The sequence below is a fragment of the Amblyomma americanum genome, chromosome 7 (genome assembly GCF_052857255.1).
Source record: "Amblyomma americanum isolate KBUSLIRL-KWMA chromosome 7, ASM5285725v1, whole genome shotgun sequence".
NCBI classification, from domain to species: Eukaryota; Metazoa; Arthropoda; class Arachnida; order Ixodida; family Ixodidae; genus Amblyomma; species Amblyomma americanum.
In genome coordinates, this window is record NC_135503.1 from 81,929,134 (window position 1) to 82,072,773 (window position 143,640).

Below are 143,640 nucleotides of genomic sequence, written 5' to 3' on the forward strand. Positions count from 1 at the left end.
CACTCTGCTCAACATATAGGGCGGCCAAGGCCACCCTCATACACTACCTGTGGGAATGCCTCCAACCCATGCCAGTTCCACACATACCCAACCCATCCTCCTCCTGATAGGAGGCCGCTCTACGAGCTGCTCAACTAGCTGGCCAAACATGGCTAGTGGGCAGAGCTCTCCATGAGGCCCAAGCCTGTGGACTCTAGGATAAGTAAGAGCTCACCCTTGAGGACCTTTTGTTCTTTTCTTAAAATAGTTATTTCTCCGCTCCCTCCTCCTCCTTTGTATAATACACTCTTAGACACATTGTAAGAACATCAGCAAGCAACACCAACACGGTTTCTGGTGGCGTTCCCAAAGGTTATATTCTGTCCCCCTCCTCTCCCCCAACTTCTCAGAAGCCTGGCACAATGCGGCCTTTCTTCTTAAGCCGCTTCATCTTGGTCTGGAGCTTGGCCTGTTTGCGTGCTTTGATGTTGTCCCGCCGCTTTTGCTGGCGTTCCTGCTGCTGCTGCTGGACGTGCTCGGTCCGTGACTGCCACTTCTTGCGACTCTGCTGCCGCCGTTTCTCATGCCGCTTCATCGATGCTTTCAGCAATGCAGGGTCATCTTTCACCTATGGCAAAAGCAAAGGCAGCTTTCATGAATTTCACGAAGAATAAGGCAAAAGGGTGGCATCACATGTATTCTCACGATTTCACAGCCACAGAGTCCACTGTAAGTACTGAACAATAGCCACCAGTGCTCCAAGCTTAATATCATTCAACTGGACAATCTCACTTTAACAAAGTTTTGTGTAAATGCCTTTTTGGAAAGGCATAAAATTAATACGAGAAACCAAACGGCGCAACAAAAATGGTTTATGGTTTATGGGGGGGGTCTAACGTCCCAAAGCGACACCGGCTATGAGGGATGCCTTAGTGAAGGGCTCCAGAAATTTCGACGACCTGGAGTTCTTTAACGTGCATCGACATCGCACAGTACACAAACTTCTAGCCTTTCGCCTCCATCGAAATGCGATCATCGTGGCCAGGATCGAACCTGCATCTTTCGGGACAGCAGCCGCGCGTAATAACCACTGAGCCACTGCGCTACAACACTGAGCTACAACAAAAATGTGCACAACAAAACAAGGCAACGGTGCCTACAGCACAGATGGCATATGCTGTGCTGTATTCGAACAAAAGAAAAAGAAAAAAAAACAAAGAAAGGAAACAATGAAAAGAAACAGAAGTAATGGGCTTGGGCACGGCACGTAATGCGAAGGCAGGATGACCGATGGTCCTTAAGGATAACAGATTGGATACCAAGAGAAGGCAAGCATAGCAGCAAGCGGCAGGAAGTTAGGTGGGCGGATGAGATAAAGAAGTTTGCAAGAATAAAACAGCCGCAGCCGGCACAGGACAGGGTTAACTGGAGAGGCATGGGAGAGGGATTTGCCCTGCAGTGGACATAGTCAGGTTGATGATGATGATGATGATGCGAACAAATCAAGAAAGCCACGTAATGCCTCTCCAGTTTGCCCGCCTGCAGGCACCAGAGCACAAACAGAGATAGAGCACGAGAACAAGGAGGACCTATCGTCCTCCTTATTCTCCGTTGTGCTCCGTATTTCTTTGAGCGGCAGTGCCTACAGGCATGGAAAACAACCAACTAGCCCAACAGCAATTGTTGCTTAAATTCATTTCGCCATATTGTGTGCATGTTGAAATGCAGGCGACTTTTGAAAACATAAGCTCCAATTTGGCACTGCAGTGAATTTCTCTTGTTTATGTGCATGCACCTATACACTTTTCAAACTGTAGCAATAACACACTTTGTAAAATGAGCACATACAGTAAATGTTAGAACTATCGAATGACCCTGAAAAAACTGTCCCGAAGAACCCCGAAACCCCCCCAAAACTTGTCCGGATTTACAAATTAACAGGGCTTGAATTACCAAGCTTTTACTGCATTTGGGCCTGCCTATTCGCTCCATATCTGAAAGCTGGTAAATTTATTTCGTTGGAGTCCGGGCAATAGGAACCCGATTTTGAGAAGAGAACAGCGTGGGAATGACTGTCTTTCCCGCCTCCGCTAATGCTTCACTGGGTGCATACTGTCGGGAATGTCGAAGCAGAACTGCTGCAAAGTTGTAAAGGCCTCCCATATCCTTCACAATGCGACGCGGTGGAGCTCCACTGCTATCACACATCATAAGCGCCATGTGAGGAGGCTTCACAGCACAAACAGCGCACAAACATCATGCCACGGGAACATCGTTACGGCCAGGCGCTCTTTACTATAGACGCTTTTCTGAAAAAAATGTTTACTATACAACCGAAAAAAAAAATGCACAGTCATCTATAGGAGGTGAAATGGGACTGCAGTTTCACTTTACTATGTCAGAGTTTTTACTATATCCGAGTTGACTATAGCGGGGTTCTATTGTAATAAGTAACTGTATCTACTGTGTCCACAGCATTTTCACAGAAAGCCGCATGATGTTAGGTATGCCCCATTTTGTGTTATGACATTTTCTTTTTGAAGGTTTCTACTGCTTCTATGCACTAATAGTGACTAAAACAGACTCTTAGAGGTGTTAATCCAACCACAGTAGAAAAAATTGCAACTGCACTGCTTCTGCCCCCTCCTTGTTTCCACAACACAACAGCAAAGAGAGCTCCGTCGCTGTAGTTGAAAATTCCAGCTAACTGGTGCTTGATGAGACCAACCAAGTGTCGCCGATCACGCCCAACAGTGATAAAGCCATTCTGACCGGCACATCAGTATGCTTCAATGTGCATCCTTCACTTTCTTCATGGGTACTCAAAGCTACGGAAGCAGTTGCAGAGCTTCTTTCCAACAAAAACTTCAAAGGTGCAGCCACACCATCTGTTCCGGCAGGTAAAAACAGCCTTGATGGTTGGAATAGCCTGAGCAATTTTGCACAGTTGTGTGAACTGCTCTTTCAAACTAAAAGCACGAAATACTCAAAAACTAAATTGTATATCACGATAAAATCGTCACCTTACACTGTCTGTGCATGTGGGCATAGAAAGCCTGAACGGCTGGAACAGCCCAAGGAGTTCAAGACGTCATGTAAACCAATGTTTTGAACGAAGCCAAAGCAGAAAAGAAAAATATATGCCAGAATAAATTCGTTATCGTTCAGACAGTATGCCTGGAAATACGCATTTCTGCTCACTAGCAAAAAGAACCAATGTAGCAGTTGCTGCAATGCAAAATGTGGCGACATCCAACTTGTTTTGACGCAGGAGTGGCTGTTCATGAAATACCACACCTCTGAGATTTTCAATTAGCACTAATGCCCATCTGCAGCCTTACAGGCCCTACAGCAAGATGCATAGTTGCCAAATCAAGCGTGTTTCACGAGACATGAGTGCATGACTGTCATGATGCTGGTACAATAATACTCTGTGTCACAAATAACTGTGAGAACTGCTTCTGCTGCTTCAGTCAATTCATGTGCCCTTCCAGGAATCGATTCCTCAAGGGATCAAAATTAAACTATGGACCTTAATCAACTGTAATGTGGCACTCAACTAAATGATGTCCCAAATGGTGTGGCACTTCATTTCCCATCACTAAACATGGATCAGCCAAGTCTAAATCAGCGGCTACAGTAAAACCTCGTTAATTCGAAATCGCTTAATTCGAACTTCCGGTTAATTCGAACTGACGGCCGGATCCCGGCAAAGCCCTGTGTATTTCAATGGGTCAAAACTCCCGATAATTCGAATATGCCGGTATCCACGTCGGTTAATTCGAACTAGGCGCCGATGGCTGGCATTGCTCCTCGCATATAGAAGTCACCTCGTAGCAAATACAATGCGCTGAAAATTAAAAAAAAAATGCAGAATGATGAGAAAAAAAATAAGCCAGCACGCACGAGGTGAGACGTGAATTTCGTTGCCCGAACCAACCCTCCGGTGCATGCCGTAGCAGGTTTTCGCTGCCGGAGCGTCGAAGCATTGGCTTGTCTATTTTTGGCTGATGCGCGGTCACGCGGGTAGCCACACTACCGCGGGCGCCACCTATGCTCCGGCCACGGTGGCTCCGGCGCAAGCCGTTGCAGGTTTCCGCTGCGCCGAGGCGGTCGTGACCATTGGAGACGCACGCGACCATGGAGGAAGGAAATACTCGGGAGAGGCGGTTACGTCACATTTTTTTGAAGCCGCACTTTTTTTCTGATGGAAATAAACGTTTCAATCAAGCGGGCCTCCCCTCCCCGTTCCCCCGCTTCCCTCTACTTGGGCGCCGTCCCAGCGCGCCTGCCCATGCAGCAGACGACGCCGCTGCGCCCAGCGTTCTATTGGCTGCACCGTCGGCTAAACTCTCCCAGTAGCCCTTGCGAGAACGCGTGACTTCCGGTACCCTTTTATTGTGCAGCTCGGGAAGCGAAGACTCTTTCCTTTCCTTCATCCTGCACGCAGCACCCGGCCCCTCTTGCGCCTAGTCTTTGTTGCCGCGGTGTGTAGCGAAGTTTGTGTTGCGTGATATTCCTCGTTTGTTTGGTATCTCGCTGGTGACGTCTCATCAACTGTGGCAATCATGGCAAACCGAGGAAAGTACTCCGCAAAGGATTTGAAGACGAAGGTGGAGATATTACAGGAGGTCGAACATGGTCTCCTAACAAAGACAGCGATCGCAGAGAAGTTTGCAGTCAAGAAAAGCACGCTGTCCACATACCTCAAGAACAAGGACTCGATCTTCAATGCGTATCAAAAGGAGATGGAGCCCTCGCGGAAACGACTAAGAACATCGGCTCATCCAGAGATGGAGGATGCTGTAATGGCATGGATTAAGGATGTTCGCAGCAGGAACATTCCGCTAAGTGGACCAATAATTGCCGCAAAGGCAGTGGACTTCGCCAGCCAGATGGGCATAAGTGACTTCAGCGCGTCGGAAGGCTGGTTGTCGCGTTTCAAGGCCCGTCACGGACTTACGTTTAAAAGCGTTTGTGGAGAGGCAGCCGCAGTCGATGAAGAAACGTGACAAAATTGGATCTCAGGTCAGCTAAAGGACTACCTTGCCGATTACTCGCTCAGCGATGTGTTCAATGCAGATGAAACCGCGCTTTATTTTAAGTTGCTGCCGAACAAGACTATCAGTTACAAAGGCGACACTTGTTCAGGCGGGAAGAGAAGCAGGGAAAGAGTGACGGTGTTGGTGTGCGCAAACGCGACTGGCACGGAACGGTGCCGCTTACTAGTTATAGGCAAAGCAGCGAAGCCTCGCTGCTTTAAAGGCCTAAAAACTCTCCCTGTTGATTATACTTTCAACAGAAAGTCGTGGATGACGCGAGCAATTTTCATGGATTGGCTGCGCACACTCGACAGGAAGTTCGCGGCACAGAACAGGAATGTTCTGTTGTTCGTCGACAACTGTTCAGCCCATTGTGACATCAGCGGACTGAAGGCGATCCGTCTGGCATTTCTGCCGAAAAACACTACGGCTGTGCTGCAGCCTATGGACCTTGGGGTTATTAAAAACCTCAAAACACTGTACAGGCGCCACCTCCTAGAGCGGATTCTTGTGTGTATGGACAGCGGCAAATCGTACGACGTTAATCTCCTCAGAGCCTGCCACATGCTGGCAACATCGTGGAATGCTGTCAAGGCGGACACAGTCGCGAACTGTTACCGAAAGTGCGGCTTCATTGAAGGCCCAGAAGCCTGCAGCACGGCAGAGCTGGATGCTCAGTGTGATGACTCCGTCGCGCTGCACCCTGCCTACGCTGCTTTATCGGAGGGTGTTGACTTCCAGAGCTTCGTAGACGTTGACAGCGACGTGGAGACATCGGGGCCGTTAAGCGATGCCGAGATTATTGAAGCGGCCTGCGGTGACCAGATGCCGCACAACTCGGGCGCGGCGAGCACAGCTGACAGCGATGACGAGTCCGACGGAGGCGACAATCCATTGCCACCCCCGAGTGCATGTGAAACAGAGTCAGCACTCGATCTGGCTGCGCGCTACTTCTCCGCCGATGATAATTCGGACGCTGCATTGGAGCTGTTGGGCAAGTTGCAGACGATGCTTGTCGAGTCACGGCAAAGAAAACGAAAACAAATGCGCATCACCGATTATTTTTCTCTTTGATATGCTTTGCCAATCTGCTGTTAATAAACATGTTTTTGAAGCATAGTGTCATATTTAATCATTAAGCTTGCTGCTTACGCGAATGCATTTTGATGTTAGCTCCAACCGCATAAACAAATTAACTTTATTTCCTTCCACATTAGGGCTCTATGATTTTAATTCGTGCAATCGCCCGCCGCAAATGTGTAGTAGCGCGTAGTAAGAGATAACGATCTCAGATATGCCTGTTTTAACTTCGGCCCGTGCTGCCGGGCGTGATGGCCACTTTTTTTAGCGCCCGCTCGTTAATTCAAACTCCGCTTAATTCGAACAATTTTGCGGTCCCGCTCGAGTTCGAATTAACGAGGTTTTACTGTACTCGCAATGCCTGTCAACTCATTTGTTTAGGTAGGTCTCTTTAGCCACAACAAGTATGATAACAACAACCATATACAAGGCTTAATAGTACCTCACATATGCTTTCGCCACTTCAAGGCTGTCGGCTCTACAAGAGGAGTGCACGTTCACTGATGTGACATGTGCAAGACCCTGCAGTGAGAACAGTTACAAATCGCCCTTGTCGACCATGAGCTAGCTGAATGTGGGAAAATTCACAACTTTCAAATACTAAAAAAATTTTAATACTACTTCAAGAATTCAAGAAGTAAAACTGTGAATTTAATAAACCAACGAATAATACTATCAGCAGAGTATCTGAAATTCTGCACACATTTTGCCTCCAGTGGCAACATGCAATGCAGCACTGCTGCAAGGTCTAATGTCGCAACGGAAAACATGGCCGTGTGTCACGCTGGAAAAGAAAGCAGTGCAGCCAAAGGCTTCTTGGTCTTTATGATGCTGCAGCATTTAAAAAACAAGTATGAAAAATGTATAAGTTGTCCAAGAACCTACCTTGAGACCCTCAGCCCTGTCCAATGCACGATGCCACTTCTCCTTCTCCTGAACCTGCTTTGCACGCTCGGGGTCACGCTCCTCCAGGTTCTTCATCTTTTCCACCTTTGCCTCCAGTTGCTGCATAAGTTTCTTCTTCTTTGCTGGCTTTGGCTGCAGCTCTGTCCTGTCTGCCACTGAGTCGGCCAGCTCAAACTTGCTGAACACCATGCGGCCGTCGCGGTTGAAGACGGCAGGAGGTTGCTGTGGCACTTTCTTAGCTTTCTTTTTCTTATCAGCAGTGGGAACGCTGTCCTGGCCTGACTTGGGAAGCTTGGCTGGCGTCGGCTTGGACGGTGGCTTGGCGGCTCGCTTGGTGGCTTTGCGCTCCCCTCCCATGGGCCGGCTTCCTGCAGCAATGGCCACCAAGCAAACTCATCAGGGACAAAATCACGTCTGAATAATGTATGAGAACGGCCCACATTTGGGTAGTCTCGCAAGAACAAGAGACTAAAGACTGCACAGTGAAATCGAACGATGCCTATACACTAACAAAGCTTTCCCCTTAGCTTTCGCATTATACGCATGTGCGCACATGAATGTTTCCACAGATGCGCATACGTGTGTCGTTTGCTTCCAATAGGGATAACTAGTCATGTGTGTAACTCATGAAACGATAATTAGAAATGAGAAAACAAAGGACAGTTGTGGTACAAGTATAAACATATTAACAAGGAGCTGTTTTCCCTCTTTTTCTGGCAGAAAACCACAAGGGAAAAAAAAGACATGCCTAGAAACTGCAACCAGAAACAAAACACGAGAACACGTCGGAAGCCATCACAAGTCGTAGGTTTCAACCCCATATCCGTCCAGTCACCTCTTTTTCATTTTCCATCAGCCTTTGGAACGGTCAAATCCCTTACAGAACTTCCTACTGCATAAACATGCTTTTTGGGTTGCCGCAACCATTTCTGAAACCAAAGCAAATCCAGGTTCAGTAAATCAACTATCGAATGTACAAGTCTGATGCCACGCAGCTGTCTTCCAGCAATCTATCAACTATCTGTGAGGTCCGAACTTAAAAATATAGCTGGCAGCCGCTTTTTGAGCCCAGAATGATCAACTAATGTATTGCAAAGTCAACTCTCGAGAGCTTTATTTCAAAAGGCATCCAAAAATTTGTTTGTACTGTGCAGAGTTTCATTTAATGGAAGACTTTTCAATATGCCCGATGGTGGCAAGTCTAAACTGTCGGAATAAAGGCTGCACCAAGCAAGTCCCAATTAACAGTGTGACATTCCTTGTGTGCTACGAGGTACATTCCTTGTGTGTGCTACGAGGTACATTCCTTGTGTGTGCTACGAGGTACATTCCTTGTGTGTGCTACGAGGATCCACGTTCGACGGCGCGGCGTAGACGGAGACCCAGATGACAGGCATCATCAATTACCCAGCCATGCTCGTTGAGAGTGACAACCAGAACTAAGGGGTTTAAGCCCAACCGGACCCAACCGGACCCGCCGCCGCCGCCGCGGGGAAACAGGCTTTATCCTCCCCAATTGGCGTGGCGGTTCCGGTGGCAGCCCTTCCGAGCACATTCCAGGACAAGGGAACTGTCAGCGGGCCAGAGCGCGCCGTACCACAGCCGACGCTATGCGCTACCGCGAAGACAGCATTCTTTCCCTCGGACTCAACACGTGAGGGGGGCGAGACAATAAGTGCGGTGGTATGTTTGTGCGCCCAAGTGAAAGCCCTAGCCCCCCCTCCTTCCCCTCCGGCGTGGGCGTCCTCACCCTAGGGAGTGTGGAGAAGAGGATATAAAAATCGAGAGGCAGTACGGAAGAAAAACGCTCAGGACGAGATCGTTCGCCAAGAGGGCCTTCAGCGCCGAAGCCCGACGGCGTGCAGCTTCTGCCAGCAACCGCTCGAGCCCAACTCCGGAGCCACTCCATCGCCCCCATGAAGTCGTCGGCACGTAAGCTCGGACGCCCCAGCCTCTGATGTATAATCTTAATCATGTGTAATTATTGAATATACCTGTTTGTTTAAACTGAGCCATACGGTGTCTCTTTGCCTCTCCGTCCCGTGTGGACCTGCGCATTATGGGGGTCATCACACTGGTGTCAGAAGTGGGGTCTCAAAAGCAAATGTCCTCTGAATGCTGCGACATTCATGACTTCAAAATTGTAATCAAAAGGGAATCACGGGACTGATTGTGGGACTTTTACCCCCATATGAGAGGCTTGAGGCACCGGAGGGCTTGAAAAAAAAAAAAAATGTCTTTATCTGAGGGAGCTCCCACTCCACAGCCGTCGCTCGGAGCAAGCATGCTGGCATTAGGAACCGTCATTCCGACGTTTACAGGAGATATGACAGGGGTTCCAATCTGCGATTTCTTTTCCATGCTAGAAGAGATTGGGAAAATGGGGGGATGGTCCGATGCTCAAATGCTGGGAATGGCGAGGTGTAAGATGGCAGGAGCTGCTCATGATTTTGCATGGCGAGACGAAAAAGTAAAATCCACAAAATCATTTGCGGAATTTAAGAAGCTCGCGTTTGAGCATTTCGACACTGAACCACGTCACATGCGGGTACAGAGGTTCCGTGACGCCGGACAGATGGTAGGGGAGGACGTGCAAACATTTGCGTCGCGGCTTCAGCGCCTAGCACGCGATACGTTAAGCAGGGAGGAGGAAGGAGACCAGCTAAGGAAGAAATACGCGGAGGATCTACTTAAAGAGGAAATGACCGCTTTGTTCGTGGCTGGTCTGCAAGACCCCGTGCGCCGGTTCGTGCTCTCGCGTAAGCCGAGCAATTTCGACCAAGCTGTGGAGGCCGCATTGGATGAGGAACGAAATGAGGCGTTAACGACAGCCGCAGCGAGAGTACGCGTCATAGAGAGAGCGGTGCTCAACCCTGAGGTTGCTCTCTTGACAGAGCGGTTAGATCGCTTGGAACAGCTGCTATCTCAGCAGGTAGAACGCCAGGTTGAAGTGCGCGCTCAACAGCGCCCATTCGCTGGAAACCGGAGACCGCCACAAAGCTACAGGCGCGGTATGCGAGATTTTGAAGAAATCGTATGCTTCGCTTGCCAGGGTCGCGGACACATCGCCAGGTTCTGCCAAAACGTGCGCCGTGGGGAGCCACAAAGAGAAGCAGGCGAGACACGCCCTAAGCAAGCCTACAGCAGGGCTCCAGATACCGAGACAAAAAACTAGTTAGTCCTCCCCAGCCTGAGGAGCGTGGGGAGGGAGCAGTGGATGATGAGGTGGTGGTAGTTTGTGTGGCCGACGAGGCATGCCCTGTTGTGCGTTGCAAGTTAAATGGTTGTTGCATGGAATTGTTGATAGATACGGGGTCAAAGGTGACATTGCTTAAGGAGAGCAGTTTTAACACGCTTCGAAGGAAGGGGGACCGCGAGGTGTTGGAAGCGTCTGGTGGTATGGCAACCAAATTTGTAGGCATAACGGGGGATCCTCTTGGCATAAGTGGACTCTACCGGTTACACTTCTCTCTCGGCGGAATTGCATTGGAGCACCCCTGCTACGTATGCCCGGACACGGTGTCTCTGCCAAACGGAGTGTCAGGTATATTAGGGCAGGATTTTTTGAGAAAAGGGAAGGTAGTAGTCTCATTCTCTGAGGAAGAGGTTAATGCGGGCGGCTCAAAAGTTCCGTTTTTGAACAGGAGAGGGGCTGAGATTCGCATTACCGATATTGACACCCGTCAAACAGTGGGATCATTGGAGAAGGTATATTCGCGGGTTGCCGTCCGGCTGGTCGAGGAGGCGGTCGTCCTTCCTTGGTCGGAGCACATTTTGTACGCGTTTGTGCCTTCAGATGTAGAGAGCGGCGCCGTGGGAGTGCTTGAGCCGGTCGACTCTCTCAGCAATGGCCTGAAGGCAGCCGCGTGCCTCGTGACAGTTAATGACACCCACAGAGTGCCCCTACGGGTGGTTAACTGTAGCCAGCAGCCACTGAGCCTTCCCAAGAACAAAACATTGGCTTTCTTCACCTCTGCGATAGAGCAACGTGAGCCCACCGATACGGTACTCGCAACTGTAGAGCATGCTAGTCCTTCGGCTGCTCCAAAGGTGTCGTTCGATCTTTCTCACGTAAAATCCAGGGAGAGGGAGGCTCTGGCTGGTTTGCTGAACGACTACTCGGAGGTATTCGCCGCGTCCAACCTGGATTTGGGCTGCTGTGGCGTTATAAAGCACAGTATAGAAACCGGCACTTCATCGCCCGTTTACCAGCGTGCGTACAGGATTCCTTACTCCCAACGTGAGGAGATGGAGCGGCAGGTGCAGGACCTGATTGATCGCGGCATTGTCGAACACTCAAAGTCACCCTGGGGAGCACCAGCACTATTGGTGGAAAAGCCAGATGGCTCTGGCTGGTTTGCTGAACGACTACTCGGAGGTATTCGCCGCGTCCAACCTGGATTTGGGCTGCTGTGGCGTTATAAAGCACAGGATAGAAACCGGCACTTCATCGCCCGTTTACCAGCGTGCGTACAGGATTCCTTACTCCCAACGTGAGGAGATGGAGCGGCAGGTGCAGGACCTGATTGATCGCGGCATTGTCGAACACTCAAAGTCACCCTGGGGAGCACCAGCACTATTGGTGGAAAAGCCAGATGGCTCGTATCGATTGGTAGTGGACTACCGCAAACTAAATGCCGTAACTCGCATCGATCCATACCCCATCCCCAATATACAGGAGACGCTTTCTCAGCTGGGCTCTGCCAGGTACTTCACGGTAGTGGACATGGCGGCGGGATTCTGGCAGATAGCAATGGATCCGGCAGATGCCGAGAAAACGGCATTCAACACGCCCTCAGGGCACTATGAATGGAAAAGAATGCCGATGGGTCTGGCCAACAGCCCTGCTGTCTGGCAGAGAACTGCTGATGTTATCCTGGCAGGTCTTCTGGGGAGGCTGTGCTTCGTGTATACGGGCCCCTCATTTCCTTTAACTTGTCTGCTAATAGCTTAACGAGGGTCTCGGTTCTGGCAGTCTTGATGCCATAGGTAGCATAAGAGGGCTCTCGCACAGTTTCCGCCCTTGCCGTTAGATGACGTTCTACGTCACGCTCGCGGTATTACAGGACGTGCTACGTCCGCCGCTATGGTCGAGGGTGGCGCTGGTGAACACTCTCAAGGCTCGGTTACACCCAGTAAACATAAATACCCACGAGAGCAGCAGATTGGACAGCCGTCGCCGTAGCTCAGTTGGTAAGAGCACCGGACGCGATATTCGGAGGTCGTGGGTTCGGATCCCACCGGCGGCATGGTTGTTTTTTCTGCTGCTTTATAAGTAATTTTCTTTAAGCATTTATTAATTTAAGTATTATTATCCCACTGATAAGCATAACACATAAAAAAAAAATTAACGTTCCCCTATGCACCTTGGTTTCGGTGACTGTTGGCTCCCTTCATAAATTTGTCAAACGGGCCCCTCATTTCCTTTAACTTGTCTGCTAATAGCTTAACGAGGGTCTCGGTTCTGGCAGTCTTGATGCCATAGGTAGCATAAGAGGGCTCTCGCACAGTTTCCGCCCTTGCCGTTAGATGACGTTCTACGTCACGCTCGCGGTATTACAGGACGTGCTACGTCCGCCGCTATGGTCGAGGGTGGCGCTGGTGAACACTCTCAAGGCTCGGTTACACCCAGTAAACATATATACCCACGAGAGCAGCAGATTGGACAGCCGTCGCCGTAGCTCAGTTGGTAAGAGCACCGGACGCGATATTCGGAGGTCGTGGGTTCGGATCCCACCGGCGGCATGGTTGTTTTTTCTGCTGCTTTATAAGTAATTTTCTTTAAGCATTTATTAATTTAAGTATTATTATCCCACTGATAAGCATAACACATAAAAAAAAAAAAAAATTAACGTTCCCCTATGCACCTTGGTTTCGGTGACTGTTGGCTCCCTTCATAAATTTGTCAAACGGGCCCCTCATTTCCTTTAACTTGTCTGCTGATGACATTATCATATGCAGTGACAGTTTTGATAACCATTTGCGCGATATTGAGCAGGTTTTGGTGCGACTAAGAGCAGCGGGTCTCAAGCTGAAGCCCTCTAAGTGCCAATTACTCAAAAACGAGGTGAAATACCTCGGGCACGTTGTTTCGGCTGACGGCGTGCGACCGGACCCTGAGAAACTAAGGTGTGTCTCGGATTTTCCATCCCCGACTAGCGTCCGCCAGGTCCGGCAGTTTCTCGGCCTGATCGGTTACTACCGAAGGCACATAGAGGAGTTCGCCAAGCTCGCTAAGCCGCTCACCGCCTTAACAGCCAAAAATGTCGCCTTTCGCTGGGACGAAAACGCGGAGAATGCTTTTGGGGCCCTGAAAAGGAAGCTAATGAGTGCACCGCTGTTGCGCCACCCGGATTTTAGTTTGCCCTTCGTTATGGCCACAGATGCGTCAAAGTTCGCAGTTGGTGCCGTGCTATCTCAGGTTATCGAGGGCAAAGAACATCCCGTTGCTTTTGCTAGCCGACAGCTGAGCCCCACAGAGCAAAAGTACGGAGCTACGGAAAGGGAGTGCCTCGCCGTTGTCTGGGCAGTAAAGCACTTCAGATGCTACCTTTACGGCCGCAAATTCAAGCTAGTCACAGACTGCCATCCTCTGAAATCGGTGATGAGTGTCAGGGACCCTAGCTCGTGACTCGCTAGATGGAATCTACACCTGCAGGAATACTGCTTTGAAGTTGAGCACAAGTCAGGAAAGACACATCTGAATGCTGATGCACTCAGCCGCACAGCTGCCGTGGCAGCTATAGATGAGTTTGTCCCCGTAGTCGACCCCGCCGAATTACGCACAGAGCAGTGCAAAGATCCTGACCTGAAGCGAATAATCGAAAGCTTAGAGGGCACACCGTCTCACCCCGAACAGCTAGGTTATTTCATTGGCAAAGACGGCACCCTGTGTCGGCGCACGAGGCCAACCAGGAAAGGGAGACCAGAGAAAACCGCTTGGGAGAGAGTCGTCATACCTCGGTCGTGGACAGAAAGGGTTCTTCGCGAGTTTCACGATGCGCCATGCGCCGGTCATTTTGGCGTAGCGAAGACACGCAGGCGTGTGGAGCGTTTGTACTTTTGGAGTGGCATGCGACAGGATGTTAGAGACTACTGTGCGAAGTGTCATTCCTGTCTCGAAAGAAAAACACCCAAGGGACGAAGACCAGCTCCAATTCAGCCGTTCCCTGAGGTTTCGGCTCCCTTCGAGCGGACAGGTATGGACATAATGGGCCCCTTGCCCACGACCACTTCCGGAAACAAGTACATTTTAGTATTTGTCGATCACCTTTCAAAATACGCGGAAGCGGTAGCACTCCCAGATCAGAAGGCAGACACGGTTGCAAGAGCATTTGTCGAACAGATCGTGCTCCGACATGGACCCCCGAGGCAACTCTTGACAGATCGGGGAACGAACTTCAGTGTCGCAGCTAATGAGGAGAGTTTGCGAGCTGCTTAAGATCGCTAAGAAGCAGACAACACCGTACCATCCGGCTTGCAACGGCGCGGTGGAGCGACTGAACCAAACCGTGGCCGGGTTCCTGTCGCATTTTGTTTCGCGCGACCAGCGGGACTGGGACTTGTGGCTCCCGTATGCAATGTTTGCCTACAATTCCGCAGCACACGAGAGCACGGGCGAATCGCCATTCTTTCTTCTCTACGGCCGAGACCCGGACCAGCCTAGTGAAGTGCCAGAGGGCCCCCGTCGTGTCCCATACGCTTCACTGGACGACTATAAGGTTGAGCTAGAATCGCGCTTGCAAGTGGCGAGGGACATCGCAAAGGAGTCCTTAAAGAAAGCGGCGAAGCGCAGGAAGGAGGTGCACGATCGCAGTGCTAGAGACGCGCCGTTTGATGTGGGGGACAGCGTGTACATTGAAAACTGCCAAAGGCAGATTGGGCTAGCTCGTAAGTTCCAGACGAAGTGGAGAGGACCGTGCGAGGTTGTCGAGAAGCTTTCTCCGGTAAACTTCAGAGTCCGAGACGTGAACCGGCGTTTGATAAGGATACACGCAAATCGCCTCAAGTCGGCACCGGTTCAGTATTCACGAAATGAGGAAAGGGAAAGCGCGGATTTTGATGGGGACAGAAGTGAAGCGGAGCGCGCAGATAGTTCGCAAGAAACGCCCTCTCCTGCATTTGTTCGGCAGGCGCCCGAGGTGACGGCCGGAATGCCACCGGATTTACTTCATGCATTGCTAGAAGAAGAAGCGCGCGAGGTTGCCGCGCAGATAACGCCAGGAGAGGCTCCTGCCACGAGCCCTCGCGAGTCCCAAAGCAGACAAAGGGGCACAGACTTACTTAGTATGACTCATGAAGGCCGATATCCGCTGCGAAATCGGAAAGCTAAGTCGGACTAATGGCGTAAACAGAGCGGAGTTGTGAACTGGTTAGAATTGTGTAATGCCACAGCTCATAACATTGCTATGTGCTTATGTGTTAAGTTATCGGAGTTGGTAGTTAAACCTTTCTGTCATTAAGTAACACCTTCACAGGAGAGCATGCGGAGCGCATGCAGAACCTGCCCTACTTCCTTTCGTTATCTATATTTTTGTCTGTGCCGTGATCGTGCTAGAAGTGGGAGCTCCTTTGTAACTGTGGTAAATTTATTTCGTCCAGTTTGGACTAGAAAGGAGAGGCTTGGGTGCTGAGTTTTATGTTTATCTGTAAAAGAAGATCAGTGCTGCCCCTGGAGACGCCAGTTATGACAGCGGAGGCATATGGTGTTGTGCAGTGGTGTTGAGTGCAGCGAAAAGTGTTTTGTCGGACGCACTGTGCGAGGCGATTCAGAAAGACAAGGGGAGCTGCGTGGACTCAAATGTTCGGAGAACATTCTTCTGGAGGGTGAGCGAGTGTGACATTCCTTGTGTGCTACGAGGTACATTCCTTGTGTGTGCTACGAGGTACATTCCTTGTGTGTGCTACGAGGATCCACGTTCGACGGCGCGGCGTAGACGGAGACCCAGATGACAGGCATCATCAATTACCCAGCCATGCTCGTTGAGAGTGACAACCAGAACGAAGGGGTTTAAGCCCAACCAGACCCAACCGGACCCGCCGCCGCCGCCGCGGGGAAACAGGCTTTATCCTCCCCAATTGGCGTGGCGGTTCCGGTGGCGGCCCTTCCGAGCACATTCCAGGACAAGGGAACTGTCAGCGGGCCAGAGCGCGCCGTACCACAGCCGACGCTATGCGCTACCGCGAAGACAGCATTCTTTCCCTCGGACTCAACACGTGAGGGGGGCGAGACAATAAGTGCGGTGGTATGTTTGTGCGCCCAAGTGAAAGCCCTAGCCCCCCCTCCTTCCCCTCCGGCGTGGGCGTCCTCACCCTAGGGAGTGTGGAGAAGAGGATATAAAAATCGAGAGGCAGTACGGAAGAAAAACGCTCAGGACGAGATCGTTCGCCAAGAGGGCCTTCAGCGCCGAAGCCCGACGGCGTGCAGCTTCTGCCAGCAACCGCTCGAGCCCAACTCCGGAGCCACTCCATCGCCCCCATGAAGTCGTCGGCACGTAAGCTCGGACGCCCCAGCCTCTGATGTATAATCTTAATCATGTGTAATTATTGAATATACCTGTTTGTTTAAACTGAGCCATACGGTGTCTCTTTGCCTCTCCGTCCCGTGTGGACCTGCGCATTATGGGGGTCATCACAACAGGGTTCCCCTGTATATAAAGTTTCTTGTCACAATATGAGACAGCAAATCTATATAACACATACCCGGTAATCGCCTACTAAGAAATTACGGCAAAAGCAAGTGCCTGTTTATTCTTATTTTTCTCTTTTGGTTCAGCTTCTTTACTTTGCACTATGGCAATCTCATGCAAATTACATGAGTGGTGCAAACTACATGAATATGGAAGGTCTGATAAGAAGATGCTTGGACCTGTGAATGCAAGCGCCTGTCCGTACCAAAATACAGTACAACTAGGGCAAAAAAGAGCTGGAAATATTTACCTCTGAGTGCCTCAATCTTGTTGCTGAGGCGATGTCTCAGTTCATCCAGGGAACTTGCACGGTCCAGTGCAGCTGAGTGTAGGGTGGCCTCTGCACAACAGGTGAAACACGCACTCACCACAGGCAAAAACCCACACAATGCAGGCCAGCTGTCATTCAGAAGCAGTGCATGAATATCACAGTTGACTTCACAATAGCAGCGTAAGACGTGCGACACGACCAAGCAATTAATTGCTTCTCATTCTCAGTAACTCGAACACAAAATGGACCAAAAATATGTTCAAACTGTGTGTAGCTAAATTTAGGAAGAGCCCGATCATGCTCTCTCTTATGCACCTGTTGCTGACGGGCCAAACCGTGAGTTCAGCCTCCTTGCAATACAAATTGCATAACATCCAGCTGAGGATGGAGCACTAACTAGCCGAACAAGGCGTGAATGGTCACTAGAGAGCAGACTGCCATGAACAGGACAGCATTAAAGTGTATTGCTGGACGAGCTGGTGACTGAACGTCTTAGACGAAAAACAGCGCGATGGAGCAGACACACTACTCCTTATTCATCTCGTCTTTTTGCACTCTTTTTCGTCTAAGATGAATAGCACAGGATTATTAGGACTGGAAAGGAAAACTGATGAAGCAGACTTACTAGCTTTTCGGCGTTTCTTGCCGGCGGGCTGGTTGGCTTGCAGCAGCTGGCTGACAGTCTGATACAGGCTTGGGTCCAAGCGTGCCATCTTGTGCGCCTTTTTGAGACCTGAGCCGCAAAAAAGAGTAGCAAGGGGGGGTTGGATAATGAGCAGAGGGAAAGGAAGCAAAACTGACTTCTCAGTACAATTTTTGCTGCTAAGATGGAGAATTGCGCTCAGAAGCGATTTGATCCGCACACGCAATACCAATGACCAGCAGTTACTGAGCATTTCAGAAATGCACGTACACAGCTGTATTGCAACTTCTGTGACTGCAATAATACCGGTTGGATGATACAGCCTCTGTCTGCACCTACGGTGCACCAACAAGGTGACTGCTTAGCATGCTCATAATGCTGCACGCTAGCTGCTTCATGAACCCACAAAGCGACGAAACTATATATTGTCATAATGATCAATCTTCTTTTCTGAAGTGTATTCTTTCCAGTGTGCTCACTTCTCGCATTTTGTGCTTTTCTTTTTGTGTATGCTTACATGGAAGTCCTTTACCTTGGGCCAGAACAAAGGCCTGCAGCATATCCAAATAAATAATAAATAACCTATGTTGGTTTTCCCAATGTTCTCCTCGAGATCTCTGCTCTTCCAGTTCCCTCTTCCTGTCCCCACATAAATGCCGACACACGAGTGAAAAATGTGAATAATAAACACACTCTCTCTCTGCAGGCGCGATCAGACCGCTCTGGAAAGATCATGACCATGCACGACATATTTTGTGCGTCTTCGGCAGCAGCGTGATTATCGCCAGGAACTAAAACACGCGCACACGGACAAATCAAAGCACAACAGACATTTCTCATGTCAGCCTGCTTTACGCCTACAGCGAACTGCAAAAGGGATCATCTTGACACTGTGCAAAAGAAAATTGCCTACCTTGCGCTCGACCTTCTACTTTCCGGTTGATATCTTCAGTAAGAGCCTCCACGGTGTCAGCGTCGAAATAGTACTTCGGATGCACGGTGTCAACCAATCGAAGCATGTAATCATCTTCGGCCATCAGCCGGCTATGCAAGGAATCCACAGGTTTCTCAGGTTCGCCCATGACTATGTGGTTTGGCTGCCGCGTCGTGCACACACCACGCGTTTCTATCAACCACGACTATCAACAAATGGGCGACGCCATTTTACAGAAGGCTCGCACTTAACTACGCTGAAAGGCTCCTGAAGAACATGCCGGAAGCGTGAGCTCGATTTCAATGGATGGGCGCCGAGATCGCCACTACAGTGCGCAGACTTGCCGCGAGGCGGCGCTAAAAAATGAACTTTGATTTCGGTTTCAATGACTGGGAGACTGTGACGAGTGGTTTCCGATCATGCTGTTTCATTCTTTTTTCGGGCTTTGAGCAAAAACATTTAGTTGTTAACGATAAAAAACATGTTTTTAAATGTCTCAAAGCGCAAAAAATGCTGAAAAAGTCTAAGCTGACTTCCTGAAAGAGGATCATCAGTTTCGATTTCGAAATCTAAAAGCGTGCTGTGCACCCCGTTCTATCTTGCCGTTAGGACCTTTTGTCTGCTGCATAACCAGTAAATTTTGGACGGTTTGCAACAAAAGGAACATGTTCGAAAAATTCATATTGCAACAAGTGCTTGAAGTGGCGAGAAATGCCGCAAAATAAGTATTTACACTGCATAATGCATGGTTGTATATTGTACTGCTGCCAATGGCAAAAAATCAGTAACTACTTCGAACAAGCAGAAACGGAAAATAATCCATGAGATAGAATAAGGACAGGAGGAAGTCCGGAATTACCTGAGCTCTTAACTGTAGCCAGGCGACCCATAGCAAAGGAGGAATGCATATGGCGCTCAATGAATGGAAGCCGGAGACGTCGCGGTAACTTGCCCGGGGAGTCGCTGGCCCGCAGGGGCACATCTCTCATATTTAATGTTCTTAGAACTTTCCGAAGCCCGCGTCTGTTGCAATCTTGCTGCGGAGCATTGCGAGAGATGTTTCGATCGGGTGAAGCAGATCTTGGAAGGCCCAGCCTGCGCTGTTTCTGGCTATTTTTCCGACGAGCCTTCGCCGAACGGTACCTCCTTGAACAACGTTGACAGATTTCAAATAAAGCCGTACTCTTCTTCTTCATTATTTCCGCAAGAAACACAGCTGACTAGGTTCCTTTGTGATGCACACGCGCACACTGCAGTGACCTTCGGAGTAACACAGCAGGCCTGACTGACCGGATTTCTCCAAATGACAAGCACGTGAGTTGATGAAATGACAACTGGAACAAGGGGAGTATCAGAAATGGCGAACGACTTGTGAATATTAAAAAAAAAACTGCGATTGAAGGCACAGACACGTGCGCACTTACAAAAAAAATGGCATGCGTCAGTGCGATGAAGGCGGCGGAAATCGTTTCTTACTGCAGTTTCAAGAATTTTCGGGTAAGAGGTTTCTTGTTGTACATCTTTGCAGCTGCGTTTTTGTCTGTTATGTCAAGCGCATGGTTTGTTAGCAATGGTTTGATGAACTTCTTGCACATAATATGCAGTAGTGCTTCCCTGTGGCCGCTTTCCTTGTTCTCGCAGATCAGGACAGGCAAACCCGTGATTTTCATGTGTCCAGTGGCCATTGAAGATGCGTTCGGTCTTTGAGCATGATATCGACGAACTTCTTGAGGCCCTGTAACACTCTTAGGAGCACTGACGTCGGGTAAAAGAGTCCACCCATGTCTTGGTGGGCAGTCAAACAGTCTACAGCAGCATTTCCTTTGAATTTTTGCACCAAAGCCACACAGCTGTCACATTCGACCTTCTCAGAAACCACACGAGCTATGTAGCCCCCAATAAGACTGATAGCTGCCATTTCCGGAATCGGCCGGAAAGGCTGCGACGACATACACATGTCTTGGAGTGCGTTTGTAGCCAGTTCTATAGTTTCGTTTTCAGCAGCAGTGGCGGCTCCAGCTTCAGTTAAATTGTCAATGGCACGAAATGAGACAAAGGAAGTGGAGCTTATGACGTTGCTGTTCTCTGAGGCTGCAACAATGCCTGTACGTAGCATTTTCTCCAACCCGCTCAAAACACTTCTCACATCTAGCATGTCATTACATCCTGCTGAACGCCGCAGAGAGCTGAAGAGCGACTCAATGGGGTCACTTGAGAATTTGCGGGTCAAGACGAACTTGAAGTTGCACTCATTTAGCAAGAATCGGATGCAGTGCACATTTGACAGTGTCGTGAACATGAGGGCGGGTAGGTCTCTTTAGCTAAAAAGTTCTCTTGGGTGCTCGCATTTTCAGGTATTCCATGTACTCAACGAATTCGTGCTCCAGCCAGTGCAGCCTTCGATCATCAATGTCCGAAAATTCTTTTATGTCCGGGTAGTTCTGATGAATGTGCTGGCTACGGTTACTGACGTCCATTGTTACAAACCACTTGCTCTTCTTGCACATGAACTCGACTGTCGGGCCTACGCTTAAGAACTTATCATCGCGTGTGTGCCCAGCGTGTTCTTTCATAAAGCTCAAGGCAGCGGTACAGGAGATGAAAAGAGCTCAATCGCTGGTTTTACTGACATTTTCTCTATGGTGGATGGGTAGACGTGTTTTCTAGTGAGAAATCGCACTGGCTTCACGGTGGACACCTTTTGAATGTTGTACAATTCTCTTACATAGAGTGAAGAGATTTCTTTGCTCCCATTTCCTTCGACAGGAACTGCGAACGTACGTTTTTGATTATGTGACTTTGGTCGAAAGCCAACATGAGGTGCCTAGACGGGTTGGCAGGATGTGGCACTCGTATTTGTGGCTGCGCTTGTGATAGGAATTCCATTGCATTCTCGTTGACCATGTGGTTGTCTGCGACGAGTCTGACAACTTTATATCCAATTTCTTCAGTCTTCTTTACCGCATGCCTGATAGCTTCTGCCAGTACTTCGCCTGTGCATCCCTTGGTGAAGAAATACCCCACTGGAATTTTGAACCTGGCGTGCAGCCCGCAGAGCAGGAAACACAACAAAGAATTGGCGAGTTCACCCTTTTCCTGCACTGGCAGCTAGAGATGGTCAAGATCTGGGCTGATATCAATGTCTCCCAGAAAAGCGTCCCTCGATCTGCCTGTGATATTCCAGCTTCTGTTTGATGTGCATCTCGTCTATGACTAGGCCACACACTTGATTGCGAGGTAACTAAAGAATCTAGCTCTGTGCTCAACCTTCTCTTGACCAGGCTACTGAACCCAACTTCTCCTGAGCAGGTCCCCATGTATTTGTTAATTGTGGTTCTACTAGGCAGGACAAGCAGTTGTTCTGCTCTGAGATGCTCATAGCACCTGGGAGAAATGCTGCGCAGAATGATGCAGTGTCGGACGGTGGTCTCACTCCACACTGGTTTTTTTGCCGTATAGTTAACAACCTGATCTAGTGATAGCCATATGGCTTTCTTGTCGTGTTGATTAGAGTCTGCCACAATCCGAAGGAACGTTTTTACGTGGAATTTTTCTTTGAGGCGTTCCAGTTCTTTTTTGTATGCGTCAACAGTGCATTTGAGCCTTTCATTTCGTGACTTCCAAGCACGTTCCTTATCGCGCCACTTTTTTCGGTCAAGGAAAGCCGCTGATGATTTTTGGTTGTCTGTTTGGGTGCCGGACGAGAGTAAGACGAACGCGGTCTGATGGACTGGAACAGGACTTACTGTGCCAGCTGCATCACTTGATGCACTAGCCGCCAGGTAAAGCTCTACGGCCTCTACGGCGGTCACGCCCGATGGTCCAGGTTCAGGACTATGGACGGTGCCCACAGGCGAATCTTCGCGTTTTCGCTTTTTTATACTGCTGTCGTCGAGGGATTTTGTTGGTGCCGGACTTAGGTACGACGGGTACTGATTGAAGATGCTTGGCACGACACCCTTTTTCAACATCGTCAACTTGGTGTCTTCCCGAAAGTCACTTGGCTGGAAATGCAAGCTACAAACTACAAAATATTTTGATGTGGTGTTTGGCTGCCAGTTTTTTTCTTCTAATTACCTTGAACCATCTTTCCTGGGGTTCTAAGTCGGCAGGAATTTCATAGAACGAAACGCCGGGCTTCTTGTTTCGCTGACTGGACATGCAAAACGGAACGCAACAGCAACACATTTTCACTCGCTACTCCCTCCAGCAACTGCAGTCATCAACATGTCACTTGTTAAACGGTGACACTAAACGCACCACTCAAATATTGTAAGAAACAGCGCACCAGAAGGCATACTTTTTGCTGAAACGGCAGTCACAAGAAAATTCTGTGCTGCCTGCGTGTCGTCTGCTAGGATGGATGGATGAATGGATGGATGGATACGGCTGAATCCTTTACATCGGGCGGTGGCTCAAGCCACCTAGCCATGTCTTGTGAAATTTTACTCCTGTCTTGCTTTTAGCCACCAATCAGATAACCTTCGCTTGGTTACTTCTAACCTCTTAAAATCCACTTTCCCTACACTATCCCTAAACCCCAATGCCTTGGGTAAGTCAGCCCCGCTGCCTTCCACTGTAGGGTGAAGCCCTTTACAGAAAAGTATCAAGTGTTCAGCCGTTTCCTCCTCCTCTCCGCACGCAATGCACAAAGTGTCTATCTCCTGGTACCTGACTCTATACGTCCTAGTCCGCAAAACTCCAGTCCTGGCCTCAAACAACAAAGAACTTCCCCTACAATTATCATAGATATTTTCTTTGACAATTTCCTGTTTAAAGGTCCGGTATGTTTCCAGTGCCGATTTCGCCAGCATCCCTGTTTTCCACAAAGTTCTCTCTGTTCCTTTAACCTTTTTCTTAACCGATAATTGCTGATTTGCCCCCTTACTGCTGTCCAGATATTTGCTTGTCAATTTTCTAGTTCGCTTTCTCCATTTCGTGTCAACATTCTTTATATACAGGTATCTGAAAACTTTCCTAGCCCACCGCTTTTCCTCCATTTTCTCAATCGTTCCTCAAATGCTATCTTACTGCTAGCCTCTCTGCTCTCGAAAGACGCCCATCCCATATCACCCTGTACCCCCTGATTTGGTGTATTGCCATGTGCTCCCAAAGCTAACCTCCCTACTCCCCGTTGCCTAATTTCCAGCCTTGCTTGAACATCTGGCCTCATACACAGGACCGCATTTCCGAAGGTCAGGCTAGGGACCATCACCCCTTTCCAGATCCCTCTTACCACCTCATACCTATTGTAATTCCACAGTTCCCTATTTTTCATGCCAGCTGCATTCCTACTAGCTTTATTCATTACATATTTTTCATGCTCTGTCAGATACTCAAAACTGTTATTTATCCACACCCCAAGATACTTGTACTCATTCACTACTTTTAGCACGAACTCCTGTATTCTATGCTCGCCGCCCTCTTCATTAAATATCATGACTGCAGATTTTTCCTTACTATACTTGAAGCCTAATCTATCTCCCTCTGTACTGCATATGTCTAACAACTTCTGCAGGTCTTCCTTGTTGTCAGCCATTATCGCTATATCGTCCGCGTATATTAGTCCCGGTAATGTCTGTTTAATCAATTCCCCTTGCTTGAAAAAAGATAGGTTGAAGCCTAGTCCGCTCCTTTCTAGCTTGGTCTCCAACCCTTGCAGGTACAACATGAACAACAAAGGGGACAGAGGACAGCGCCGTTGTACGGCGGACGCGCGCTCTACGGCGGGCAGAAAAAACCCCTGACGATTCAGGCATGTTCTTCAGGAGGCATTGGCTGTGCTTTTCTTTTTTAACATGACAACCACGGACAGAACTTATATTTTATTCAAAGCATGCTTTAAGCAAAATATATTTATACAATGTTTGTAAAGTTTGGTTTGTTTTGTTTTCTTTACGAAATTTATTTCGCTCAAAGTTTGACCTAATTCTTGATCATTATAATAAAGTGCGGTCCGAAAATTAAATGTCGGCTCTTTGTCAGCTGTGCGGCTGACCTCTCTGGCCTCGTTTCAATAGTGCTCCACCCGCCTGCTGTCCGAGCGCTTCCCAGTTGGGTGAATACGCCAGAATATTTCTCTCAAGAGTGCGACTTGTCTACCTCGATTGTGGGGCGTGGCAATGGAAGCCACGTTTAATCATCCTAAACTACCAACGTGCAGCCGTGTGTTCGTCCGCTTCGCGTGCTGTATGTCGGCGTAGACGCCACGCGATCGGGCTGTTTCTGAACAGAGAGCGTCGCGAGCGGAAGCGAAAATTGGTTATCAGCTATTGCGAGCTGCCTACGCTTGTCGTCACCGATTACCAGAATGGATAACATAAAAAAGCAGCCGATTCGTCGAGCCCATGGAGTCTTGCTCGCTCAAGACAAGTGGATTCGGTTGTTGAGTGACGCGCTGGCAGCTTGTTTCCTTTGTTTAAATCATCTGGCATGCAGCGTGATTTATGGCCGTTTTGTTGTTTGATGGAGTGAAAGCCACGAGCTGTTGTTTCGCGCGCTCTTCAAACTCGCGCTTCCGCCGATCGGGGGCTGCATTCCTTGGATAAGATCGTGGGCGTGTCATCGATGGCATTAATCGCCAAGTATTGCGATTTACAGTGCCATCTCCGAGCGTTCGTGTGGAAACTATTCATGCAAATTCCCTGACATATCGCATGACGAGGACGTATAATTGATGCCCTTGCTGCAGCCGCAGATTTGGAGAGGCTGTTTAATTGTCGCATGCATACTCGATCAAGCATGCATGACTGATGCGTTCCGCACCATTCGCTCGCTCGCAAAATCACATTTGCAGAGCTCAGGATACCTCGTGTGAAGCTTCGGTTAAAACGAGGGCGACATAAGTATACACGTTGTGTTTCACTGTTGGAATGCATTAGCCGCTCGAGAGAGTCGTGTTGTTGAATAGCGTAACCGCGTTTCTTTTTTGTTTTCATCCCAACTACATTATGCACAAGCGATCGGTGCCGCTCTTTGTTACGTCATCGCCGAGCGCTCTGGATTTGTGCAACAACTCCATCACACAGGTCATTGCGTAAACGGCATACAGGTACTAAGGATAAAGGCTTTATATCATAATAGAGAACCATGGGTAGTACAGGTACCATGCTTGATAGGCATTCCTATACGAGCTTTTTGTTTTGGTTCAATTTTTTTTTTTCATAGCTGAACTTGTAATGAGTTTGAGTCTAACAAGCATAATTGATTCCGTATGCCTGTTGTGCTACCTCTATTTTTAGCTTCCCCACACTGCTACCAGGAAGCAAATGAGTACTAAGATGGCTAGAAAAGCTCACCAGATATCTGTGCTCTATTCAGATGGCGGACAGGTGCTCTTACAACCAGTGGTTAATTATGACTCAGTGGTTATGGCACTCAGCTGCTGACCCGAAAGATGTGGGGTCAATCCCGGCCACGGCAGTCGAATTTTTGTGGAGGTGAAATTCTGTAGGCGCATGTACTGTGCGATGTCAGTGCGCATTAAATAACCTGAGGTGGTCAAAATTTCTGGAGCCCTTCACTACGGCATCCCTCATAGCCTGAGTCTCTTTGGGACATTAAACACCAATAAACTAAACTGAGCTCTTACAGGCATTACAGAATTCATGCAAGAGCAGAATTTTTCAGTTGACATGCACCTGTAGAAACTGCTGCTGTTTTCTGCACTTTTTTCAAGTAATTCATATTGAAAAGCAGTTATGACACATACATACTTGGCAAATGCAAATGTGACGAGTTGTCCCTATCACTCACACTGCTAAAATGTGCACTGTCATCATCTCCCGACCAATCAATTTGAAATACAACACAATGGACTGTCTTTGTACGCTGAACTAGCTGTGGTTTCATTTCCATTTGACATTGTCTTTTGTTTTGTAAACAGATGGTGAAGCTGGTTTAATACCTTTTTGGGATCCAAATACTTGCTTCCTTCTTAGTATTCAGTGGAGAACACACTGAATGAAATGTAACCACTGTTTAAGTTAAGGCTTTAGTGCAAACTTCAGGAAAAAACCATTTGGATCTTAAACCATTTGTGAGAACCGTGCAGAAACAAACACTAAAAGCTTGAGACCTAATCTCAAGATTAGGAGCAGCAAGATGACAAGAGAGGGAGTCAAAGATAAAAGAGCCTTGAACAAAACCACTTGAGGAACGAGGCTTTGAAGTGGCAAATCCACCTTGGAATGACACAGCCTCAGTGCCTTAGCGGCTATGGTGTTCAGCTACTGTGCTCGAAGTCTTCAAATCAAATTCCTATGGAGGTGAAAACGCAAAAATGTCAGTGTGTTATGTGATGTCAGTTTAAAGAACCCCCAGGTGGTCAAAATTATATCATTCTTTCCACTAAGGTGTCTCTCAAAACTCATGTGCACATACCATGTCATAAACTATATCAAATACTATATGCAGTACCATGTACCATATCATACTACTGCAAAATATGTTTTTCAAACATTCTTGAGCCACCGTCTGTTGTCTATTTCCAAATAAGCCCTCTCTTTTTCCATGACAGTCTTCATACAGATTGAGGTACTGAGTGTAGTATATTGGTATGACATCAGTGAATTTTGTGAAAACAACTTTTAACACAGGAGGCACTAAACAGCCACAAAGCTTTCTAGTTTGCCTTTATAATAGGAAATTACTTATCACATACAAGTTCCTTGCTATATTTGCACCTGCCAAGGCCTTGTGCAATTTGACAAGCCATGTGCCTCATGTCGTGCAGGTCACCATTCACAATGGGCGGTGGTGACGACGAGAATCTATTGCGACTGCGGCGCTTTCTGCGCACGGGCCTGGAGGGTGGCCGCTACCAGGCAGGCGGCGTAGGGGGTGCCAGCACCAAGTTCTCGAGTGAGTCGGCGCCAACTGTGCACGCATTGCTCGATGAACATCGGGGACCCGAGCTGGTCAAGGAACTGCTCCATGTGGCAGCCTGCGACGGTGATTCGCTGCAGCGTGCAGTGTGCCCGGAAGCCGTTGCATATGTGCTAGCACTCTGTGCAGCCTCGGACCACCGGCCCACCAAGACAGCTGCCTACTCTGCCTTTCCGCAGGCAAGCACACTTTAGTCATGTGCTTTAAACCAGGTCTCATTGATCATGCCAGTTGGGATGCTTCGCTTTGAAACCTATGTAGTCCCAGTGGTCACTGTGGGGAGGTTAGCTGACAGTTTCACCACCTATGAGCTGGTCTGTTAGTCATAAGTGACATCCTGCAATTTTTATTCCTTTACTATGTTTATGTTCTGAGCAGCGCTGAGCAGTTCATCTGGACGTTACAAGTGGTGTGACAGTCTCAACCTCCGAGCCTTGGCCTAATCATATCACTGGATTTCAATACATGGGCCCTGTAGGCAGTTTTGTGGCGGGTATGATCAGAAGGCTCTGCTGTGAACTTGGTCCTGGTCCTTTTCCTATTAACTTTACCATGATGTGTACACTGAGGTGTGATGTAGGAGATAGTGGAATTTTTTTTAGAGCTGCGGCGCTAGTTCACATCCTCTATTTCCACGCATGTTTGGGTAGCGGCAATATGAACGAGAACGGTCGGTTTGCTTGCAAGAGCAAATCATGTTGTTACTACTTCTACACTGAAGTTGAAAATGTGTCATAGGCATTATCTGTCTAGAAGAACAACGTCCAGAACAAAGTAAAAAGTGCACTTTTTATTCATTTTTAGAGGGTAACCATTGCCTGAATGTAGGTAATGTGTTATCTTTGGTACTGGAGCTGCCTCTGAATGGGGCCATGAAAACTGCAGCATTGCTCGATATCGCTTCATTTCCTGGTAATGTGTGAGGGTGTTGGACTGGGAGTCTGTTTCTCCGATTTGCTTGGCATGTCTAGAATAATCATGGAAAGATTGGAAAGGACACTTAAGCTCCGCCTTAAGGGTATGACACGATAGCATTAATAGGTTAATGCCCATATATGCGGAATTGGTCATTCTCGACATTATGTTCATAGATCCCTGAGAGTCTTAATACCACTCCTGGCGCATTGGTGCAATGGTTAAGCAATGCACCACTGCCAGGTGCTGCCACTGGTGTGGCTGGTGTGACCCAGGTGGCTCTTCCTGAGAAGCCTCTCACGACCTATCATTAATGTAACTGTCACCTGCCATGATGGTCAGTTTGCTCACAATCTAGTGGGCAGGTTGTGATGATGGCACAAGGTCTTGTGACCATGGTGGCCCTCATAGGTTGCCTCTCCAAGGATTTGAGGAGCTGCGCTAGATTTTCTGCAGATTGGGAGGCTTAACGCTATTGGATTAAAATAATTTGCTGCCTTTTAGATTGCATGCATAGTTAATGGTGCTGAAAGCCATTTCAGTACACTTAAGAGAGGGCATGTTGTGTATTAACATCGTCCAATTCAGTGAAGGGACTTTCTTTTCCAGTGTATTCACGTATAATTGCTTGTAGAGTACGACAGTGCCCAGAGCATGGTATAACGAAACAGAGACACACATGGTGACAGCGGGAACTACCGTAATTGCACAAACAGAATGCGACGACAAATTTAATGCATTGGGAGTTTCGCCCTTTTAAGAAACTGAAGAAGAATATTATGACTATAAATGCACTTTATCGAAATATACCGCAACACGTGCTCCCTCTTTGACGCACACACCGGTAACGTGGTGGCCTACTACATGGACGTGCCCGAGCCCTTTGAGGCGATGAAGGAGCTGCTCGCTTTCCAGTTTGAAGACGACCACGAGGAGATTCACAACTTTGCAAACAATCTCTACGCCCTGGCCGAGAAGCTCGTCCCGAAAAAAAACTGCATGGAGATTGTGTCGCCCCTGAGCGCGGGCAAGAAGTTTTTTTTTCGACCCAATATTGTCGTTTTACATTAACCGTGGCACGATCCGCAACTTTAGCAGGTTTTCAAACTTTCCCCTGCAAGACACGGTGGGCCGCCGCATTCTGGTCTGCAACAAGCCAAACTGAGAATCTACTGCGTTCGACGCGGTAAAAAAAATTTTTGGTGGTGACGTGGACTCTGTGGACGTCAAGTACTCGCAGGACCAGACCATGCCGCGCATGCCGGTCATTGTCCTCTCAAACAATGACGTGTTCCCGCAAGACGGCGCGTTCAATCACCGCATGTGCCGGTACCAATGGAAGCCCTGCCCTGCCCTCAAGCGCTACGAAAAGAAGATCCACCTGCTGGCGCTGATTGACCTGTTTGATAATTATGTAACTGACGGCGACTACGTTGCCATTTGGGCCTCAGCGCATCCTCAGTAAACCTTTTCACCCTGAGTACTTAGTCAATACTTCGCATTTCACTACCACACCACCTACGACATTGTGGTTAGGTTAGGTTAGATTAGGTTAGGTTAGCAAAGGAAAAACAAATAGATGCGTCCTAGGTGTTAGGTTAGCAAAGGAAAAACAAAGAAATGCGTCCTAGGTTTGGGCCAGCTATAGCTGAGGGCATGTGTGAATGCAGTATCGTTTTCCCTTTCATAAATGTCATTAAAGATGTTACATGTAAAAAATGTGCACTACACAATTGATTACGACCAAGTCCCCCACTTGAATGGACACGGGTTTTTGCGCAGTATCAGCCACAGCTGCCCAGTTCTGTGTATGTTCAGCTTTTTTCTTCTTTAGTCAGCAGTTCTCTTCCACTGCTTCACCTTTTCCAACTGGTCACACCACCCTCTTTTAAGTCAGTAGCAGCCGCCGTGTCTCTGGCTTGGGATTCTTTGATGTGCACCAACATCGCACACCACACAGGCATTTTTCATATTTTGCGGTGGTCACGTTTTGATGGATGCAATATGCAGAAGATGCCTGTGTGTTGTGCGGTATCGGAGCACGTTAAAATAAACCGAGGCGGTTGAAATTTCTCTGGAACCCTCCCCTAAAAATGCTGGCTCCTCCTCATAGCTCAGGTGTGTAGTGATTGAGGTTGTTGTAGGCATTTCAGAAATACTCTTTCCTTCACAACGACCTCCCCAGATTGTTGACTTCCAATCCCAGAAAGTTTTGGCAGGTCATAAGTGAGCACCCGGCACATACCATCACTCTAACTAAAGAGTCTGGAGAGGAAGCTGATGACATTGAGTGCGCTGACATTTTTAATAACGCCTTTTCATCTGTGTTCACTAATGAAATTCACCCACCAACTGCAACTTTCGCCGTCAATATAGAGTCCAGCATGCCTGCTATCGCGTTTTCTGAAGCCGGCATTACCTCGCTCATTGAACACCTTAAAACTTCATCATCGGCCGGCGTCGACGAAATTAACTCCAAAATACTGCGCAACACTAATAATATTTCTGCAATGTACTTATTGTTATTGTTTTCACAGTCGCTTTCTACAGGTTCCATTCCGGATGACTGGAAAGTGGGAAAGGTCATTCCCGTCTTTAAGTCCGGTAACAAAGATTCTCCTTTAAATTACCGTCCGATATCATTAACCAGCATACCTTACAAAATCATGGAACACGTCATCTATTCTCAAATCATGGACTTTCTTGACGCTATCAACTTCTTTCATCCCTCACAACACGGGTTTCGCAAGGGTTTGTCATGTGAAACTCAACTGGCCGTCTTTCTTCATGACGTTCACTCTAACCTCGACCTAAATTTACAAACTGACGCTATTTTTCTAGACTTTGCTAAAGCATTTGATAAAGTTCCCCACAGGCGTTTACTGCTAAAACTAACCATGCTAAAACTGCATCCTAACGTCTTATTGTGGATCGAAGAATTCCTTTCTAAGCGCTCCCAGTTTGTTCTCGTTAATAGCCAGAGTTCCAACCCTCTTCCAGTAACATCAGGCGTACCCCAAGGTTCTGTACTTGCTCCCCTCCTATTCTTAATCTACATAAACGACTTACCCTCAAACCTGGTTTGCAATGTTCGTCTGTTTGCAGACGACTGCGTTATTTACCACACGATTTCCAACACCTTTGACCAATCACAGCTGCAAAACGACATTGACACAGTGCATGCCTGGTGCGATGACTGGCTAATGTCGCTTAATCCTAATAAATGTAAACTCGTATCTTTTCACCGCCGGCGTAACCCCCATATTTTCTCTTACTCCGTTGCTAACGTTCCACTAGAATCTGTATGCTCATACAAGTACCTAGGTGTCACCTTGTGCCAGGATCTCTCCTGGCGCTCTCATGTAACGAACATCGTCGCATCAGCTAACCGGTCATTGGGTTTTTTGAAACGTCACCTACGGCACGCCCCTCAAAGTATTAAACTTCTCGCCTACCAATCACTCATTCGGCCAAAACTAGAATACGCATCTGCTATCTGGAGCCCGCAACAAGCATATCTCATCAGTTCACTAGAATCTGTCCAAAATCGCGCCACAAGGTTCATTCATTCTGCCTATTCATACGACATCAGTGTATCGTCACTTAAACGACAATCAGGTTTATCAACTCTTGCCCATTGTCGTCGCATTGCTTCTCTTAGTCTGTTTCATAAGTTTTTTTACAGTTCCCTCGGACAACCACCCTACATCACACCGCCCGCTCGCATATCTCATCGCACCGGCCATCCACTGCAAGTGTCATGCCAACGCTCCCGCACCGTCACTTTTTCCGCATCCTTTTTTCTTCGCACTGCTAAAGACTGGAATGGCCTTCCCCACGACGTTGATGCCATCACCTGCCAATCAAGTTTTGTGAACAATTTAAATATGCATTTCATAAATATCATGTAAGCAACCATATTCAACCCATATTTGTACTCCCACCCCTTATGTAACACCCCCAAAGTGGGGTCTTTAAGGTAATAAAGTGAAGTGAAGTGAAACAAGAAAAAAAAAAACGCATGGTATATTTGTACATTGGTTCCGAATATAACTCGAGGAGCGTTCTGAAGCAGATGATTGCAGGGGAAAAAAACATGCATTTTATTCATGTAAATAGAGCAGCTTGTGTGGCAACACTCATGTTCAATGTCAGAAGTTACCCAGCACTACCACCCACCTATGCTCACATCTGTGACATTTTTGCATTTTTCTCTGAAACTTGCTTCCCCCTTGGAAACCTGCTCCCAATCAGCTTCTGACCAAAGGAGACATTGCAGGTATGCAGGTGCCCCGCGCAGCTGTTTGCTGTCACCCGCTACCTGGAGGAAGTGAGCGAAGGTACGGGCTGGGGCCGCGCCCACCGTCGAGCGGTATCACGCTGGTACACGGCCGGTGAGGTAGAAAATGGTGAAGGCGGGGCCCGTCGGCTGGCAGCACAGACGACGCGTGTGGTGCGGCGCCATCGATGGACGCACGCTGACCTGCTGCGGCTGGCTCACGTCCGACCACCCGCGCACAGGCCAGGTAGGAATACTCATGCAGTTACTCATCACTTTGTGCTGCTGTGCTTTGCTGAGAAGTTTTGTTGAGAAGTTTGGTATAGCATAATGACTCGGTTCTAGTGACACGCTTCGCCGAACAGCAAGCCCTGCTAAACAGCACAGCAGCATAAGTCGCAAAGCTTTTCATTGAATGCATCGCCACCTGCGACACGGCGTCCCCAAAGTACCCATCACAGACACGGGAGGAGTGTTTACAGCAACGCTGACAAGCCATCTTGCACTATAGTCAGACAAGCCGCCGGAGGACAATTGCATATCATCCGCAGACAAACAGCTTCATAGAGAGCTTGAACAAGACCATCGCAGACATGCTTGCCACGTATGTACACGCGGCACACAAGACCTGGGATGTCGACATTTTCGACGTTGTCTTTGCCTACAACACTGCAGTACAGGAGACCACCCAGGTGACACCTTTTAGGCTTGTTCATGGCGGGGAAGCAATGACCACTCTTGACATCATGCTGCCAAACGTCAGTGACGGTGGGGACTTCAATATCACCACCTATTTTCAACATGCACAAGAAGCCAGTTCACTTGCCCAGCTATGGAACAAGGATCAAAAGTTTACTAATGCCCAACACTACAACATGTGCTGACGCCACACGGAATACAAACAAGATGATCGTGTAGGGGTGCGTGTGCGTGCCCATTTGCCACTGTCGGACAGAGTGAAAAGTTTTTGCGCCTCTACAGCCCATGCAAGATCGTCGTTGAATTGTAGAACTTGACTACGAAGTCATTGCTGACAGAGTCACAGCACCTCAGCTGTGCTGCGCATGCCCAGGCATTGCGCATATTGTGCACCTAAAGCGGTATTATGTGCACTAATGGATGCTTTGTGTTTTTAGATTCTCAGTGTTTATCTTGGCCCACTGTTTTTAATTCTTTCGTTGCCGTGGGTAAAATGACCATTTTTTGTAGGTTTCAGTGGCTTTTTCTTTCTGTAAAAAGTATTACATTTAAAATTTAATGCTGTAAAGGAAAACAAAGCTGAATAAAGGTGCTTTTTATGCATATAAAAGTGAATGACAAATTTCAGGTTGCAACAGAAAGTTTTATTTGCCGAAAGCAAGACTTTACGAAAAAGTGAACAAAACTTGTAAAGACGTGCTTGTATCTAAAAAGAAAAAACTGGTAAGAATTTTCTGAAACATGCAAAAAAACTGATATTCTATTGGCCACTGTTTGTAAAAAAATCAAATTTATCTTAAATGGTATTATTGCTACAAAACAATAACTGGAAGCCTAGTAGTTCGGCACCGGAGCATGGCCGCCTGTGTCGCAGGCTGGTTTCTGTCATCGCTCATGTCGGGACTTAATCCCATTGAAAAGGCAGTACATATCTTCAGACTCTCTGCTGCACAGGTCGTTGATAAAATCAATCGCAGACAAAGCGGAGTCCTGATATTTCCGATGTTTTAGAGTGTGCGTCGCGCATGCAGGGGCTGCCAAGTGACTTTCATGCTACCGCATCTTCGGAGTGCGTTTGAAACATGCCACCTTGAGGGAAAAAAGGAACCACATCGAAAACGAAATTTCATTTCACTAATTACAATTCAGATGACGCATCTTGCCTGTAAGCAGTGTGGAAGGCTCCGAAGTTGAGTGGCAAAGTCATCTGCTCAAGTGTGGTACTGTGCCTTCATAGTTTGTTACAAAAATGCCACCTTGCGGAAAAAAGAAATCTACATCAGAAACAAAACTTCGGTTCTTTGACTACAAGCGAGATGTGCAGCATGCCTGTAAGCAACATAGAAGGTTCTGAAATCTGTGTGCGAAGTCATTGTTAGTGGACAATGATTCTCAATGGCCGTGCAAGGAAAGAGTTAAAGCATTAGGCCATTGCTTCTTTGGGAGGGAGTAATGGTGCTAAGCTTTGTAATGTTTGTTTATTTATGCTCAAGGCCACTGGCACGCAGCTTTATCACATTCTATCTGATCTATGCGGAATGATTGCTGGCACGGCTAACAGCTTCTATGCTATTCAACATTGTAGTAGGTTGTTTCAGTACCTCATCTCGAAAGTTCTTTGTCAGCTTTAGACTGAGTGCAGCGGAGAGCAGTGGTGATTCTCTTCTTGGACGAGTACTGAGCATATTCGTTGCTACAACCACCGCTGGTTTGTTCAGTTCTTTGTGGATGCAAGTCAGCCTAATGGAGAGTTTTGTTCGGAAGCCTTTCACTGCCTTCCTTTCTGCTTACTGGACTGCCATCACCACCGCATGACAATATTCACGGCATATTACCTCATTCCACTTGTGCTAAAAGTCAAAGGCCTTTCATGACTCATGGCCTTGGAGCCTGCTCACTGAAACGATGCGATCCAGAATTGAATGGAAGTGGAATATGTCTTTCTTTTGTGCAGTTACATGTCTGGCGGTGGTGTTTATGGTTGCACATACTGCAGTGGCATGTGTGGTTGCAGGTTTTACAGTGGTGTGTGTGGTTGCAGGGGTCGCAGTGGTTCTGCGCTACCTGGCGCGGGGCCTGCCAGCAGCTGTCAAGTTGGTGGAAGAGCAGGAGGCCGAGAAGGGGGGCGGTGCAGAGGAGGAGGCACGAGAGGCCCTGGCCTACTTGAAGGCGGTGCACGACGTGCGGCACACACAGGACGAGCAGCTGGCCGCCCGCCTGGTGGAGGAGCACCAGCTGGCGCTGCAGCACGTGCCGTCGCACTTGCTGCGCTCCAAGGAGGTAGTATGGGACAAGACTGTATGGGAGTGGATAACGCAATGCACTTGCTGACGCACTCAGCTACATTTAAAAGGCCACTGAAGCCACCTTCTCCTGAAAGTTGGTCTAGACTAATATTTGCCGTCCCACCGTAAAAAGGTCCACTATTCCTCGACATTGGTTCAACAAGAGAAGCCTGTAATCCAGTTTTACCTCCTTGTATCCACTTTGTTTCCTCTGAGACAACCCCAGGAAAAGAAAGCATGGATTATGCGTCAATTGTTTGAGCTGCAGGTGCATGTACTGCAGGTGCATGCTTACCTTGACAAGAACGTTGTCAGTGAGTTGTGTGGCGCAAAGCATCTCTTACACTGCAGTGTGACCTAATTAATTCGATTTCTGTTAATAGAGATATCTGGATATATCACACTGCCAATGCAGTCTCTACCAACGACCATGTAAGTCTGCGGCTTTGGGAGCTCGTTAATTCGGACGTGCCTGGGCTAATGCCAGTTCATAAGGATTCACTCCCGACCGTACGTCGTGTCGCGTTATTCATGGAAAGCACAGCGTGTGATTTTCCAAATATGTATCCCACTTCAAGTCAAATATCACGTCACAAAAAAAACGAAAAAGTCGTGCAGAGACACAGTTTCTGTTTTTCTATACTGAGTTTTGCCCCAGGCTGCTGTAATGTCAGCTGAGCTGCACATTAGCCGGCCAGCTGAGTGCGTTCTGCGTAGTTTTGGACGCTGACTGGAGCGTCGCTGCGCTAATTTTCTCACCAGTAGGCATCTTGCCATTCCGGCTACTCCTGCGTCAACATGTGTTTTCCTCATTTCCATCTCTGCATGGTTTTTCCATTCTTCCCATGCACCAAAACTGTGTGCACATCACGTGCCGCCTGCAGTTTATGGGATGCAGCCTCTTGTTGGGAGGATCAACTGCTGCTGCCTCACACCGTGAGGGAGCCCGCGGGGGTCTTTGGCATTTCGGAGCAATTCTGCAGTGTCATTTCGGACAGTGTGCACCCATTAGAGTATGTGATGGAACTGAGAAAAATCATCGTTGCCATGCAGTTTTGATTTCAAAAGCAGACAGCTGCCACCTAGGTTTTCACCAGATCATTTTACTGTGATGCAAACAGTCCTCTAGAAGTTTTTTGGGGGCCACTTGTTAATTCGGACATTTTTCCCGGTCCATTGAAATTCATATTGACGACATTGGGGCAGAAATATGCAACACTGATGGGCCACTTATTTACTGGTGTTTTTGGGGCAATTACTGCACTAATCTTGGCTTCAAGAACTCCCTTTGCATGTGATGGGAATGAGCAGTTTTGGCATTGAATATAACTAGGGGTGTGCGCATATTGAAATTTTCGAATACGAATCGAATACGAATATGAAGAAAAAATGGCTTCAAATATCGAATATCTTTTCAGCACAGAAAAAATTTCAGAAAACGATGAGCAAGCAAACGTTGTTGACCTTATTTTTTTCAAAATAGTGTATGGTCTTTGCAACTAAAATAAACAAAACTAGACTGCCTCAGTACTATACTGAGACTATACTATGACTACACTATGACTATACTATGACTATACTATGACTATACTATGAGTACTATACTATGACTGCCTCAGAAATATATACTACTTGATTAAACAGCATAACAGTATCCAAACTATAATGAGGTCATGCAAAACAAAATCCATAAAATGACAAGACTGGTAACAAAAAATAACATGATGACTAGTAAAACCTCATTCATTTGGAATTCAAGGGACCGGAAGAAATGCCCGGTTCATCCGAAGGCCCCTGTTAATAAAATTGCCCCCCCCCCCAAAAAAAAAATGCTGCTTAAAATGCTGAAGATGCAGTAAGGCATTATGAGGTGGCTCCTTAGCGCTGACACCTGTAAGCCCGTGACGAGCCACCCGTTTTTGAGTGCTGGAAGAACAACACATATGCAAGCAAGGGGCCGGGGAACACACACTGGCGTCGGAGCGGCGAGGTGGTTTTTAAAAAGGAAAAAAGAAATAAGCCGCGCGGAGCTGGGATTGGACTATCGGCGAATGCGCGGGCCGACATTTGAAGTTGCCGCGGGGCAGCGGTGAAGCTCAGAAACCGAAACTACGCAGCCAGGCTTTTTTTTTTTTCCCCTAGCGACAGAGGCCTTCCGATTGTTGCCACGCCTGCCGTTACGCCCGCTAAAGAGATGTGCAGGTCACAATGCACCATGCAATAGGCGAGATTTTAACAGGATCGCTTGCCCTATTTTGACTACTCGACGCGCCCCTTCAGGAGGCTCCCGCGGCATTCCGCAAGTAGGGTTTCCCGCATAGCGTAGTTTACAAAACGGGATGCCGGAAGTCACGCTCCGAGAGTTAAGAAGGCGACAGGACGCATTCTTCGGATGTGGGCATTAAATACGTAATGCATTACCGAAGGATTAAAAAAGCGCGATTTCGCGTTTTGATTGCTCGAAGCGGGCCGTCGGCCATCTTGTTCGCACCACAGGTGATATGTGGGAAAGCCCACTCGGGGAGATCTCACGAGGTGAAGCCTTGCGGCGTCGGGATGCGGTCGGTCCGCGTGATAAACGGCGGAGAAGGAAGGGGATAGGACCTCTGTTTTGTTTTCCTGGAATTTAAACTCGATTATCGGCTAATTTGCCCAGATATTGTCGTTTCGCCACGGTCGAATTTATGAAAGTACGGTCGCTGGCGAGTATTCGGGAATTTTCGAATACTCGGAAATTCACGAATATCAATTTTTGAATACGAATACGAATCGAATGTCAAACATATTCCATTCATATTCGAAATTTCGAATATTCGCACACCCCTAAATATAACAAATGTTTGGCTAAGGGTTCATTTCTTCCAGAGTACGAGGAAGGGTTTGGTGTGTTCTTAGGTAATAAATTTGCTGAATTTCATCTTCATGCTGATAGGCAAGAAAATGCGGCTCACTTCATTTGATGGCTGTACTGCTGCACACGACATCAGAAGTCAGCAACCAGAACTTTTGCTTAAATTCAAATGACCCCATCCAGGTTACTTCTGAGATTGTCTACTTGAAAATTTCAAGACTGCCTTACCAGGTTGAAATTGACTGCAAAAACTGCAGCATTCTTTAACCTGTGGAATGTGCAGTCAGTGATTGAGATTAATGCCTAATCAGCAGATTCATATATATTGGCAGTAGGACCTGGCTTGTGTCAGTCAATCCACCAACGGTTTCAGCTCGTGCTGGTGTTGTCGCCAACCTACGAATGTTTTGGCTGCTTTTTGTTCTGTCTCGCCCATCGACCACACTGATGTCACTCTTGTCTCCTCCTTCCCCCATGGTCTGACTGTGACGACCAGGTATGGCTGTGCCTGGTGCGGAGGCTGCCCTTGGCTGAGCTGGTGGCGCACGTGCCGCGTCTGTCGCGGGCAGGCCTGCTGTCTCGGGGCCCCTTAGTGGGGCTGCTACGGGAGCGGCTGCGATCGGCCGCCGAGCAGAAACCGCCCCCGCTGGGGCCCCTGGAGACGTACGCCCTCAAGCGCCACCTGGAGGCCAGCCGCCCCAAGCAACACCACCGTCCTGCTTCGTCCCAGCAGCTGGACGACGTCATAGCTGCCCTGCACGAGCACTCTTTCAAGGTGACCGGTCATGCCCTGCTCATTTGTGGCTGAGTGGTAGGGGCCTAGCCAGAGGTCTTTTCCAATGGTAGCTTCATAGTAGGACCACACTGTAATGAACAAGTGAAAATTGTGAAATGGCTCAACATACCCGAAATCCATAATGTAAAATATCCCAAAAAGGCATGAGAGAGCAGCTCAGCGTAAATGTTGAAGGGACGGCAACTAAATTTTGAAGGGACGGCAACTCGGGTGACCTTTACTAGAAACCAGGGACAGACCGCGAAGTTATGGCGCTGTCTTGAAAGCACCTGCGACGATTCCGGAAGCAGCGAAAAGCACCACCAAATGAAAGGTTCGTTTCTCTGCACTACACCTGCCAGCTTACTGCAGTAGAAGGCCAAACTCTAGTCAGAGTGGCTTCCCCGCATCACAGCAGTATCGCGGGAAAAATGGTGCATTATAATGAAACCTGCCTCTATTTTCCTGACCTCTGGGACAGCTCCCTTGAGTTTGACAGCCACACTGCATGATGGATACTGCATGGCTGCAGCCACCTGCACTGCTGCTTTTGGGCTGTGCCGACTGGTGCAAACGCTTGCTGACTTCTTGCCTACCAGCTCTCCAGCACCTCCTATTTATATCTTCTGCAGTGCTGTTCATGTGTGGAAGATGAAGGCGCGAGCCATTGCACAAAAGCTTGTCGCATCGCAATTAGTCACTTGCACACTGTGGCAAAGCATGCCCCTTGCCATTGGAGGGACTTGCCACACCGCTGTCATGAAGTAATGCCAATGATGACTGGAGGCAACTGGCAGCTAATGCCTAGCTGCTTTGCTGTCTAAGCGTTGCAGAAACCTACTGTTTGCTAATTTCAATTGGTCATTATTATCTTTATAGTGTGCTGATAACAGTATTAGATCTTTTATGGAAGGCAGATATTTTGGACATGCCTGATTATTTGGATTTTTCGCGGCACCGCAGCATGTCCCATGAGCCAGTGTACAAGAGGACCTGAAATTTTGGACGCATTACAACTGATTGTTCGGACCTCTTTCACACTCACTCACTGCAGCACCTACAGCATAGACCACTTGTAACGCATACCGCAGGAGTCTGGAAAATCTGCATTATAAGCGGTACGGCACTGTAACCAAAACGTAGCTTTTCTGTGCATTAGAGTTTTCAGAATGGCCAGCCTACCTTTCAAAGTGCACCTGACAACACATTAGATGCACAAAACTGCAATCACAGCAACAAAGCAATTTATTTGACCTTTTTGTCGAAGTGTCGTAGTAAATGAAAGAAGCATATTATTTTAGCCTGGCGCTGCGATTGAACTGCGTTGCTAATGACTTCAGCTTCAAAAACAGTGAGGCACTTGAGCGTTTGCCCACTGAGGTTTCTCTGAGTGCAGTAGAGGCGCAGTTTGTTGCAACAGTCGAGCGCCTTTGCACAAAACTTCTGCTTCACTTTTACTCACTTCATCGGGCTTATCCTCGAATAGAGGCTCATCGCGACCGTGCACCACTGTTGTGATATATTCATCTCTGGCGGCTACATCACACGCAACGCCGTCATGGTCGGCGATGACGATGACGAGGTCATCTCGTGCTGTTCCTTGAAACGCGGAATACAACCGTTCGATGGGTCGAAACCATCATGCCCCAAAATGTTTCCAAGGCACCTGGCCTGGGCTTGCAATATTGAGCCACTCACAGGAACACTCTAGGCCCGGACCTCGCGAAACCGTTCAAACAAAGCGGCGACATCTTCATACGTTGGAACCTCGATTAGACGACTTTGAGGGGCCACGCAAAACTGTCGTATAATCCGAGCATCATATAATCGAAAAACGAAGAATATCGGCAGTAGCGTTCAGTCTTGCCCGAAAAATTGGTAGCAACTGCCTGAATAAGCGCATGGAAAGAATCAACACCACTCTAAGAAAGGTAGATCAAATTATTTAAAAAATGTCAACACTCAAGCATTTGTTCGGAGGAAGTGTGAGCAACTTTTTATTCTCACCTTTAAAAGAAATCGGTGATTTTTTTCTGGACATTTGAACAACCGCGATGCATTAGTTATCTCTCGAGAGTTGCAACATCTGACAGCAGGTCGTCGTCTTCATCATGAGCACAAACAAACCGCCGAATATTGTCGACGCTGCGCAACACATCTGCTTAGGTAGGATTAGACACGCTGGCTTCCGTGACGTCGTCTGTGTCCTTGTCGTCGGAGGTGCCTGCAGCGTCAGCTCATACACTGTCGACGATTTCATCCAGCGACACTGCGCTACACAGCGTCATTGTCGTCGACACCAACATAATCCGCAAAGATTAATGGCAGGTGTAAAGTGCACGCTGTAGAGACATGGTGGAGAGGCAGCTGTAGAGGCACAGTGCGCGGCCGGCGCGGTCTTTCTTTTATGCTGCAGCTACCGCTGTGGTTGACGGGAGCTGCATTTTCGAGTGCTTTTGCTTTCTTTTGGGGAAGATTATTTCGCATTCATTATCAGCTGGCTACAATGTGCCTACGGGACAGCCTGCGTCTGCTTAGAACTTTTTTTTTTTCTGCGCTGTACCAGAGCCATCGTAGGAAGCTGGGTCAGCTTAAAATTGCGTCGTATAATCATCGAGTATTTTAATACATTGTCTCTGTGGGAGTTTTGCCAGGACCAAACCGATTCGTCGCAAAATGCGAGTCGTCGCATAGCCAGGGGGCCGTATAATCGAGGTTCACTTTAATTTGACACACGAATCCGCTTCCTTGCAAGTGACGCGGAGTCTTTCTGCATATGTTGTCACAACTTGTCGCTGTTCGTCCAAATGGCGGACACAGTAGTGTCGGCGACAATGGGCTTTTTTGCCACCATAGCCTTTTTCAAACTGCTCTCGACGTGCCTCACAATGCTCTGCTTGGTTTCGAGAGCTTGCCGTTTCCTGGCTTTCGGAGGATCAGACGCCATCGGAACTGAAGACAGCTGGGGCTGGTAGACTTGCTCACGTTGTCAACTTTTCGCTACACGCGACGACACGTCTCACTCAGGCATGACAAGACGCTGCCGCACATGTGCGTGGTACGAGCAGCGCTTGCAGCATCATGCCATGCGCTTGCCACTGCCGCGGCCACCGCTCCAGCATGCTATGATGCTCATCTGGCCATGCCATCAAGGTTTGTCCAATCAGTGTGCCCAACGGAGGCACACATTGGAGAGAGAGAGAAAAATGCCTGCTTTGCGACTTCTATCTTTTTTTCTATCCTCTCCTGCTTTCACCTTGCCTTGAAACTGACAATGCTTCCCCGCCCCGCCTGTCGCCCCCTTCTTGCGCATTCTGGAAAGCACGATCCCTGTGCCCGCCGGTACCCACGGGCCCGCGCCAGTATGCAGGCCGCCAAGCTTTCCAGAACCCGCACTATACGCGGTCTTTGGTTATGTGCTGCCGCGTATTAAGTGGTATGCCAATACATTGAACTCTGTGGGAGACAAAGCGGTTGTCACAAAAAGCCGCGTTTAACACGGTCCCGCATTATAAGCGGTTACGTTGTAAATGGTCTGAGCAATATAGCCAAGCCCCCAAGTAATGTGCACAATGGAACCTCATCAATTCAGACTTCAAGGGGGATTGAAAACTTGATCAAATAAAGCAGAATTCAAGCTAAGAAGGAAGCTTCTTAAATGGTGGGGCTGGCGTTCTCCACTTGCTGGCACAATGCACATGCATACTGTTCTTGGACGTGGTCTGCTGCACTAACTTGAATACTGGTTGCAGTTCACAGAACTCATTTTTCCCAGTCCTTTTGTCCCAGCTAAACTAAGACAGTAGCAAAGTCCTTTGAAGGCTTACTGTTTCACTGCGACTAAGAGTGCAAGAAAATGAAGTGCTGTTCAAAGCGAAGAGCTCGTACCCGCAACAAAATGCACCGCAACCCCAACTTTTTTGCCGCAGACCATCAAAACTGGTGTTCCTATGTCAGGCAAAATGCCTATTATTATACACAAGCCACCTCAGAGTGCGTACTACAACATATCGTCAGTTTCGAGGTTGGTTTGCAGCTCTAGTCACTAGGCCTAAGTATGAAGGCTAATGCCAACAGTGTGTGCTTGCTTCAGTTTCTGGATGTGCTCAAAGCTACTGACCCCCTTCCTCCATTATATTAGTGTTTAAAGTTGGAACAAAGCGATTTTTTTCGATTAACTTTGATTTTTCGGGTGTTTTCACAGTCCCTTAATGGAGAGTCCGCAAAAATGGTCAGCAACTGTAGGTGATGTGAACCCGGCTAGGCCTAGTGACACCCAGCGAGCAGCACACAGCACGTCACTGCAGGGAACGCACAGCTATTGTGAATGCACTGTATTCGCACTCCTAAGTTGCAGACAAGGATATTTGTTGCCATGTTTTATATATAAAATTGTTTCACAATCTGCTTCAGCTTTGATATTTCTGGCACAGACTGTGTGAGCCTTGTGCGCTGCTAGTATAAAGGTGCCATCACTGGTAATACTGAGCATTTTTTTCTGATCTGTGTGTTATGAATATGACAGTGCAAATTTCTTGCACTTACTGTACGAGCCTTGTGCGCTGCTAGTACAGTCGAACCTCGATATATCGAACAGCGCGGTGATCGCAAAATAGTTCGATATAGCCAGAATTCGATATATAAAATCACGTAGAAAACGCGTCAAAAACTAGCATAAATCAATCAATGAACGAATCGTGGTGCAATAGATACTCACTTGAAGCTTCAAACAAAGTATTTATTTCGTGGGCAGAAAGTACTGTAGCAGCGTAGCCTGCTTCATATTGGCAACTGCGTGCTTGACCACGGCGTCCTCAACATAATTGAAACGATCCACAAGAGATAGTCCCGTGCCTTCTATTGCGCCGCAGTGGCGGTGTACAAGGGCCAAGGCAGCTACAGCCTCAGTTGCAGTCGGGAGCGGGGCAACATCAGCGTTTGGGGGATCAACCTCGGCAGCGTCTTTGTTTGGCCGCTCAGCAGTAACTTCTGCCGTGATCTCCACGTCTGTTAACTCCGCCACTGTTCCGGTGCTGTCGTCACCGCCAACGAAGTCGTCAATGCATATGCTGTGCGGCTCAGCACCGACAAAGCGCTCCAACTGGCTCCAGGTTTCTTTGAGCTGGCATTCTTCCTCTGTGCTGTCCAACGCCAAATCTTCGGTTGCTTCCTCTGAAGCTTCTTCAATGCGGCTCACGAAACCCACATGCCGAAAGCAGTGAACTATTGTCGACTGCTTGACGCTGTCCCACGAGGCTTTCAGCATTTGAATGGCACCCAAAAGGTCAATCTTTAGCTCTTGGCCCATCCGCAGCTTTGTCAGCAAAATGTCGATGAGCCGACGCTTATAAATGGACTTGAAAGCGCGAATAATGCCCTGGTCCAATGGCTGCAGCTTCGACCTCGTGTTCGGTGGCAAAAAAATAATTTCAATATTGCTTAGCTGGACATCGGTGTGGTGTACTGTGCAATTGTGAACGATGAGGAAAACCGTCCGGCTTTGACCCGCCAGCTCAGAGTCCCACGCCTTCAACCATTTTTGGAATATATCCCGAGTCATCCACGTTTTCTTATTCCAGACATATGTAACCGGAACGCTGGGGCAGTTGCGCATGCACCTTGGGGTTTGGAACTTGCCTATGACAAGTGGCCGCAGCTTTGTACTTCCGTCCATATTGGCAGCCAACAGAACTGTGATTCGAGCCCTGCCTTGCTTGCTGCCGTGGCACTTGCCTCCGCAGGTGTCGAGCATTTGTCGTGGAAGCATTTGCCAGCACAGCCCCGTTTCGTCAGCATTAAATATCTGATTGGGCTCATGCATGGTGAGAACCTGAGGCCACTCTTGTTCAAGCCACTTCTTGATCTCGTTTTCATTGACGTCCTCATTTTCCCCCAAGACTGTCTTACCAACAATGTTAAAGCGGGCCTTAATACGTTGCAGCCAACCGCTGCTGGCATTGAAGTTCTCGGCGCCGAGAATGAACGCAAAGTTCTTGGCCTTCTATTGTAGCATTGGCCCCGATAAAGGAATATTCCTGGCCCTTATGTCGATAAACCATTTGTAAAGCGCCTTCTCGACGTCTTCAAAGGCAGCTTTGCGCACCCGCCGCGCGCCTGAGTGCTGGTTTTTTTCTGCCTTAGCCTTTAAGTCAGTCTTGTTTTTAAGCAGAGTGCTCAAAGTGCTCCTTGGTATGTTGAAAGCTTCGGCGACGCTTGACTTTTTTTCGCCATTTTCAACGAGCTGTATTGCTTCCAATTTCGCAGCAAATGTCAGGGACGTCCGCTTCTTCGCGTTTGCAGCCATCACACCTACCACGCCACGACAGGCCTCAACCACACATGATAACAACGACTGGCGTAGCACAAGTGGCGGCATTGAGACGCATGTGTCGACGTTGTCAAACTAACCAAGCCACGCCAAGCTGGCCAAGCCACGCGAAGCCGCCGTGTGCGTACGCCGCTACGTTCAAATGGCGCCCTCGGCGCGATCGATGTGGGCAGCTATCGTATACAGCAGTCGGGAACACCCATTGCGCCGCCGCTGTCTTCGAGGGTGTTGCGGGAAAGCTCGCCTCCTGTCAACACAGCGCACTTGGTCTGGAGCGGCGGAGTTCGATATATCCAATTTTACATCCGGCCCCGTTCGAAATAAAAAATTAAAAATGCATGCAATTTTCCACATGATATAGAAAGTGTTCGATATACGCAATAATTCGATATATCCGTGTTTGATATATCGCGGCTTGACTGTATAAGGGTGCCATCACTGGTAATACTGAGCATTTTTTCTGATCTGTGTATTAAAAATGTGACAGTGCAAAGTGAGAGTCGTGTGGTCAATTTGGGCATGAGGCAATTCAACTGAACATGGAAAAATGTTCTTGAAAGGCAGTGGTGTAAAACTTGATGAAGACTTTTTCTCCACTGTTTTCTTTGCTGAGAGGTCTCAGCATAAGATGCTGGTCTTTTTATGCGTGTTTCTTGCGCTGCCTCAGTTCGTGCTGCAAGAAGCTGTGAAGCCAACAGCAGCCCGGAGAGACTCGGGTAAATGCTAGCCTGAGTTGGCCATGCTCAAACTCCCGAGCTAACCTCAGCTCTGCTTTGAGGTCAGATGGGTTTCATTGTGCGTATATATCAAGAGATCAGAGCACTTGGGGAAGTTCATGCTGTGTCCAGTTGGCAGTTGATATGTACTATAAGGTTTGCAGCAAGTTCATTAAATGAGCATTTGTAAGGGGGTGTACTGTCACTGTTTTTGCTGATCTCTGTATGAGCCATCTTCACCTTGTAAAAACTAGCGCACGGTTGAGATGTGATTCTGCCAGCAGATGTTAGAGACAGCATATATAGTCATGACTCGTAACCGTGCACATTGGCATCCTTTTCTGCAGAACAAAAACTTTTTTCAGTCATTCGTTCCAGGCACAACGAATGAGTGGAATCACTTTCCTTGTTCGATGGCTACCATCACCGATCATCAATTATTCAAGAACGTTCTGGCTAACATTGTATAACTAGGATACATTTTGTTTTATCTTTATTTTCTCCTGAACGCCTTAGCTAACACTGTATATGTAGGAGTCATGTTTGTACGTTGTCTGTTTCATTAACTCCAGTTTGTTAAATTGATTTCACCCTTTTTTTTGTAACCACTCCCCTCTATAATGCTGTGGTGGCCCTGAGGGTGTAATAAATAAATAAATAAATAAATAAATAAATAAATAAATAAATAAATAAATAAATAAATAAATAAATAAAAAGGCTGTGTCATGGGCATGTGAATAACCACAGAAGCACTGGATGCAAGCATCACAGCATTGGGATGAAATTTTATAGTGTTTCAAATCTCTCTTCGCTGAACTTGAGAATGTCCACCAAATCAGGCTGATAAGTTTATAGATTGATTGATCAATTGATCAGTCAGTCAATCAATTTCTGAAGTTTATGTCATACAATTTTAAGTGTACAGTTGAACTCCAGAACTCATGAAGGCCTTTGTTTGCATCTAGACTTTCAAATCTGCCCAGAATGCCAGAATGTTTTACTGTTCCAAAAATTTAGTCATGTCAGGCTTTAGTCATTTCAGGATTAGGTATGAGTAAAAGTACATCCACTGTGTTCAGAGGCATCCCTCGACGTGTTGTAGATTTGTAAAAATGGTGTAATTCTTGACATCCACCCAAATGTAGCCAGCAGGTACAAAAGAAAGCTGCAAAGGTTTTCCAGAAACTTCTTAGTTGAAGAAAATTTAGTCCTGATCTGAGGACTGTTATCTGGGACTATCTGCCTATCTGGGACTGTTGCCATACCGACTGCGCTAACTAGGATGGCTAGCAAGTGGTAAGATGAGACTGAATTGATCAACAACTCAAAGCTAGAAAAATGTTTGTGCATGTGTTTAGGGGAATCCTTCAAGGTGGAGTAAATTTGTAATAAGGGAGTAATTAGTCACTAGCATGCACCCAAAGATTTGATCCCAGTCCAGGACAAATTTTTGGCTTTCGTTTGTAGCCGCATGCATGGCTGCACTTGGGTGGATGCTAATAAGTTATTGCTCCCTTGCGTAACAGTTTAGCAATTTCTCGCGATAGCAAGTTCACGTCTGTCGCATGCACACACAGGCAGTGCCAGCAACAGGCAAGCGCTTCCTGGTGGCAGTGGACGTGCGTGGCCCCATGGCCCATGGGCGTGTCCGGGGTCTGGACGGGGTGACGCCGGCTGAGGCATCGGCACTGCTGCTCCAGGCGCTGGTGCGTACGGGGGACGCGGTCACTGCACTGGCCTTCGCAGCACGTGGCCTTGTCCAACTCGAGGTGGACGCTCGGATGAGCCTGGCCGACATCAGTCGCCGCATGCGTGAGGTGGGTTGCTGTGGCAGCCTGTCGCATCCAGGATGCCTATCCTGCTTTAAGCGTTTTTTCACTTTGCTGCTCACCAATCCTGTTAAAAAAAATATCTTCGCAAATATACTCTGTATGACCAATTAGGCTGTGCTGGCCAAATGAAAGCCAGTGAGTTTGTTTTGAAACATGAAACACTGTCAGTTTCATAAAGGCATGTTCAGGACAGTTCAGAAAGCATCGTGATGGTCACACAACGGTAGCATGCTTTTGACGAGTGAAGAAACGAGGCTCTTGGAGGACCATGCGACTCTGCTCCAGTTACACACTAATATGATGTGATACCCAGGGAACAGGTGCTTACATGGACCCTGAAATGATTTCGATGGCTTATTCGAGCAACAGATCTGTAGAGCTTGTCTTTGTGGGTATTCGAACCAAATTTGAAAGCTCTGCGTGGACCTATAATTTAGAACTGATTTTAAAAAATTGCTGTTCGCAGTAGCTCGCAACCGATTAGGGCGACACACCTCACCGCGTGTCCCCTACCCCGATGATGTCAGTGTGCAGAAGGGCCAGCCTAAGCTCACCCCCATCAATCAAATAATATCAAAGATATTTGATTCGTATTTGAAATTTCGAATATTTGCATACTCCTAGTTAATGTCCATATAGTATGCAGAATTGGTCATTTTCTCCATTCATAGATCCCGGGGGGTCTTCCTACTATTCCTGGCGCAGTGGTGCAGCGGTCAAGTTGAGACGCGCCACTGCTCTTCTAGACTTGGACTGTTTGGGTTAGGGTGTGACCCAGGCTGCTCTTCCCGGCCAACCTCTTACGATTAAATGAGCTGCCGGCTGACACGGTGGGCAGGTTTCCCACCACACAGTGGGCAGGTGAGCAGCCTGCCAGAAAAACAGCTTCAGACGGATGGACAGTCCCGCCGCAGTGGCTCAGTGGTTAGGGCGCTCGGCTACTGATCCAGAGTTCCCGGGCTCACACCTGACTGCGGCAGCAGCGTTTTGATGGAGGCGAAACGCTAAAGGGTGCCCGTGTGCTGTGCGATATCAGTGCTTGTTAAAGATCCCCAGGTGGTCGAAATTATTCCCGAGGAGCACCTCTTTCTTCCTTTCTTCTTTCACTCCCTCCTTTATCCTTTCCCTTAGGGCGCCTTCAGGTGTGGGCATTATGTGAGACAGATACTGCGCCATTTTCCTTTCCCCAAAAACCAATTTCGATTTCAGTTTCAGACAGACAGATAGACAAACAAACACACACAATTGCGCACTAAAAAAAATTGTAGCCATTAGTAATGATGGCATTAGTGCATGGCTCATTGTTTTGTGAAATGTTTGTGGCTGCGCCTGCTAGTTGGCATAATAAAGCCCCCTAGTTGCAAGATGAACGGTGCTCAGTTTACCTGAAATGAAGAAAGAAATGCTAGCTAGAGCATACACTCTGAGGAAAAGCTGCGTGTTTGCAAAGCAAGCAGTTGTGTACAAAGCACCATGAAGGGTTAAAACTCGCTAATTATTATTTTGTAATCATGCCATGATTACATCTGCAAGAAGTATCGCAGGCATGTTCCCTTTGAAGAAATTCAGTCATTTGTCTGAATACCCTGCACTTTTTGCAGGCAAATGGTATGTGAAATCACCTCCAGTGTGGAACACCATTGCTGTCCTGCATCATTATCCATCACTCACAACAAGCCGCCACGGTGACTTAGTGGTTATGGCGCTCGGCTGCTGACCCCAAAGACGCGGCTTCGATCCCGGCTGCGGTGGTCGAATTTCGCCTTCTGGTCGAATTTCGATGGAGGCGAAACTTTCGATGAAGGTGAAATTCAAGAGGCCCGTGCACTGACATCGCACAGTGCACGTTACGGAACCTTAGGTGGTCGAAATTTCTGGAGCCCTTCACTACGGCGTCCCTCATAGCCTGAGTCGCTTTGGGACGTTAAACCCACATAAACCAAACCAAACCAAACCATCACTCACAACACTTGTAGCGTTCCTGCGCCATTTTTATGCCTTTCAATACAAGATAGGATATACCTGCAGGCTCATGGGGCATAACTGACTGTGTTTGCTTCGGGGCATGTGGTGCAGACCCCCATGGGTCCAGTGGATGTGTCGCTTCCCCTGCGGTGGGCCAAGGAACAGGGGCGCTCCTTTGACTTAGTGCTGGTGTGCACCGACAACCAGACCCAGAGCTTTGCCGTCCACCCAGCCCAGGCCCTGCGGGAATACCGGGAGGCATGCAGCCTGCCTGGTACCAGGTGAGAACAACTGCCATTCTGTGACAGCTTGCAAAATCAGGCCAGCTTGTGCATAAATGACTGGAAAGAGGGATTGAAAACACTGAGGCCGGGATGCGGTCCATCATTGCTGGCTAGGGAAAAAGGAAACCTTTCCTGCTGTCAAGCAGTCATCTTGTGGAGTTAAACATTGTTAGTTATAAGTCTGCTGGACTGTGTAATGCAGGTGAGCCCATTTATAACAGCCCCACTTATTACGAATGCTCACTTAATATGAAAGACGAGGACATGATGGTCACAATGCGCATTAGAGCCAAGGCACTGAATCTCAGATAGTCTGTGGACACAGGACCCGGTTACAGTGAACACAGAGGCGCCACACACTTGCATGTGGGGGCATGCTGAGTGGCTGCAATCCTCATCGGGCACATATATAAGCATCCGAAATCTTGATGGCTTACACCAGCTATTATAGCAAAAGCCCAAGCAGGCTTACCACCAGCCAACTGCCGCGATGGCTCAGTGGTTACGGCGTTTGGCTGCTCAGCACAAAGATGCGGGATTGAATCCTGATTACGGTGGACTCACGTCGATGGAGGCCAAATGTGCGAAGGGCGATGAAAGATGAAATGGGACACTTAACTCCACATACCACAACAGGACCATGCGATCATGAGTCATCAAAATCTTGGTTGCCCTGCTTGCAGCATGTGCACTTTGTGTTTGCACATCTCCTTTAACGTTTGTGGTGATAATGATGAATTGTACTGACACAAATACAGTGTTTGCCAAAGAGTGCCAAGGCATGAGGTGTTTTTTCACATGGTGGGATCAAAGACCCGTTTTCCAGGCATTTCACCCGAGGAAAGCCAAGTACCAGGCCAGGGGAAAGTATGTACCCATTGTATCACTGGTGGACACCTCCTTTCATGTTCAGATGACTGGCATACTCATCGGTGAAACCTGCCCTTGGGCTTACTGTTGTACCAACGAGACCAGTGTAGTGGGTGTTGCATCCCGTATAAGCACAAGATCTCTTATTTCTGCAAGGCAGCAAAAACTGCCCCTATATACAGCTAAAGCTCGTTAATTCGAACTCGAACGGGACCGAAAAATTGTTCGAATTAAGCGAAGTTCGAATTATCAAATGGGCGCCAGAATGAGTGATTATAGCGCCCCGGCGCACGGACAGAACTCGAGGCAGTCACATCTAGACCCGTTATCGCGAGCTAGGCGCTACTACACGTTTCTGGCGGGTACCTATATTCTAAGAATTAAATTCATCCGGTCCTAGTGACGAATGAAATAAATTGATCGGCCAGTTAGGCGCCAGAAACAAGTACTGGAATGCATTCGCGTGAGCTGTGAGCTTTAGTGCATGATGCTATTTATGCTCCAAAAACACTTATATTTACAGGGAATGGTTGTCAAAATCAAAAGTAATCGGCGAAGTGCATTTGCTTGCGTTTCTTCTGCCGAGACTTTATCAGCATCACATGCAGCTTGCCCAAAGCTCCTGCACGACGTCAGAGTTTCATTGACAGAGAAGTGGCGTGCTGCAACTTCGAGCACCGACGCTACTTCATGTGCACTTGGCGGTGGCATAGTCTCGTCGCTGCCATCGAACACATACTGTAGGCTGTTCTCACCGCACGTGAGCTCTGCGATGTCTGCTGGGAGCATGCAGCCTCAATTATATCGGCGTCACTCAAGGGCTCTAATGTTTCCACGCCGCTGTCCATGCAGTTCGCGCTCATTGCACCAACAAAAGCCGTCATTGCCCGAACCGCCATACTACGTTGTTTACACCATGTGATCGCGACCCAGTGACCGCGGCACAACGAAAATCTGGAAATGCTTGGGCCGAAGCATTAGCGGCACGGGCGAGTGCTCCGGCAGCGAAAACCTGCTACGGCATGCATCGGAACACGGGCTCCGTGAGCCTCGTGCACTCGGCTTTTTTTTTTCTTTTCCATTGTTTTACATCTCTGGTAAATTTGGAGCATGTTTTACTCGCTATGGGTCAACTTTTATCTACGAGGAGCGGTGTCAGCCAGTGGCTCCTAGTTCGAATTAACCGTAGCGGATGCCGACTTGTACGAATTATCGTGAGTTTTCCCCATTGAAATACGTAGGGCTGTGCCAGGACCCGGGCGTCAGTTCGAATTAACCAATTTCGAATTAATGAGCTTTTACTGTTATGGTTTTTTTTTGTGCCAGGAGTGCCGCAGTAGCCTCTACCACATAGCCCAAACCACAGCTCCAGTTGTGTGCTAAGTGGTCTGCTCTCCTCTGACAAAGGCTGCCCTGACTAAACACCCAGTCCAGCCTGCAAGCTTTTGCTAATACTGCAGCCCTTTCCACCGGTGCTTTGGCCATGCAGGTTTGCAGTGTGCGCCATGTGCAGCCAGGGCTTCTCTTTGGCGCCCCCCGATGAGCTGGGCATGCTGGACGTGGCGGGCTGTGATGGTCGCACCCTACAGCTGCTGCAGGATTTTTCCAGCGGTCGGTTCTGAGGGCCCCTTGCCTCAAACTGTGAGTCCTGCCACAGCTCTTCTTTGTGAGTTTTCTCCCCTGCCTTCTGACAAGGGACCATTGCCCTTGTAGTGTGTGGTTTTCGAGTGAAGGAAGCAGAGCAATGATGAGGTCCTACTTTTAGTTCCCTCAAGTTACCGCCATAGCTATGCCAAGCTTCGAACTGGGAGAGGAGGCGATGCGTCAGCGAACAGCATGGTGGCGAGGATGCGATTGTGGCAGCTAGTGGAGGCGCAGGCAGGTGCTTGCGTGCACCTCTGCCGGTAGATTGGAAGCACTTCTTTATGCAGCACTGACATTTAAGTAGTCCATTGCCAGTATTTTGCACCTAGCTGGCCCACTCTGCAGTTGTAATATATACGACACTGAGTGATTGGCATCTCTCACGAGCACGGATATGGGCACGCTTAGCAAGCGATGGCGCCACATCCAGGGTTGGAGGGAACATTCCCACATATCCTTTTGAAGTGTTCATTATGAGCAAGATTATTGACGACCGGACTCAAAGAAAACTCCTTCATTACCGAATTTGTTACAAATGAGGTCCACTTAACAGGGAGGATAGGGCAGCCGTTGTAGTGCACAAAATATTGACACTTACCCGCATTGTTCATTATAGCCTTGCCTCGTATAATGGAGTTTGACTGTAGCAGCAGCTGAACTACATTTTAAAGGTAAAAGTGAGGCACAGGAAAGTACGGAAGGTGGTCTGAAATGTCCAGTCAGTGTCCCGGCATATTGGGGTGGAATTGGGTCTTTAGCATAGAAATCGCCAAACAATCAATTTTTGGATTTTGTCATTTTTTTTATATACAGTAATCTCTCGTTATAACGAAATGGCTTTACTCGAAATATCGCTTTATTCAAAATTTCTTCCAGTCCCAATCCAAACGCACGCATTTTAGGCCGCATTACTCAAAGCTCACGAAGAGCTTGACCCACTTAGAATAAAGTGGCGAGCGGAAACATCATGGCAGCGACCCTTTTGCACATGCAGTAAAAAATTAATACCGCCAAATAATTAGTCTCATGCAGGCACAGTAAAGGCCACAAAAGTACGAAACCTACGATCGATGACGTGCCTAGTAACGGGTACCAAGCTAATGCCAAGTGCCCCCCAGCTGTTTACAGCAGAGCGAACGGAAGCTGTCAAATTCCCTGATGCGGCACGCCCGAACCATTAATCTTGGTTGCAATCGCATCGCTGGTCTTCCCTATGGTAGAATCCACACGAAAACAATGTTTTCCTCACTCTTTGCGATGCCAGAAAACTGCGATCTCTTTAATGCCGAAAAGTGGCCAAAAGACTGCGGGCACATTTGTACCATAGCATTCTATCAGGTGTGCTGAATGAGCCAAGTTTTACCGCTCTAAAAGCACTTCTGGTCCTGAAACGTGCCAAACAGCACAAAAAAAGTGTCCCTCTGATTATAGGCCCATTCACCCTTGCAAATCGTAGAGGTTGTTTGACTGTTTTGGTTGAAAAGCGACAGTCGCAGGCCAGTCGCTTGCGGCTCGATTTTCCAGCATTGTGACTGCAAAGCAATCAGCAAGCGAGCCGAGCTTTCGGCAACGACGCCGACCGCGGATGCTCTGGGCAACGAACTGAACTGCTCCCTGGATGCCATAGTCGTCGCTAAGCCTAATCATTTCACATCGGCCAAAGCAGACGAAACTCTCGAAAGCGCGCAGACGTCATTCATGATAGTTTTCGCTTAAAACGAGAAGGCGACCCACAGGTTGTGCTTGTAAGTGTGAACAACGGTGTTTGTCGAGCTGCTGCCTGGTCACAAGCGCTCACATGCCCTTTGCCATGTTCGACGCGAGGGGCTGCGTTAACAAATCAGGGAGATGACTTTGGGGAAGCCAGCCTAGAAATTTGCTTGCCACTCGCCATAATCGGCCTGCATCGCAATAAAACACTTCCCCTAGCTTCGTTGCACTTCTGACTGTGCAAATCGACAAATAACTTGCTGAAAACACGAAAAATCCAAGCGTCGCCAGCGGTGAGTCAAGCTGTCAACATGGTGGGTGAACGCAGCCATCGTGTTTCCCCAGCAATTTTCTCGAGCCGGTCATCCTCGATTCGTGCCATCCAAAGAGGCAAATGGTATAAATGCATGGTAGGGTCATTGGATTTTGTTCCTAGACATTTGTCAATGGTGCGGACCCGACACTGCGCGAACACCGATACTCGAACCCTAGATAGAATTAGCACAGTGTTGTCGACAATGGCGCACCGAAAAACTCTCTTTTTGCAAACTTCATGGCTGCACACCTCGGAAAATATTTGTCCAGTAATCATGTGAAGCCCCTACTGCAAAACTGTTCAATTTTCACGATCGCGTTGTGTTCCCACAATGAGCGGCTAATCGTTTTTTGAGCACAACAAACACAACCGAGCCACGGCATTTGCGCCGCTTTCTATCGCGATACTCTTGTAGTCTTCCATGACCCCTCCCCCCCAAGAGCGGCCACTGCCTTTGCGATTCTAAATACCCAAAGGTTGAATGCATGGGCGATGACCACGGTTTCGTGCATATGCTTGGTCAGATTAGAGCAGGGGTTGCACGCGCCCGGTAAGAACTTGAAATAGCCAATGTTCACTGCCTTTTTTGCACCTGAATAAAGTTTTTCTTCACTGAATACATTGTATTCTGACTTCCTCTTAGGTGCAGTGCAATTAAAGCTTGACTGCTTTAGCTTTTCTCCCGTGGTCGCTTATATCGAATTACCACTTATTGCATCGTAATGTGTATGACTATCAGCGCTGTGTGTGGCACGCACTGTGTTCGTGGCAAGATATGCCCCCATGTGGAAAGGGTGTCCCCCTCCTCTGCATATGTGGTATAAAACCAGTGCTGAATAAACGCTGAGCCAACTTTGGCCAGCAAATGACACATAATGTGTCGTTGACTGTTCCGCTCGATGCATGGTGCCAGAAGTGGTTAGCACAGCAATGCACTGCCTGCACGACGCATGAAGACAAAGGATACAGTAGAGCAAAATGGATTTCTTCGAGCCACCGGATCCGCTTTGTACAACAGGCAACCTGCGAAAGAACTGGCAGCTCTTCAAACAAAGGTTTGAAATCTTCTCGAGTGCTTCAGAGGTTGCAGAAAGCCTCGATCTGAGCCTAAGAAAACGGCGCTGCTTTTAAGCGTCGCTGGCACAGAGGCTATTGAAGTTTTTGTTCATGTTTGCAGAAGGCGGGAAGAACGACGACTATGCCAGGGTGGCGAAAACATTTGATGAGTACTGCATTGCGCAGACCAATGAGGTGCACGAGCGGTACATATTCAGGAAAAGAACACAAGCTGCTGGCGAACCAGTGGAGCATTTCCTGCGAGACCTGAAAAATCAAGCACGTGCTTGCAACTTTGGCGCTCTCACGGAATCCGTGGTGAGGGACCAAATAGTATTCGGGATTCACGACGACAGGGTGTGTGAAAAGCTCCTCGCAGACAACAACATTGTAGAAAGCAGAACAAGCCTGTAAAGCAGCTGAAGCAGCAGCAGCAACTCAACAGCAAATGTGGAGTCAAGAACACCAAGTGCATAACCGGCAAGGCTAGCACAAGCAGCAAAGTCCGAGAACAACAGACGTGTTATTTGTGCCGAAATTGCGGCGGAACACACGCCCCAAGAAGCTGCCCGGCATTTGGCCAAACATGCTGGAGATGTCAGCGAAAAAGCCACTTCGCCAGGTGCTGTAAAGCGACGACACTAGTTGGTGAGCTACAAAACGGCAAAGATGATTTCGAGATACTCGACATATCCGCAAGAAACGTTTCAAGCAAACATGACTGGATGGTGCAAGTCTTAATCAAAAACTTGGCAGTTCATTTAAAAGTTGACACCGGATCGCAAGCAAATTTGCTGCCTTATGGAATATACAGCAAAATGAGCCCACAGCCGCCCCTGTACCCTAGCAGTACGATATTACGCTCCTATGGCAGAGACATAATCAAGCACATTGGCACCATGCGTGCGAAAGTCGTTCTAAACGATCGCATTGCCATGCTGAGCTCTGTAGAACTTTCGTCACCTGTTTACTGGCACCAGCTGCGTAAAACGAGTCTACCACATGGTGCTTCGCAAGGACGCCGTGCCAATGGTTCAAAGACCACGGCGAGTACCCCTGGCCTTAGAGGAGCCACTTCGAGACGAGTTGGCACGCATGGATTAAGCCGGAATAATTGCGAAAGTAACCGAGCCAACAGACTGGGTGAGTCCCCTTGTTATCGTACGAAAGGAGAATGGGAAACTGCGAGTATGCAAGGACCCCAGGAAGATAAATGAGTGCCTCAAGCGCGAACATTACGCAATGCCGAGGCGGGAGGACATAGAGGTTGAGCTGGCCAGTGCAAAGGTATTCACTCGCCGAGACGCAAACGCAGGATTTCACCAAATTCTCTCAGATGAGGAAACTTCTAGAATATGCACTTTTGCATCGCCCTGCGGACGTTATCAGTTTTTGCGACTGCCGTTTGGAATATTGTCAGCGTCCGAAGTATTCCAGCAAACCCTAAGTGATGTTTTTGACGCGCTTCCAGGCTACCGGGTAGGGTGTATGTCGATGACATACTCGTGTGGGGCAAATCCCGGCAAGAGCACGACCAACGTGTCTGAACAGTGCTAGAAGCGGCAGAACGTGCGGGGCTAACGTTCAGTCCAGCAAAGTGTGCATTCAACAAATTGAATTCCTCGGTGATGTGATAAACGATAAGGGAATCCGTCCAAGCTTGTCCTTTGTTGAGTGCATGCTGCACATGCCCCTACTGAGCAATAAACTAGCTGTTCAATGCATGCTGGGTGTCGTGAACTATTTCGGAAAGTTCCTGCCAGAGCTAGCGGAAAGGCCAACGCTTCTTAGAAGCTTGCTAAAAAAAGACACCGTTTTCGAATGGTGAGCAAATCACGAAAAAGAGTGGAGAGTGCTGTGCGACATCCTTAGCAGGCAGCCCTTGCTATCAGTGTTTGACCTTGATAAAGAAACAAAGGTATCTTGCGATGCATCAAAAAACGGAATGGGTGCTGCCCTGCTGCAGCATCACAGCGGCACATGGAAGCCGGTTGCTTACGCCTCCCGAGTGCTTACAGAGGCGCAGCAACGCTATTCACAAATTGGAAAGGAAGCAATGGCCATCGTTTTCGGCTTCGAAAGATTCAACCATTTCGTGCATGGGTGGCAGGTTGTCGTTGAGACAGACCATCGTCCGTTGATCTCTATCTCCCAAAAGGCGATCAGTGACATGCCACCCAGATTACAGCGTTTTTTGTTTTTTTTTTTGCGTCTGTTACGCTATGACAATTCCATGCGCTATGTTTCAGGAAAACAACTTTTGCTGCCGGACATGCTGTCAAGGGCTTCCATCACGGGCACAGCAGAACACACCGACGACGATGCCGAAGTGCACGCAGTGAGTGTGGTCGATTCTCTCGTCAGTGAAACCACGTGGGAAAAACTGGCTTCCGAGACACGGAACAACGCTCAGCTAGCCGCTGTTTTAGAACACCTGCAGAACGGGAAACCAATTGAAGGGCCGCTGAAGTCTTCTGCTACTATCGGAAGTAAAGGGGGTCCTCTTGAAAGGGTGCAAGATTGTCATTCCAGCCAGTTTGAGACTCGATATGCTGGCAAGAGTTCATCAAGGCCACATGGGAATTAACAAATGCAAAGAAAGGGCGCGGCACCTGGTCTTCTGGCCAGGTATGAACACAGATATTGAGACGTTTGTACAGGCATGTCCTGTATCTAAAAAGTATGCATACAAGTTGCCACAGGAGCCTTTGATTATGTGCCCGGTTCCAGACCAACTATGGTACTGCGTGGGCATGGATATTTTCAGCCACGCAGGTCGGTCATATTTATGCATTTACAATGCCCTGTAAAATTTTCCCAAAGTCCAACAGCTCGCAGACACTTCAGCAAAAGCTATTGTGGATGCAGCAAGTGCCATATTTTCCAGATATGGCATACCTCTAGAGGTATGCACTGACAACGGACCTCAGTTTTTCAGTAGAGAATTTGCAATCTTCTCAGAGGTCTACGATTTCAAGCACGTAACTTCCAGCCTGTATTTTCCCCGCTCCAACGGGCTCACCGAAAAAGGGGTACAAGTAGTCATGAGAATCTTGAAGAAAACGAGTGAAGCTAAAGAGCTTTTGGCGTGGTCTTCTCGCCTACAGGTCAACTCCACTGGAATGCGGCCGGGCGCCAGTTGAAATATTACAAGGACATCTGCTGCGAACAACACTCCCAGCCGTTCATGTCAGACAATGCCAGCGGGTTGACAAACGTCAGCAAAAAGATAACTCAAGAGGGCCACTCGCACCACTCAATGCTGGCAACACAGTCAGAATAAAAGACGGCGCGTGGACAAAAAAGGCTCAGGTTCTCCGGTCGCCTGGTCAACCAAGGTCATATGTAGTCATGACTGAAGACGGCAAACTCTTGCGATGCAATCGTGAGCATCTACTGCCAACTAGAGAATCTCTCCGCCTACGTGGTCCCCACCAGGACGTCGAAGACTATTCTCAAGAATGCGCTGCCCCTACGTGCATGCAACACGACCCAAGTGCGGCGCAAAATCAAGACTGCATAGCGAGCGCTATGCCGATACGTCCGCAGCAGGTGGTAGCTCCTGGAAGGACTACAAGACAACGTTGACCACCTCGACGCGAGAACTATGACGAGAACTTCGAACAAGTACCGTGACTTTATTCAGTGTACTGATCTTTGATGTAGTTTTGCTGCCCAAATCTGTTTTGATTTCACTCTTTTCTATTCTTCAAAGCTAAAAAGCTATCCTTGTCATGCAATTTTTTTTTTGTTTACAAGGGGGGATGTATCGTAATCTGTATCACTATCAGAGCTGCGTGTGGCACGCACTGTGTTCGTGGCAAGATACGCCCCCATGTGGAAAGGGTGTCCCCCTCCTCTGCATATCTGGTATAAAACCAGTGCTGAACAAATGCTGAGCCCACTTTGGCCAGCAAGTGACACATGATGTGTCATTGACTGTTTCGCTCAGTACACTATAACGAATTTTTTCGCTGTCCCGCTGACTTCGTTATGATGAGGGATTACTGTATTAGGTTTGTTTAGTACGTAATGGCTGGCTATTTGGTTGTTCATACTTAAGACTACAATGCAGTAGCAACGCGCAGTTGTTAGTCAGTGCCTGTGGTTGCATCCTTTTTTTGTCCTCTCTGTGTTGCTACTGCGCTGTAGCCCTAAGTAGGTTTGTTTCCACGTACTAGCAAAGCTCGATATCAAAATACCGTGTAGTATTCGAGTAAAATAAAGCTATGTTCTCGGTGTGATGTCTCGCAAAAAACCATCAAAAATTTTGAAGGCACTAGGAACAGATTCCTCTTTAATCATGGTGGATCAAACCTACACACTTGTTGCATTGTGTGCTTAGTAAATATCTTTACTGGCATCAGCCATCTAGGATTCAACGCCTTTGAGCTTTTTGAATATCAAAAACATTTTTTTCTTCCACAGAATTTTGAACAAAGCAGCTATCCATGCCTGGTTCCTGGTGCCCTTGGGGCAACATGTAGAGCGGCATCCTGCTTGGCAGGCACATCCACAGCCCTGTTTAGAGGTGCGATTCTGGGTGTGTTTGCCCCTACCCTCACATCCAAAGTGACGCCCAAAGCACAGACTGTGTATTGCGGAGAAAGCGTATAAACTATATTTACTCGGTTTCCTCATCCCTCACACATCCGTTCTGTTTGCATTCCGCATGATACCGGTGTCAACACATGTTCTCGAGGCAAAGAAACGGAGCACTAGGAGGAAAAGTGTGAATGAGGAAGCGATAGTGCAGTTGTGCCTTTGTTGGAACCCTCTTTGTTAGTGTGTGTGTGTGCGTGTGTTGTGTGTTGTGTGTGCGTGCGTGCGCGTGCGCGTCTTTCAAGTGTTATGCTCATTTCAAGAAGAGGGAAAAGCCACGTGCCTCTTGATCAACTGCAGTTATTAGCTTAGGCAATGGCGAGTGTATTTAACCTGCTAAAAAAAAATGCAAGCAAGGCTGGACGTTAAAATCGGTGCAGCCACAAAATCGGCTTAGCTTGGGTTAACAGCTATTGCCAGCTGCAACAGCAGAGCTCAAGGGCTGAGCAGGCACTGTATATGTGTCGACAAGGAACAAGCAAAAGGTAGAGACAAAAAGGTTTCCTATATTTTTTTCTAAGGTAGAGCAAAGCTGCTGCCTGCAGGTCTGAGAACTGTACTGCTTTGTCTTGAAAACATAAGATGCTAATGCACACACATCGTTTCCCTACTTGGAGTGTTGCATTCCTTAGCTTGTTTGGAATAATCCCATGACGCTGATTTTGGCACTGTCAACCATAAAGCTAAACTAATGAGAACTAATCCCAGCCCTGTGTTGTGCATGTTTTACACAGGCAGAGTCAAGTGCTGTTCAAGTGAACAGTGAGCTTATCAGCTTTATTATTGAACTCGGTGACTGGCAGCTTGTACACCCGTTTTCGTGCAACTGAACTCAAAAAGTTTTTGACATGACCATGCCATGTGCAGCCCATTGATGACTAAAAATGTATTTCACATTGCTAATTACCATATTTACTCGTGTAATTTGTGCACGCCTAACTCGGGTTTACAAAGAAAACTTGCTCGCATATTTTACACTCCCTGCTGCGCCAGACCCAAGGCAGCTTTGAGAAAGTTGGCGCGACCGCATCACCGTGTGCGGCTGTGAAAAGTCTGAGTGGCCAGGGGATGAACTGGGTGCCGTTTACCTGGCTTGATCACGCTAGTGGTCACTTTTCCGGATGAACAGCTCGAGAGCAAATTTCCCCTTAACCTACAGCGCATGCTGGAATCTGAAACTACCGAACTGTTTTCTGTTCGGTTTTTTATAGTCAGCTGGACCACACGCGAGGGCGCTGTTTTATAGTACCCTGTTATCTCCACTTTCCCCTGATTGCTGGCTTTGTGATTGTATTGTTGTGTGTTTATTGCTTTGAGCTGTGCATGCGCTGTCATGCCATCCCTTGGGGAACTACATAAACTTGGGGCAAGGCAGGATGGGCTATGCATCTTATATTTGCAGAAATCTTTCTTTTTTTTGGCAGTGCACATTAAGATCGCAGTCACACAGCGGCAGATCGGATAATGACCCCCCCCCAAAGCGTGGCGGAGGGGCTTTTGTCAGTGCCTTCCAGCACACTTATTAGAGAAGCAGGGTGAGCTGCCCCCTCCCCATCTCCCTATGTGTAGCGTTTTTTTGGGCCAAGAGCACCCCTCAGTTGTAGCTTTTAGTTTTGAACCTAGCAGCAGTGTGGTGCCCTTGCAGAGTACAAGGTTGCCATGAAAGAGCCTCCTGCCACTCGCCAAATCTGACAGTGAATAGGGTCGATAGGCGGCAATATACAGTACGTCACTGCAGGTTATGACCTTTGTAGAATTAATCATGAAATGTTCACAAAATCTGCGCATAATTTGCACACCACCTTTTTGAAGCCTTAATTTAAAGAAAATGCGTAAACTACACGAGTCAATGCAGTACATTTTGAAACCCTCATTTCAAATACTGTTCTGCTATTCTGCAATTTGCGCCCAGGTCTCGAACTCTGCATATGCTGAAGGTGAGCACCATATGCAGCCAAAACAATCCACTTGAGGCATGTTTGGCTTCAGTGCCCAGACACTATTTCTCTGATACCAATAATACAGTAATTGGCTTCAGTGAGAAATGCAGATTAGTGTCTGTCATGGTTAGTACCACCTCATGACAGACACAAATCGGCATTTTCATGTGTGCACTAGACAGGACAGTGTGATGGTTCTTGCAATTTGAGAGCACATGGCTTGGGAAATGTCACTCAGTCTGCCAGTGCAGCATGACCATTGCCAGCCACCTTGTGAGTTAACCAGTCCATCTGAGACCAGCAGTGTCAGTTGAACCTGCTGGCTGCTGTTGAGTTCTGCATGGCAGCCAGTGCTGCTACGTAACACTGGCCAGCTGTGTTGGAAGTCAGCAGCTGTTGGCTATGCCGTCGCGGTGGCACAGTGGTTATGGCACTCGGCTGCTGACCCGAAAGACGCGAGTTTGATCCCGGCCGCGGCGGTCGAACTTCGATGGAGGCAAAATTCTAGAGGCCTTTTTACTGTGCAATGTCAATGCACATTAAAGAACCCTAGGTGGTCGAAATTTCCGGAGACCTTCACTATGGCGTCCCTCATAGCCTGAGCCGCTTTGGGACGTTAAACCCCCTTAAATCAAAAGCTGTTGGCTATGCAGCCATTGAAACTGCCTGTGTATCAGACATTTTGGACTGCAGTGCACCTTTATCGCAGAGCAGCTATCATTGAGGCAGCAGCTGCGGTCATGGAATTTGTCTTGCTCCTGGTGTCTTGGTTCTTGGGTCAGTTATTAGATTTGCCAGTGAATAAGAATTCGCTTCAGGTATACAACACTCCTCCAATAGTTTTTGCAGATGTACACTACAATCAGGATTGAACAAAGTTCGTTGTTTGAGGCATTTTCTTTCCTCATCTTGAATACATCATAAGTCCTGCATTTTTTGCACAGTTTGAGTGAAGTTATTTTTATGGACTTTTGGCATGGGCTTCTCTGCAGCGTTGCTCTTGACCTAACGCTTGTCTGTATTATGCAAGGCATTAGGCGCATGGCACACAATATGACAGCCGGTGCCCTCAATTTTGCAATTATTGCTTCCATTCCTTGTGAGAATTTTTTTCGTAAGTGCTCACAGAGAAGAAAAATTATCCACCATTAGTGCTTTCAGAGCCTCCGAGGTCACCTGGAGGGCTGGAAAACGAAAACCTCAACCGAACAAAGCTCGCTAGCTAATGAAGTTTTCACCTGTATTTAATGACTGCCATCAGAGTGGAAACTGGTTCTTTTGTCTTGTCAGCACTGAGTGTATTAAAAATGCGCCCATTAATTCAAACTTTGTATAACTTGAACAAACACTGCTCAGTTTCCTTGGAGTTGAAGTTATCAAGAATCGACTTTTTTTTTAAGGTTTTACTGCATTTCAGTTGTTTGACATGCACAGCAGTTCAGATCATCCAAGCTCACATAGGGCAACCTCATACGTATCATCTTTTTGACCATGAACAAGGGGTTGCATATCATTCAGTACTTCTAGCGCCTCCTAACAGCGCCGAAGGAAAAGCCTAATGCCGCAAAATACAAAAATGAGTGCTGATTAGTGCTGGAAGTTTAAGGTGACTCAGCCAGGGGGATTACAGTGTTTAATTTTTGCATTCTTTGAGATGCTTTAGTTACCCCCTGTGGTCACTAATAAGAGAACCAAAACCTGTTAGTAGTAAATGGAAGGCAACTTATTGTTTTTTGCAAACAGCACTGGGTATTTTGACAATATTGAATGTCGCGTAGTCACGTCCCCTTGGGCAAATATTAGAGTTACAGTTCAGGCACGGGGTAGGAGGGCCAGTTTTATATTGGCCATGCTGTTTTGTAACTTTTTTTCACAGCAAAAAAAAAAAAGGTGACTGTCACCAATAGTTGTTTCAAAGAGGTGGTTGGTTCCTTCTTATATCCACCCTTTGCTCTCAGTCATTAAAAAGATTGTGACAGAGCTTATAAAAGCAAGACAACAGAAGACACGCCTCAAGCTGGCAGCTTCATGAAGAAACCTTATTCACCATGTTAAGCACTCCAGGCGTCATGCATGTCGAGACAGCTATAACAGCTGCATTGTAGTGTGGCACTTGCAATCTAGACCGGTCCATCTTATGTGCCGTCCAAAAGTCATGGCATGGCTTTGCGCTATCCCGGAAATGTGCTATGCCACTAAAGCCATTGCAGGCCCCCTTCAACCACATACTTGCTCATTTTTTGCTCTCTTTTTAGCATTCAATTATCTATGCTTGTTGGTGCGAGCCTCTTTGAAATGTCTAGGGGGTGTTTGTTGCATGATAATAATATATACATTACCCACTGCTTTTTTTTTTTCACTGTTGGTGTCTGCTTTTGCAACCTAGAACAGGCTTTTGTTATCCTTGGAATGCACTCGGTATGCAAATTTATACATATATTTATGTGGTAGATGATGACCTATCTTTTGCTCTTGAGTGCGCTATTTATTATGCCATTGGTGCATTGGGCATGTTACCTTTTTTTCATGCTCCGATAGCTATTGCATGGTGTCTCTTATTTCTACATATACGTTCTATTTTTTTGGTGTGCTTGTTGGTGGTGCTTACAGCAGGCCCCCAGCATATCATATCCACCTTGTTGTGTTTTACCTGGTCTATGAAATTATTTTAGAGTAACGACTTTTTTTTTTTGTTAATGGGACTTGTTTTACTGATTTCTGAAACAGGAATGGCATTGGAACACCTTGAAGACAAACCACTTGCCTGTTGAGCTCATTATATTTACTTTTTTTATCTGCATTTTTCTTTTTTAGAGGCAGATTGATCATGGTGTTCAAGTGCTTGTGTGTAGCAAGCATAAACAGTAGTAATGCTTGTTTATTTGGTTTATCTTGCTGTTTTGTAATGCCCCTGTCACATGTGCAGTCTCAGTGCTCATTGATGAAAGTGGCTGCCATGTTTCCTGAGCAATTCATGAGTTTTAGTGTCCATTGAGGAATGTAACGTGCAATATGTATGATAGATGGCACTAGACATGGCAAACTGGTTTAAAAAAACCACAGAAGGAGTAATGAACTAAGGGACATGTGTTATAGTGTGCTATATTTAGTTTAAAGTTGTGTAAAAGAGATTTTCGAACACAGTGAAACCTTGACAATTCCCATATAATTCGCAGAACTTCCATGCCTCCTCATAGTTTGTATAATGTAAATTTTACCAGGCAGTTCGAGCCAGCAGCTTGCACCAGTCAGAGGCTGCTGTCAAGGTGACTTGAGATTGCAGTGGTCATTCATGAATCGCTATTAAGTCAATACCAGTTGAGTTCTTTGGTCATTGAAAATTATAGTTTTGGGTATTTATTTATTTTACATACCTTCAAGTGCAATGGTGTTGTACAGGGGGAAAAAACAAAAAGGTAGTGGCCAGTCCCCACTGGGCTCAATGTGCATTGAAATAGGCTTTTGTGACACGGGTATAAATTGATCCCAACAGGGAAGATGTTAAACTATATTAGTGGATTTACTTTTTAATGGGACTGTTTAGTGTGTTAGTGTGCAAGAAGAAACGTTGCGAATTTTTGGAGAGAGAGGTACTGCTGAGCACACCGCAGCTGCACATTTTATTATAAGTTAAAATTTGCACTGCTTTCTGGTTTATGTGGCACTCCTGATTTCATATAACTTTTATCCTTTTATGTTATATGAATGTCTTTAAAAAGCATTGGGTGTTTGTTATTCTTTGCACGACTAGAGTTGTTGATTTGCGGTGTCTTCTGTGTTCTGAAATTGTGGCTTTATTCCTGTTCAGGGTAACTTCAGACATGTTGCGTAGGTGTGAATAGGCGTATTGTACCGGAGCAGAACTGGAAAATTTCGGGTATCTTTCTGTGCTGTCTGCATTTCAGTGCATGCAGATCTCCTGTAAGGAGGTGCAGATGCTGAGCAAACACCATCCAGCATATGCCTGGGACCAGAGTTTTTTTTTTTTTCCCATTCATATATCTTTATATCCTTACAGTGGAGTGGCCTACAGGGGTGATGATGCACCTCTGTGGCAGCGACTCTGAGCAGTACAATAGTAGCCTATTGCGGGTGGTTCAAAGCGTTTGCCAGTGGCGAGGGTCTCAAACTTGCCTGCCTATGGTCTGGATGCTGAACAACAACAAGTGGTTGAGGCAGCCATGTGAAATAAGGACTTTGCTGGGTTAATTTATTGATTTTTGGCTTGCTTTTAGATTTCCATTTTATGGAGATTATGCCGTAATGTGACTTTACCACACGGCTGCTCTTGTTGCCTCTCCTTCTGAGTCCTCTCCGATGCTCCACTGGTTGAAAACGAACTGCCAGCTGTAAGCAAATTGTGGCTGCAGCGTTCACATGTGTGTGCTTTCAAGTGCATTTTTGTGTAACAGCCAAGCTTTTTTTTGTGCTCCCCAGAGGGCGTCACATTTTGTGAAAAAAAAAAAAAATCTAATTCCTGGCAGATCTGGAAGATGCAGTGTGTTTGGTGACAAACACTAGGGCTTCAGTGTGCGCTGTGGGAGAAGGAATAGTAAAAACTGTTTCTTTTAGATGATATTATTCACTCCAAGTGCACTTTGATTACCCAAAATTTTCAAAGCTAGGGTGTTACACGTTTTCATGCTGGGGTGAGCTGACCGTGCGCAAGTTTGAGACCCACGCTCCATTTAGCAAGTCAGCCTGAGGTGTTGGGCTAAATGTCTCCTCCAGCTTTCTTCCGGTGTGTGTTAAAGAAAGGGTATGCATGCCAGCTTTACTTGGTCGTATGATGTTCAGCAGGAAGTCTTGTGTGTGTATATACTATTCTGAGAAATAAACTGCTTTCTTACTGTACGTTGCTGGTCCTCATGCTGTAGAGTAACGTATGGACTTCCTTTTCACAAGACCAAGAAACAAGAGCAACAGATAAACGAAAGAGCAACAGATTGACGTCATCATAAGAGGGGCATATAAAACGGCGGTTAATCGTCCGCCCAGCACCTCAACAGAAAAATTTCACGCCCTTTGCCTTTTCAATACATACTCCGAACTCCAAGAAGCAGTCCTCACGTCAATAAACAGTCTTACTGCAATAAACACAAGCCGGCCTCATCCTTCTTGGGCATGTAGGCATGACAGCGGACATACGAGCCCTGGATTCTCAGTCCTCCCTAGTGAAACTACAAAGAAATAAAATGAAAGTAGCTCTGATACAGAAGCATATGTGCAAAGATGTCCACACTGGCAGGCGCAAAGCAAGAATTTCCTACCTACAAAAGCGACTTACCATATCCGTCAACGCGGTATATGTGGATGCAGCGGCATACCCGCAACACAATAAATACGCGGCTGTAGCGATAAATTCCCAATTCTCCCCGGTGCTGACTACCTCCATCATACATGACTCTCCAGTGGCGGCAGAAACTGCCGCTGCTGCACTTGAAATATGGCACTGGGAAGTGCAAGGGCGCAGCGCTCATGTTGTCATAGATTCATAACAAGCCTGCCAGAACTTGTTGCGAGGACTCGTCGCTAGACTCGCGGGTACCCAACCCCTTAATAAACCCTACCAGATTACGTGGACCTCTGCTCACAAGGGACTAGCAGGAAATAAAACGGCGCATTCTTTTGATCGAGCAGCAGTTAACCAAGCGGGGCCATCCAGCGCATTCCAATTCATCCCGCTTCCCTCCATGTACAACAAACGCTTAGATTCCCAGCGTCTCCAGAGCCGAAAATACCCACCTTCTCACAAAAAATAGACACCCAAGACGCTATCTCCTAGCATCAGATCCAAACGAACACTTTCCCTCATCTCCCAAAATTTCACCTCATACACCCAACACTATACCCTGACACATGCCCATGGTGCCAGGCCCACCCAACACTCTTCCACATTTCATGGGGATACGGGGCGAAACTGAACCACTTATGGGAGGCGCTCGTATCGAGGACCGAAGAGCCATAAAACAGGTTTGCCTGACAGCTCCAGCTAATGGAGGCCTGGAATGAGGTCCCCACCCACAAGCCCCATGAAGCATTGCCTTATTTTTAATCATTGAAGATTGCTAGCTCTGCCGGGTAGGCCTGCCGAGAAAATCCGGAAATAAACTAATAGCTCAGCCAACGACTGAGCATCGTGGTAGGCAGCTCTATCCGGCCTCAAACCTCGGGGACCAGGAAGAACTCCCAATAAACCACGGGCATCGGCGACATGCCAAAGGAGCCCTGAACTACGGACGCCAACCACATCAGTCTCTACCTTAAAATTTCAATTAGACACTCACCACCACCAACGCACAGCGTTTTCTCCTCTTCGACGCACGTGCACGCGATCAGGTATTTGGTTTTGAAATCAATACTCAGTTGTTAGTGAATATTTTCGGTCAGGTGCAGTTGTGGTTCGATCGGCGTCGTGCAGGCGTGCCCATTGCCCAGAACATTCCGATATATGGATAGGTATGCGGAGTTTGTCCTGAAGCTATACGTGGGCTGGGAGACTTAGTGGAGAGGTTTCCGATAAATTTCCGCCACCTCGACTCTTTCGCGTGCGCTAATGCATGGGTCATAGCTATCGCATTAATTGTTGCCCGTTATATTTATATATGGTACCCTTTGTTGGCTCCTTCGTCCACCTTGCTTGCCTTGATTAGAGCACGAGTAGCCGAAAATAAGATGTGTAGCGAGACTGCTGTTTTAATGAGGACAGGCATGTGCGGCAGCCCACAGAATCGATCGCGTCCAGTCGACGCTGGCGGCCGGTAGAGTGGTGGCCGCGGGTGCGAACTCTATGAGCACTCTTGGGCGCCCTAGCCCGCCCTCCGTGGCAGCACGATCGCCAGGCTCTGAGGTGCCTCCGGAGTTGAAGACGAGAGCTGTACAGTGCGGTTCCTCCATCGCCGCGCTTCACACCGGACAGCGGGTGGTCATGCGAGCGCCGCTAGGTCACCGCTGACGCCGCACCCTGATGAGCTGGACGCGGCACATTGGTTGGCGGGATCCCGGCTGCGGCTGAGGCCCAGCCCGATGCCCGATGGAAAGCAGCGGCGTCCGCAGTGTCCTTGTTCTCTCCGGCGTCTCCTTTGCCGCAGAACTGCGTCGCGTGGTGTACCGGCCGGGCAGCGTCGATGCAGGCCCCGGGCTGGGAAGTCCACCCGAAGCCATAAGAAGCCACGGCCCCGGCCGGTGCTAGGAGCGCCGCCGCCGACCCGTTGCAGAGGCAGCTTGCAGAAGCTGCCACTAATGGCGACCAACCTCGATGGAGGCTGGCGCCGCCGTAAAACAAACTGCAACGTTGCCGGTGAAAGCGAGACCCTTACGGCGGAACTGGGGGTCGGCGCTGACCACGTCTTAATCGGCCAGGTGCTCAGCTTCTTCTGAGGCGCTCGTGTTCCTCGGGCCACGAGGGTTCGAGGAACGCGGCCGCGAAGGAGGTCGTTCTCCTCCTCTTCGTTTACTGCGTTTTCTCGCGTGAGCTTGAAACACATAGACGTACCACATTTGTTCTGACTCCGGGGATCCTGAACCGAGGAACCACCGGCATGCCGTCACTGTATATTGTATAAATAAAACCTCCTCCTTCTCCGAGAGTTTTTCACATCCATTTGTGTGAAGGATCAAGAACATCCAGATCAAAATTCGTGAGATGGGTCATAATACACACCAAAATTAGTTGCTTGTAGTCTAGAAATTTAAATTCGAGTAAATTTTGTTTGAGGCTGTAAAAGCAATTCTTGCTTGGCTTCGTTCATGAATCCAGATAAAAGAACAGCGCAAGAGAAATATTGCAAAATAAAATTTGTCGTTATATTCTGTTTCACACCTGATTCAAGCAATTTTAACTGCTACAAACTTTCGCTTCTTCGCGAATACCTCTAATGGTGCTCACGTACCTAGGCAAAAATTTTTTTTTTCAAGAAAAGTGTTGAAGCTTCATCACGCAATCTGCCAACTAGTCCGTTAAAAAAAATCAGCGATGGTACTTTTTGCGCTGTTGGAAATTTCGCGTGGAATGACCCAGTTGTGGACGAAGGACGCACTTCGCATCGTTCTTCACAACGGTACAGTACACACCAACCTTGCGGACAAAAGGTCGGACCCATTCCGCGTGGTAGACACGAGCACTCGGCAAGGTGCCGTGCCCTCATCCCTCCTCTTCAACCTTGCGATAATTAAACTGTCCGGAAAGCTTAACCTAATCAATGGAATTCGAGACGCTTTCTATGCCGATGACATCACAATCTGGAAAACACAAAGAAGTCTTTTACATACGGAATCCCTACTGCAAGTAGTGAGCGCGGGCTCAAATATTCACTGAGAAGTTAGAATTCATTGTCTTTCGCCCAACACGTGTCCTAGAGGCTGAAAATGTCCGAATCTTCGGGCTTCACATCAACAGCCCAGGAAACAACGTAACCGCCGTGGCAGGATTAAAGACCTTCAAAGACCAAGTGGGTCGATGGATCGGGCGCATCACCCATCAAAAATCTGGGATGCGCGAAAAGGTACGCTCTGCCATTGGAGGCCTTGGTGATCGACCGGATTGTCTGCCAGGTCCGGTATCTCAAGCTCAAAAAGAAAAAAGGTGTCAAAAATATAGACATCATACACAAAGTTTACATTTTTGTCCTCCCAGCGTCTAAAACGACGGAGGGACTTCTCCAACTGCGATCCAGAACACAAATGGCGAACTAGTCGACTCTCATTCACTGGCACAAACTATACTAGACTCGCCAACACAAAAATAGGAACACCAGTCCTCAAAAATCTCCGCATCCCATATGTTTATGCGCTCCGTCGAGGACAGGGTCGACCTCACGATACAAAGCATGGAGAGGCAAACTGAAGGCCACCCCCTCCCGAAAAACGTGCGCCCTGCACATCACGAAGGACGTCCCGAGCACAGAGGCACTGCCATTGAAAAAGACTACGCCCATCAAGGGATACATACTATGTGGATACTGTGGGTCCAGTGAACGAACTTAACAGATTATTAGTAGTAAACGAACACATTGCCACTGTACACGGAGCCTCGGTCGGTCAGATGTAGCCCCCCCCCCCCCCCCCTCCCCCTTCTCCCACTGAAGTAGAGCAGGTTGCTATCGCCGTAGCGGCGATAAAGGGACGATTACCCCGCTAGTAGCGCGTATCCTTGAAGACACACAACACATAGCAAAAATCTAGCTCCTATATTTTGGGTACCGGCCAGCAAGGAGCGGTTGGGAATGAGTTTGCACACACTGTCGCCCTAGCGTTTTTCACCCGGATTCATCATTTTCTTCCGATGAGACCGTATACTCAACATACTCATAACATCTTCAGATATGCTGCAACACCAAACTCGAACGTAAAAGGTATCTCCTCCTCCAGCTAAGGGTCTGATCAAAAAACAGGAAGTTCATTTGAGGCGACTATAAACCGTTAACTTTATTTGCCCGTATGGATTACACGCCATGAACCCTGCATCCTTCAGTAATGGCTGCTAGCTCAGCTGGGTGACGGCGGACCTATATGATATGGCGTAGGCCTGCCGAGAAAATCCGCACAGGAACAAATAGCTCAGCCAACGACCGAGGGGTGCTATGCGGCTCTGTCCAGCTTCAAACCTTGCGGACCAGGAAGAACTCCGCAATAAAGCACGGGCATAGGCGACAACCAATGGAGGAGTCCTGGGCTAAGGACCCCAAACACACCAGCCCCTACCCCAGAATGTCACTTTCGCCACCACCAAAGCGCGGCGTTCTCTTTTTCGCCGCGCAGATGCGCGATCCGGTATCCGGTTTTTAAAGAAGGCTTAATAGTTGGCGAAAATTGTCGGTGGTTCGATCGGTGCCGTCGAGGCGTGGTTAAGCTTGTTGCCCAGAACGTTGTGATATGTGGGAAGGTAGGCGGATTTTAGCGTCCCGAAGCTGTTCGTGGGCTGCGAGACGCCGATTATTTCCACTACCTGGATTCTTTACGTGCGCTAATGCATGGGTCCTCATGGACCATGTAATTTTATATACCCGTTAAAATTATATGTACGCTGCGATGGCGTAGAGATAGAGCATCCGCCTCGCGGGCAAGAGGACCGGGGTTCGAATCTCGGTGCCGCGCAACTCTGCACCGGGTTTCCAAAAAGAAAACAACCGGGCCTGCGGTGTGGCCTGATCTCGCTGACCAGAACCGACAACGTACTCCCTCACCAGAACAGGATTTGGCCACCTTGATGTAGTACTTGGCTACAATTTTCTATGAACAAACAAATTAACCCTCGGCCCTCAGCACCCGCGGCTGTGCAAATGACCAAGCCTGCGGTCAGACCTGCGACGCAGCATAGGGTACTAAGAATCTCTGGCTCCGGACAGGCCACCATTAGAATCTGAACCTGGTGACGTTTAACGCTAGAACCTTATCCAGTGAAGCCCGACTATCAGCACTGTTCGAGGAACTAGTGGGTATTAAATGGGATGTTATAGGGCTTATTGAGGTTAGGAGGACAGGTGAGGCGTATGCAGTACTGAAGTGGGGGCGCATGCTGTGATATCGAGGATTAGAAGATAGAAGAGAACTACGTGTGGGATTCCGTACCAATCAGGAAAGAGCTTGCAACATAGAGGAGCTTCACGGTATTAATGAGAGTGTGGCAGCTATTGTTATTAGGCTGAATGGAGGTGCAAGCTGAAGGTGGTGAAGGCCAACGCGCCTACATCCGTCCATGATGACCACATCGTTGAAAACTTCCATGAAGACGTGGAATCGGGAATGAGCAAACTGAAATCATTTTACACTGTACTGATGGGCGACTTCAATGCTAAGTTAGCCAACAAGCCGGCTGGTGACCAGGCAGTAGGTGACTATAGATTATGTCCTAGGATAGCAGGGGAGAGTTGTTAGTAGAGTTCGCAGATAGAAATAATTTACGGATCATGAATACGGTTTACGGTTCATGTTGTTTAACGTCTCAAAGCAACTCGGACTATGAGACACACCGTAGAGAACGCCTTCGGAAATATCGACCACCTGTGGTTCTGTAACGTGCGCTGACATCACACAGTACACGGGCCTCTAGAATTTTTCCTACATTTAAACTCGACCGCCACGGCGGGGATCGAACCCGCTTCTTTCGATCGGGTCAGCAGCCGAGCACCATAACCATTGAGCCACCGCAGTGGACCGGATCATGAATACTCTTCCACAAACGAGAGAGCAGGAAGTGGACGTGGAACAGCCGCCATGGTGAAACTAATAATGAAATGGACTTCATACTATGCACTCACTTTGGCATCGCACAGGATGTGGAGGTCCTCGGAAAGGTGCGTTGTAGCGACCACAGAATGGTAAGTTCTCGAATTAGCCTACATTTGTAGAGGGAACGGAAGAGACTAGTGAAACCGAAGCCCGTTAACGAATTAGCGCTGAGAGGGAAAGAGGAATTGAGGATTTAGCTACAGAAGTGATATACAGCCTTAACTGAAGAAGATGAGCTTCATGTTCAAACAATGAACGATAATCTCGCGGCTAGAATTACGGAGTACGTCGTAGAAGTAGGTGGTACGATGGTTCGACAGGATATCGGCAAGCTATCTCTGGAGACGAAAGATCTTGATTAAGAAACGCGAAAGCATGAGGGCGTCTAACCATACAGACAGAATAGAACGAGCAGAGCTATCGCGCAAGGTAGCCGACATGAAAAAGTTTAATAAGGAACCGGTAATCGACATCCCCTAAAGAGCGTAGGTAGCTTAAAATCGGTGAAGAGGTAACTAGGCATAGGTAAAAACCATGTGTATGCGTTAAGAGACAAAGAGGACAATGTCATTAGCAATATGGATAAGATAGTTAAAGTAGCCAAAGAATTCTACACAAATCTGTACAGTAGCCAATGTAATCGGAGCGTTAACCAGAGAGACAGTAGCGCATAGCAATGCGTCATCCCGCCAGTAACGAAAGAGGAAGTAATGATAGCCTTAGGAGCAATGGAAAGGGGAAAAAGCAGCTGGGGAGGATCAGGTAACACCAGATTTGTTGAAGGACGGAGGGGAGATTGTGCTAGAAAAACTAGCCACCCTGTTTACGCAATGGCTTATGACATCGACCGTACCAGAAGCTTGAAAGAACGCTAACGTTATATTAATTCATAAAAAGGGAGACGCCAAGGACTTGAAAAATTACAGACGGATCAGCTTACTGTCCGTTGCCTACTAGGTATTTACTAAGGTAATCACTAATAGAGTCGGGGCAACCTTAGACTTCAATCAACCAAAAGATCAGGTAGGCTTTCGTAAAGTATATTCCACAGTATACCATATTCAAACTTTTAATCCGAGAAAACAGAAATGCATAGAATATAACCATCCCCTATATATAGCCTTCATCGATTACGAGAAAGCATTTTACTCGGTGGAAACCTCGGCAGTCGTGCAGGCACTGCGGAATCAGGGTGTAGAAGAGCCTTATGTGAAAATACTGGAAGACATCTATAGGTACTGCGCTGCTGCCATAGTCCTCCGCAAAGTCAGAAATAAAATTCCAATAAGGAAAAGCGTCAGACAGGGAATCAAGATCTCGCCATTGATTTCAGCGCCTGTTTACAGGAGGTATGCCGAGGCCTGAATTGAGAACAGTTGGGGATAAGAGTTAGTGGAGAATACCTAAATAGTCTGCGATTCGCTGACGACATTGCCTTGCTGAGTCACTCAGGAGATGAACTGCAAAGCATGATCAAGGAGTTAAACAGGCAGAGCAGAACGGTGGGTCTAAAAATTAACGTGCAGAAAACCAAAGTAATGTTCAACAGCCTCGCAAGGAAACAGCAATTCACATTTGGTAGCGAGGTGCTGGAAGTGGTAAGGTAATACGTCTGCTTAGGGCAGGTAGTCACCACTGATCCGTATCATGAGAGGGAAATAACTAGAAGAATAAGAATGAGGTGGAGCACATATGACAGGCTCTCTCAGGTCATGAATGGCAATTCTGCCAATATCGTTCAAGAAAAGAGTATACAACACTTATCTTGCCGATATTCACCTATGGGGCAAAAACGTGGTGGCTAACGAGAAGGTTTCAGCTTAATGGTGCACTAAAGAGGATTCCGTCCCGCATCTGTAGCTCAAAAAAGAAAATGGTGTGAAAATCTAGACATGATCATCCGCAAAGCTTACAAGCGGGCTTTTGTCTTCCCAGCGTGTGTAACGACGAGTGCCTTCGCGCTTTCTCCAAGTGGGATCCACAACACAATTAGCGAACTAGTCTACGCTCATTTACCGGCCAAACCTGCTAGATCTACCACAACGAAAACAGAGAGACGGGTCACCAAATATCTCCGCATGCATCTCATATGTGCGCACCACCAAGGAGAGGGTGGACCTCCACAAAGCATGGAGGGGTGGCCTCACGGCCACTTTGCTCCCGAAAAGCATGCACCCGGTATATCACGAAGGATGTTTAGAGTCCACAGCCACTGCTACTGAAAAATATTATGCCTATCAAGGGACACATACTAGGTAGATTCTGTACGCCCAGTGAACGCACTTAGCAGCGTATCAGCAGTGAATGAACGCATTGCCACTGCAGACGGAGCCCCGGTCAAGAGAGGTAGTCCCCCCCCCCCCCCACCGAAGTAGAGGACGTTGCTATCGCTTTAGCTGAGACCTGCGCAGCCTCACAGCACGTAATCATCGATTTGCAAGCGGCGAGGGCCGGATTAAGAAAAATGGGGGCCAGTGCGCATGCAGGCCCCCTTCCTTTATACGGACCCCCCCCCCCCCCCCCCCTCCCCGTCGCCTGCAATGCTACTGAAAATATGTCATGTTTCATTTTAATTCCTCCAAATTAAAAAGAACGAAGTGCAGCCAACGGGATTATTATTATTGTTATTGTTTTTTTTAAGGAAAACAACAAAACTTGCTTGAAACGCAAGCTGTTGTAAACACCAACACATATGTTCACTTTGTGATTTATCTGCATTCTGTTTTCAGCAAAAGCTAGGCTTTAACGTAAAATCTAGTGCACTCAAGACGAAGAAGAATGTAGAAAACAAAACACAGGTCAGATGTAGATCCTTCTGAAGCTAGGCTTTTCTTACATTACTAAGGTTAATCCTGTGAGGAGATGCATAGTTATATCCAAAACATTCTTTATTGAAATTCAAGCATCAGACCGCAGTAATCGTTATACACGTAACTCTATAAATATGCAATAGATATTTACAATACTTAAGGCAATACAAACATAAATATGCACTATAATACAGATGAAAAGTACCAACTGTAATTTCAAAACATTATTTGAAAATATTTTCATTAAAGGTAAGACAAGCAAGGATGACACCAAATAAACGTGGCACTAAATACAATTCTTAACAAGCACGCTAACTATAACCGGAAGAACAAACAAGAGACGAACGACGAAGATTTGCATATCTTGAATTACACTGCTCAGCGTTTCATTGGCAACGTCCAGGCTGGGAGGCAACACAACGAACTTATTGGAACTATTCATGTATAGCGCAAACATTCCTCTTTTAAAATGACATCTTTCGCGCCTTCGCTTTGGCGAAATCAGATAGAGTCTGTTCGAAGGATAGATCGCGGAGGAGGTCACTTTCAATGGACATGATAGCGAGCGAGTTTACCTTGTTGTCAAGGAGGCTCGAACGAAGGCGATTTTTATCAGCGACAACATAGAAAACGATCGTTCAGTCTCACAGTTTTCCACGGGTATACTTAAGTACATCCGCAAAGCAATAGAAAGGTTCGGGAACACATCAATAAGCTTTCTTTCGTGCAGCAACTCCATTAATCCCAGGGGACTCGTCTCCTGGCACACAGAGTTGTGCATAAAGTTCGCGAACTGAGCGATTTCAGCGGAAAATGCGGGCTCGAAGTCATTGTTGTAGGTTTTCACTAACTTCTCAGCCTGCTGTGCGAGAGAGGCCTCACTCCCAACTTTTGCCAGCAATTTTAAGAATCCCAACCTTTCGCAGAGTTCAGTGTAGGTGGCTTCTCGCACTCGCAAAGCAGAGCCTAGACTGTCAAGTACAGCATTGTAGGTCTCTACGATAAACTTTTTTCTATGTTGCAGCGCACTATCGCGTTTTCCGCCCGGGTCATTTACTCAAAACGATGTGTTTGCCCTCATCCAGATAACATTGATTGGTACTTAGCGTGCGTGCTCTCTCTTCGAAGGTATCAAAGAGAGGTCGCAAAGAATTAACAAAGCCTTCTAGAGAGCACACCAGGTCTATAGCAGTTGAAATGTCTAGGCCTAGTTTCTAAAGTGCTACGCTCATTTTTTCAAAGCGCTCCAAGATTTCACTCCAGAAAATTGCCATGAATGCAGTCTTTAGTTTCGTCATTTTCTTGAAGAGAGTGCGCTTCTTTCCTAGTCTCACCGTTTTCTTCGTCGTTCTTTGATATGGCTTCAAGGCAGCACAAGACTGCACTGAAATTTTTCAGAATGGCCTTACATGATTCAGCGTGACCTGGTCTCAGAGACTTTTCAAAACAAGGTGCTGGCCATTTCCGCCCATGCTGTCCAAAAAATACCTCAATCGCTAGGTGAGGCAGTGAAAAATTTGACTGCTTCAAGGCAACTGACAACGCTACCCGCGCCAACTAAGTACAGTCAATGACCAGCACACGGGACGTAGACTGCCAATTCTTTCAGGTGTTTGATTTTAGCTTGCAGACCTTTGTATTTTCCTGACATTTTTTCTCGCATTATCATAAGCTTGGCCCCTACAGTCATCAATTGAGGTGCTATATTGGTCGTCAAGAGGGACATCACGGTATCGAAAAGATACAAGCCGGTATGCGATTCGATTGGAACAAATCCAAGAAAGAGTTCGTACAGTTTCCCATTTAAATAGTATCGAAAAACAACTGACAGCTGATCAACGTGAGTAAAATCTGGAGTCGAATCAACAATTAAAGAGAAGTATTTTGCGCGTCTCACTTCGTCAGCGAGACGTTCCTTGACAGCCTTTGCCATGTGCTCGATAAATTCAACACAAATGCTTTTTGACAAATACGATGAGTGGCCTTTTCCTTTGTTCCCGTAGTGTTTGATGTGCTCCCCTAGAAAGGGATCAAACTTGGCAATGGCCTCAAGCACTCCCAAATAATTGCCATTTCTCGGTGAACCAAAAATCTCCTCACTGCCTCGAAACGCTAGGTTCCGCTTGGCTAGAAGCTTCATTTCAACGACTACGCTCTTCAAAATTTTCAGTCCAGTAAGCGGTCTCAGTGACAAGATGCTTAACCAGCTCCTTGTCAATTGTGCTGCTCGAGTTAGAGCGGGCGAGCCATGCTGCCACGCAGTTCCGGTGCCCGACGCTATTTTCATGTGCGCAAACCTTTTCTTCTGCTCTTTTCCAAACAGAAAAAAGCCGTGCGTGATGAAAGCACTGGGGTTGCTTGAAATGGAAAAAGTTTGCACATGAAACAGTAAACGGAACATTTAATTGGACTCCGAGTACATTAACCAGTGTCGCTCGTACGCCTCTCCATTTACAGCCTTTCGCAGGAGAAGATGAGGTGATATATAGCGTTTCTGAGTTTTGTATTGCCTTTCGGAAGACGAAAATTTTCTGTCCGATTTTGAAAATACAATGGCCCGTTTTCAACGCATACACTCCGAAAGCTGTCAGTAATAACGTCCGGCCAATTAGTAGGGTCACTTCGGAGAATATCGCAACGTACCTCTTGCTGCGGGGGTGTCTACTTCTCTGTGGCCGCAACGAGAAGCCGTCTCATTCGTCCTCTCGAGGCACACTTTGTGGGTGGGAACATGATTATTTGCAGCCAAACTAACAGGAAACAAGTGAGTCGGTTCTTGGAGTGTTGTTTCCTGGCGCTCGTCAGTAGAAGGCGGCTCATCGGGGAGGATTGGAACCTGTTTATCAGCAGTAGTAGAAACCGGGTGGGGCGGACCGGACACCTGGAGCTCTGTGGCAGGGGCCCGGTCGAGTAGCATAGACGTTTCTGACTCAGGAACAGGACAGGGCTCGGTTAGCGCCGGATGCTCAGAAATAGGGACGACCGAGGTTGGCACCGTTTTCATAGGATCCAGACAACCAAGACCAGTCAAACCTTGCTTCTTGCCAGGAAACCTTTGTGATGGAGTTGGCGAGTCCTCCACAGAAGCACAGTCGGTACCATTGTATGACACGGACTCTGGGTAGAGCGATCATACTGCTCCGCGGAAGCTGCACTCTGTAGGTACTTTGTCATCTTTGGTAGCTTGTTTTGACGCTCTTCTCTTTCTAACTTCGCCTTTCGTTTAACGCACCACTTTGGCGCTTTCGACCCAGCATTTCGCATGAATAGATGGTAGTTGTTCAACGCAAAGGGCACTTCGTCAGTCCGACGTGACCGCAGGTATCCAACGGTGGCCGTCCCGATGACTGGCGCACGCTGCATGGATGGTCCGTGTCTAGCCGAGAGTATTGCATCCCCCGGGAGATGCTCAGCGGGCGGGCTTATACAAGCTTAACCGGTGGTTCGGGGCTGAATCGCAGCCCGCGATCAACTTCCTTTCATAGACGCGCGCCGTGTCTGTCTGTTACTAGCGCCAAAGCAGGCGTCGCATACGAGTACCTTGTACAAATTCCCTCCTCTATACAAACTCACTACTTTTCACGTTCCGGTCTCGTCTTCCTATTGGCCAAGAGCAATCGTCTGTTCTGGGAGGTTCTCGATTTTTCTTTCGCCCCGTTGACGCCGAGCGTGAGAACGAAGGGGAGAGGGCGATTCCTAGCGCGGGCTAAATTACGCGCCCTCCTTCGGCTCTGAGTCATCTTTTCCTACTACTTTCTGGAAAGTTCGGCGTCCAGTCAGACCTACTTTTTCCGTCGAGAGCGCGCGAGGGTGCGCAACCACTAAGCAGTGTCCAGGTCTCCAACTTCCCCCTTCACTCTTCAGCAACCCTAGCCCGAACAGTGAACATTCCATGCCCCATGGTACGCGGACAAAAAAACGTGTGACGTCTTCTTTGCTTTCCTGCCTAGACTCTGCCATCAGACTCATCATCATCTGCTATCGGACTCATCCTACCCCTCCCAAATTGCCATCGCGGTAATGAAAAGTCGAATGGGAAGCACTGCTGGGGACTGCAGCACATCTTTTCTATGAGAAGGACAGTGGCGGAACTATTTGAGATGTGGAGGGTGGCGTGGTGGTGACGAGGGGCAAGAAAGATTTAGGTCCTCATCGCACATTACATGTTTTAGGTGTTTTCCCCTTGGCCCTCCTCTCCAGACATCACTGGACAGACGGACTGACAGGAAACCACGAAAACACTTCCAAGCAAACGCACCTCGCTTCGTAAGAAAGAGGGCCACGCCGGGGTGGCGAGGTGTTTCTGTTTTTGCAGCTCGACAAGGTCTCCCCAAATGAACAGGCTAAACGCGTGTTGTTACACCAGGCGGGGGCTGAGGGTTCCAGATATACTGCAACCCACAGCTAAGGGCTTCAGCAAAAAACGAGAAGTTCACATCAGGCGACAACAAACACAGACATTTATTGACCCGTATGGATTACACTCCATCGACCCTGCATTTTTCAGTAAGCATTGCCAGTCTGCTGGGTGACGACGGACCAATATGAAGTAGGCCTGCTAATAAAATCCGGACAGGAACTAATAGCACAACCGATGACTGAGGGGTGGTAGGCGTCTTTGAACAGCCTCAAACCTCAGGGACAAGAAAGAACTCTGACAGAGCACGGGCATCGGTGACAGCCAATTGAGTCCTGGAATAAGGGCCCCAACAAAGCCGGTTCCCACCCCTAAATGTCGAACATTTTCACCACTATCACCAATGCGCGGCGCTTTTTTTATTTTCGCCGCGCCGACACGCGATCTGGTATTTGTATTTTAAACAATACTTTATTGTTAGCGATAATTCTCTGTCAGATACAGCTATGGCTCGACCGGCGCCGTCAAGGCGTGCCTGTTGGCCACAACACTGATATATGGGAAGGTAAGCGGAGTGTAACTTCCCGAAGCTGTGCGTGGGCTGAAAGACACGGATAATTTCCACTACCTGGATTCTTTAACGTGCACTAATGAATGAGTCCTCATAGCCCATCTATTGTTTGTTACCCGTTATATTTATGTATGGTACCCTTTGTTGTCTCCTGTGCCTACCTTGCTTGCCTTGTTCAGAGCACGAGTAGCCGAAAATAAATAGAAGCCATCTGCAAAGAGACATGCTGTTTTAATGAGGTTGGACTTGTGCGGCAGCCCACAGAGTCGACCGAGTCCAGTTGAAGCAGCCATATGGTAGAGATATGGTCGCGGGTACGAACCCTCTGAGTACTCTTGGGCCCTCCAGAGCAGCATGATCGGCGGGCTCTGAAGCGCCTCCGGGGTGGAAGAGGAGCACCGTATAGTGCGGTTCCTCCATGGCCACTAGCTCACCGGTGACGGCCCATTCTGTCCATTTGGACGCGGTACGTTGGATGGTGGGATCCCGACGGTTGCATAGGTCCAGCCCGATGCCCGGTGAAAAGCAGCGGCATCCGGAGTGTCCTTGCTCTTTCCAGCGTCTCAATTGCTGCGGAACTGCAGGGCGTGGTGTACCGGCCGGGCAGCGTCGATGCAGGCCCCGGGCGGGAGGGTCCACCCCAAGCCTTGCGATGCCACAGCCTCGACGGTGCTGGGAGCGCCGCTGACGATCCCTTGAAGAGGCAACTTGGGGAAACTGCCGGCCGGTATCGGCGACCATCTTCGATGGTTGTTGCCTGGCACCGCCGTAAGAGAAAAGCAACGTTTCCGGCGAAAGAGAGACCCTTACGGCGGTTCGGCGAAGAACACGTCTGAAACAGCCAAATGTTCAGCTTCTTCTGAGGCGCACGTGTTCCGCGGGCACGAGAGCTCGAGGAGCACGCCTGAGAGGTAGGCCGTGCTCCTCTTCTTCGTTTGCCGCCTTTTCTCCTGTGAGCTTGAAAGACATAGACGTATCGCATTTGCTCTGACTGGGGGTCCTGAACCGAGGAAGCACCGACAATGGCTCATTGTATATTGTATAAATAACAGTTCCTCCTTCTCCGAGAAAGATTTCTTTTACATCCGAGGCAACAACAACAACGTACCAGCCATGTGCTGTTCTGTGAAAACCTATATCGCATAACTCCTGTTTTGTGCATAGAGTCGAGCCCACTTACAACGTACCTGTCGGTCGCACGGACGTCGTTCGTTGTATCCGAGGATCTTAGTAAGTTGACTTCCCATGTTAAAGGCAGTCAGAAAAATACAAATTCACAAAGCGTAATTCCTTCATGCGCGTCTGCTTATTCAAACTATGAACCCTATTACGGTGCTTTACAGACAGACAGACCGACAGACCGACAGACAGAAAGCCTCTATTACTGCAAGCGAGTTTTTGACCCTGTTGGCAACCTGGGCCACTGCGCCGTCCCGCACTGTATCATGTAGGTCATGTCGGCACATGACGTCGGCAGTCCGAGTCACCGCAGCAAGCTGCGATGTCGGGTCTGCAGACGTGAGCAGGACCTCCCAGTCCTCCCAGCTCGAGATGGCGTGCTGATCCCTGAGGGGAAGGGTCAGCAGGGCAGCCGAAATGGATGTGGGAGAGTTGCGTGAGGGTCACCGCATAGGGAGCATGCAGGGGATGTGCCACAATAGTGGGATAGCACCTGAAGGGACGACAGAGAGCGGGTCTGGAGGCGTCTGAAGAGGATTTGTTGGGAGTGCGTAAGAGGGTGTGGGGAGGGGGTAAGTTCGACGGTCCAAACAGGGCATTCGCGTGAGCTCCGCAAAGGTGTGCGCCCACTCCATCAACAATCCTGGATCGAGAATGTCCTGTGCCCGGCAAATCAAACCTCGGGCCAATTTATCAGCAGCCTCGTTTCTATGGTTCCCAGAGTGAGCCGGCACCCACTAGAGCTCTACCCTGCGCGGTAAATTTTGGGTACGGGTGTTCAACAATTGCCAGGCAGGGGTGTGAATCTTGCCCCTGGCATTTTAGAGTCGCTGAAAATGAATTGGACGTCCGAATGTGCAAGGGCTAGAGCGATGGTGGTCTCCTCTGCCTCCTCGGGCGAAAGACGGTGAGTTAGGGGATGGGGTAGGGTTTGATTGTAGCCAACTGCTACCGCCTCATGCGCTGCGCATGCGGTGTCTACCCAAACGGCATCGTGGGCTTTACAGGCTCTCAAGCGCACTCACATGATTCTCGTCGGTGTTCTTGTTTAGGGAAGCGTTATAGCTAATCTAGGTGGAAGAGCCCACGGTAGCAGATGGAGGTCGTCCTCGTCGTCAGATTCCTGGCAGTGTGAGAGTTTTCGTACTTTGCGTTCTATTATTTTCGTCAGTGTACAGATTTCTAATGTCGGTGTCATCATACGCGCCAACGGAGCCATTCCGGATGACATCAGGTCGGGCCAGCTGGGCATCGACGACGCATTGCAGCAAATCCACATGCGCCCGCTAACGTGGTGTTCGACAGCGTCCTCCATATTTCCAGGGTCTCTAAACGCTGCCTTGCGGAAATAATTCTTGATGCACATTGCAGTCAGTTCCCGTTATAGACATTACAAAGAGCAAAGAACGCAAAAAGTGACGGGACAGAGGCAAGCGACTTATTCCATGGCAGGAGAACAGAAATTACAACTGGGATGGCGCAGCACCTTGACGGTCACACTGCCAGCTGGACATTTCGAGCACGTGAATAAAGCCCATGTCAAGAGGCTAGCCTTTCTCCTCGCGTTCGATGGCGGAAGAGCTTGGTCACCGCAGTAAGAGAAGGCAGCAGGTAGTGCGCGACACTGTTATCAAATACGGGAAAGACGTTTCTTTTCTTTTTCTCCATATCATGGTCGAAATCAGCAAGGCACCCAGCGAACTAGTCGCCTGTCATTCCCACGCCCCCTCTAAGCCCATACCTGGTCGCACAGTCGTCGAATTAAAAAAAAAGTCGCGCTTCAATCAGGTCTTTGTGTCGTGCACGTAGCGTACAAGAACGTAGCTTCCAAAGAACTTCGCTTTGCGAGTCTTCCGGATGACAAACGGCAACGACCGGTCGCTGCAGTTCTGCTCGCGAAGAGACGTGGCTTTGAATAGTTGAGGGAGTCGCACGCGAAGCTTACTGAACTGTCCACCAGCGCTAAGCATCGCTTTTCAAGACATGCTGTTTGACGGCTGCATCTGTTAAAAAGTTTTGTCGGCATTCCATACATCTTGTATTTTTTATTTGTGGGTGAGGGAACAAACGCGGGTCAATGACATCCTTGTCGAAATCAAGACGAAGAAACGGGCTTGGGCAGAACATGTGATGCGAAGGCAAGATAAACGTTGGTCCTTGAAGGTAACGGAGTGGATTCCAACAGAAAGCAAGCGTAGCAGGGGGCTGCAGAAGATTAGGTGGTCGGTTGAGATTATGAACTTTGCGGGCATACAGTGGGCGCAGCTGGCAAAGGACAAGGTTATTTGCAGAGACATGGGAGAGGCTTTTGCTCTGCATTGTGTGTAGTTCGGCTGATGAAGATGACGATGACTTCCTTTCATTGTTTTTGCTTTTTTGGAGGGTCACCGCGTTATTTCTGTATGAATCGGGGAAAGGGCGCATTACACGGAGGCTAGGAGACGCTCGTTGCTCTCCGCTCCTACGAGAAGAGGTGGTTTTCGACTGCGGAGGCTAGTTTTCAGCCCCTCCTGGTTCGCTGTAATCGAGTTGTGCAACTAGAGGTGTTCGTTGTATCTGAGACACCATGCCATTGCCCTAATACATTTATTTTGTCGGTGGCACCATCATCGTTCGTAAGAAGCGAGCGTCCGTTATAACTGCGGCCGATATAAGTGCGCTCGACGGTATTTGAATGTCTGATGTGTACAACGCGATTACTTGTTTAACCCATGATTAACGTATGTGTGGTGCTTACGATTGCTCATATGACGCAAATTGAAATGTTTTCTCCTCAATTCAGTAGCTGTCTGGTGCCTACACAATGGGGTGACGTGGAGATCCTCGTGCACAACTTCCCCCAAAAGTGCTCTGTCGGATAGCCACGGTGTAGCGTATAAGAATTCAGTTTTCCAAGAAAGCCATAAATTTAGAAAGTGCATGTCGTGGGTCCTCTGTTTCTCGATCTCTGATTCTGGTTGCATGCTTTAGTGCCCTTTCGTCTTCCTGGATGTTGGCACAGTGTGACTGGAGCTTATGTCTATCCACTGCTGCTTGGTCCTGCTGCCTCAATCAGACGAATTCAGCGAATTCAGTTCATGTTGAGTGATGTATAGATCTGCCCGTTTCCGGGTGAGTCTGCTTGTAGACCATAACCAGTGCTTCTCTGTGCTATAACAGATGAATGGGAGTCCCCAACGGCCTACGCTGACTCGTACGGTGATCACCTTATGTTCATGTTTCACAGACGAGTATCTGAGCGTGTTGGAGGCACTATAGTTAAAGTGGTACACCCGTCATGCCTTCCGCCGATGTTCGGTTCATGCTGCGCGCTTCGGATTAGACTAGTTTTAGTGGCCTTCTGTACCTGGTATCCGGCAATGGTCGTTCGTCTTCTGTGGGAGCGGGGTTGATCTTCCGATCACCATAAATCTACGAGGCAGGAGAAGGTAGGGGAGGGAGTGGTAAAGAGTAGAGCATGCTCCTCGAATTCGGGAGGTGCTATAGGTTCGAGCCCCACTGCCGGCGGGAACCCACCAGTTTTCCTAATGAGTACAGACGTCTTCTGGCTTCGGGCTAAGCCTTTCAAGGGGGTCACGTCTGTAAAGGGGGCCTAGAGGAGCTCTTTGCGCCGTTGCCGAAGAGAATACTACCATGGACGTCATGGACCTACCATGGACGTCATCATCGTAGAGCGTCCCCCGCTGATGTGAGAGACACCTGTCATGGGTGTCGCCGGGTACCTACACGTAAAATAGGTATGAGCGAGTCTGACAGCCCGGCCTTCTGCCATACGTGTTCTGCAGCTCGAGAAATTCCCTGAAACCGCACCACAGGAGGCCCACAAATCTCTGAAAACGGCCCGGTCTGTGCGAATGCCCGAATTGCCACCGGCGAGGGCCCACCTGAATAAATGGGTACAGATACCCTCCAGCCAGGTGCTCGGCCGCTTAGGGGGCTCCATCTGCAAGGGCGGCTCATAGCTGTCCCTCCAACAGGAGTTTTGAGGCCCTTCTGGCCAACCATGGATGACCTTGTTGTTGAGCATCCGCCATGGCTGAGAAAAGCACTTCGGTGTCGCCGAGTGCTTCAAGGTAAAATAGGTACAAAAAATAGCCCTGTTGGTAGGGGCGGCCAGCTTTTCACTGACGCGGTGTCCTTGTGCTGGAGCGTCCTCCTCGCCTTCCCGAGGTGCTGGGCTCGATCCCCATAGCCGGCTGTAGCCACCGGTTTTTTAATTTGCACAAGATTTCCCCCGACATGGTGCTTGGCCTTTCTGGGGTTGCATGCTTGGAGAAAGAGTCATAAGCTAAACCGTGGTGTAAGCGGCTGAGGGAGTCGTTCCGCCATCAAACAACTTAAATAACCCTGGTACGGTAAAGGCCACTTCTGGCCCTTTAAGTAGTTTGATGTGGGAAGTTGTATCCATATTTATTGCATTTTCTCGCAAAGCCTATCACACTTACGGTGGTTTCGCATTGCCTAGGTCTCAAATAGCATTTGTATTCTTTCCCCCGTTCTGCTGCTCGGCTTACTTAGGGTAAAATGTGTGAGAAGTGGGCTTTGACTTGTGGAAATATAGCGGAGGACAGCGTTCCACACCCCCCCCCCCCCCCCCCCCCCCCCCACACACACACACTCCTACTCCGCGGATGCAGCGTTCCCGCTCGCTAACCGCGGATGGGGTTCGTGCTCGAGGGACAAAGGGAAGGGGGCGACACAGCATGAACACTCATATGCTATTTATTACACTTGCAATCAATACACAGAGCGGGCCAGCTAGCTACAAAACATCAACGAGGCATTCCTCGGAAATAAAAGGCTACGTAAGAAGGAGTTCCGACTTACCGGCTGGGGCAGGGGCGCGACTTCGGAGGTATCGGCGGCGAACGTTTGTATGCGCCGATAATGGCGGCCGGGTTTTCCCGGGCGCGCCGCATTCTTGGGGCAAAGCCATTCCCTAGCATTTGCTGGGGATGGCGGCCAGAGCGCGCGTTTGCTGCGCTCGCTTCGCTGCCTGGAACCAGAAGTCCAGCGGCAAGGCACCACGGATCCCCGTGCGCCTGCCGCGGAAGGTGACGAGAGCGTGCGGCTGCAACCGGTCACGACCCTGGCCGGATCCCGAATACTCTCTCGGGTACCGCAGAATTCCGCGTAACCTACGAGGTGGCGCTCCCGTCGCCGTTCCCTTTCCTCCATGAGGGAGACTTCTCTCCTCGCCAAGCCGGTGCTGTGACCGCCGACGAAGATGGGCCGCGTCGAAATGGAGGGGGGAAACAGGTTTCCACAGACCAGACCTTGGGAATTGGAAAATACCTTGTGCCATGGTGCTCTTTGGCCACAGATGACCTTGCGCCATAAAAATCCATAGTCGTCGTCGTTGTCACATTTGTATTCTTTGAACCTTCGCTTGCAAACAGTCTGAATAATTTCCTTTTACTCTGATTGTGGGTCGATATTCCAATTGACACAGACCTCTTGGGGCAAACAATTCGCTTGCTATGCATATGATACTAATAGAGAAGATTTTATCTTATATACCTGACATGATCACGAGTCGAGGAAGTCACCAAATCACACCAGGAAAGCAAGTTCAAGATAGTTCTGCCTGCAACGGGCGTTACTATATATAAAGCAATAAAGTAAGAATTCAAGACAGAGAGGGAGAGAGGGAAGAAACGTTCTCACGATGCAGTTGTAAACAACACAAGTGCACGATGATAAAGCAAATACAAACCCCAGAATCAATCTCGACCCGCTAGCTCTATCTCCGAGCCGCGGCCTCTCGACGATGTAGCGCTTGTGCGGGTCTTGTGCTTGTCTGCTTGTGCTTGTCCGGCCCACGCGCGAAGCGCGCTAACCACTGAGCCAGCGTGCTGCGTACAGGCCGCTGAAGGGACCCGCTGACGCTATCGCGCCATAATATTACGGCGGAGCTTAAGCGTCCCCTGAAAGTTTATTTCTTTTAACAGCCTGCATTATACTGAAGATATATAATACATCGGCTGAGGTACCCCTTCACATCAACGAAAAGTTGTTCCCGCGGCGCCGTTCCCGCTACTGTTAAACTTACAGAGCACGCTGTTTATCTGTTAGCGCACACATTTTTTGGGATGACCCGTTACAGGTGCGGCCAACGTGGAAATCTTGGCCAGATGCTCCGCTCTCAACTTCATTGAACATAATTATAATAATTGGTTTTGGGGAAGGAATTGCGCAGTATCTGTCTCGTATATAGTTGATCACGTGAACCACGCCGTAAGCGAAGGAATAAAGGAAGGAGTGAAAGAAGAAAGGATGAAAGTGGTGCCGTAGTGGAGGGCTCCGGAATAATTTTGACCACTTGGGGATTTTTAACGTGCACTGAGATCGCCCAGCACACGGCGCCTTAGCGTTTTGCTTCCATAAAAACGCAGCCGCCGCGGTCGCGTTAGAACCCGGCAACTCCGGATCTGTAGTCGAGCGCACTAACCACAGCCACCGCGGCGGGCCTCATCAAACATCACCATTCTGAACATCAGCGCAAGCCACCAGATTACTGAACTAAGGAGTCAGCCCATCTTATACGTCCAACATTTAAAAAGCTTATGAACGTTTATCTTTCTCTTTTTTTATGACATATGTTGCGTTCATCTCAGCCCCGCGTTCCGCCTCACGTACTGCAGCTGGATTTTGCCGCGGTTGACACTCCTTACGCTGAGGAATACGCCGAATCTAGGCTTCTCACTGAAGATGATTCGATGCTCCAACGGCTGCCACGGCACTTCACGCCGGACCTCCAGTCTGAGACACAAAGACGACGAAGAGGCCACGGGCACGTGAAGGGCGCTCGGCATAGCCACGTGGTCTTTGTGCAGCGCCGCCGCTAGCTACATTGTACTGCAATCATTGTATTCATTGTACTCAATCTAATTAACGATTTCCGTTTCATTCATAATCTTCTTAATTGATAAGCCGTTTTAGATTCACTTGGATTAGAACTTCCCTGTTTGGTTCTGCACCAAACCCTGGCCAATCCCCCACCGTGGGTATGTGCCATCATCTTTCAGGCAACAACAAGAACAACACTGTACTGCAGCGCCAGCACCAACGCTCAGCTTAGCTTTTCAACCACGAAGACGTTAGCGGCGCATTTTGCTTTAAGTGTTCCTCTGTCGTTTTTATTGTTACATTTTTTTTTAAATTCACGCTTTGTGCTTAAACTGTCGTAATCTCCTATGGAAATTTCCTTGTTTAAGCCACTACACCTTGGCCCATCCTACCCCCCCCCCTCCCCCCCCCCCCCCCCCCCAACCCTCCTGTGCGTATTTGCCATGTTTGAAGAGGAAAAAGAAAAAGGTGAGGAGCGTTCATGCTGCGTTGTCTGGGGCGTTTCCATGGCTACACGCTGAGGCCTTGCTCGGGCTAGGCTCCCTGTATGAGCTCTAAGGAGTAAAGTTAATAGTTCATAATTGACGCAACCAATATCTTTAGTGCAAGTAATTTTGATAAGCACGAAAACGAAAAGGAAGAAAAGGAAAGTAACGAGTGTCTCCGCGAGGTGGCCAAGCGTTCGCGGTTTTTAAAGCACATCTAATCACATGTTCTTCAGAATACTTTCCGAAAGAAGAAATAGTTCCTCTTCCATTTCGCATACGCTTTCTTTTTCGGAAGCTACGTGAAAGAAAGATTTCATATCCAAGTTTCGCAACAGCGTTAAACTTCGATGAAAAGAGCTGAAGTGGTTTTTTTCCTTCAGTAGCAACAAAATTTTAACTTCACCGAATGCGAACAAAGATGAGGAAGAAGTGCGGCGGCGCGCGCCTATAAATATTCCAGCTCCTCCTCGCAGGCCTCACTCTGCGTTCGGGGAGCTTGCGTTTGCGTGTGGCGTGGTATTCCTAGTACACAATGAGGGAGATCGTCCACGTCCAAGCGGGCCAGTGTGGCAACCAAATCGGCGCCAAAGTAAGTGACCGCTTTACGATGCATAATATTTGATGCCACATTGCTTTCCCGCTGCCCAGGAGTCTTCCACCCTGTGTTTTGTGCTCACGTTTTGCGTTGTGTACGCGGCAGCATTTTCGAGATTCTCGTTCCAGGCTACGCGCTTACGTAAGTAGTGAGCTTTGTGCAAGTGTCGATTGCGGGTAGTCGCAGTTCTTCCCTCCTTAGTCGCGGCTTCTTCGAGCGAGAATGTTAGGCCCAACCACACATCTGACCATGGGGGCTTGGCCGCCGTTTCCTATACTTTTGTTTGAAGCCTGCTTGCCGTCTCAGAGTTACGATAGGAGAATTCTACAAGATTCCGGTTGAGTTTTTCGCTGTACCACTAAAGCTGTGTCAATATTCCGAGAGCGGCGAGCTTCTTAGCAGGTGCTTCCGAGCTGGTTGAGCTAGCGTTCCCTCCTTGACTGCGGCACCCGGCAGCAGCCATGTTATGTCTGAAATGTGTTTTCGCACCATATCGTGTTTGCATGAATTCTGGGCGCTAAGTGGTTTGGGGGGCCATGGCTGTTTGATGTGACCTCACGCCAGTTATGAAACATTTCCTGCTCGCAGTTTTGGGAAGTCATATCGGACGAGCATGGAATTGATCCTTCTGGCGCCTATCGTGGAGACTCTGACGTTCAGATAGAGCGTATAAATGTCTATTACAACGAAGCGTCTGGTAAGTATCTGTCTGCATTTCGGCTGATACTTTCAGTGAAGAGTTGTCGCGTCTTTGAATGTCCTACTGCTTTTTCAAGCTGCTAAGACCCCGAACTAGGCTTGCTGATTTTGAATGAGCGCAGTGCTTAGATAGCCCTCTTGTGAGATGCAAAAGACTGTATAAGACGCTCCAGCTCCTCCTGAAGGTATGACGTGATAATTTAAATAGCTCAATGCCCTTATAGGCGTAATTAGGCATTCTCTACATTCATAGATCCGTGGGTGCAGTGGTGTAGCGGTTAAGCGATGCGCTACCTGCCCTGCGATAGCAGGCGCTGTCACAGGTGGGGCTTGTGAGACGCGCGTTACTGCTACCTGCCAAGGTTGGGCAGCTCGCTCACAATGCGGTTTCTTGCTAGTGATGACAAGAGGGCCACGTCACAACGTCAGCACCGACGATGACGCCGGCTTTTCTGCAACAGGAGAACCTTAACGCCATCACATTAAAATACTGGATGCATGTGCCCCACGATAGTCAAATAAATTCAAAAACCTCCTCCCTTGTCCGCCCAGCTGAGAGAAAAAGGGCACCACGTGACGCTTACGTACCAGAGAATGTCGTCGGTCGATCACGGTGTTGACAGGTGAAGCTGTTCAATGGCGTCTGGTCGTTTGCAGTAGGTGACCGCGTTCGTTCCAGGCGTCCGCCGTTTTCAATTTTGAAGAAGCGAACTCATAATAGACACCGTGTTCGCTTATTCGGTCCAATGACACGTGGTCAAATTGCGACCGCGGCAGACGTGTTTCGCAGGAGGCGGAACGATTAAGGCGTCTGTGTTGTCTAATATCAATGCATGTTAAACGAACTCCAAGCGAACGAAAAATTCGGCACACTAAATTACCCGCCGCGGTGGCTCAGTGGTTAACCCGCTGTCTACTGAGCCAGGATACCCGGGCTCGTACCCGACTGCGGCGGCCTCACAAAAGGCACCCGTGTGCTGTGCGATGTCAATGAACGCTAAAGATCCCCAAGGGGTCGAAATTATTCCGGAGCCCTCCACTACGGCACCACTTTCACTCCCTCATTTCTCCCTTCCCTTACGGCACAGTATGTCCACTGAGATACGCGAGAGAGTTACCCTTTCCTCAAAGCCAGTTTTAAGGCACCCACGTGACGAACGCAAGACGTGGATGCTGTTTGCAAACTTTATTTCAGGCGATATTTTTTTTCTCGGAGTATGACACCACCCACAAACACACGCGCATATGACACCACCCGCGCATATGACACCATCCGGAACGCAGTACGACGAATCCTTTAATCATACTTTTGATGCAAAAGTCTTAGAAGGCATGCAGTTCAGATGCATATGTCGTCGATATAGAACAGTTGTATCTTACCGGTAGTCACCTACGAGGCAGAAACGTGGAGGCTGACGAAAAATGTTCAGCTCAAGTTAAGGACAACGCAGCGAGCATTGGAAATATAAATGATTGCTGTAACGTTAAGGGATCAGAGGCGGGAAAGGTCGTTGAGGAAAGAAACGTCGTGAGTTAGTGACTTCCTAGTCGAAATCAAGAAGAAATCGGCGTGGGCACGCAAGAGAATGCAAGCGTAGCTGGGGGCGGCAGAAAGTTAGGTGGGCGGATGAGATAGTTTGCAGGCATACCGTGGGTGCTGCTGAAAAAGGAAAGGTTTAATTGGAGACATGGGAGAGGTCTTGGCATTGCAGTGGGCCTAGTCAAGCTGATGATGATGATGTCGTTGGTTGGAAGCCCCTGTCGCAAACTTTCCTGCGGCTTGAATTACATGTGTAAGTTATATGCAACTAGAAATGATATGACGACAAACGGTTGCGTCACAACTTTGCTACGAATGTCGGGAAAACTGGCGCCACATGTAGGTTGGCCAGAGGCGAGTATATATAGGAGAATGACATGTACATGTACATGTAAGTGGTGATGTTCGATTTGCTTTCTGCGTTACACGGCCTCTGGATGATGCCATTCTTTTTGCTCGCCATCGCTGCAATATCCTGTAGTGGTAATCTCAAGCGCGCGCGCGCACACACGCTCGCACGCACTCACACACACACGCACGCACCCGCGCGTGTAATACAAGCACTGCGCCATTTACTTCCTCAAAAATCAGTTTTGAAGCTTTAGAGCACGCCGCAATGAACGCCGACTTTGCAATTCGTTGCGTTTTATAGTATCCTTCGTAGCCACTTGTGATTATTTGCGGCCTCTATGGGGAACATGTGCTATCCAACTTCTGCAGCGACTGTTCAACTGTGGAACCAAAAAGTGGCTCCGAGAGCTGTTGGGTCGGAGCAAAACCGAGACCAATTTTTGAAGCGAAAAGCAGTACGCCAGCTTTTCGAGCCGTCATCGGGGCCTCAAGTTAGACTTCGAATATAGCTACAGGTCACGGTTGCCGCAAGTTTCACCTTCAATGTAGGTAGAGGTCAAACAATGAGCATAACTGGTGGTAGTGAGGTTCGACACACGACGTGAGCAACACCAGCGACACCAGCGGCTGTTACACCGTCTCGACTTTGACCTTTGATTTTGACCTAGATCTTGACCTCCAGTCAAGCGTCTTCCGGCATCGCATGCGCAGGTCACGAAAGCGGTTTCTCCATAAAAAGGCGGTGCTCTTTGACGCGTTCAGCGGTACCCCAGGTGTGATTGATGCCACGCCTGCCGTGGAGACCGACACCCGAACCGCGCCGTAAGGAAAGTAAAGTGAAATGAAAGTTGGTTTTAAGGAAAGTAAATTACGCATGTTTCGCATATCTCGCTGGACACCCGAACCGCGCTGTAAGCGAAGGAAAATGAAAGTTTGAAACCGCCAGTCGCTGGACCGTAAACGTAGCCAGGGAGATGCAGCTTTTCGGTTCCGACCAGGGTTAACATGAGCTAAATCACCAGCAATATTTTTAAGCAAAAGCTTCATACGCGAGGTAAAACAGATTTCGCAGTGCGTTGCCGGTTGACCTTCAAGTCAGCGAGAGGTCAAATGTGGCTGCAGGCCTTACCATATGTGGTCCACAATGGTGTCGCACCACTTGAACTTTGACCTTTCGATTCACCCGTAGAGGGCGGTAGAATGGGCCGCAGCGTTCATTGGGTGACCAACCTCTCGCGATGAACCATTAAGTGCCACCTGCCATGGTGGCAGGCTGGGTGCGCTGCCTATCCAGTGTGCGGAACGCACTCAACGTTTTGCAGACGCCGTGTCGCGTCTACTTGACCGATACACCATAGCTCGCTCTCTCTAATTAGGTTTAGCAGTAGTTAAACCGCAGCTATTTTTTTTCGATTAGGGTTGCGCGGCCGATTGATGGCGTAATTCGTTTTGGGGCTCCTTAAAGTGGCCCCACGAAGCAGATGCCCTCTGTGTCTTTGGTAGAGACCGGGGGCTCGAAATGCGGTCGGACATGTGGCGTCCTGAGAGCACTGCAACGCTCGCTTCTCCTAGGCGCCCTATGTTCTTCCGCTCACCAGCCTCTATGTGTTAACTGCCTTATGTTCCGCAAGGAAAGCTGCGCAGCTTCCCCGATATGTTTTCCTATGTTAACTGCTTTCACTTGAGTCTTTTACAGCGATAGTTGTCAAATTATCGTCGAAATATTACCGTTGTACGGCGTCACACTCTATTCAGAGCGAAGGCATGAGCATCCTTCCTAGGACGTAGCCAGTATGCGTGCGTCTGTTTGGCGTTTGCAAACACTGAAAATTAAGGAAAGTTTAAGGAGCAGTCTTACGGGGACTGAACACTTGAATCCCGTCGCGGAGGGAGGGATTAAAGAATGTATGAAATGGGCGGCGATTTAAAAAAAAAGTCACGTCGCACGCGTAAGCACTGCCATTTTTTGAATCGTGGCGGCGGTATCGTAACTCGCTTTGCGTGGTCCCTGTAGTGCATGCATTAAGTCCACCGTTGTGGACTGCTCGCGCCCTGCATTGCAGCTGTAGTAATCATGTTTTAGTGTACAGCGCAACGCGGAGTAGGACATCATTGTGATTCGCTGCGTCCAGCTGGCGGGTGTTGGCGTACGCCTGCTACGACGGAGACAGGAGTCATGATTTTCACTTCTGACGCAGCTTCACGCCGATATGTATACGTGTGGAGGAAGAGTAATGCGGTTAAGGTGAAAGGAACGGTGCAGTACGCCATACGGGAAGGTACGAAGGATGAAGTGCAAGATGAAAAAAATTAGCCGCGGTTTAACTATACAGCTGAACCTCGTTAGAGAGCGAAAGCTGTGGCGTATCAAGCAACTAGAGGCGGCTTGGCGCCTGCAACGGTTAGTGCCTTCCGCACACTGGGTACGCGGCGTGCCCACCCTGGCAGGCGTCAATGGTGGATCGCGAGAGGTTGCTCACCCAACGAACGCATGCCTCGTGTCTGCCGCAACGTTGTCAGCGCTAACGAATGCAGCCCACACCTCTCTCTCGCCACCGCCACGTATAGTACCTCAAAACGAGAAGGGGGCGTCCACTGGCCCAGGGAGCCAGTTATGCGCACTTCCTTTCCTCAAAATCGTCGGAGTCCAGAACGTTGTCAACGCCAAGGCTAATGAACGCAATGAACGCCGACGGCCTATAGCTTTGTGCCGCGTTTCTGCCACAGCGTTGTCGATGCAAACGCACGCAGCGCACAACTGTCAGTTTAGCGTCACGTAGCTTAAAGCGTCCACTCTTCATAAGTTTCGGCGCAGCTCCGGAGCGGCTGAATGTCTCCGAAGGACCAAGCGACGGAGTCTACGAAACTCGCAGAACATGACGTAATGAAGTTCTCGCTTTAAAAGAGAAAGCGGTGCCGCACTGAAGCACCGCCGCGATGGCTCAGTGGTTAGGACGCTCGACAACTGACCCGGAGTTCCCGGGTTCGAGCCCGACCGCGGCAGCTGCGTTTTTATGGAGGAAAACGCTAAGGCGCCCGTGTGCTGTGCGATGTCAGTGCACGTTAAAGATCCCCAGGTGGTCGAAATTATTCTGGAGCACTCCACTACGGGACCTCATTCTTCCTTTCTTCTTTCACTTCCTCCTTTATCCCTTCTCTTACGGCGCGGTTCAGGTGTCCAACGATATATGAGACAGATACTGCGCCATTTCCTTTCCCCCCACCCAAAAAAAAACAATTATACCGTATTGGAAAGCTCCAGGTTAAATTCACCACGATGGGAGTCTTTTAGGTGCAGTCGTTTGCAGTCATAACAGACACGAAAAGACAAGAAGCTACTGAGCAAGCAAAAAAAAAATGGAAGCCTATCATGCGACGAGATGCGACGTATAAATTACATTGATCGCTTTCCCATGTCGTATTTGAGTTTGGGTTCGCCGTCGCTTTCGCGTTCCGTTGCCACGTATTCTTCGAGGGGAAGAATTCTCCTGTCTGTAGCATTCCTTATAAAAGCACCCGCCAGGAGATTAAGGTATCAGTAATAAGCGTAGGCGTCTTTTCTTGCACTGTGTGTGACTGAGTTTCCTTTTCATTCAGGAGGTAATTATGTGCCTCGGGCCATCCTGGTTGACCTGGAACCGGGAACCATGGACTCTGTGCGCTCGGGACCCTTTGGGCAGCTCTTCCGTCCGGACAACTTTGTGTTCGGTAAGCGGCTGCTCCTCGTTGTCCGAAGGAACTTGTGCGCTTTTGCGTTTTTCATTCTTGAACGCGGAAAACTAGCGGGACTAAAGCGCGCACTCAATTGAGCTCATTGTCCACTGCCTTGTTTCAGCCGTTTCAGTCGCTGCGTAACGTCAGTGTCAAATCAAACTAAACAGAATCACTGAAGCGCCAACGCAAGAAAACAGAATAGCGGCTGGAGATTTCAGGCCATGTGCATTAACCATTGCACCCAGCAGTCTTCGAGCCGTCCAAGAATATACGAAATGCGCTAAAGGCTGTGGGGTTAAGGTATTTGGACTGTTGAGGTCTAACAACTCGCGGAGAGGCACTGGATATTTTTTTGTACAGATTAAGCAAGTCTACTGATGGACTACGTGTTTAGCGCATATGACGGTGATTGGCCCGTTTTTGCATGCTTAAAAATGCAGGCCTACCCATCCGCCTGTTTATTGTGGAAGTTTACTCATTTCCACTCCCTGGTTCCAGGAGTTTAGGCAGTTTTCAAGCAGTGCAAAGAGAGACCTCTTTTATTCCTGAGATGACTTTCATGGAGACGCAATTGTGTCAGCTGGAAATCTGAGACACTGACCAGCTTCCGTGGATATCAGTTAACCACGTGGCTGAAAAGTTCATTGACCCTCGCGAGATTGTCTATCGCGTGGGTCAACGACTTCGCGTCGCCCTTTTCGTCTTTCTCTGTCTAAAAAAACAAAACAAACGAAGATGCGTGTATTGGAGGGTGTTATTTTTTTTGCTCTTCTTGCTTACTGTTTTGTTTGCGTTTTTCCTGTATTCAGGAGCTTACGTATATTTGTACCTTTCTATAAAGCGCGTTCCCCTGTTCGTTCGATCAACAGTCCGCGCTCATTAGTGCGCACCTCTTTGTGAGCTACATTGTCACCTTGAATTTTCTTGATGTTTTCCTACTTGCAGTACGCCAGCTCTTTCCTCGGTGTTCGTAATGTCCGTTGCCTCAAGTGTTTAATAGCAACGCCTATATACGGCACTATATACTGCCATAGCCGATAACCACTAAGTTTCCCTGGTAGCCGTGAGACTGTTAATGAGGTTCACCAGTAATACAAGAGAGGATGCTGCCGGGCTAGTTGCTGCCTCATGATGTGAAGAAACCGGCACAAAAGCCAGAAGAATGACACAAGAAAATACACATAAGGCATAAGCGTTGGTGACTGTCTTATGTATTTTTTTTTGTGTCCTTCGTCTGCTCTTCGCACAGACTTCACATTATGGCCATTAAATTTGCTCTGAGCAGGTGTCCTAAGTTCCATTACGTGCTCTGAATAGCCGTGACGGGGAACAGAAGGGTGCATGTGTCATCACTTCAGGGACATTTAAAATATTTCCATTCATTCGTCTCACTATTTAATCATTTGATTGCTTCACAAGGCACACTGCAAGTAAGGTTAACTCTGGATCTAAGGTTAACATTAACCTACTAAGTGTGCTGGGGCCCGAGAAAGACTCCTGTTGCTGGGAGGCAGCAAAAGCAGCTTTAATTAGAGCGTTTTATCTGCAGAAAGTAAGTCAGTAAACTCCTTTCTGGCGCCTATGTGACTCCTGTCAGCAGTACGTTTAGTTTTCGCACACATCTGAGCGTTGATTCGCCGTCTGAATCATTTCGTCAAAAGTATACGCCTTTCGCTATCTGCCCTTTCAGGACAGAGTGGTGCTGGCAACAACTGGGCCAAGGGCCACTACACGGAGGGCGCCGAACTGGTGGACTCGGTGCTCGACATCGTCCGCAAGGAAGCCGAAGACTGCGATTGCTTGCAGGGTTTCCAGCTCACACATTCCCTGGGCGGCGGCACTGGATCTGGCATGGGAACACTGCTGATCTCGAAGATCCGGGAAGAGTACCCCGATCGCATAATCAACACATTTAGCATTGTTCCCTCCCCCAAGGTTTGTGACTATAATCAGTTCTGAAGTCTGATGTCCTTGTTGTACATTGGTGACATTTTTGCCTTTCTTTAAGCTGACTTCACTGGCTTCCCCTGATGCCTCGCGTGTGTGGTTCTGATTGTCTTTGTGGAATTTTCTGTAGGTTTCGGACACCGTCGTCGAGCCTTACAATGCCACCCTCTCAGTTCACCAGCTTGTGGAAAACACGGACGAAACCTTCTGCATCGACAACGAGGCGCTCTATGACATCTGCTTCCGAACGCTTAGGCTCACAACCCCAACCTATGGAGACCTCAACCACCTGGTTTCTGCGACAATGTCGGGTGTCACTACATGTCTCAGGTGGGTGACTGACTTGCGTCTGTACTTTTGCAGCAAGACTGGTATGCAAATGGAACCAGAGTCCGAAATGCGATTTAAAACTTTCATATCTGCTCACAGCACAGGGATTTTCGATGGGAACATCCCGACAGTTCGGGCAGGTGTGCATTAGCGCATGACACTTACTTGGTGAAGGGCGGCAGGACAAGCAGGCAGCAAACTAGCCCGAGAAAGCCGACAATCTAGCGCGCTCAAAAACTCTGCTGATGACAGTAACGTGCACGTTCCAGACGGCCGATAAAGACGCTAGTCTGTTGGCGACGCAGGATTTAAACGCTACTCTGTGCTTCTTCGTGAAAATTCCGAAAGCAGTTCAACCATGCTTGAAGTTAAGCGTACTTCGATGCGTGAATCTCCTGCTCGTGATCGTGACCTTTCAGCCTCGTATAATTGCAGTTGCCATGAAGGAATGGCACCAACGTATGCATGAACTATTGGCCTTTCTCGCGAATCGGAATCCACATTCACGAAGGCTCTTCACTTGTCTTTCAGGTTTCCAGGACAGCTGAACGCCGATCTTCGCAAACTGGCCGTGAACATGGTGCCCTTCCCGCGCCTCCACTTCTTCATGCCCGGCTTCGCTCCACTCACCTCCCGCGGAAGCCAGCTGTACCGAGCTCTGACGGTGCCGGAACTGACGCAACAGATGTTCGATGCCAAAAACATGATGGCTGCCTGCGACCCCCGCTACGGCCGTTACCTGACGGTCGCTGCTGTGTTCAGGGGCCGAATGAGTATGCGCGAAGTGGATGAACAGATTCTCAATGTCCAGAACAAGAACTCGGGCCAGTTCGTGGAGTGGATCCCGAACAACGTAAAGACTGCCGTGTGCGACATCCCACCTCGCGGCCTCAAGATGTCTGCTACCTTCATTGGTAACAGCACAGCCATTCAGGAGTTGTTCAAGCGGATCTCTGAGCAGTTCACTGGTAAGTACTGCTTGATCTAGAACTGCCTATTTGACCATGTGCAGGGCAGCTGGAAGCATGTGTCCCCCTTGCTTCATGTGTTGCAAAACGGGAAACGGTGCCCCTCCGTAGAACATTTTTCCGTGGTGAATACTACAGAACTATCTCACAAACCGTTTAGCGTGTTTTAGTGTGCTATATTCGATACCACAAAGCGGAAAATTCCCATAAACGGAAACTCCAGCCCATGGCGTCGACCAATTCTTCCTCTTTGCCGATTCTGCCCCTCTCCCTCTTGACCGATTCCCTTGGTAGGCTGGCGTGAAATCTCAGGGGGTGGCCGATAAATGGGGAATAGCCATAGATAATCGGATTAACCACGGCTTCATGTACATACATCGACGACATTGGCTGGAGGTCCTTCATTGGGAGCCATTTGCAGCTTCGTTCTTGGGTTGTATCCGACTATAGCACTAGATGCCTAGCTAGCGAAAAAAAAACGCCGTCTGCGGATGAAGCGTCCGCCTGCCAGCTGCCACGGTTGGTAGGTGGCAGTGTAGACAGATTGAAATCACCCTCAGCACTTTGAGCGAGGAGGGAACTGCTATTGGGAGAGGGAAGACAAAATGAAGGTGTCAGGTGACAGATTGCGGGTGGCAAAGTGGACAGAGGGAAATCCCCCTTTTCTTTCCATGCGCTAACACTAGCGCTCTTTGTGTCGTCTACATTCATACCCGCCCTTATTCGTGCTGTTGTTTCATAATGGCCCGATACGAACTCGCCCAACTCGCTCTTCTACTAGCACTAGTTTGGTCACTAGCGAGAAAGTCATGTGTCGTGATGAAGCGTGGTGGTGTCCTGGTGAAGGAGACACCGGTTTCGTGACAGCTGCATTCACGTGGAAGAGACAGAACCCATGCATACCAGCTGCAGACTAAAGAGGAGGCCAACCGGTTTCGCAGCCAACAGGAAAGTCTGAAAGGCGTCGCGTCAGCATGCCGCCTACAATGTGTGTAAAACCTTCATAGGTAACCTATGCAAATTGTTCATACATTTACTGCTAGCTTAACTATGCCACATTTAGTTTAACGAGGTAAATCAGGGGATAATGTTTTCTTACATTTCTCTAATAGGCCTGCTTTTATCAGCGCAGGTCTGCAGTCGAGGACGCCGTTCGGCGGGGAAAAATGAGGACTTGTTGAGCTTTGTTGAAATGAGGACTTGTTAAGAAAAAGAGTTAACTTAAAATGAGGACCACCCAGAGGCATATATGGAAAGCAAAGTGATAGATGTAACGTTAAGAGACAGGAAGGGAGCAGAGCGGGCCAAGGAACAAATGCGGGTTAATTAAATCATTAAATCCCAGTCGAAACCGATAAGAAATGTGCTTGGGCATGGCACATAATGCGACGGCAAGGCGGTAGTTAATGGTAACTGACTGGATTCAAAGAGGAGGCAAGCCTAGCGGGAGGCAGAAGAAAGTTAAATGAGCGGATGACATTACGAAGTTAACTGGGGGTAAGGGGGTCACGGATTGCGCAGGATAGGCTTAATTTGAGAGATATGAGGAAGGCCTTTGTCCTGCAGTGGGTGTAGTCAGGCTGACGATGATGAGCTTTCGAGCCTTGATGATCCATAAACTGCCTTACAGAATTTCTTGAAGCGATTCGCAATTATATACAAGCAGTGTTACAAGATTGGCAGACTGAGGGAATACGTACTACAAGTGAGGGTTTTTTTTACGAAGTCATTAGTAGAACTGTGTTCTCTTTGTTTCTGCAAAACTGGTGGTCGAAGTTGCTTAAAAATTATGTAATTCAATTCCATGTGCCATAATAAGTGCTGTTTTATCAATTGTTTGCACATGAAGCATGAGCTACGGCTTACAAAGGGTTAAAAAGCGTGCCTTCACTTCCTGAACAGCGTATGGTAAGCTATACACTCGTAGGCAAAATATTTACGGGATGCGGATTTGTGGAAATTAATTTATTTTATCGTCATCACTGAATCGCTAGCCAGTCAGCGTATACTTGTTCCAGCGGATGAAGGACTCGTGTCCCCTCACTGTTCAGTGCTTTTCTCTGACCTCTTATGCTTGTTTTTTTTCGGCTACCCGAATCCCTCACACTTCTGTTTGTGACGGTACTTGTGAGCAACGTTTTGTGATGACGTTATTTACATTTTCGCAGCCATGTTCCGTCGCAAGGCGTTTTTGCACTGGTATACCGGGGAGGGAATGGACGAAATGGAGTTCACCGAGGCAGAGTCCAACATGAACGACCTGGTTTCAGAGTACCAGCAGTACCAGGAGGCCACGGTTGACGACGAGGGAGAGTTCGACGCGACACTGGCAGAGGCCTTGTGATTGAAACATCCCTTTTTCTTTGCTTTCACTTTTCAATAAAGGTGTGTGTTTCCTGTGTTGGCCCTCGTACAGCCGCAATCGATATTCCGCTCAGCCTTTCCTCTGGTTGACAGAGGAATGTATTCCTGAGAATCATAATTACAACAGGCTAGCATCTAGCAAATATTACATTAATCTGCGGTACGGCTCAGCAGGCGTCGCCCAACAAGAACGCCTATCTGATCTTGCGCCGTGCACAGGCTCACATTCATCACCAACAAGTGCAACTGTGGACTACTTGAGTACCCTCGCATTTCATAATAGAATAACAGCCCTATCACCCGAGCAAGCAACAAAATTGGTGTTCAGTAAAAATTGGTTTGGATTTGGACTAGTTGGGCTTCGCGGGGTTTAAAGTTCCAAAGCAACTCAGACTATGAGGGACGCCGTAGTGGAGGGCTCCTGGAATTTCGATCACGTATTGGGGGGGGGGGGTGCACTGGTATCGCACAGTACACGGGCCGTGTACGGTGCTCGCACTGTGGGGAAGTGGCTGATACCTGTCATATGGTGTTGGCCTGCCGGCCTAACACAGCCCTTTCGTCATACCGCCACCTTACGCTAGAGGACTGGGAGGCGGCCCTGCTTTGGCTGCTCGGTCCTCCAGGCCCAGCGGATCTTGGTCCATGGGGCCAGGACGGCTGCTTCTACCAATGGGGTCCCAGACTAGGGACTCCAACTGGTATGTAAGGAGAGGCTTCCCACTAGGGGAAGCCCCCGAATACCTCTTCCTGTATAGGTATTATATATCGAATAATCGGTTTTCACCGCCACCACCATTTGCTTCGGTTTAACTACTGCTGAACTTTGTCAGAGAGCGAAAACTGTGGTGCACGTACCGGGCTCCTACACGCGGCTTGGAGTCTCCAATATTGAGTGCGTTTCGCACACTGGATAGGCAGCGCGCCCAGCCTGCCACCCTGAGAGGTGGCAGTTAATGGTTGATCACGAGAGGTCGGTCACCCAATGAACGCTGCGGCTTACATATTCCCCCCAGGCTGACGTCACAACGGCAATTTTCATCGCGTGACATCACGCGATTGTCACGCGACTATTCTACCGCCCTCTACCGGTAAATCGAAAGATCAGAGGTGAAGTGGTGCACACCATGGTGGACCACATAGGTAAGGCCTATAGCCACACTTGACCTCTGACTCAATTGAAGGTCAACCGGCAACTCACGGCGAAAACAGCTTTACCTAGAATATTGAAGCTTTCGTTTCAAAAGCATCGCACGCTGTGAGGAGTTCGCTGAGGTGCAAGCCTCTGTTCTCTGCGAGAACTTCGTTGTCCGGACCGGAAACAGGATCCGTCAATGCTGGTGCAAACGTGAACGAACGGATGGCAGCGACGGCTGGTAAAGGCTTCGACGTCCGGGCGGAGATTCGGCTGCTGCTAGGCTGCACCGCTCGTGACCAATGATCACGGAGTCCACGTTTACATCAGTTCACATCACTTCCCGTCTATTTCGTTATCGGAGAGTAAGGTGTTTGAATCAGAGCGGCGGGAAAAAGCTTTCCAATGATCATCTTACAATAAATTCATCTTTCGCCGCCAGACAAGCAGCTTCAAAGCCCCGAAATGCCGAAGTATCGGATTTTGACAAAAGAAAAATGAATAGAATTGGCGCCAGTGTACCTTTTACGCGCGTGGGGGTACAGCCCCATAAGGCTGCCTTGAGCCCTTGGCGCTCGGCCACCTCCGTGGCTCTTGTCACGACCCCTAATTGGACATTCGGCGCCACACAGGCGACATTCGGGTGCATATATCCAGGGTAAATCGGGGCGTATTGGGCAGTGTTAAGAAAGGTGTGGATTTGTAGTTGCCGCCAACCGTCTTTGTGTGGCTTAGTAATTAGGGAGATGTGGGCCGGAGGGTGTCGATATTTCCACACTACTAACTCCACTAGTGGCGCCGTATCGCGGCTAAACTGTGTTACCTGGAAATCGGCAAGCCTTGAGCCATCTTGGGGCTAGATGCTTTGTCTTCATCTCTCGGGCTGCCTGCTGCCTTGCGAGTCCCAACAGCGTCTTGCGCGTATAATTCAAGCAATTAAATCTGCCCTGCGTACACCAACCGGAGTTCGGCCAACTCAGAGCATTGGCAAGGACCATGACGCCTACTACTGATAGCGAGACTAGCCAGCATTCCTGGAATACCCGACCATTCCTCCTTCACGCACCTCGGTCGGCCCCATCGTTCCATGGTGAGAGGTTCGAGGATGTCGAGATTGGTTGGCCAGCTTTGACCGTGTGGCGGGCTTCAACGAGTGGGACAGCGAGCGCAAATTACGGAACGTTTACTTTGCACTACAGGACTCGGCCAACACTTGGCATGAGAAGCACGAAGCTTCATTCACTAACTGGGAGGTTTTTCGCCGAGAGCTCTTAGCCATGCTTAGCACCAGCGAAACAAAGGAGAACGCTGAAATCGCCGTGCAATCGAGTTCGCAGCAGCCGAACGAGAGCATCGGCATGTTCATAGAGGACATGACGCGACTCTTCAATCGCGCCGATCCTGCTATGCCCGAGGCCAAGAAGGTACGCCACTTAATGCGCGGCGTAAAAGAGCAATTGTTTGCCGGACTGGTCAGTGACCCGCAAAGAACTGTGGCCGATTTTGCCAAGGAAGCAACAAGCATGGAGCGTTTTCTGCAGAAACGGGGCGCGCACTTAGGTCGTCAAGCTAGTGTTCCAGCGCTCACCACTGTACGCCTACGTCGCTGCCAACTGAGGAGCTTCGAGAGCTTGTGAGGAGCCTGGTGCGTGAAGAATTTGAAAAACTTCGCTTCGAAGCTCCACTGGCCATAGTCGAGGCCATACCGTACGAGGTCCGAGATGAAGTCCGGCGAGTTGTTCAGCCGCGACCAGCTCCGCAGCCGGCTCCCTACGTGATGACATACAGTGAATCCCTACAAAGCCGCCCTGGGCCAGTGGTGCAAGCCTTTTCCCCCGTCACTCCTGTGTCTTCACATCGGTATCCAATTACAGCTGTACCCGCCGTACAGCAGGATTCCCGGTCCACCATGAGAAAAGCGCGTTTAGCGTACGCCAAACAATAGGCCACTCTGCTGTCACTGCGGGGAAGCCGGCTACATCCTCCGCCACTGCCGCTACCTCAGAATGGGCTTGAGGGGGTTTTCACCTGACGCACTTCGACCACGCTACCGAGAACAGCCGCGGGATATCGAGCAATATCTGTCCGATAACGTGCAGCCATCGACCGCGCAGCGGCGTCAGTCGCGATCGCCATCCCGAAGGCGGTTTTCTTCTCCAAGCGGCCCGTCGTCTTCTTGCCAGTTCAGAGGCACGTCCCAACATCGGCAAACTGAAGACGGCGTCCTCCGGGGGTAGGGCTGCCGCTATTCGACCAAGTCAAGAGCCTCCACCAGACGATCCACTTCAACCATCCGACCGCCGACTACTTGACCGTACGACCTCAACGACGACATGCTGTCACCGACTGGCTTCGGCCGAAATTGACGATTCACTGCTACTACCCGACCGACGACGACCTCACCCGACGACCTAAATGACAACGACGTGTTGTGACCCACTGGTGTCTACCGAAATCCCAGTAACCGCATATAACCGCGTTGTGAGCGCACTTGTGGATACCGGCGCTGATTTTTCCGTAATGAGCAGACAGTTAGCCACGGCTCTCAGAAAGGTTTTGACCCCTTGGCCTGGGCCGCAGATCCGCACCGCCAGCCCTCACGTGGTTACGCCGATTGGCGTCTGCACGTCACGAATACAGATCCACTGGTGCTACTTTCAGTGGTTGCTTTGCTGTGCTGCTCGAGTGCTCCAAACACCTGATACTCGGTTTGGAGTTCCTTCGGGAGTACGGTGCCGTCATCAACCTTCAGGAGCTGGAAGTGTCATTTTCCACTCAACCCCTTGTTGACGGCGATCCCGAGCCACGCAGTACTAAATTGCGCGTCTGTGACGACCACGTATTGATCCCTTCAAGTGCCAGCATGTTTGTTGCCGTAGATTGCGATAACAGCACCCGAATTCGTGGCATTGTTGAAACCAACATGTCGCTGCTCCTTGGTCGCCAAGTCTGTGTTGCTCGCGGAATTGTTCAACTGGACAATGGCCGAACCGAACTTTTGGTGTCCAATTTTGGCTGTGAACCTCAGTGTTTGCCTGGCAAAACAGCTATTGCATATTTCGAAGAACTCGGTGAATTCACGGCACAGCACGCTTTGTCCGGAGACCCGGCATCAGTGGAGGCACCGACCACTCCCATAAAAAACTGACGTAAACCCGAACTTCCCGTCTAATCTGAATCGCTGCCTGGAAAGCGTTATGCAGTATTTCTGCGACTGCTTTGCCTTGGCCTCCAAGGTTAGGCAGTGTTACAACTCTGCTGGGGGCACGTTGTTTGACCCCTCGTTAACACCACGAAAAGAAAAAAGATGTCTCGGGGAAACTACCTGTGTAATCTTTGCCACGCACGCTCCGCTCGAGTCGGACCGCGAGACGCGATCCACTATGGACAAGGCGACGAAAGCAAGCGGGCAAAAGCGGATTTCCGAAACTACCGTGACTGACTGCTCCGGACAAAGTAGCAGTGTACCTCCGTATCCTCTTCGCCCATTCCCACGGGGCTCAGCGTGCTTGTGCGGCGATTCTTCCGTTCTATGAATCGTGTGGTGAAAGAGGCGGAGTCTAAGTGTATTTAACGAGCGTGCTGAGTACGAACGATCGCTCTGGGCCTTGGCGACAAGACTCATCCAGTCGCTCGACCCAATGAGCTTTTATTTCTTGACTGTTTGCTCTTTTTGTTTCCTTCTAAATTATGTAATCAAGTTTCTTGAAAAGTACCAGTAAACCCGTTTGTTTTTTAGTTTGTACAAGCTTAAAGTTCCATATTTATTCAACCCGAAGGCTCGGACACGCTACCCAGTGGAGCCCGTGTTAGAGTGAACCCCTTCGCCACGACAACTGGTGGAAGCTGTGGGATCGGAACCTTCAAGCAGCAGCAACGGTCGGTCAGCGAGAGAGCAGCTTTCTCGGGACATGATCACATGTGTGAGTGAGTGATTGGATTTCCTCTGATGTCAACCACATTCTAAAAGAGGGTTAAAATATACAACTGGAAGAGACCTGTGCCTAAATCTTAGAGGCTTGGCATTTTTGCATAGTTGTTTTGGAAATAGCCTAGACTCAGGACTATCATGGACCTATACAAGCTGCGCAAGCCGGACCTGTCGCTGTTGTGAGAGGAAGTGGGGATCGATACAAAAGGTTTGGCACGAAAACCCATGATTATTCAGGCAATCACTGATTTGGGGGACATGATGAGCTCAGTGACGCGTGGAGCCTCATAGGACAAAAAAAGAAGAGCAGATCAGACAGCACTCAAGGCGTGAGCATGAAAGTGAGGAAGAAGCAAAAAAAACATACTGCAGCGGGAGTTAAAACTCCGCAAGTTATAAGTGGAGTTGAGCAAGAAGAGGTCGGGCAGTTGTCCCCAACAAGTGGTACCTCTTCGCAACAAGGAGGCAGAGTTCAAGATGTCTAGGCGCATGCAGCCATAAGTGGTATCAGGGTTCATCGGTCTGTATCTGGCAAATTTTGAACGAACATGCGAGAAGCTATCCTGCAGTCGAGACGCTTCGTCTCAGAGGCTACTGACAGTTCTGCCCTGCGAGGCAGCGGAGGTTATCGCGCGGCTCAGCAAAAGAGAACGCGGACAACTACGAGACGGTTAAGCCTTGCCTCCTACGTAAATATAAAATTAGCGCCGAGGCGTTCAGGCAGCGATTTTGGGGAGCTAAAAAGTCGAGGGACGAGAGCTATTCCGATGTATTGCACAAGTTGCAAGTGAACTTGATCGAACGGTTAAAGAGCAGAGGGCCTTACAGTGACCGGGGCGCTGTAGTGGAGAGGATTTTGTTGGAGCAGTTTTGCAACTGCCTCCCTGAAGAGAAAAAAAATTGGCTACAGGACCGGGACAACGTGACGTCTGCGACAAAAGCGGCCGAACTCACTGAGGAGCGCGCTTCGCGCCGGCAGTATATCAACAACACTAGAATTGATTGGGCCCGCCATTTTGCTATGAGTGGGAATTATCTTCGCGAGAGGCACTTTGGGAGATCTACAGTCGAGAAAGACGATAGAAAGGTTTCTTCTGATAAACCTCAAAGAAAGGAAGACAATGAGAAGGGTGCGATTTTGGTCAAAACGCAGAAAGTGAAAGTCGTGTTTGAGGCTAGGAGACCGCTCACTTCCTACACATGCAATGACGTGGGTCACATAGGATTGAACTGCCAAAAAGAAAAACTTGCGTTCTCGTATGTCAGTAACTGCGATGAAAACCTGAAGCTGTTGGGACCTTAAATGCATGACCTGGTAGTGAACGGGAAGCAAGGAAAGGTGCTGTGCGACTCAGCCGCAACGATGGATGTTTTCCATCCGCCTTATGTGTCGCCGTCCGATTACACAGGCCAATGTGCATTGATCTGACAGGTGGTGGAGGAACATAGCGTGTGCTTGCCAATAGTAACAGTGGTAATTGAGAGCCCTTTCGGTACGCTTACAACCGAAGCCGCAGTGTCAGCAAAGCTACCCAAATGCTATCCGTATTTGTTTTCCAACATATCGCATACGTTATTACGAGAGAAGGGGATCCCTTTTGGAGACAGAGTTGTGCAGGCCTTGACCCGTTACGAGGCGCGGGAGCTTGCAACACAGCTTACTCCTGAGAATTCCACTGCGGAGAAAACAGCCATTAAACTTGGGGCAGAGATGAATGAACAAGGTTCAGACAATCGCGCTAACGAGGCACCTAAGGCCGGTCAGCCTAGCAGTAAGCATGAAGAACCACGGAACGAGGAAATCCTAGAAAGGGGTTTTTTTTTTGCCGCCAGTGTCACGCAGTTTCACGACGCTGCTAAGTGCGAGCCGAGAAGAGCTAGGTATGGGACAAGAAAATGACCCGACGATAGAGGATATCCGAAAGCTCCACTGAAAAAGTGAGGGAAAAAGAGAATATTGCTTCACAGTGAAAGGCGGTGTGCTTTAGCACTTATACAAGGATAAGCGTGGAGTGGAGCGAGACCAATTAGTCGTTCCCCAGAAGTACCGACAAGACTTACTGTGACTTTCCAATGGCAATTCTTGGTCATGCCACCTGGGAATCAAGAAAACAAAGCAGAGGCATTTACAAGAATACTACTGGCTTGGATGCTTTAGGGACATGGAGCATTTTGTAAGGTCGTGTGACACACGTCAGCGGGTCGGAAAGGCGCGAGGTAAGTGGAAAGCGCCGATGGTTTCAGTACCGAACATTATTGAGCCGTTTCACCGGTTGGTGATAGGTGTAGTTGGGCCACTCCACGTAACAGAGTCAGGGTGTCGTTGTATCCTCACCATGTTATGCCCTGCCACGAAGCTTCTCGGTGCTCGCGCGCTGCGCGAGGTGACGTCAGAGAGTGTGGTGAATTCCCTGTTACCAGTATTTGACCAAGTTGTATTCTCTTTGGAGATCCTAAGTGATCAGGGTAATGTATTCACGAGTAGCCTCACCACCTGATTTCTAGAGCGATGCGACATTAAGATAGTGCACAGCTCACTCCATCATCCCCATAGCAACAGCGTAGAAAGGTGGCATTCTGTTCTAAAGCCCGTACTTAGGGGATTGTGCTATGAAAACAAGCGCGACTGGGACGCATGCGTACCTGCAGCACTTTTCGCTTTGTGGTCCGTGCCGCACGAATCCTCTGGATTTATCTCCGCCGAGTTGGTGTACGGAAGACTTGCGCTCACCACTGCGAATGGCACGCGAAGCCTGGCAAGGACGCGGAGAGGACCCTACAGTAGTGGAGTTCGCGTTGACTCTGCTGGATCGTCTTCATAAGACTAAAGAACTCGTGGAGGCCAGCATGAAGTCAGCCCAGGCTCGTTCTGAGGTCTACTATGATCGGACAGCCCGTCAACGGACGTTTTTTTATCGGTGACAAGGTAATGTTGCTGAGAGCTTCAAGGCAGAATAGACTTGAAGTACAGCGGGAACGGCCTGCTGAAGTAACCTCCAAGCTCTCTAACACCAACTACGTGGTGAAAACACTGGGCAGGCGTAAATAAGCGCGCAATTACTATTGCAGCCTAATGAAGCCTTACGTGCAGAGAGAAACCGCGATAAATCTAACGCGGAACCTTCCTGGGGAGATGGAAGACAACCTTATCTGCCTAGGCGGAGAGGAAAGATGCGCGAAGGAACTCCTCACGAGGACTGAGCGGAGAGAACTAAAAGAAACTCAGTTGTCTGATCTCGGCGAACTGATAGCAGAGAGTGAAGACTGCTTGGTAGACAGGCCGGGCAGAACTTATTTGATGGAGCATGATATTGAGCTTACATCCGAGGAGCCAGTGCGGTCAAGGTGATATCGACTCTATCCAAGGCAGAGAGATATCCTTGATAGGGAGGTAAACCGCATGCTGGAATTAGGAGTAATCAAGCACTCCGAAAGCGAATATGCTTCGCCTATGATCTTGGTGGAAGCTCCGGTTAAAGACCTAAGGCCTGTAGTAGATTACCGGAAGGTAAATGCTGTGACCAAGGATCAAGTGTACCCTATTCCCAATATCGAGGAGAGAGTGCAACAGGTCAGTCGAGCAGCCTATGTAACTACGCTAGTCCTTATTCGAGGGTACTGGAAAGTGTCGCTCAATGAACGCGCCAGCAGATACGCAGCATTCGTCACTCCGACTAGAAACTATCAATCAACAATGATGAGATTCGGGCTCAAAAATGCTCCGTTTTATTTCTCTCGCCTTACGGACAGCGTTCTACAGGGCCCTGAAGCATTTGCGGTGCCCTACTCGGAAGACATTGCTGTCTTCTCAGATTCATGGGCGGACCATTTATTGCATCTGAAAGCAGTGCTGAGCCGTTTGCGTGAAGCTGGGATCACTGTAAAGGCAGAGAAATGTTGCCTTGCGAGGGCAACCGTCGACTATTTGGGCCACAACGTAGGCCAAGATCTGAGGAAACCCAATGAGGTTAAGATATCAGTGGGAGCAGACCACCCGCGGCCAAGAACAAATACGGACATTACATTAGGGCATTCTTAGGGCTTACGGGATATTACAATCACTATATCCGTGATTATTCCACTTTGGCAAGCCCCTGTCCGATGCTTTCCGAAGGACACAGTCGACAAATGTAGCTTGGGAGCAAAAGAAGGAAGCGAACCCTGAAGGCGGTACTGGTTATCCACCCGGTTTTGCGAGCTATAACCTAACACTCGGTGCTATAACCTCCACAACCGAAATGGGCGTTACCAGCCCGGCGAACAAGTGTGGTTGTGGAGCCCAGTCCGCATGCGAGGGCGCTCTCAAAAGCTTCTACGCAGATACTTTGGTCCCTACGAGGTGCTCCGCCAAATCAGTGGTCACCTACGAAGTTCTCCCCCAGGGAACCGTTCGTTCTTCTAGACGGCCGACCTCCGAAGTTGTCCACGTCGCCCGTATGAAGCTGTACCACGCCCGCCAGCCCCTCGCGCGTGGCTACACCACACGCCAGACACATGCGACTACCATTGTTGTCCTGCCTCCCATTGCTGCCGCACCGAGTCGGTGTCTTTCAGAGAGGGGGAGTAGTGCCACACTCTTAAATCCTCTAGAGGTGCCGTATCGCGGCTAAACTGTGTTACCTGGAAGTTAACAAGCCTTGAGCCATCTTGGGGCGATGCTTTGTCGTCTTCATCTCTCGTGCTGCCTGCTGCCTTGCGCGTCTCAACAGCGTCATGCGCGTACAAGTCAAGCAAGTAAACCTGCTCTGCGTACACCAACCGTTTCTCGTTGAATATATCGATAGTTGCGGTAGGGCCTGCTGAGGTCGTGGTACGTCACTATGCGATCCCTCACATAAACAACGAAGGCTCCGTACGTAATAGTGGAGGACTCCGGAATAATTTCGACCAATTGATTGGGGCTCTTTAACGTGCGCTGACATCGCACACCACATCAAGCTACAGCAAACCCTCTATTCGTATACTTTCTGCCAGAGCTCTCTAGAGGGAAGACGTGGAAAACGTTTACTGAATATGAAGTGTATTCCGCCTTGAGTGCAGCGCCCCATTTTTCCGACACGATCCTGCAGTTCTGCTAATCAGCCGTCGCCCTTCTTTCGGATCAGCACCCCAAGAAGGTGTAAGATAAGGTGCAATGTGCAAAGCATTTTAATAGAACATACGCTAGGCTGAAACTTTCGTCAGACCTCAACCAGTTCTCCGAGGGAAATGGGTTAGTAAACTGCCACATTCACGATTTGAGTGCGTGGCGTTCGGTGCCAGTCATCAGCTTTGAATAGGTGATAGTGGCTCGAAGGTGACCACGATATCTGGAAATTTTTTATTGCGAAAATTCACCCTTTGGCACAATTAATCGCTGATTAAGGCCAGCTGGGCTCGATGTTGAGGCCCGTGCATCCACGCGCCGCGTGTGTCTGGCGGGCGGCTCGGGTCATAGCACTGGCTGCGAAGATGATCCTTCGCGCGCAGCCCGAAAAGTCCGGGGCAAGTTCCAAAAAAGCAATTGAGCGTTCACTCCGTAGCAAGAGCGGGGTAGGAGGGAGATGTCAGTGGAAGTGTACCCGACCTAGGGAGCCTTGCACATGTAGGCTCCCTAACCAGACCTGGATGTCAAGGACGCCCTGATGCCAAGAGTCAGCGCAGCACCCACTCAAATTCTCCGCAGCGCGACTTCCTCACGGCGAGATTGACCGCCGGGAAGATTACATACATGCACAAAGGATGTGTGTAGTGCCGCATAGATTTCTAATGCGAAAGCATTCCTGAGCTATGTCGACGGGGTCATGTCCGCAAAACGTGTCATCAGAACGTGTCCGCAGCAGTTGTGAGGAACTGAGATAGCGCAGAGATAGCGATAAGATAGGTTGATGTCGCAAAAAAAAATTTTTTAATCGGATGAGTAGTCCATTAGAGCAAAAAATGTCCAAAAAAAAGTAGGGGGGGGGGGGAGCGGAAAAAAAGTGGCGCTAAATTTGAAAACACCGTAAGTGTGGTCGGAACCAAGCGTTGCGCCAAATTTGAAAACGAAGCATGGTGCCAATTTTTTAAAGACAAAACGGGCAATCGATGCAACATGATTAAGTAAATAGCTCATTGTGATAATTGAGAAATTGGATGAATTGACATCAATTCTTTTGAATGAAAGAGAGACGACGAGTGAAGCAAAAAGAGGTGAAGAGGGGAGAGGAGCCGTCAATGGTTTCGCATTCCTCCAGTGTGGGTTACTGCAGTGATGCAACCGTTTTATGCTGAAGGGCTGTGTCTCCTGCTGAAAGCTGCAGCATAGAGATATGTCAGATCTAATGGATGAGATGCATTAGCAGCTTCAGTAAAGTTCGTCGTTGCGCGTCGAGCCCTCAATACGTGGACAGGTAGGGAAACGATTCCACCACTGATGTGGCACAAATCACCTGGAACGGCGTCAGGAAATTTGAAGTGGGCTGGCAGCAGAAGAGATGGGGTTGGAGGGATTAAATTTTAGGCACACATGATGTCTATGGTGCGGATCGCGTAACAGCGGATCTGTTGAAGGACGGAAAGGAGATTGCTCTTGAAAAACTAGCCACCCTGTATGCGCAATGCCTTATGACCTCGACCGTACCAGAAGCTTGGAAGAACGCAAACATTATCTTAATTCATGAAAAAGGAAGACGCGAAGGACTTGAAGAATTACAGACCGATCAGCTTAGTGTACGTTGCGTACAAGGTACTAAGGTAATCGCTAATAGAGAGAGGGCAACCTTAGACTTTATTCAACCAAATGATCAGGCAGGCTTTCGTAAAGGATATTCAACAATACATCATATTCACACTATTATTCCGGTGATAGAGAAATGCGCAAAATATAACTAACCATAGCCCTTTTCGATTACAAGAAAGCATTTTAGTCAGTGGAAACATCAGCAGTTATACAGGAAATTCAGGATCAGGGTGTAGAAGAGCCTTATGTGAAAATACTGGATGATATCTATAGGAACTCCACCCCTGTCATAGTCCTCCACAAATGATATTAATAATAAAAATTGGTTTTGGGGAAAAGGAAATGGCGCAGTAACTGTCTCATATATCGCTGGACACCTGAACAGCGCGTAAGAGAACGGATAAAGGACGGAGTGAAAGAAGAAAGGAAGAAAGAGGTGCCATAGTGGAGGACCCCGGAATAATTTCGACCACCTGGGGATCGTTAACGTGCACTGACATCGCACAGCACACGGGCGCCTTAGCGTTTTGCCTCCATAAAAACGCAGCCGCCGCGGTCTGGATCGAACCCGGGAACTCCGGATCAGTAGCCGAGCGCCCTGACCAGTGAGCCACCACAGCAGGTATCCTTCACAAAGTCAGAAATAAAATTCCAGTAAGCAAGGGCCTCAGACAGGGAATCAAGATGTCGCCAATGCTATTCACCGCCTGTTTACCGGGGGTATTCCGAGGTCTGAATTGGGAACAGTTGGGAATAAGAGTTAATGGAGAGTACCTAAATAATCTGCGATTCGCTGATGACATTGCCTTGCTGAATGGCTCAGGAGGTGAACTGCAAATCATGACCAATGAGCTTGACAGGCACAGTAGAACAGTGGGTCCAAAAACTAACATGCAGAAAACCAAAGTCATGTTCAACAGTCTGGCAAAGCAACATCAGTTCACAATTGGCAGCGAGGTGCTGGAAGTGGTAAAGGAATAGGTCTACTTAGGGCAGGTAGTGACAGCTGATCCGAATCATCAGATAAAAATAACTGGAAGGATAAGAATGGTGTGAAACACGTATGGCAAGTTCTCTCAGACCATGAATAGCAGGTTACCAATATCCCTCAACAGAAAAGTGTACAACATATGTATCTTACCGGTAGTCACCTACGGGCACAGATACAGTGCGCCTGTTCAATGTCCAACATTCTCGGACAAAAATTTTAAATATTGAAATATTGTAAGGTTTTGTTATGGAAATAGTGAAAGTAATGGTCCATTCTTCTGTTATGTAGCAAAAAATTTCCTTCAAAGTGTTTCCATCGATCACATCACACAGGAAATCCTGCCTTAGAAAGCCAGTGGGGAACTCTTTTGATGATAGCTAGAACATAATAGAAAAAATTTACAATACTGCCGTCGGATGTTCTGTGGAAAAATTTATTGTTGTGGTCAAATCTTGCATTATATGAAAAAAATACGCTCATAAACGATATGCCGCTCAAAGATGCCTTTGTCCAGAATTTTTGGGTAAAAGTTTCGCGGATAAGACTGATCTGCGAACATTGGATAGCCCTCAGTCTCGTGCTTTAGCGGTGTGCTTAGGAGGCCTGCGCCAGTCCAGCCCGTGTTTAATTCGAACAAGAGCCACTACGGGTGCATGTGTGACAAGTGGCTATAAGCAAAAGCACCGCCCCCTGGCCAATAACAGTAGAGTGAGTCAAGACGCTGCTGCCATCAGGAAGCAGCGCAATTTGATGCCCACAAACTACATGCCCCGCCAAATTGCAGAGCTGCCTTTATGTATAATTCCAAATCCCAATGTGCGTGTAACTATTCCAGGAATACCAGCCAAAGTCGCACTTCGCGACAGTTGCACTGAAGCAATCGGGGATATCTGCTCCACGTATGGCGACTGATATCATGTTTTTGACGACGGATTAGTGACGAACATTTCTTCAGCAGAGCCGGGTTATTCTGCCTGGCAGCGCCTTCAGCCAACGTTTCAGGCTTATGCATAGAACATCATCCATGGCAAGCGAATTGGTAGTCACACGAGACGCCATGCGCTACATTGGCCAGCAGACAGAAAATTATTGGACTATATTCTGCGACGCAAGACCCGCATTGCAGATCGAAAAACTTTCATGAAACCACGCACATGCGAGCAGCTAATCCGGCAAATTGTACTTTTTCTAGCTGGCGCGTTGCTGCGCGGCTACACCACCAGACTTCATGGATACGCAGCCTTTGCGGCATAGCGAGAAATGAAAACGCTGATGCGGAAGCTAGGCTGCCTCATGCTGACAAGGCTTACATCCAAGTGTCGTTCTCGAGAAGTGACAGAGCAGCCTTAATGGCTCATTCAGTGACACTGCCATGCAATTGTACTGGAATGACGTGAGCCACCAGCAATACCGCATCTCTCGGCTTGATGCTGGTCCGGGACTTAACTTACAATCAAATGTTATGCGACGTCAACACTCCGCGGTTACGGCTTGGTGTCGCGTGCTCTAAAAGCTATGCCTCCATAAGATCGGAGTTTAAGCTAGCCCGAGCTGATTGAACTGTAACGATCCAGAGACAATTGATCATATTATTTGCGAATGCCCTCGCTACACTGATATGTGAGGAGGGCCTTGGAAATTACTCTAAGACAGGTTGACAGTCGGCCTTTCTCTGAGGAAACTCCCCTAGACGTCAAGGTGAAACAAACTGACGGCTGATGTGCGATGAAGGCTGTTTTCAAGTATTTATATTAAGTAGGCCCAGATTGTTGTCTGTGACACTTGCGTGTGCTTTGCGGTGCGCGCTTTCACGGTGTATACAGTGCGGACCACGCACGTGCGTACGGGATTTTTTCGGGACATGTGTCTGTGCATTTTCAGCTTTATCGGCATCAGTGCGCAATGTAAGCGCATAGGCGTTTGTGCGGGAATATTAGAGTGCGCAGAGGCCTGCTCTCTATCTGTGCACGGTGTGTCTACAATGATAACTTGTATGTCTGCAAGACATGCGTGTGGAAGACATGCGCCGCATGAGATGCACATTGTCTACGCGAGATGAGTGCCACTCAGTGTGTGTGCGTGGTCCTCTCTATAACCCGGACCATCATTATTCATTCTATTATGATATGATCTCCCTCCATTCGCACCCTCAGTCTGATTTTGCTTTTCCTTTTCCACTTCACCTGTGTGTAGTAGTAGGCGACCGTCACCCTCCCCTTGCCGACCTATCCATCTTTCCTATCAATAAACTACTTTCTCTTCCTCTCTGGAGATCACTCTACGCGAGACAAGCGGAATAAGAGGGACACAGGTTCTCTCGCGGCTAGATTGCTCGAGCCTTCGTGACGCGTAGAAGACTGACATCTCAGAAGCCGAGAAACCAGCCGATTACGACGCAGCCGACCCGCTCCCCTAGAAGGGAGGCGCTTTCGTTGGGTGATCAGCTGCTTCATCGGCGGCAAGTCTTGGCCGCAGCTCCGAAAGATAGTCGCCCCCGTCGGGAACTTTGGTGAGCTACCACTGGAAGGGATCTTCGGTGACGCATCCAGCGGCCGCCATGACCGTTGTGTCATACGTCTTTGAGGGGTCCGCAACCTAAGACGGACTCGGCTACTGCGGGGTTGCATCGACGATGCCCGGCTTGTATACCACGTCCATCGGTTCCATGCACAGGCGAAGCAGGATGACGGAAGCGGACTTCGAACATCGCTGCTGTTGGCCGCGCATCGAGTCGGTAACGTAACCTAACCCAACGTAACCTAAGCTGAAATATCTTCGCCGTTGTCCCTAACCCCTGTCGAGGCTCCGTGTTCGCCGCTAGAGGACCTTTGCGAAGGCCGGGATACCGTTGCCATCGCACCGCATCCGCATCAACAGCGGCGTCTCCGACCGCTGTGGGGGCGTTCACACGGCCGCCACTATCGGCCGTACAGCAGCATTGGAGTAGCCGCGCTGTCATCTCCCTCTCTTGGGGCACCTGAAGGACCGGCGGCCATGTTCTCCCGAGCTACGGCGTACAACGGAGCGCACGTACAGAGGGCTCGCTCCCACGGTACAGCCCCGGTGCCGCCAACGGTGTCTATGCGAGGCTGCGTCATCTCGTTGGATCTGCTCACGTAACTGGCTTTGGCGGTCACGTTGCAATTCTCAAGAAGGCGTAGATTTCAATAGTCAGCGGGTTTCTTTATATTTTTTTTCAATGAGCAATAAAACTCAAGGATTGCCAGAAATCAAATATGATTAAATTTCCGTACACGCCGCGGTGGCTACACGCCGCGGCACTCGGGTTTCGATGAAGCCGAAACACAAAGGCGCCCGTGGCTGTGCAATATCAGTGACCGTTTAAGATCCATAGGTGGTTGAAATTATTGTTGTTGCCTTCGTGACATGGCACATACCTACGACGGTGAATTGGCCAGGGTTCAGTTGGGAGACCCCATAGAATAGGGTAAACTTGTGTCAACCTAATGATTGTGTCTTGGGCGAAATTTCAGAGTACTTAAAACAAAAGCAAAAACAAAATATCGGGAGAGAATATCTGAGAATTAAATATATGAAAATACCCATACGCTCTTTTAAATGCGGAAATTTTGGAAACAATTAGCAACGAAATCTGCCGGTAGCTACAAAGTGAGACCTAACTTTGTAATGGAAATTTCTAGGTGCGCTCTCCTCTGATGTGCAAACCTCCGGCAAGAGATTATAAAATGCTCCAATGTTCCGACTTCACCACAAGCCGCACAAAGGTTTGTGGGACTGGAGCCGCGTCGACCGTAGTAAAAGATCTAAACGGAAGTCCTGCACCGCATGAGTGTCATCACTACCTCACACTGCCGGGATATACACGCACGAGCCTTCCATGGGTACATGTGATGTTGTGTTGTAGTCAACAGTAGAGAGTAAGGGATCGTTCCACGTGGCGGTTATAAACTGAAAACGCTGAGATCGAGTCATCCCGAAAAGAACAAGATTAACGACGCTACAGGCGACAGGTGCATTTAGAGCTGATTTTCCTGAAAAGTCTGCTGCTTCATTTTGCAAAATACCGCAGTGGCCGGGTATCCAAACGAAGCGCACCTCTTTCACCCATCCAGGAATAAAAAAATTTAGTGAGCGCATCAAAAAATGCCTTTCGTGTGGACTCCAGTGCCAACAAAAAAGAGGTATTCTAAGAGGAAAATCACCTGAGAAACAGATGTGGGAATTTCCAAGGCGGCCAACCCAAGATCCATAAACTATGCTAGAAATATGGTTATGTAATCAGGGACTCTGACCGAAAAGATCCAAGAGAGAGGCTGAAAAAATACCAACCGCTGCCTTCCGGCCGGCCCCAGACGCATCTGTAGCAATCACAGTATGTAGTGGGGAAATGGGCAAGGTGATCACAGTGGAGACCAGTTAATGTCCATGCAGGCAGATGCTCCGCATTAGGTGGAAAAAGGTAATCAAAATCAATATCCACAGGGGACGCTGCCCAACCAATTCTGCATACAAAATTGAGGTGCACATCAATGTTGGATAAAAGGTTCTGAGTAAAAACAACTTGAGGGAGGCGGAACCTTGGCCAATGAGGAGTGAGAAAGAGGGCTGGGTGCGAGTTGAAAATAGGTTAAGCCACACAACGAGCCGAATCAAACGACCGCAAAAAAAGTCCTGACAATTATAAGGTGAAAACGGGAGTTAAGGTCGGGAATACGAGCCTTCAAGTACAGAACTGCGGTGGAAACTTAGGGAGACCTAGGCAGAGGCGCAGTGCGCACCTTTCTAAAAGCAGCAGCGGATGAAGCTTATACTTAGGGGAGTCAGAAAAATATATGCAGCCAAATTCCAAAATAGGCCTGACATACGCTTTGTAGAGAAGTACAAGCGTGTCCCGGCGCTTGCCAAATTTCCCATTACTTATTGGTAGTAGCCTACCTAGTGCACGCTCACCTTTCTCAATGTTAGACTTGATGTGGGTCTGCCAATCTATACTGGCATACTAAATGACGGCTAGATACCTCAACGATTCCACCTGAGGCATGCTGTCGGGGCGATAGTGTAGGGATACCTATATAAAGGCATGTTGGTTATAAAAACTAGCACGCTGTTTTTGTGCCCATTTAATATCAAATGTAAACCTCGAGCGCATTGAGATAATGCTGGAGAGAACGATATAGGGAATGAATGTCTGCTACAGAAGCAAAGAAGGCTATGTCGTCTGCAAAAACATATACTGTAACATCAGGGTTTTACTGGAATGTCACACATCAGCACATTGAACAGAAGTGGCGAAAGTACAGAACCTTGTGGCACGCCTCTGTTCTGGGCATAGGTTTCTGAGGTGAAGGAACCGTCAGAGTAAAAGAACTGCCGTCCTGTTAAAAATTCGCGGATCTATGCATAAATGTAGTAGGGCGGATGTAATAATGCCAATTAAGAGAGAAGGATCGAATAGTCAACACTGTCGCACGGTTTAGCAATGTCAAGCGTCACTAATGCTGATACTTCTTTCTTGCGCATAGCAAGGCGGACTCTGCTCTCTAAATCGACGTGCGCGGACCAAATTGAGCATCCGCAGCGAAAACCAATCAGGGCAGAGCTCAATGCGTCGACTTCTAAAGAATGCGCTGATAGGCGGCTGTGCAGAATTCTTTCTATGAGCTTTACCTAATTGAATGTTAGAGCTATCGGCCGAATGTATCAATATAGAAGCCTTTCTTTGTATCGTTTAAGAGCAATATTATTTTCGCCGCCTTCCAGGAATGCGGCAACCATATAGTTTCCAATGATGTATTGACCAGATCGAGGAGGCCCTGAGTGAAGTCTTAAATTGGAATAACACGGACAATTGAGCTGGTTGGTACATCTTTGAACTTTCGAAAGCGCTGCGACAGGGGACACAAACTGAAAGATACGAAGGACAAGCGACACTATCAACTGCAGTTTATTGGAAAAAACACAAGGTTAAATAGCTCACACAAGTCAGCCTGCAGCGCATGCGGCAGTCCCCAAAATGACAAAACGAATCACTGTGTTGGACCAAGATACCGAATTTCACAATCATGGATCACAACAGAAGGTGTGCCGACACACATGTTGGAGTTTTTGTGAATATGATATGCTTCAGATAATTCCCTTGTTAGGTGACTGGAATGCCTAAACGGAATGTTTGTTCTATTGAACAGAGGTACACATACATTTTCGTCCAACGGGCTAGAATTGTTAAGTTCGCAGTCTCTGTAATCCAGGGCCAAATTTACTGATTGCACCTTGTGCCGAGGGAGTGGTATATGATGTACCGTTCACATGCGGCAAGAGTTATAAAGGCCAAACTGGTAAATGTGTAAATACACAGCTACGCGAACATACTCCGTCTTTAAAGGGGCTCCCACCTCTAATTTGGGCCTGCATTACAGAGACTGCGAACTTAACAATTCGAGCCCGTTGCACAAAAATGCATGTGCACCTCTGTTCAATAGAACAAACATTCTGTATAGCCATTCGAATCAGCTAACAAGAGAATTATCTGAGGCATATTATATTCACAAAAACTGCGACCTGTGCGTCAGCACACCATCTGTTGTAATCCATGATTGTAAAATTCGGTATTTTGGTTCAACACAGTAATTTGTTTTGTCATTTCGGGGCTAGGCGCATGCGCTGCTGGCTGCCTTGTGTGAGCTATTTAACCTTGTGTTTTTTGCAATAAAGTTCCGTTGATAGTAGCGCTTGCCCTTCCTGTCTTTCTCTTTGTGTCCCCTGTCGCAGCGCTCTCGAAAGTTTTCAGAGTGAAGTCTTGCTCTAAGATTTTTAACATACCGACCGTAACACCATCCAACCCGGAGCTGAGGATTGCATTAAAAAAACTGCAGTTGTCAACTCTTATTTGTCCACCACGACATAGTCTGAGGAGGAGTAGGGGGCGAACAGAGGACTCTACGCTGCTCCTGAAACGTGAAGCAAGCCCTTGAGCAATTCGCTCTAACTCATCCTTCGCCTCATGCGGAGAGAGCACCACTTAGCTGGTTAACTGCATGGCTGAGGAGTTCACATTGCACTTAGTGCACGCAAGGTGCTCAGGAATGAAGAGTTTAACCAGCAGAGAAGTGAAGGTATTACACCGAAGCCGATCCGACACACACTCAATGTTTGCCGACTTACAAATAATGCAACGCCTCCCGAAAGGCAGCACTTCAGAGATGTCGAGATAGTGACTGGTTAGACTTTTTAGTTGATAGTGTATTGTTTTTGATTTTTAATTTCGAGAATTAAATCTCTTATCTATATAAGCGCTACGGGAATTGAATTTACGCCATTTATTTCAGAAATGAATTTAAAGGGAAGCTTTTCGCCGGCTCACTGGCGAACCAGGCTGCCGAGCCTCCTCACGGGGAGGAGAAAGACATGCGTATACACAGCGCGCCGACAACCTTACATCACCCGAGACAGCAGAGCTACCCTGAACCCTGGCAAAAACCCCACGAACGTGGAACGGCTTCACCAAAAAAAAACGTCCGGCACCACCAGGAAACGAAGCAGGCAGGCGATGACGAAGCAGCAGTCAGCTTTCAGCTGCAGTGTCTTCTGACACGTTTTGGGGCCAGCTCAGAACGGTGGGGTGTATGCCGCAGTGCGTCAGTCAAGGAGACAAAAAGCCGATCTTATTCCGGAGCCAGCCACAACGGCCACCTCTTTCTTCTTTCAGTCCTTCCTTTATCCCTTCCTTCACGGCGCGGTCCAGGTGTCCGCCGAGATGTGAGAGATACTGCGCCATTTCCTTTCCCCAACAAGCAATTGTCAATTTTTTCTCGTGTCTTCACGCGGCAGTGATAGTGGCCCAGTTTGAATAGTCATTTGATTGTGGTCTGGCGCGACGGATGGAAGACAATCTGTGAACAAAAAAAACAAACGAAATGTAGCCGATAAATTGATTGCTGCATTACAATATAAAAGTGCCCATGCGTGTGCCACATACCCGTGTCGTCTCCAGATAACAAAAGAAGGAACTTGGATGTTTGCGTAATAACCAGTCAACATTCCAGTATGTCTGTATCACGCCAAGAGCTTGACAGCCCATGCAGTGAATAAAAGATTTCCGGGCGCCTTGTTACTGCAGCGTAAGGAGCCCGTCGACCCGTTTTGGTTGCGTCACTTGTGGTTTGGCGACGACTCGCTCGCACGCCGCCTTAGATTTAATGACGATGGCAATGATAATTGGATCATTAAACACTAACTTTGCTGAGTCATGATTATGGTTGATAACTGTGATTTATGCCACATTACTCACACTATTCTAGTATACATGGCTGCTATGCATAGCAGCCACCACCAATTAATCAACAGGAAAAAAAGTTTCACGATATCACATGCTCGTATTGACCGCGCATCACATGCCATGCTTAATCATTATCCTCACCATACAACATTCACGCATTCATCGTTATACACGACATCATGCCTCCCACACACACAAGTCGCTAACAATTAATTACTCATAATGATCATGATCATCATTTTTATGGCGCAAGTGCACCTGTGGCCAAATAACACCATGGAGCAAGGTGCTTTAGTCTGATCAAGAGGGGGCCAGACCCATTTTCAAATAACTGCGCCCCAAATAACCGAGCGCAAGGCAAGGAGATTACTCGCACGTATTTTATCACCGGTGAGTACACGGCGACGCAGGCGATCGAACCCCTCACCTGCCTTATGCGAGGCGCAAGCTCAAACCACTGGGCCAGTGCTGCAGAGTTAATTATTCATGCCTAATTGTGACTTGACATGATGATCAACAACAATGTATTTGTGTCCTCCGTAGTCATACATCTGGGTGTGACCATAAATATCATGATTGCTGGTACATATAACACCTAAAATACCAACCCAGTGTGAAAGCGGCGCCACAACACCGTAAAAATACCCCAACATCCTCATTCTGCAATCGCATAAAACTGACCTTTTATTCTGTGCGGTCGGGAAAAGCGCTATTGTGTTTACGTGGACCCAGTCGTGTTTACCGGATTCTAAGATCCAGCTTCCTCCATGAGAAAGATCGGTTAGCATTGCCATATTGCACCCGTTGCGCTTCTAAGTATACCGTATATAGTGAAGTATGCTACGTAGTCTTGCAGGGCCCGTTTAACGTCACGGCTCAAATGGACGAAACTATTCATAATACATGTTCCTTCGCCCGCAAAATGTTAGGACTTCTCAAGTTTCGGATGGGCCGTTGCCCTAGTGCACTAAGCCTGAAGGCATATAAATCGATTGTAAGGCCAATTCTCGAATATGCCTGCATTGTATGGGACCCCTACACTACAGATGACACCCAAAAACTAGAAAAAAAGCAACGTCTTTCGGCTCGCTTTATTTTCAACCGTTACAGACGCCAAGGTTCTCCTTCCAGACTTAGAAATGCTTGCAGATAGAAGAAAGAAAGCCCGTCTCAATTTCCTGCATTCATTATACTTTTCTCGACTTGGTATTCGACTCGAAGATCACGTCTCTAGTGATTCTAGATGAGCCTCGTGCCACAAGCATACCTTTAGCCTCGAACCTATTTTCGTACGCACAAATACATACAAGTTTTCTTTTTTTTCCAAGAAGAGTTTCTGAATGGAATGGTCTACCGCAGAACTCTCCGTTGCTTTCTAATCATTCTTGATATCTTCACTGCTGGCTTAGTTGCTGCGCTGTAACCGTGTTTTCAATTCTGTTTTTGCATTGTTTACTTTGTGGCATTTTTATTGTTCGGTACTATCGTACTTGCTTTGCTTCTCCCCTGTATGTATTTCTCTCGTTTGCGTAGACATGAAGCATGTCCGCAGTATTCAATAAATAAATAAATAAATAAATAAATAAATAAATAAATAAATAAATAAATAAATAAAGTAAGTCTAGGATGTTTAAGTAGTGGTCCTTAGAAGTAAAGGTATATGCGAGACAGAGAAACACATTTAAACCAGAAAAGAAGCCGAGGTTTCCATAAAATTTTCATTTCATGGAGATGATGTCGAAATGTGACTTTTTCATACGGCTTCTCTTGTTGCCTCTCCTTCTGAGTCCTCTCCTATGCTCCACTGGCTGAAAACGCACTGGCAGCTGTAAGCAAATTCTGACTGCGGCGTTCACATGTGTGTGCTTTCAAGTGCTTTTTTGTGTAGCAGACAAGTTTTTTTGCGCTCCCTTGAGGGCGTTACATTTTGTAAAAAAAATTAATTCTTAGCAGATCTCGAAGATGCAGTGTGTTTGGTGACAAACACTGGGGTTTCAGTGTGCGCTGTGGGAGAAGGAATAGTCAAAACTGTTGCTTTTAGATGATATTCTTCATTCCAAGTGCACTTTGATTACCCAAAATTTGCAAAGCTAGGGTGTTACATGTTTTCATGTTGGGGCTGAGCTGACCTTTACACAAGTTTGAGACCCACGCTCCATTTAGCAAGTCAGCCTGAGGTGTTGGGCTAAATGTCTCCTCCAGCTCTCTTCCGGTGTGTGTTAAAGAAAGGGCATGCATGGCAGCTTTACCTGTTCGAAGGGTGTTGAGCAGGAAGCCGTATGTGTGTATATACTATTCTAAGAAATAAACATCTTTCTTACTGTATTTTACTGGTCCTCATGTAGTAGCGTACCGTACGGACTTTCTTCTCTCACGACCAAGAAAAAGAAAGAGCAACAGATTGACATTATCATAAGAGGGGCATATAAAACGGCGGTTAATCTTCCGCCCAGCACCTCAACAAAAAAACTTCACGCCCTTTGCCTTTTCAACACATACACCGAACTCTGGGAACCAATCCTCGCGTCACTAAACAGTCTGACTGCGACAAACTCAAGCCGGCCACGCCCTTCTTCGGCATGTAGACAGGACAGCGGACATACGAGCCCTGGATTCTCAATCCTCCCTAGAGAAACAACAAAGAAATAAAATGAAAGTAGCTCTGACACCGAAGCATATGTGCAAAGATGGCCACACTGGCTGGCGCAAAGCAAGAATTTCCTACCTACGCAAGCGAGTTGCATCTCCGTCAGCGCGGGGTATGTAGACGCCGCGGCATACCCGGAACACAATAAAAACGCGGCTGAAGCGATAAATTTCCTATTCTCCGCGATGCTGGTTGCCTTCGTCATAGACGACTGTCCAGTGGCGGTGTAAACCGCCGCTCTTGCAATTGACGTACGGCAATGGGAAGCGCAAGGGCGCAGCGCTCATGAGGTCACGGATTCATAGCAATCCTTCAAGAACTTCTTGCGAGGACTCGTCGCTACACTCATGGGTACCCAACACTTCAATAAACCCCACCAGATTACGCGGACCTCTGGTCACGAGGGACTAGAGGGAAATGAAAGGGCGCTTTGTCACGGATCTCTCCGGAGAACACTCTGACTGAAAGAATGGACTAGGCGACGGGTGTACCGACACAAACGCACATTTAATACACTCTACGTGGCACACACACTAGAACACAAAACTAACAAAACAAACACAAAACACAAAGACTATAAATACACACGACCCGGGCACAATGCTACTAACGTCTACTACTAGTGGTCTACTATTAGCGGTCAGCGTTCGTGCTCACGGTTGGTTCAATGTGGCTGCGGCGCTGTATGGATCCAGTAGGCGGCGTCGAGGCGGCGTTCGCCGTGCTTGGACTGGCGTCGCTGGCAGCGTTCGACGCGCTTGGGCTGGCGTCGCTGGCTGCGTCGTACAAGCGCCAGGTGCAAGCGCCCGTGGAGGTGATGCCGGAGTTGTTGGCGTTGGGGGGCTACACCCGGATGGGTGGCAACAGCGCTGGAGACACCCCTGGCCGTAGCAGGTGGTAGCGTCCTCTGTTGAATCCCCGGAACGGGATCAGGCACGGCAGGAAGTCCACGATGCGGTGTCGTAAAATGCGAGCTCACCGGAGCAGTAGCCGGCGTCACTCTTTTCCAGCCGATGTGTCCCTGACCTGCCGGAGCCTCCGCTTCTCTGCTGTTCCCCCCTGTGCCTCGCTCTCACTCGCCCTTTTATAGCCTCGGTGTTGGTCCACGTAAGCCTTGTCTTCTTCTTCTCTTCTCCACCAATCATCTCTCTTCACCTCACCGAATGAAAGGGCGGATTCCTTAGATCGAGCAGCAGTTAACCAAGCGGGGCCATCCAGCGCATTCCAATTCATCCCGATTCCCTCCACGTAGTACGAACACCTATATTTCCAGCGTCTTCAGCGCAGAAAATACCCTCAGCCTCACAGTAAAAATTGCACACCCAAGACGCTATCTCCTGGCGTCAGATCCAAACGAACACATTCCCTCATCTACAAAAACTTCACCTCATACACCCAACACTGTACCCTGACACATGCCCATGGTGCCAGGCCCGCCCAACACTCTTCCTCATTTATGGGGATACAGGGCGAAACCGAACCACTTATGGCAGGCGCTCGTATCGAGGACCGAAGAGCCATAAAACAGGTTTGCCGTTTTGACAGCTCCAGCTGATAGAGGCCTGGAATGAGGTCCCGACACAGAATCCCCTTGAAACATTCCCATATTTTTAATTATTAAAGATTGCTAGCTCTGCTGGGTCGGCCTGCCGAGAAAATCCGGAGATAAACTAATGGCTCAGCCAACGACTGAGCATCGTGGTTGGCGGCTCTATCCGGCATCAAACCACGGGGACCAGGAAGAACTCCCCGATAAGGCATGGGCATCGGCGACATGCCAATGGAGTCCTGGACTACGGACGCCAACCACATGAGTCTCTACCTACCCCAAAATTTCACTTAAACACTTTCACCACCACCAACGCGCATCGTTTTCTCTTCGTCGCGCGTGCACGTGATGAGGTATTTGGTTTAGAATCAATACTCAGTTGTTAGCAAATATTTTCCGTCAGGTACAGTTGTGGTTCGATCGGCGCCGTCCAGGCGTGCTCGTTGTCCCGAACATTGTTATATAGGAAGGTATACGGAGTTTAACGTCCTGAAGCTATACGTGGGCTGCGAGACGGCTGTAGTGGAGCGGTTTCCGATAAACTTCCACCTCCTCGACTCTTTAGCCTGCGCTAATGCATGGGCCATAGCTATCACATTATTTGTTAGCCGTTACATTTATATATGGTACAATTTGTTGCCTCCCGCGTCTACCTTGCTTACCTTGGTTAGAGCACGAGTAGCCGAAAATAAGATATGTGTAGCAAGACTGCTGTTTTAATGCGGACAGGCATGTGCTGCAGCCCACAGAATCGATCGCGTCCAGTCGACGCAGCCAGCCGGTAGAGTGGTGGCCGCTGTGCGAACTCTGTGAGCACTCTTGGGCGCCCTAGCCCACCCGCCGAGACAGTACGATCGCCAGGATCTGAGGTGCCTCCGGAGTGGAAGACGAGAGCCGTACAGTGCGGTTCCTCCATGGCCTCGCTTCACACCGGACAGCGAGTGGTCATGCGAGCGCCGCTAGGTCACCGCTGACGCCGCACCCTGATGAGCTGGACGCGGCACGTTGTTTGGCGGAATAGCGGCTGCGGCTGAGGCCCAGCCCGATATTCGGTGGAAAGCAGGGGCGTCCGCAGTGTCCTTGCTCTCTCCGGCGTCTCCTTTGCCGCAGAACTGCATCGCGTGGTGTACCGGCCGGGCAGCGTCGATGCAGTCCCCGGGCTGGGAAGTCCACCCGAAGCCACAAGAAGCCACGGCCCCGGCCGGTGCTGGAAGCGCCGTCGCCGACCCGTTGCAGAGGCAGCTTGCAGAAGCTGCCGGCAACGGCGACCATCCTCGATGGAGGCTGGCGCCGCCGTAAGAGAAACAGCAACATTTCCAGCGAAAGCGAGACCCTTGCGGCGGTACTGGGGGTCGGCGCTGACCACATCTTAATCGGCCACGTGCTTAGCTTCTTCTGAGGCGCCCGTGTTCCGCGGGTCACGAGGGCTCGAGGAGCGCGCCCGAGACGGAGGCCGTGCACCTATTCTTTGTTTGCCGCCTTTTCTCGCGTGAGCTTGAAAGACACAGACGTATCGAATTTGCTCTGACACCGGGGGTCCTGAACCGAGGAAAGACCGGCATGCGCTCATTGTATATTGTATAAATAAAACCTCTTCCTTCTCAGAGAGAGTTTTTCACATCCTTTTGTGTGAAGGATCAAGGACATCCAGATAAATATTCGTGAGATGGTTCATAATGCACACCGAAATTCGTTGCTTGTAGTCTACAATTTTGAATTCGAGTAAATTTTGTTTGTGGCTGGAAAAGAAATTCTTGCTTAGCAACGTTAATGAATCCAGATAAAAGAACAGCGCAAGAGAAATATTACAAAATAAAATTTGTCATTGTATTCTGTTTCTCACCTGATTACAGCAATTTTAACACCTACAAACTTTCGCTTCTTCGCGAAAACCTCTAATGATGCTCACGTACCTGGGCAAAAAAATTTTTTTTTCAAGAAAAGTGTTGATGCTTCATCACGCAATCTGCCAACTAGTCCGTTAAAAAAAAATCAGCGATGGTACTTTTTGCGCGGTGGGAAATTTCGCCTGGAATGACTCAGTTGTGGACGAAGGACGCACTTCGCATCTTTATTCACAACGGCAGAGTACACACCAACCTTGCGGACAAAAGGTCGGAACCATTCCGCGTGGTAGACAGGAGCACTCGGCAAGGTGCCGTGCCCTCATGCCTCCTCTTCAACCTTGCGATAATTAAACTGTCTGGGAAGCTTAACCTAATCAATGGAATTCGAGACGCTTTCTATGCCGATGACATCACAATCTGGAAAACACAAAGAAAACTTTTACAAATGGAATCCCTACTGCAAGTAGCTAGCTCGGGCTTAAATATACACCGAGAAGTTGGAATTCATTTTCTTTCGCCCATTACGTGTCCTAGAGGTTGAAAATGTCAGAATTTTCGGGCTTCTCATCAACAGCCGAGGAAACAATGTAACAGCCGTGGCAAGATTAAAGACCTTCACAGACCAAGTGGGTCGATGGATCGGGCGCATCACCCATAAGGCATCTGGAATGCTCGAAAAGGCACGCTCTGCCAGTGGAGGCATTGGTGATCAACCAGATTGTCTGCCAGGTCCGGTATCTCAAGCTCAAAAAAGAAAAAGATGTCAAAATGTAGACATCATCATACACAAAGCTTACACTTTTGTCCTCCCAGCGTCTATAAGGACTTCTCCAACTGCGATCCAGAACACAAATGGCGAACTAGTCGACGCTTATTCACTGGGAAAAACTATACTAGACTCGCCAACACAAAAATAGGAACACCAGTCCTCGAAGATCTCCGCATTCCATATTTTTATGCGCACCGCCGAGGACAGGGTCGACCTCCCAATACAAAACATCGAGAGGCAAACTCGAGGCGAACCCCTGCCTTAAAACATGCACCCTGCACAGCACGAAGGACGTCCAAAGTGCAGAGCCACTGCAATTGAAAAAAAACTACGCTCATCAAGGGATACATACTATGCCACTGTACACGGAGCCTCGGCCGGTCAGAAGTTGTAGCCCCCCCCCCCCCTTCCTTCCCCCACTGAAGTAGGGCAGGTTGCTATCGCCGTAGCAGCGATAAAGGGAAGATTACCCTGCAAGTAGCGCGTATCCTTGAAAACACACAACACATAGCAAAAATCTAACTCCTTTAGTTTGTGTACCGGCCAGCAAGGAGCGGTTGGGAATGAGTTTGCACACACTGTCGCCCAGCGTTTTTCACCCGGATTCATCATTTTCTTCCGATGAGACAGTGTACTCAACATACTCTTAACATCTTCAGATATGCTGCAACACCAGACTCTAACGTAAAAGGTATCTGCCCTCCAGCTAAGGGCCTGAGCAAAAAACAGGAAGTTCATCTTAGGCGACTATAAGCCTAGAATTTTACTGACCCGTATGGATTACACGCAATGAACCTTACATCTTTCAGTAACGGTTGCTAGTTTTTCCGGGTGACGGCGGACCTATATGGTATGGCGTAGGCCTGCCGAGAAAATCCGCACAGGAACTAATAGCTCTGCCAACGACTGAGGGGTGCTATGCGGCTCTGTCCAGCTTCTAACCTCGCGAACCAGGAAGAAATCCGCAATAAAGCGCGGGCACCGGCGACAGCCAAGGAATCCTGGACTAAGGACACTGTGATGACCCCCATAATGCGCAGGTCCACACGGGACGGAGAGGCAAAGGGACACCGTATGGCTCAGTTTAAACAAACAGGTATATTCAATAATTACACATGATTAAGGTTATACATCAGAGGCTGGGGCGTCCGAGCTTACGTGCCGACGACTTCATGGGGGCGATGGAGTGGCTCCGGAGTTGGGCTCGAGCGGTTGCTGGCAGAAGCTGCACGCCGTCGGGCTTCGGCGCTGAAGGCCCTCTTGGCGAACGATGTCGTCCTCAGCTCGGACTGGACTGCATCCGTTTACATGTGCTTTTAAGCACTTGATTAACAAAGGACTAAGGGCGGTCATTTCCAGTGGCCCGCCCAAAGCATCAATTCTCCAATCCAAAATAACATGCGAGATGGGGACAACCCCTTGGGTTGGGCTTAGCCTCGAACCCAGAGTCTGTTAACAATACAAACTAAATAAACAACAAAAACGCCACCACTCTCTCTCAAGTGCGAGTATACACAGGCTCTCTCTTCGGAGCTAATTCACTAGCGCCTGTCTTTCCACATTCTTGGCGAGTACTGCCTGTCCGCCATGACAGGTGTCCGTCACGGCCCTTCTGGGAATGCGCTTTTGTTCACGAGGCACAGCGGGAAGCTGTGGGTGCCTTCCCGGCGATAGCCCACGTCGAAAGGGGAAGGAGGGAAAGAAAGTTGTCTTCGCGGTAGCGCATAGCGTCGGCTGTGGTACGGCGCGCTCTGGCCCGCTGACAGCTCCCTTGTCCTGGAATGTGCCCGGGAGGGCCGCACCTGGAACGGCCACGCAAATTGGGGAGGATAAAGCCTGTTTCCCCGCGGCGGCGGCGGCGGGTCCGGTTGTTCTGGTCGTCACTCAAAGAGCATGGCTGGGTAATTGATGATGCCGCTGTCACGGCGGCGGGTCCCTTCGTTCTGGTCGTCACTCAAAGTGCATGGCTGGGTAATTGATGATGCCGCTGTCATCTGGGTCTCCGTCTACGCCGCGCCGTGGAACGCGGAACCTCGCAGCACACAAGGAATGTCACACTCGCTCACCCTCCAGAAGAATGTTCTCCGAACATTTGAGTCCCTGCAGCTCCCCTTGTCTTTCTGAATCGCCTCGCACAGTGCGTCCGACAAAACACTTTTCGCTGCACTCAACACCACTGCACAACACCAATGCCTCCGCTGTCATAACTGGCGTCTCCAGGGGCAGTACTGATCTTCTTTTACAGATAAACATGAAACTCAGCACCCAAGCCTCTCCTTTCTAGTCCAAACTGGACGAAATAAATTTACCACAGTTACAAAGGAGCTCCCACTTCTAGCACGATCACGGCACAGACAAAAATATAGATAACGAAAGGAAGTAGGGCAGGTTCTGCATGCGCTCCGCATGCTCTCCTGTGAAGGTGTTACTTAATGACAGAAAGGTTTAACTATTAACTCCGATAACTTAACACATACGCATATAGCAATGTTATGAGCTGCGGCATTACACAATTCTAACCAGTTCACAACTCCGCTCTGTTTACGCCATTAGTCCGACTTAGCTTTCCGATTTCGCAGCGGATATCGGCCTTCATGAGTCATACTAAGTAAGTCTGTGCCCCTTTGTCTGCTTTGGGACTCGCGAGGGCTCGTGGCAGGAGCCTCTCCTGGCGTTATCTGCGCGGCAACCTCGCGCGCTTCTTCTTCTAGCAATGCATGAAGTAAATCCGGTGGCATTCCGGCCGTCACCTCGGGCGCCTGCCGAACAAATGCAGGAGAGGGCGTTTCTTGCGAACTATCTGCGCGCTCCGCTTCACTTCTGTCCCCATCAAAATCCGCGCTTTCCCTTTCCTCATTTCGTGAATACTGAACCGGTGCCGACTTGAGGCGATTTGCGTGTATCCTTATCAAACGCCGGTTCACGTCTCGGACTCTGAAGTTTACCGGAGAAAGCTTCTCGACAACCTCGCACGGTCCTCTCCACTTCGTCTGGAACTTACGAGCTAGCCCAATCTGCCTTTGGCAGTTTTCAATGTACACGCTGTCCCCCACATCAAACGGCGCGTCTCTAGCACTGCGATCGTGCACCTCCTTCCTGCGCTTCGCCGCTTTCTTTAAGGACTCCTTTGCGATGTCCCTCGCCACTTGCAAGCGCGATTCTAGCTCAACCTTATAGTCGTCCAGTGAAGCGTATGGGACACGACGGGGGCCCTCTGGCACTTCACTAGGCTGGTCCGGGTCTCGGCCGTAGAGAAGAAAGAATGGCGATTCGCCCGTGCTCTCGTGTGCTGCGGAATTGTAGGCAAACATTGCATACGGGAGCCACAAGTCCCAGTCCCGCTGGTCGCGCGAAACAAAATGCGACAGGAACCCGGCCACGGTTTGGTTCAGTCGCTCCACCGCGCCGTTGCAAGCCGGATGGTACGGTGTTGTCTGCTTCTTAGCGATCTTAAGCAGCTCGCGAACTCTCCTCATTAGCTGCGACACGAAGTTCGTTCCCCGATCTGTCAAGAGTTGCCTCGGGGGTCCATGTCGGAGCACGATCTGTTCGACAAAAGCTCTTGCAACCGTGTCTGCCTTCTGATCTGGGAGTGCTACCGCTTCCGCGTATTTTGAAAGGTGATCGACAAATACTAAAATGTACTTGTTTCCGGAAGTGGTCGTGGGCAATGGGCCCATTATGTCCATACCTGTCCGCTCGAAGGGAGCCGAAACCTCAGAGAACGGCTGAATTGGAACTGGTCTTCGTCCCTTGGGTGTTTTTCTTTCGAGACAGGAATGACACTTCGCACAGTAGTCTCTAACATCCTGTCGCATGCCACTCCAAAAGTACAAACGCTCCACACGCCTGCGTGTCTTCGCTACGCCAAAATGACCGGCTCATGGCGCATCGTGAAACGCGCGAAGAACCCTTTCTGTCCACGACCGAGGTATGACGACTCTCTCCCAAGCGGTTTTCTCTGGTCTCCCTTTCCTGGTTGGCCTCGTGCGCCGACACAGGGTGCCGTCTTTGCCAATGAAATAACCTAGCTGTTCGGGGTGAGACGGTGCGTCCTCTAAGCTTTCGATTATTCGCTTCAGGTCCGGATCTTTGCACTGCTCTGTGCGTAATTCGGCGGGGTCGACTACGGGGACAAACTCATCTATAGCTGCCACGGCAGCTGTGCGGCTGAGTGCATCAGCATTCAGATGCGTCTTTCCTGACTTGTGCTCAACTTCAAAGCAGTATTCCTGCAGGTGTAGATTCCATCTAGCGAGTCGCGAGCTAGGGTCCCTGACACTCATCACCCATTTCAGAGGATGGCAGTCTGTGACTAGCTTGAATTTGCGGCCGTAAAGGTAGCATCTGAAATGCTTTACTGCCCAGACAACGGCGAGGCACTCCCTTTCCGTAGCTCCGTACTTTTGCTCTGTGGGGCTCAGCTGTCGGCTAGCAAAAGCAACGGGATGTTCTTTGCCCTCGATAACCTGAGATAGCACGGCACCCACTGCGAACTTTGACGCATCTGTGGCCATAACGAAGGGCAAATTAAAATCCGGGTGGCGCAACAGCGGTGCACTCATTAGCTTCCTTTTCAGGGTTCCAAAAGCATTCTCCGCGTTTTCGTCCCAGCGAAAGGCGACATTTTTGGCTGTTAAGGCGGTGAGCGGCTTAGCGAGCTTGGCGAACTCCTCTATGTGCCTTCGGTAGTAACCGATCAGGCCGAGAAACTGCCGGACCTGGCGGACGCTAGTCGGGGATGGAAAATCCGAGACACACCTTAGTTTCTCAGGGTCCGGTCGCACGCCGTCAGCTGAAACAACGTGCCCGAGGTATTTCACCTCGTTTTTGAGGAATTGGCACTTAGAGGGCTTCAGCTTGAGACCCGCTCCTCTTAGTCGCACCAAAACCTGCTCAATATCGCGCAAATGGTTCTCAAAACTGTCACTGTATATGATAATGTCATCCATATACACGAAGCACAGCCTCCCCAGAAGACCTGCCAGGATAACATCAGCGGTTCTCTGCCAGACAGCAGGGCTGTTGGCCAGACCCATCGGCATTCTTTTCCATTCATAGTGCCCTGAGGGCGTGTTGAATGCCGTTTTCTGGGCATCTGCCGGATCCATTGCTATCTGCCAGAATCCCGCCGCCATGTCCACTACCGTGAAGTACCTGGCAGAGCCCAGCTGAGAAAGCGTCTCCTGTATATTGGGGATGGGGTATGGATCGATGCGAGTTACGGCATTTAGTTTGCGGTAGTCCACTACCAATCGATACGAGCCATCTGGCTTTTCCACCAATAGTGCTGGTGCTCCCCAGGGTGACTTTGAGTGTTCGACAATGCCGCGATCAATCAGGTCCTGCACCTGCCGCTCCATCTCCTCACGTTGGGAGTAAGGAATCCTGTACGCACGCTGGTAAACGGGCGATGAAGTGCCGGTTTCTATCCTGTGCTTTATAACGCCACAACAGCCCAAATCCAGGTTGGACGCGGCGAATACCTCCGAGTAGTCGTTCAGCAAACCAGCCAGAGCCTCCCTCTCCCTGGATTTTACGTGAGAAAGATCGAACGACACCTTTGGAGCAGCCGAAGGACTAGCATGCTCTACAGTTGCGAGTACCGTATCGGTGGGCTCACGTTGCTCTATCGCAGAGGTGAAGAAAGCCAATGTTTTGTTCTTGGGAAGGCTCAGTGGCTGCTGGCTACAGTTAACCACCCGTAGGGGCACTCTGTGGGCGTCATTAACTGTCACGAGGCACGCGGCTGCCTTCAGGCCATTGCTGAGAGAGTCGACCGGCTCAAGCACTCCCACGGCGCCGCTCTCTACATCTGAAGGCACAAACGCGTACAAAATGTGCTCCGACCAAGGAAGGACGACCGCCTCCTCGACCAGCCGGACGGCAACCCGCGAATATACCTTCTCCAATGATCCCACTGTTTGACGGGTGTCAATATCGGTAATGCGAATCTCAGCCCCTCTCCTGTTCAAAAACGGAACTTTTGAGCCGCCCGCATTAACCTCTTCCTCAGAGAATGAGACTACTACCTTCCCTTTTCTCAAAAAATCCTGCCCTAATATACCTGACACTCCGTTTGGCAGAGACACCGTGTCCGGGCATACGTAGCAGGGGTGCTCCAATGCAATTCCGCCGAGAGAGAAGTGTAACCGGTAGAGTCCACTTATGCCAAGAGGATCCCCCGTTATGCCTACAAATTTGGTTGCCATACCACCAGACGCTTCCAACACCTCGCGGTCCCCCTTCCTTCGAAGCGTGTTAAAACTGCTCTCCTTAAGCAATGTCACCTTTGACCCCGTATCTATCAACAATTCCATGCAACAACCATTTAACTTGCAACGCACAACAGGGCATGCCTCGTCGGCCACACAAACTACCACCACCTCATCATCCACTGCTCCCTCCCCACGCTCCTCAGGCTGGGGAGGACTAACTAGTTTTTTGACTCGGTATCTGGAGCCCCGCTGTAGGCTTGCTTAGGGCGTGTCTCGCCTGCTTCTCTTTGTGGCTCCCCACGGCGCACGTTTTGGCAGAACCTGGCGATGTGTCCGCGACCCTGGCAAGCGAAGCATACGATTTCTTTAAAATCTCGCATACCGCGCCTGTAGCTTTGTGGCGGTCTCCGGTTTCCAGCGAATGGTCGCTGTTGAGCGCGCGCTTCAACCTGGCGTTCTACCTGCTGAGATAGCAGCTGTTCCAAGCGATCTAACCGCTCTGTCAAGAGAGCAACCTCAGGGTTGAGCACCGCTCGCTCTATGACGCGTACTCTCGCTGCGGCTGTCGTTAACGCCTCATTTCGTTCCTCATCCAATGCGGCCTCCACGGCTTGGTCGAAATTGCTCGGCTTGCGCGAGAGCACGAACCGGCGCACGGGGTCTTGCAGACCAGCCACGAACAAAGCGGTCATTTCCTCTTTAAGTAGATCCTCCGCGTATTTCTTCCTTAGCTGGTCTCCTTCCTCCTCCCTGCTTAACGTATCGCGTGCTAGGCGCTGAAGCCGCGACGCAAATGTTCGCACGTCCTCCCCTACCATCTGTCCGGCGTCACGGAACCTCTGTACCCGCACGTGACGTGGTTCAGTGTCAAAATGCTCAAACGCGAGCTTCCTAAATTCCGCAAATGATTTTGTGGATTTTACTTTTTCGTCTCGCCATGTAAAATCATGAGCAGCTCCTGCCATCTTACACCTCGCCATTCCCAGCATTTGAGCATCGGACCATCCCCCCATTTTCCCAATCTCTTCTAGCATGGAAAAGAAATCACAGATTGGAACCCCTGTCTTATCTCCCGTAAACGTCGGAATGACGCTTCCTAATGCCAGCATGCTTGCTCCGAGCGACGGCTGGGGAGTGGGAGCTCCCTCAGATACAGTCATTTTTTTTTCTCAAGCCCTCCAGTGCCTCAAGCCTCTCAAATGGGGGTAAAAGTCCCAAAATCAATCCCGTGATTCCCTTTTGATTACAATTTTGAAGTCATGAATGTCACAGCATTCAGAGGACATTTGCTTTTGAGACCCCACTTCTGACACCAGTGTGATGACCCCCATAATGCGCAGGTCCACACGGGACGGAGAGGCAAAGAGACACCGTATGGCTCAGTTTAAACAAACAGGTATATTCAATAATTACACATCATTAAGGTTATACATCAGAGGCTGGGGCGTCCGAGCTTACGTGCCGACGACTTCATGGGGGCGATGGAGTGGCTCCGGAGTTGGGCTCGAGCGGTTGCTGGCAGAAGCTGCACGCCGTCGGGCTTCGGCGCTGAAGGCCCTCTTGGCGAACGATGTCGTCCTCAGCTCAGACTGGACTGCATCCGTTTACATGTGCTTTTAAGCACTTGATTAACAAAGGACTAAGGGCGGTTATTTCCAGTGGCCCGCCCAAAGCATCAATTCTCCAATCCAAAATAACATGCGAGATGGGGACAACCCCTTGGGTTGGGCTTAGCCTCGAACCCAGAGTCTGTTAACAATACAAACTAAATAAACAACAAAAACGCCACCACTCTCTCTCAAGTGAGAGTATACACAGGCTCTCTCTTCGGAGCTAATTCACTAGCGCCTGTCTTTCCACATTCTTGGCGAGTACTGCCTGCCCGCCATGACAGGTGTCCGTCACGGCCCTTCTGGGAATGCGCTTTTGTTCACGAGGCACGGCGGGAAGCTGTGGGTGCCTTCCCGGCGATAGCCCACGTGGAAAGGGGAAGGAGGGAAAGAATGTTGTCTTCGCGGTAGCGCATAGCGTCGGCTGTGGTACGGCGCGCTCTGGCCCGCTGACAGCTCCCTTGTCCTGGAATGTGCCCGGGAGGGCCGCACCTGGAACGGCCACGCAAATTGGGGAGGATAAAGCCTGTTTCCCCGCGGCGGCGGCGACGGGTCCGGTTGTTCTGGTCGTCACTCAAAGAGCATGGCTGGGTAATTGATGATGCCGCTGTCACGGCGGCGGGTCCCTTCGTTCTGGTCGTCACTCAAAGTGCATGGCTGGGTAATTGATGATGCCGCTGTCATCTGGGTCTCCGTCTACGCCGCGCCATGGAACGCGGAACCTCGCAGCACACAAGGAATGTCACAACACCAACTACATCAGTCCCTACCCCAGGATGTCACTGTCACTTTCACCAGCATCAACGCGCGGCGTTCTCTTTTCTTCGCCGCGCGGACCCGCGATCCGGTATCCGGATCTTAAAGAATGCTTAATAGTTGGCGAAAATTGTTGGTGGTTCGATCGGTGCCGTCGAGGCGTGGTTAAGCTTGCTGCCCACAACGTTGTGATATGTGGGAAGGTATGCGGATTTTAGCGTCCCGAAACTGTGCGTAGGCTGCGAGACGCCGATTATTTCCTCTACCTGGATTCTTTAACGTGCGCTAATGTATGGGTCCCTCATGGACAATGTAATTTTATATACCCGTTGAAATTATATGTACGCAGCGATGGCGTAGAGATAGAGCATCCTCCTCGCGTGCAAGAGGACCGGGGTTCGAATCTCGGTGCCGCGAAGCTCTGCACCGGGTTTCCAAAAAAAACCAACAACCGGGCCTGGGGTGCGGCCTGATCTCGCTGACGAGAACCGAAAACGCACTCCCTCACCAGAACAGGATTTGGCCACCTTGATGTAGGTAGTACTTGGCTACAATTTTCTATGAGCAAATCAATTAACCCTCGGCCCTCAGCACCCGCGGCTGTGCAACTGTCAAGGCTGTGGTAAGACCTCCGACGCAGCATAGGGTGCTAAGAATCTCTGACTCCGGATAGGCCGCCATTAGAATCTAAACCTGGCAACGTTTAACGCTATCACCTTATCCAGTAAAGCCCGACTATCAGCACTGTTCGAGGAACTAGTGGGTATTAAATGGGATGTCATAGGGCTTATTGAGGTTAGGAGGACTGGTGAGGCGTATGGAGTACTGAAGTGTGGGCACATGCTGTGATATCGAGGATTAGAAGATAGACGAGAACTACGTGTGGGATTCCGTACCAATCAGGAAAGAGATTTCAACATAGAGGAGATTCACGGTATTAATGAGAGTGTGGCAGCTATTGTAATTAGGCTCAATGGAGGTGCAAGCTGAAGGTGGTGAAGGCTAACTTGCTTACATCCGTTCATGATGACCACATCGTTGAAAACTTCTATGAAGACGTGGGATCGGGAATGAGCAAAGTGAAATCATTTTACACTGTACTGATGGGCGACTTCAATGCGAAGTTAGCCAACAAGCTGGCTGGCGACCAGGAAGTAGGCGACTATAGATTATGTTCTAGAATAGCAGGGGAGAGTTGTTAGTAGAGATCGCAGATAGAAATAATTTACGGATCATGAATACGGTTTATGGTTCTTATGTATTAACGTCTCAAAGCAACTCGGGCTATGAGACACACCGTAGAGAACGCCTTCGGAAACTTCGACCACCTTTGGTCTTGTAACGTGCGCTGACATCACACAGTACACGGGCCTCTTGAATTTTTCCTACATTGAAACTCGACCGCCACGGCGGGGATGGAACCCGCTTCTTTCGATTGGGTCAGCAGACGAGCACCATAACCATGGAGCCACCACAGCGGCCGGATCATGCATACTCTTCCGCCAATGAGAGAGCAGGAAGTGGACGTGGAAGAGCCGCCATGGTGAAACAAAGTGAAATAGACTTCATGCTATGCACTCACTTTGGCATCGCGCAGGATGTGGAGGTCCTCGGAAAGGTGCGTTGTAGCGACCACATAATGGTAAGTTCTCGAATTAGCCTAGATTTGTAGATGGAACGGAAGAGACTAGTGAAGCCGAATCCCATTAATGAATTAGCGCTGAGAGGGAAAGAGGAATTCAGGATTTAGCTACATAGCTGATATACGGCTTTAACTGAAGATGATGAGCTTCAGGTTCAAACAATGAACGATAATCTCACGGCTAGAATTACGAAGTACGTCGTAGAAGCAGGTGTTACTATGGTTCGACTGGATATTGGCAAGCTATCTCAGGAGACGAAAGATATTGATTAAGAAACGCGAAAGCATGAGGGCGTCTAACCATACAGACAGAATAGAACGAGCAGACCTACCGAAGTTAATAAATTCGCGCAAGGTAGCTGACATGAAAAAGTTTAATAAGGAGCCGGTAATCGACATCCCTTAAGAACGTAGGTAGCCTAAAAGCGGTGAACAGGAAATTAGGCGTAGGTAAAAACCATGTGTATGCGTTAAGAGACAAAGAGGACAATGTCATTAGCAATATGGATATGATATTTAAAGTAGCCAAAGAATTCTACACAAATCTCTACAGTAGCCAATGTAATCAGAGTGTTAACGACAGATTGGATTGGAGCAAACTTTATTTGTGCCTGCAGTTAGGCGCTCGTGCGCCCCGACGAGGGCTACGTCGTCTACGAGGTTGCCGTTACTCGGCGCGGATCTCCGCTCGCCGTTGCCGGCTCGCTGGGTGCCTGCCTTTCGAGCGCCCCGAGGACCTGCTGGATGGCCCATAGCTGTTGGTCTTGGTCGTTGCTCTTCGCGGCTGCCTCCAACCGCGTTGGGATTGTTCTTGACCTTGCTTCCTTTGGATTTTTGATGCAGTCCCACAAGATGTGCGTGTGATCTGCCGTCTCCCTCCGGCAGACTCTACACGTATCGGTCGGGTAGGTCTCGGGGTATATGCGATGCATCAGTCCCTGGCTCGGTAGCGATCCAGCCTGGAGCTGTCTCAGTAGTACCGCCTCCGCTCGACTCAGCCTCGGGTGCGGGGGTGGGAGAGTCCTGCGAGCCAGGCGGTAGGCCTTCGTGATTTCGCTGTAGTCCGTCATGCGGTCCTTGGCCCCGAGCCAAGTCGGGCGGTATGTTGCCGTTGCGCGTTTGGTTAGCGCTCGCGCCGCTGCGTGTGCCGTCTCATTGTGGTTCTCACTGTGTTCCGACGCGTCGCCCGCGTGCGCCGGAAACCACTTGATTCTTACTCTTCTGTCTTGCAGTTTGGTCGCTCGTAGTACGCGCTCGGCCTCCCTGCAGACTTGGCCTTTGGCGAAGTTTCGCACCGCCTGTCTCGAGTCACTCAGCACCGTGTAGCAGTCTGCGTCGGCGATGGCCAGGGCGATGGCCAACTCCACCGCTTGTTCCGCTCCGGCGCTTCTCACGCTCGCTGCCGTCTTCGTGGCGCCGGTCGACGACTCTATGACGACCGCTGCGAAGGCGTTCCGTTGGTATTCGGCCGCGTCCACGTACCGCGCGTGCTCGTCGTTGGCGTGCAGGTCGATGAGAGCCTTGGCCCTCGCTGCTCTTCTTTCTTTGTTAAACTCGGGGTTCATGTTCTTGGGTATGGGGTCCATTCTGGTCTGGCGTCGGACCTCTTCGGGGACGGGGAGCTTCATCTCCGCCTCGTTCGAGTGTCCTATTCCCAGGTCGTCCAGTATCTTCCTCCCGGCTTTGGTCGTGGACAGCCGCTCCAGTTGAGAGGTCCGTTGCGCTTCGGCTATTTCTTCGAGCGTGTTGTGCATACCGAGTTGTAAGAGGCGAGTCGTGCTCGTGGAGTCGAACAGGCCCAGCGCCGTCTTGTACGCTCTTCTGATGATTACATTGATTTTGTTGCGTTCGTGTTGCAGCCATCTGTGGTAGGCTGCAACGTACTGATGATGAAGGATTGGACGAGCCTGATTAGGCTCTCCTCTCTCATGCTAGCCTCCAGGGAAGTGACTCTTTTGAGGAGTCGCATAGCGTTGGCCGTTTTTGCAGTGAGACGGGCGATGGTTTCGCCGTTTCTTCCATGCTTTTCGATGGCCATGCCTATGATCCTGATTTTGCTGACCTCAGCTGGCGTTCGCATCGCATGCCGGTTGATCGGAGATACTGAAGAATTTGCTCTTCGGTGGGCACATCAGCCTGCTTCGGACTTCGCACCGAGCCATCAGTCAAGCCTAGAAATCCTCCAGGTACCAGGTGCTGCCCAGGACACGCCATCGTTGACAGATTCCAACAAAACGTGCTCCGCAGCGGCACTCAGTCCGGCCGGGTTGGGCGCACAGTACCCTTCCAGTGAGCTTCCAGCGTTGTACGTGAGGTGGCAGCACAGGAAAATGAAAAAGGCGGTTTCCGCGTAACGTACGAGGTGGCGCTCCCGTCGCCGTTCCCTTTCCTCCATGAGGGAGACTTCCCTCCTCGCCCAGCCGGTGCTGTGTGACCGCCGACGAAGATGGGCCGGTCGAAATGGAGGAGGGAAACAGGTTTTCACAGACCAGACCTTGGAAATTGAAAAATACCTTGAGCCATGGTGCTCGTTGGCCACAGATTGCCTTGCGCCATAAAAATCCATAATCGTCGTCGTTGTCACATTTGTATTCTTTGAACCTTCGCTTGCAAGCAGTCTGAATAATTTCCTTTTACTCTGATTGCGGGTCGATATTCCAATTGACACAGACCTCTTGGGGCAAACAATTCGCTTGCTATACATATGAGACTAATACCGAAGATCTTATCTTATATACCTGACATGATCACGAGTCGAGGAAGTCACCAAATCAAACCAGGAAAGCAAGTTCAAGATAGTTCTGCCTACAACGAGCGCTACTATATGTGAAGCAATAAAGTGAGCAGTCAAGACAAAGAGCAAGAGAGGGAAGAAACGTTCTCACGATGCGATAGCAATGGCAATTGCAAACAACACGACGCGCACTATGATAAAGCAATCACATAGCCCCACAATCAATCTCGACCCGCTAGCATTATCTCCGAGCCGTGGCCTCTTGATGACGTAGCGCTTGTGCGGGTCTTCCGGTGCCGTTCCTTCTTGCGACGCGGTGCGTCGAGCGTGTTCTTCATGTAGTCCACGCCGCCTTTGTTTTCGGCA

General features: G+C 48.9%; 4 protein-coding genes and 1 pseudogene across 6 annotated transcripts in view; 3 read left to right on the forward strand and 2 right to left on the reverse strand.

The window, feature by feature from the left end:
* Positions 1-330: 330 nt before the first annotated feature.
* LOC144099357 (uncharacterized) lies at positions 331-18,825 on the reverse strand. The gene is made up of 5 exons (XM_077632586.1): positions 18,524-18,825; positions 17,593-17,700; positions 16,947-17,036; positions 6,987-7,375; positions 331-607 (listed from the first exon to the last, which is right to left on the reverse strand). Exons 1-5 carry the CDS (start codon positions 18,690-18,692, stop codon positions 386-388), a joined length of 978 nt encoding a protein of 325 aa, XP_077488712.1. The 5' UTR covers positions 18,693-18,825; the 3' UTR covers positions 331-385.
* A 5,670-nt stretch (positions 18,826-24,495) lies between these two features.
* LOC144099358 (RNA-binding protein Ro60-like) lies at positions 24,496-67,351 on the forward strand. Of its 3 annotated transcripts, none has more exons than XM_077632588.1 (9): positions 24,496-24,602; positions 27,279-27,609; positions 32,625-32,871; positions 35,365-35,603; positions 38,956-39,234; positions 47,856-48,095; positions 50,187-50,356; positions 52,719-52,870; positions 60,384-67,351. In XM_077632588.1, exons 2-8 carry the CDS (start codon positions 27,292-27,294, stop codon positions 52,849-52,851), a joined length of 1,626 nt encoding a protein of 541 aa, XP_077488714.1. In that variant the 5' UTR covers positions 24,496-24,602; positions 27,279-27,291; the 3' UTR covers positions 52,852-52,870; positions 60,384-67,351. The 3 variants fall into 3 exon arrangements, with proteins under 3 accessions (XP_077488714.1, XP_077488715.1, XP_077488713.1); XM_077632589.1 differs by having other exon boundaries at positions 24,514-24,597; XM_077632587.1 differs by lacking the exon at positions 24,496-24,602 and adding an exon at positions 24,989-25,128.
* On the forward strand, positions 29,135-29,821 carry LOC144096823 (uncharacterized; annotated as a pseudogene).
* A 23,095-nt stretch (positions 67,352-90,446) lies between the features above and the next one.
* Positions 90,447-102,503, forward strand: LOC144099360 (tubulin beta-4 chain-like). Its single transcript, XM_077632590.1, has 7 exons — positions 90,447-90,569; positions 91,164-91,272; positions 96,763-96,873; positions 98,570-98,814; positions 98,957-99,156; positions 99,688-100,124; positions 102,293-102,503. The coding sequence occupies exons 1-7, from the start codon at positions 90,513-90,515 to the stop codon at positions 102,466-102,468; spliced, it is 1,335 nt and encodes a 444-aa protein (XP_077488716.1). The 5' UTR covers positions 90,447-90,512; the 3' UTR covers positions 102,469-102,503.
* Positions 102,504-128,662: 26,159 nt separating this feature from the next.
* LOC144097865 (steroid transmembrane transporter SLC22A24-like) overlaps positions 128,663-143,640 on the reverse strand; it is a 16,556-nt gene continuing 1,578 nt past the window's right edge. The window contains exon 2 of the mRNA XM_077630476.1: positions 128,663-128,982. Within this exon, the coding sequence (XP_077486602.1) occupies positions 128,663-128,982 (320 nt within the window). The remainder of the gene's footprint in view (positions 128,983-143,640) is intronic.

What these genes read in the sequence shown, in the direction of transcription:
- LOC144099358 (XM_077632587.1), top strand. An exon ending in CCTACTCTGCCTTTCCGCAG is followed by an intron (nt 27,610 to 32,624) that starts GCAAGCACACTT and finishes GAGACATTGCAG; the next exon opens with GTATGCAGGTGCCCCGCGCA. An exon ending in TGCACGAGCACTCTTTCAAG is followed by an intron (nt 39,235 to 47,855) that starts GTGACCGGTCAT and finishes ATGCACACACAG; the next exon opens with GCAGTGCCAGCAACAGGCAA.
- LOC144099360 (XM_077632590.1), top strand. Translation starts at nt 90,513, where the DNA reads ATGAGGGAGATCGTCCACGTCCAAGCGGGCCAGTGTGGCAACCAAATC. An exon ending in GGTGTCACTACATGTCTCAG is followed by an intron (nt 99,157 to 99,687) that starts GTGGGTGACTGA and finishes CTTGTCTTTCAG; the next exon opens with GTTTCCAGGACAGCTGAACG. An exon ending in GATCTCTGAGCAGTTCACTG is followed by an intron (nt 100,125 to 102,292) that starts GTAAGTACTGCT and finishes ACATTTTCGCAG; the next exon opens with CCATGTTCCGTCGCAAGGCG.
- LOC144099357 (XM_077632586.1), bottom strand. Translation starts at nt 18,692, where the DNA reads ATGGGCGAACCTGAGAAACCTGTGGATTCCTTGCATAGCCGGCTGATG. An exon ending in AGTAGAAGGTCGAGCGCAAG is followed by an intron (nt 17,701 to 18,523) that starts GTAGGCAATTTT and finishes TTTGCGGCTCAG; the next exon opens with GTCTCAAAAAGGCGCACAAG. An exon ending in CAAGATTGAGGCACTCAGAG is followed by an intron (nt 7,376 to 16,946) that starts GTAAATATTTCC and finishes CCATTGCTGCAG; the next exon opens with GAAGCCGGCCCATGGGAGGG.